Here is a 144179-nt window from a genome sequence, read left to right as displayed (position 1 = left end):
CTAACGTGTCTCCTCCAATTCTCTGTGCTGCACCAGACTTACATGATTAATCCCTTCAAAAGAAAGCTAATCTAATCTTATTACACCAAAGACAAGGTGTCCTTCATGAGTATCATGGCTGGGAACAAGTCAGTCTTCTCAAGTTTCAATTGGTTCCATGTTACAACCAGCCATCACCTTAGCAACTTACTCACTGCACTGAGTGTTTCCCAAATGTAAACAGCCCTCTGGTTTAAGTTGTCAGGCACACACCATGTATTATCAGATAACTTGGTCACTTTAGAAAATACAGACCCCTGACCCTTGCAGAAGTGAAAACTTTAAGCTCATCAACTAATTAATGATCCCAAAGTAGGATAATGAGATGTGTGGAGATAAGGATTTTAGTTATCTGGGTCATCTCTCATCTGGAGACAAAATCGGATTCCACTGAGAAGCTACTAGATAACTGAGTAAGCAAGTTTCCTATCTATAACACTAAACCTTACTATGATTGGTTAATTAAATCATGATAAATGACATTCTGTGGCAAGTGGAAGTTGCTTCAGAGGGTTTCTATGGGATATCGAAAGTTCAACAGAACTACACCTGAATGTCTTTGTACTCCCCTGACTTAAAAAATGTTTACTGCAATTTTCTGGAGAGATTTTTCACAGGAAAGAAAAATACTGAGGTTTTGCTCCACTGGCTTTCTGAAGTCGCCTAGGTTTTTCTATTGGATTCTGAGTTTTGTACAATGTTCTGTCTTCAGGAATGAATGTCCTAATTTTTTTGAATTAAAATTCCTATCTGCCTGTAATGGTTTCTTCCTATTGACTCTGCCTCTTCCAGTTTCCTCAATATAGGGAAGAGGTTGTGTCAGTCAGTTAGTCATGCTGCAGTAACGAACAGCCCCCAAACCTCAGTGACTTCCTCACTCTACATATCCATTGTGGGTCAGTTGGGGGCTCTGTTCATCACCACCACTCTCAAATGTGGCTGAAAGGGTGGCCACCATTTCAAACATCCCTGGTCATCAAGCCAGCAAGGAAAGGGCACTCTGGAGGGAACTGCCCTGGCAACTAAATGCTCCAGGATGGAAGTGGTAGCCCTCACTTTTACATACAATTCATTAGCCAACACCAATCACAGGCCACACCTCTGAGCCAGGAAGAGGGTCAGGAAGTTTTGTCTAACCTGGTGCTGGAAGGAGAACATTGGGAAATGGCTGGTGAATATCAGAAAAGACTACCACAGGAACTTCAAAGGCACCCTTAACCTTCTTTTGCTTGTTCTGGAATTCCCTTATTTTCCCCAGATCATAGTTTCTCTACTTGCTTTCTGCCCTGATCAAATAATTCTCTGATTCCTGTTTTGTCCACTTTCAGGCTCATGGACACTGCAGTTAAGACAGTTCTAAAGAAAAGCCTCTCTTCAGATAATTGCAAACAAGGATTGTTTATGTCAGTGGTGCAAGAAGAAAAGGAAAGGAAAGAAATTTGCACAATTTGTTCTCACTTTCTCCGTTTTATGTATTTCTGGTTTTCCTCAATTTTTTTTTCCTTCTCTTTCTTGCCAGTCTCCTGCTTAATCTCTTTTATCAAAAAAAAAAATTACTCAACTCTTCATTTTTCCTTCTTCTTAGCTATTTGGTCCAATCGACAAAGAATTCTGTGGGATTGCAGAATTCTAATTCTGTTGGTTTCCCAAGCCCCTAAATCCAGATGAATTTGTATCCTGAGATATTTACTGTATCTCAGGAGTTACCAACCTGTCTGAACAATAACTCGGTTTTGCTGGATCTTTCTCTCACTTGATAATTGAGAGCCTAGCCTGCTACAGAGGCCTCTAAGTGTATCTGAAAGTCCCAAAGAGTCATAGGCATAATTCATTCTATTGCACTTCATTTTTTTTTAGCCTGAGCTTTGCTCAAACTGTATTTTTTGCAAATTGAAGGTTTGTGGCCACCCTGCATCAACCCAGTCTATCAGTCCCATTTTTCTAACAGCACTTGCTCATTTCATGTCTCTGTATCCCATTTCATTAATTCTCACAATATTTCAAACTTTTTCATTATTATTATGTAATAGTGATCTATGATCTTTGATGTTACTATTGCAAAAAGATTTTATGACTCTATGAAGGCTCAGATGATGTTTAGCATGTTTTAGCAATACAGTATTTTTAAGTACGGTATCCATATTGTTTTTTGCACATAATGCTGTTGAACACTTAATAGACTACAGTACAGAGTAAACATAACTTTTATATGCACTGGGAAAACAAAAAATTCTTATGACTCACTTTATTGCAATGGTCTGGAATGGAATTCACAATATCTCCCAGGTATGCCTGTATCTTAGTGAACGGGTCCATTACTATGACTGGAATCTTCAGTTTTACTCCCTTCCTACTGTTCATGGTCAACTTACTCAGTCCAGATCCAAGCACCCTGCTGTGTAGTTCCTAATGTACCAAAACTGTCAGCATTCCTTAAGGTAGATTGCTTCACTCACACTGCATTTTACTCTGTCAAAAGGGGAACTAGAACAGGACTGCTTATAACCCTGATGTGTACACCATAAAACAGATCCAAATGAAGAACACCATGGTGCCCTCAGAGAACTAGAGGCTGTATTACTGGGTCAAGCAAGGTACCAAGTCTGACCCTACAACCCCTAGGATGATTACTTTCCCTGAAAATCCTCCATCTCTCCAGCAAATAGAGTCCCCCTGCCAGCTCTGCCCCTCACCAGACACACCTGAAGTCCAACCATAGATCTAGCCTAGGACCTCTACATTTTAACCAAGAACACAACAAAACAGTATAACCCAACCAAAAGCAGGAACAAATTTAGAAGCACAGGGCTGGGAAGACATCCCATTGTTGGAAGCCAATCATGAGGAGGACGGGGCAATGAAGCTAGCCCACAACAGGTTTGGGCGACGTGAGGAGACTCCAAAGTGAACACACACTGACTTCTAAACCCAGCGACCACTGAGAAGGCACCGCACGGTACCTTCAGAGCCCGACAACCCCCGCCCCCAAACCTCGCCCAGGAACCGCGGGGGGCAGTGCGCCGGCAGGGTACAGTCTTCGCGCCCGCCCAGCCCAGCGCCCCGGGACGCCCGTGGGCGGGGCCTGAGCATCGCCCCGCCCCCACCGCCCGCCACTCGCGTCACCTGACCGGCCCCAGGCTCACGTGATCCGGCCCCAGCGCCGCCATTTTGGAGCTCCGGATGAGGAGGGGAAAAGCGGGGGAAAAGAGGGAAAAGAGCCGGGAGAGAGGCGGGCGAGGACGAGGGCGAGGGTACGGCCAGCCTCCTGGCCGGCCAAAGGAGGCTCGCGGAAGCAGCAGCCGCCGCCCGACCGCAGGTACCGCGCCCCGGGGCCGCCCCTCAGCCCGCTGTTAGCGCCGCCGCCGGCCATGTGTTTCCTCCCCTCAGGCCTCTACCGGCGCCCGCTTCCTCCTCAGCCTGCCGACACCCGCCCGGTGCTCGCCACATGCCCCAAGTTCCGTGTCCCTTTTCAGACCTCTGTGCCGCCTACTGCAAGGCCTGTGGAGACCCCGGGCTAGCCCGGCAGCTGGGGGTGGGGGGATCCTGCCGCTCCCCGCATACTGTCACCAACCTTGTCCGCAGGCAGGCCCGCCGAGGCGTCGCTTCCTTTCCCTCTGCATCTGTGAAACCGTTTAGGCCAGTCGGGATGGAGCGAACAGCGGTGTCCTCACCGCATCCCTTGATTACTTTTCTTCAGCCGCATTGCCCCAGACCTTTAGCCACTGCTTGGTGTAGGAAAAAGCTAGTACATCAAAGCAATCCTAGCCTTCTGCCCATATTTAGAGCCTGTTCGATGAAGTAGTCTCCCTAGAGATCACTGAGATCCTTGGGGAAATCTCCCACCTTGTAAGACCTGGGGGCATCCGGAGTGAATGGTTTGTGTGTGGAAGGCCCGGATGACTAATTAGGCGGCGGCCACCATCGTAACCCGTAGGCGATCTTTTTGGTTACTGTAGTGAGCTGTAATTGGCAATCAGTCTGCATCTCTCTTATCCGGCAATCGCTGGGTTTGTCACTTCTTTTGAGTTTGTACTTTATTCAGTACACTGCTCTGAGTCAGCGTATGGGTTGCATTATTGATTACAAGAGAAAGCCTGACCCTCCGTTCCTTTACCTCACTAACTCGTTTAAAATTAAATTTAGGGGAAAGCCAAATACAGCTTCTGCCGTGGCAGTGAGCTATTTACTTAACGCTAATCGATAAAGTTGCATTCTAGGTGAAACGAATACAAAGTCTTTGATCTTTTAGATTCATTCTAGCTTAAGAATAAGAAACAGTAGCAAAGAAATAGAGGGCCAGGGTAGGAAACAGCGTTAGACGGTATATAGGTCAGTCCACCCTGTTTTATCTTTTTATGTTGCCATTCAGTTGTAGAACTGTTGTAAGTTTTCAGAATCATTCTTTAGATTGTATTTTGGTTAAGATTTAAATGGCAAAATACAGTTTATTGTTTCTTATTCATTAGAAAGTGATACCAGTAAAACCAATATTATTCTGAGTCAATTAGATAAGTTCTGAGTTTAAACATAAAATACACAATTATTGGAGAAGTTTCCAGAGCTATTTTTTTTTTTCCTAACTTGTGCACAATCCAGAAGTCTGCTTGTTAGGTAAATTATGTAAATTTGCATCATGTAATCAAGTTGCATGAACATTCTGAATTTCTTTCTGACATGCAGTATTGGGCAATTTTGCACTGCCGAAAAAAAAAAAATCTTTGTTTCACCAAGAAAATGTTTGATACTATATACTTTCATTCTTGGCCACAGCTGGATTTTGAAGATTGATCCAAGGGACTGTATAAATTTCAGGAATTGATATGAAAGACACTGGCTCTGCCACTTAACAGCCATGTAACCTTGGGTAAGTCACTTAAACTGCACTGAGTGTTTCCTTACTTGTAAAGTTGTGTAACCGCACCAAGCCTGCCCCCAAAAAGAGTTAAGAGGTGAGGGTATAGCTCAGTGGGTGGAGCACATGCTTGGCATGCACGAGGTCGTGGGTTCAATCCCCAGTGCCTCCATTAAATTAAAAAAATAATAATAATTTAAAAATAAATGAACCTAATTACCTCCCCCCTCAAAAAAAAAAAAAGTTATGAGGCTCAAACACACTAACATGTTTGATACAGCCTAGCTGTAAAGGGCTGCTGTTCTTTTCAGCATTGATACTTTGTACACTTTTGTTGTTCACACTGAGAATTAAGAACATTGTATATTGAGAAAGGATGGATTTAGAATCAGACCTGAATTCCAGTTCTGCAAAAAAAGAGGCCAGTATTACCAAGAAGTACATAAGTAGTACACAGAATCTACACTGGCACTAGTCTGTGGACTGTAAGCTCCTCAAGGACAGGGATTCCCTCTTACTCGGTTTGGTAGTCTCCAGCACATTGCTTGGCACATGATACCGTGCTCAGTAAATGTTAAATCGGAGTATTAGTTAACGTTAGTTAGACCTCATGTCTTACCTGCAGCTGCCAAATTCAAATATTCTCCCAGGCTGGAGGCCAGCTGAGAAATCTTAAACTATGAAATTCATATACTTTGAAATTTATACTCAAATTTTTTCTTGGTGGCAATTAATAATTACATTAAGCTAAGGAGGCTTTAGTTCAAGTAAATTATAGCTGATGTTAGTAAGGTAAATTTTTTCAAAAAGGAAAAAAAAGTAAGGTAAATCTACAGGTAACATAAGCAGTTTCCAGGGAACTTTTCATAAGCAGTTTTTAACTCAGGAACATGGAAGTTCATCCAGCACAAGTCTTGTTTTACATCTGCAGAATGTAAAACCCCCCACAACAGCGACTTGCCTAAGGTCACACAGCTAACTGAGGTTCCTCTAGGAGGTGAACCCATGAGCCATGTCCCCTGCCTTTTGGCTAGGGCAAAATAAATGTTTTATATTTTAGAATTACAATAATCTGGAAGAATGAGGAATTGGCCATCACTTCTCTAACACAATTTTTTTTTCTAGTTGGGAAAGAACACATTTTAGTCTGAAAGAAAACATTCTTTATATAACATACTGAACTGTCTTCGTTCAGACACAGAAAATTACAGCCTTTCTCCGGTCCCACCCAGACCCACATGAATTGTTCAACTTGATTTTGCTTATGATAACCATACTGCTGTAACTGAAAGGAACTAATTAGATATACAGATAAACCAAATAGCAAATCATAAGGAAATAAAGACAACTGAAATAATTTGGCTCTTTTCTTGGGGAAGACATAATTATAAGCTTTTGCCTGTGGAATTCTGTTGTCTAAGGAAGATCTGAGATTCAGTGGAAAAGGCTGTACAGCTTTTCTGGTTTGGGATACAGCTTGTATTTATTTATTTGTAATAACATGAGATACTTGGTCTAATATTATGTCTAAAGATTCCAAACAAGCAATCCCCTGCTTGCTGACAGCTAGAGCCCCTCCTCCTCCTGGTAAACCTTACTTTTCAGCCATGATGGTCTTCTCGGTAATCCCCAGGTCGCATGCTTATTCTCACTTCTGAAAATTTAATAATGTTAAGGCTGCTTTCTTGTCAACAGAATTCCAAGCAAGCAAATGGCACACTCAAATTAGGATAATTCAAGGAGGATGCATTTACAAAGATACTTACAATAAAGGGGTAGGACTTGTATAGGCCAACCACAGGAACAGTTTGGTTATCCAGAGCTGGCAGCATCAGGAGAAGGCAGAGGTACCGGAACCAGGAGAGTCCTTGTAGAACAGCCGGCCTGGAGAGAATGGCCTTGTGTTGAGGAACACAGCCAGTTCAGGGTGACCTCGAGGGAGGGAACGAGGGAAATGAATATGTTGCTGTTCCTCTGCAGCCTCCTTCTGATCCCCTGTCATGGCTTCCCATTGGCATAACTCAACCAGAAACCAGAGAGCCTGGGAGCCTGATGATGTAATCCCTCCTGAGACAGAGCAGAGTGGACAAGAGGAGACACTGAGCCCACAGGGGCAGGTGGATGAGGTCCGGCATGCTCTTCTTTTGGAATCCAGTGTGCATCTTACCTCTTCGAGAAGGCTTGGCTCACCTTCCTAGACCAAAATGGGCTCTTTTCAGTCTCTGTTAGGATTTGGTCATTGCCTGTGGCCTCTTGACTATTTCACTGTGTGTACTGTTGGGTTGTTTTAAAGCTGTTAATTCTTTTTAACTTCTTTCGAGTCAACCCAGTTTGAAACTCTGTGAGTTTAAGTTTTTTTCCATTCTTCCCGGTATTTTGCTTGGTGCCTTGCATGTAACAATTTTTTTTTCTAATTTTTTATTTTAAAAGATATTAAACATTTACACAAAGTAGAAAGAATAGTATAATGAACTGCTAGGTACTCGTCACTCCAGTTAGAAAATTTGTCATTCTTACTTTGTACCCACCTTCTCCACTCGCCCTCCCCCCAACCATGGTAATTTTTTTTTAAGATGAATTTACACTGGTCTCTGAGGCCATGGACAGTATGCGGATAATCATAATCCAGGTTGTCATCATTCTTGAGCCAGTGGGACTGTATTTATACTCCTCATTTTCATCTCTTTTATTATTCAATTAAATTTTACTTCACGACATGCAATCATGCATGTGTGTGTATATGTATGTATGTAGGTGTGTGTATGTGTGTGTGTGTGTGTATATGTATGTATGTAGGTGTGTGTATGTATGTGTGTATGTGTGTGTGTATATATATATATATACACACACACATACACATTGGTAGCCTAAGTGAAATTTTTGTGAAAATTTTGGCATGAACCTAACTTCCTCTCAGTGTATACTTTATTATGAGCTGTTTGTCTAACCTTTTTTAGTAGAGACTTTTGTTTCAATGCGGCTTAACTTGTGCATCGATTTTGCCATGTGGACGCAGAGTGGTTTTTCAGGTGTTTCTTGATGTATTTTATGTTGTCATTTCTGTTTTATAGCTGCCATTTCTGTACTTATCCCCAAATGTATGCAGCCTCTAAAATGAGATACTTACATAAGTGTTCGGGGAAAATTGGAGCATCTGCTGCAAATTTCCATTAGCTCTTAATGCCTGAGCAGATACAGCTTTAAAATCTGAATGTTTTGTCAGATTCTTTTGTGTTAGTCTTTTTCTCAAGATAAGATGAACTCCTCCTCTTCTTCATTTCACTTTCTTTTTAAGGTACATGCTGAAATATCCACAGGGAGCAATTTGTACTGCTCTGTCTCCCTCCTATTATATCATTAAATAGAAGAAGGATAATATGAGTCACCTTTGTAACCCTGTGGGTGTGCAAAGTCTGTTGAGCAAATATTCACTTGCTAACCTCCAGATTGTCAATCAGCCTGCATGGATGTCACGTTTCATGGGAAGGAGACCTTCCATCTGTAGTGGGGCACCAAATCTTGTGCAAGAAATTTAATGTTCAAGGATTCCTATTAACTAGTATTTAAGTAATTTGCATTTAACAGTTGAACTGAAAGAAATAAAGCCTTAAGTGAATGACCCTAAAGGGAAATCAGTAGTCACATGAAGAGCCAAAGCTTCCTTTGGCCTAAAAATGTGGAAATCTCAGGCAGTAAAGTGACCTATGAAGTCACAAAGGGCTCTTCTAAAGAAACAAATCATTTCCCCCAACTGGTCCCTTTCTTTAGTGACTTAAGGTTGAGTGTAGAGGTTCAAGAACACTTTTGTTCTTCCTACTTGAGAAAGATGTAAAGGAACCAGTCTTTTTGAGAGGTAATACCATCAGGTCATTTGAGGGAGACAGTGGCTAAAGGGCCACTGGCCTTTGGGAGCTGGCCTGGCTGTCACTGTTGCAGTGGCTGTGGGATGCATTCCCTGCTGCAAGTGCAGATAGAAGTGGAAAAGAGAAAAAAAAAAAAGCTGATCCCACAGGGCAGAGTATTCACAAGGAGGGAAGAAGTGGTACTAAAGAAGCCGAGAATAAAATGTTTGCCTTTTTGCATGACATGGACCTGGATATAGAAAGTTAGTATGCCAGAAAGAGTAGAAAATAAGAGAGGAAAAGCCATAACAAAACTGCTGTCAGTTGATATGGGAGAACCGGCCCTGAAGCTGGTCAGAGCGCTGGTGAGGTCTGGCAGGAGTGGAAGTATTATCTTGGCAGGGGCTGAAGGGCCCCTGTATGTTGATTGAGCCACCTAAGAGAAAAGGAGCCATGATTCACCTCCTTCAAATAAGAATTCAGAGCCTGTGACTGAGATTTAGAATAGTGTGATCTCTGGTCTATTTTGCTGGCATTTACTGAATGTTGTGAGTAAGATTCCAGAATGCACCTAAAATGTGGAAAAACAAAACTTGTTGCTGGAAAAAAGCCTAAACTTAAAAATGTGATCCAAGTCAACAAATTAATCTCACTTTAAGCCAAAGGAAATGCTTGAAATGAAAGTACTGCCAGGAAATAGAGTATTCAAGATTTAGCATGAAAGATACGTATTTTATGTTTAGTGACTTCCTTGGCCATAACACGTTACTAGAACCTTCAGATAACCCCTTCTGAGGTCTCTGTGCTTTTTCATACCTTAAACACTACTAGGACATCACTTTTTTTCCCCTCCCTGATGTCCCTTTCCCTTTTAGGAAAAGAAAAAAAATACGTGTGTGTGTGTGAGTGTGTGTGTGTGAGTGAGAGAGAGTAATAGCTGACCACTAATATGACCTCTAGGAAAAAACCACAGCATAGTTTGTGGTTTATCTTCAGGAAGATAAATCAAAGGAAGTAAAAGAAGGAACTGGGACATTGCTTTTATTTAGTTTCATTTGCATAGCACGCCTCAAAATTCACTATGCCCTTTCCAATAGGTTAATTGCCCATATTTTCACAATTCCAAAAATCTGGGGAGAAAAAAAACTTATGATTTTAGTAATAAAACCACAGTTTTATTTGGTGTGAGAAGTTGTCCACCAAGAATTGTGTCATTCATGTGTTGGCTTTACGGAATATTTCATCATAATTTGAGGTGGTTCCACATGCCCTGGGGGTGGCTGTATTCCTTTAATAAAGGAATAGCAGGGTTTTGGTTTTGGGAGTTTGTTGTTGTTGTTGTTGTTGTTTGTTGGCGTTGTGCAGAAGAGAGGGAGTACTGATTGGGTCCAGCTAGCTGTCTAGGGGAAAGAAAGTGAAGAAAAAAGGAAGTGCAGATTGTTAGTTATTTCCAAAGGAAAAAATGAAGGATGGAAAGATTTCAATCATCAGTCTTGGTAAGGGATAGCATTCCAAAGAAAAATTCTAAACAATTTTACATCTTTATTGAAAACAATTGATATGGAACTCCCAGGTTGGAAAGTACTTAGATTAGCTTAAACTCTAAGATTAATTTAGATTTCCTGAATTACATGCCTGTAGTTCTGCTGTAATCTGTTGTTTCTTTCTGTCATATATTCTCCTTTTTAGATATGGAAGAAAGCAGCAGTGTCGCCATGTTGGTGCCAGACATTGGGGAGCAAGAAGCTATACTGACTGCTGAAACTGTCATCAGTTCATCACTGGAAATCGATGAGCAAAGAAAAGCTAAAACAGATCCATTAATCCATGTTATCCAAAAGTTAAGCAAGATAGTGGAACATGAAAAGTCCCAAAAATGTCTTTTAATTGGGAAAAAACGGTCACGTTCAAGTGCTGCAAACCGCTTTCTTGAAAGTCAAGAACCTTGCGAGATTCCAGCTAAAGTAACCCAGTCACCTGCTGCTGATATTAGACAGGCTGAGATGTCACAAATGCATTTTACCCCTGACTCTCCTGCCCAGAATGATGGGAAGGCTATGTCTTATCAGTGTAGCCTTTGTAAGTTTCTGTCATCATCTTTTTCGGTGTTAAAAGATCACATCAAGCAGCATGGACAGCAGAATGAAGTGATACTAATGTGTTCAGAGTGCCATATTACATCGAAAAGCCAGGAGGAACTTGAAGCTCACGTGGTAAATGATCACGAAAACGATGCCAACAGTCACATTCAATCCAAAGCCCAACAGTGTGTAAGCCCCACCAGCTCCTTGTGTCAGAGAACCACAGAAAGGCATAATGAAGCCACTCCTGACGTCCCAGTAAGTGTGGACAACCCACAGACTCATACTGTCCAGACAGCACCCGTGGCAGGAATGGGGAGGAGGAAATGGTATGCCTATGAGCAGTACGGCATGTATCGGTGCTTGTTTTGTAGTTATACTTGTGGCCAGCAGAGAATGTTGAAAACACATGCTTGGAAACACGCTGGGGAGGTTGACTGCTCCTATCCGATCTTTGAAAATGAAAATGAGCCCCTGGGCTTGCTGGACCCTTCAGTGGCTGCTGCACCTGGTGGGGTCGACGCAGTCGTCATTGCCATTGGAGATAACGAACTGAGCATCCATAATGGGCCATCAGTACAGGTGCAGATTTGCAGCTCAGAACCATTATCATCTTCGTCTCCTTTAGAACCAAGTGCGGAAGGAGGGGTTCACCTCAGTCAGTCAGTCACCCTTGACCCTAATGAGGAAGAAATGCTAGAGGTGATTTCTGATGCAGAGGAGAATCTGGTCGCTGATAGCCTACTTTCATCAGCACAGAAAATCATTAGCAGTAGCCCAAATAAAAAAGGTCACGTTAACGTGATAGTGGAGCGTCTGCCAAGTGCCGAAGAAACTCTTCCGCAGAAACATTTCCTCATGAATGCTGACATTGAGGAGGGGAAAAACCTGAGCCCGACAGAGGCCAAGATTGGGTGTGAGGGAAGAGATGAAGTTTATCGTGCTGATAAGTGTACTGTCGATATTGGGGGGCTGATCATAGGCTGGAGCAATACAGAGAAGAAAGACAGCGGGTTAATAAATAAAGGACTGGCTCCTGATGAGAATGCCCCACCGGGCCGAAGAAGGACAAATTCTGAGTCTCTTAGACTACACTCGTTAGCTGCAGAAGCCCTGGTCACAATGCCAATAAGAGCTGCAGAACTCACACGAGCCAACCTCGGGCACTACGGGAATATAAACCTTTTAGATCCAGATACTGGACAAAGGCAAGTAGATAGCACGTTGGCAGCATATTCTAAAATGATACCACCGCTTAAAAACTCCTCAGAGGGGCTGACTAGTTTTAACCAAAGCAACTCTGCCTTAGTAGCCCTCCCAGAGGGTAGGCAGGAATTGTCAGATGGGCAAGTGAAGACAGGCATCAGCATGTCCTTGCTGACCGTGATTGAAAAATTAAGGGAAAGGACAGACCAAAATGCTTCTGATGACGACATTCTGAAAGAGCTGCAGGACAACGCCCAGTGCCAGCCCAGCAGCGACCCAAGTTTGTCAGGAAGCAGCGTGGTGGAATACATCCCTGATGCTGAGCGGCCCTACCGCTGCCGTCTGTGTCACTACACCAGCGGTAACAAGGGCTACATCAAGCAGCACTTACGCGTCCATCGACAGAGACAGCCATATCAGTGTCCTATCTGTGAGCACATAGCTGACAACAGCAAAGACTTGGAGAACCACATGATCAACCACTGTAAAACGAGAATATACCAGTGCAAGCAGTGCGAAGAATCTTTTCATTATAAGGTGAGCGTCAGTTCGTGAAATCATTCAGAGAACGTTGGAATTTTAGAACAAGGTGGGGACTTTGTAGATCGCGTACACCCACCTCATTTTACACATATGGAGACTGAGGCCCACAAAAAAACCCCAGATAATCTGTCCATGGGATCCCAACTAACTAGTATTAAAGTTGGGACTGAAATCTGGGTCATCACAATGCCTGTTGTAGGATTCTTTCCCCTGCCTGCCACCTTCTTAACAGGCCTGTGTTTACTGCTTTAGTGCTTTAATGTGTCTATCTTTTTATTATTTAACTTTTTAATTTTTATTTTGGGGGGAGGTGGTTAGGTTCGTTTATTTTTAGAGGAGGTACTGGGGATTGAACCCTGGACCTCGTACAGGCTAAGCACACTCTTTACCACTGAGCTATAGCTTCCCCTAGTGTGTATATCTTTTTAAAAATATGTTGATTTTAAAGTGCAAGAGAATTCCAAGGGCATGTACAGTGGAGGGACATTGTACACACATTTGACTGACATAATTGAACCTTACATCCTCAATGCAAAGAGTACCTATTTTTCATCTTAAATGGTCCCAAAATGCAAGTCATTTACTTCTGTTGCTACACAACCAACCAACTGATTTATATCATTGCAGAAGGAAAAATGGACTGTATTAGACTTAATGAAAGACTGTGCAGTGGAAGTAGAGCCCATGTATGTTATGTTTAGTGGGAAGTTTAAGGGACTTTCAAGGATTACTTTGTGATTTTCATGTTATATGCTACCTATGAAATACTGCTTTTGTAAAGGAAATTTATGTTCATTGAATCATTGGTTTAGAACTTTTCTTCAGTGTGCCAGTTGACTCTTTGGGGGAAAAAAAGTGCGTCCTAAAAGGCTAACTGGGTTGTAGATGTAGACTTTTTCTGTCAGATCATCTAGAGTCCAGCAGGTAGTAAAAAGGTGCCCAGGAATATAAAAGCCTCTAAGTCTGAGATTCACTGCCGCTTAGATTGCCCTCATGAAATTCATAAATGGCTGCAGGTCAATGGACAGGTAGCCATCCAAATGGGCTGCAGGGGCAAGTTCCAGGAGTTTCTCTTGCTACTGCACCCTTGATTCTTGGTGGTGGAGGTGGGGAAGGAGCTGTCCTTAGAGGAGCAGTTCCAGTAAAGTCTCTTTTACATGTTTAGCTGATACTTAAAAGCAGAAATTAGCAGAAGTCCAGAACTTAACTGATTAGATTTATTTCTGTGAAAGTATTGAGTTGTTCTGAACATTCTGCTCCACCCTCTTCTGGGCCTGCCAGGGGTTCAGGAAGCATACACACACCGTGCATAAGTGCTCCCAGAGACAGCAGTAGCTTCCTTTCAGAGAACATGAAAAGAGGACCTGCCTTTTTTATAAGATTGTGTTTTCCGTACTATATTTCTTTCCATAAGCTGTCAAATGTGTCAAGTAATCTTTTAGCACATTTGATTTTAAAATATTGGTAGTGTTTTAGGTACTAGGCCATGAAAGCAATTAACTCCTCCTGCAGCCTTCCAGTAACTGTGCAAGTATATTTATTGAAAATTACTTACTAATTTCTCTCAATTTTTTAGAGTCAGCTGAGGAACCATGAGAGAGAGCAACATAGTCTTCCAGATACCTTGTCGATAGCAACTTCTAATGAGTCAAGAATTTCCAGTGATACAACTGATGGAAAAGGTGTCCAGGAAGGTATCTGTGCATTTTATTTTTTTAACGTAGACTACATTGACTAGCATAGGAAGAAAAAAAAAAAACCACCCTTAGTTGTCATGTGGGTTATTTTCAGGATTAAAGCTGTATACATTCTCCCGTATTTTTATATTGTGTGAAATAATCTTGCCTCTGTTCCTGAGGAAATTTTGAGCACTAAATGAAGTACTGTATTAGTGAGCACTCCACTGCAACTGTGTAGCTAGACATATGTTGAAATTTATGCCATCCTGTAAGAGCCACGTACAGCATAAACCCTGAGGTCACAATGCCAGCAAGCCAGGAAAGTGGCAGTCTAGAAAGCAAGCCTCCTCTCCTCTCGTGGTACCAGTTGACCCATGGAGAACATAGCTTTTGCAGATGGTGGGCCCCCACCTCAAACTTTAACTGAGGCTTCCTGCTGTGATCTTATTCTTACCCAAGTGTGACTGCCAGATTTCATCTGCATTATTTAAAAAAACAGCACAGGCTCTTTTTATGTACCGGTTAGGTACCAGTCGGCCGAGTTTCTGCTAATAGGAATATTAGAATCAAAAGATTTAATTAGAGCTCCATGAAAAGGCGGATGCCACATCCGGAGAATTGGGGATAAAGTGTAATAAGCTGTGCTTCCTTGCATCAGCTCACTTAAATTGATATACTTTAAGTGTCTCAAGTGTGGTACATGGTGTTTATGGGAAATGAAACATATTGGGGTGACTTTCTTTTTTAGATTTCCTAAGAATTAAAGTTAGAAACAACTGCAGAGTAAAATGTTTTGCCATAATGTTTCATTAAATTATACCCCAGAAAGCATAACTGATTCTAGAATGTTTCTGAAAGAACTGATTTTGACACCACTGTAGCACCCAAATTCCCTTGTCAAACAGATGTCATCCCTGTAAAACTATCCCAAACAAAAGGAGTTTATGACACAGCATCTGTTTCTGCAATAGATGGCTGAGCTGAAACAGTTTTCTTTCCTTTTCACAAAATAGCCCTAACTGCCTCCTTTTATTTTAATTCATTATGTTTCCATATCGCCTTTAAAGGAGACATTAAAACATTTGATATCTTTGGGCCATAAATCCCTAATGAAGGAATAAAGTAAGTACTACTCAGTGGCACCACCTGCGGTTACTAGCAGTGGAGGAATATGTCTTTTCTAGCACCGTCTCCAAAAGCAATAATTTAAAGCTGTCCAAATGGGTTAACAAATTAAAACTCACAATTTGAATCTAAAAGATTGAAATATCAGCTCAAAATTAAAATAACCAGTTTGAGCTCCATAGCATTCGGGTCTGTCTATCTGATATATTCCATTTTGTACCATCTATTCTTTGTGGCTCATCCTCTTGTTTCTTAGGGATACACAACAGACGGGCTTTAAATTGCTAGCTGTACCAGGCCCACCCCAGCTCAGCTCTACTTTCTGTTTCCTGTCATGGTACTGTAACAATTAAGATACCGATAACTTCCTGCGTACTTAATTGATTCAATATTAGATCTTTCAAAATTTGGTTGTCAGGCCAAAGGACAGGTTTTTAGCTCACAAGGAAGGTAAAAATAATTCATGTTTTATCAAAACTTCTTAAACTGTTTAACAAACTTACTAAATAAGAGGGAGATGTATGCTCCCGGTCTCTGTCCGTCATGATAGCACAGATAACTTGTGGCACATTTTTGACTCAGAGGTCCAGTGTGTTGGTACGTCAGATGTTCTGTCCTGCCAGAAGGGATGGCGTGCCCATCTTGAGTTGGATTCTGTGCTAGGTGCTTGGTATACTGTAGAGGTGTCACTGCCTTCGAGGTACCCAGCACAATGAGGAAGACAGAACTGTACTGATGGGTATGTCAGCAAACAACATGGGTTCTCTGAGAGAGCTGTGGGCAGAGCACTTTGATTCGGTGTCTCTTCATGAAATTTAATTAAACTGTTCTTTATTGTCAACCTATAATCTGCCAAGCCCTGAGGATTCTTTGTAAGCAGAGCAGGCAGACCCCTGCCCTCAGGGAGTCTCCAGCTAGTGACAGGTCAGACTTGACGCAGACACGCAGGTCAGGTACAGAGGGCATGAATGAAGAAATACAGAGTGCTCCTGGCTTACTGAACCAGGCTGGAAGGTCCTAGTATTTTCATTTTGTAGATGAGGAAACTGAGTCCTCACGATGTAAAATAGTTTCCCTGTGATCACACTGGTACTAAGTGACAGAGCACAGACTAAGCCCAAGTGTTTGAACTTTAAATCCAATGTTCTTTCCATTGGAAACAGTTGTTCCTAGCCTGTGCTATAGTAAGTTTTTCCATCTGTCACTTTTATTAGTTGTCATTGATCTGTAATATTTCTCACACAAAACCATTATCCAATATTTCACACTTCATTTTTTCAGGGTTTTTTTTTTAAACTGTATTTGGAACAGTGCCACTTATAATCAAGTGCAAGTTTTTAACCTACCAATTAAGAGCAATACTTAAATTATAATTATGATTAGTGTGTATATTAATGTTACAGATTTATTCCAGGAAATTAGGACATTTTGTTCTGCCTGGTAAAAGTAGTTATTAGCAAAAGAAAATTTCAATTTTAGAAAGCTTAAATTTAACCTAAGGGTTTTCTTTGTTGTGTTACAATTTCCGTGTGGGTTTTCTTTTGTGCCACCAGTTTTACTTTCATGCACTGTGCGCTAGCATTCTACCTAAGCTTTCTTCCTGTTCTGCCTTATTCCTCAGCTTCTGTGCTTGCTTGGTTTCTGAACATAAAGCAGTCAGGCTGTGACTGGCCTGTGGACTTTGTACTGACAAAAGAGTAAATAAGCTGTTGAATATCTTCAGGAACAGTTTCATGCGATCAAGTCATTCTGCACGTTTTGCCTCCAGCTTACTCTGATTTGAATTTCCCAGCCCTATTGTTGCACAGTGTGTTTGGTAACATGGCCTATTTCCACTGGATCTATGTTTCCTGCATTTCAAAGAGCTGCATATTCACATTAGCCCTTGTAAACTGTCAGTTTACTGGATATAATTATACTCCATCATGTAACACTTAATAATCTGTAGTTGCTTTCCCTTCCATTGTTGCACTGATAGCTGACAGTTATAAACAAAGAAAACCCACAGAGTGAAAAAGCTTTAGGCTTTTTATATTGAGTTTGTTACATATACTTTGTAGCCATACTTACAATATTGGATTATAGTATTAATTGCAACTTGCTGGCAAATCAGTGTTTCCTTAAGACAATATATCCAATATTGATTATACTAACACTTTTCAAGTTAACAGTGTATCTCTGGTTAATTCAGCTGCTACACAGTCAGCAGGGCAGCTGGCATCAGGTTCATTATGTTTTAGAATTTTGTACAGGGTTATGTAGAGGCTAACCCAGCGTATCTGTGTTTACAGATCAGATGACATTTACTTTATATCCACTGATAGTGCACATGCAGGAGAACCTGTGAAGCTACGTTCAAACTTGTTAACTTTATTAAACAGTTATACTGTGTGGTGTACGTACTCACTTACAATGGAATGTAAATGCCGTCATTTTAATCTAATCAACACATGTCACTAAAACTCTGAAATACCTTGTCCAGGGAGCAAGTCTTCGGTCCAGAAACGGTATAGATGCGATGTGTGTGATTATACAAGTACAACGTATGTTGGTGTCAGAAACCACAGACGAATCCATAACTCTGATAAGCCTTACAGGTAAGTGTGATGATCCTAGAGTTTTAATATTTGTATTAAAATACTTTATAGTAAAGAAAAAAGCAGAAGTAGTTAAAAAGTCATAACACTTGTTTAAACACAGATTAAGTGCTAAGAAACTTTCACTTGCTGGTTTCACAAGTATTGTTTAGTTTGTTAAAGAATATGAATTTTAACCTTGATTCTTAGGACAACAGGCATTTATTTTGTCTAGTTGCAACATAAGAAGACGTCTATAACTGTCAATTTCATGTTTTTGGTTTCATTTGGCTATAAATTATCGTAGCAATTTTCAGTGCTTATGGTATATTTCAGTAATTTAGCAGTTAAATACTCGGTATTCTAACAAAAGATTCTTAAAACTTAAGCAGCAACATTCCCTATGAAAGATTCTGTTTTTGAAAGTAAATCTATCATGTGTAGAGTAAGGTGATTTAACTTAATTTTGTTACTTGATTTTTCACAAAAGCCAATTCTAACATGTAGTCAGAAAACATAGGCATTAAGATAGACTGATAAATAGAAATCATTATTTCTTAAATAAACTAAATACTCATTGTTTATGTATAGTAAAGGTACAAACGTTTTTGCAAAATTTGTCCAGCTGTCATAGAGCAATTTGTTCTACCCGCAGCCATGGGGAACATCAAGTTTCTACTCAGCGCTAAGCTGGTCACCATGACAGTACTAGGCATTGGCACGAACTCTTTAACCCCTTGACCTAACTTGTTTCACGTTTTAACTGTCTCCCCAAGTTTTATAGGTATGACACAGGTGAATGTGGAAATGTTACTATATTGAAATGAAACCCTGACACACTGTGCCTTAAAATGCCATTGTTTGATCCCATAGTGTGCTCTCTCTATATATTAAATATATAATATGTGCTTAATTTGCTCATCAGCAAACTTTTTTATAATCACTCTTCAGATAGTGATTTATTTGCAAAAAGTTTTGTAGCTCTATGGAAGGTGTTTGACCTTGTGTCATTGTATCTGTTTTTATTTCAAATATTTTTAAAACTGGGATCCCTAAGAAAGATTTTTCCTTCAAGTATAATTAAGACCACTAACCATTATTAACAATAACTCAGTGCCATAAATTGTAAATGAAGAGTGGTATTTAATGTGTATTATTTAAGATTCACACTAGGAAATACTTAGAAGAACATGGAGGACTCTAGTTCTCATGAGGAGAAAGCTTTGCCTTTATATTTCAGGTGTCTTTATTCTTAAATTTAATGACATGCCAAATTAATGTGATCCAGGCAAGAATAAAATAATAATGTCTGGGTCTAGAATTAGACTGTTTATTCAAATTCATTGAAAAAATATTTACTGAGCAAATACTATGTTCCAGGAGCCGTGTTAGGCTGTTAGACTACAGTCATAATAAAAAGGTACCATCCCTGCCATCATGAAGTTTATAGACAGTAAACAAGTAAACTCTCCAATACACAATTATGATACGTTTATGAAAGAGGTTAATGACTGATTCTGGTTCCACAGAGGAGAGTTTCACATCTACCTAAATAGATTAGCCTTATAGCTTAAAGACTCAATTTGATAGCTTTTGCTGTCTTAGGGATTATGTTTTCTTATGTTCTTAAAATATTCACAGACTCATAGGATTGGTGGCAGTTGTTCTAGGGTCTTCGTACCAGTGGGCAACATCCTGTGAGAATCTTCTTCCTGTTACCTCAGGGAAGTCTCTGTGTTATTTTCCAAATTTATTCAGATTATACTTTCTCACTGGGTTTGACCTGAGTGTTTATATCTTAGAAAAAATGTTGTCATACCACCCCCCTCCACGTAATTATTACCTTTTTTACATAAGACTGACTTCCCAACTTTCAGATCTTGTGACTCTTTTTTTAACCTTCTTAAATACTTTACATTCACATCTTTCTTTGTCTTCATGGGATCTGCAGGCTACAGAGCATCATGGATTAGCATGTTCTCTTCCAATGTGTTTCTAGAACTTTCTCTTCATTGTTACATACTGTTTGCCTTAAGCTTAGCTGGTAAGCATAGCCTTCTTGATACCTAATTTAATCTAAGTTATCAGAGTATTGTTTCAATATGCTTCATTCCATTTTGCTGCCTGGTATACTTACGGTCAGAATTCAGGCTTGTTTTCTCAGAGTCCACGCCATCTGCATTTCTGATTCCCTACTTTTTGTTAAGAAACGTGCTCACAGATAGTAATGATGAGCTTCTTACAGATAAGTTTCTTACCAAGGTGCTTTGTTGCACCACTTCTAATCTTTGCACAAGGGATCGTGTGTTTTAACGTGGCTGTTATGTAATAGACTTTCTGCAGTGTTGGTAACTATTCATTTCTCGTGCCTCTCTGTTTTATGTTGCCATTCCAGTCCTTCACTGAGCCCATTCGTGTGAGTACAGCTTCACGTGTAAGAGCCCTGGCTCTGGGAGCAGGCAGTCCTGGGATTGAGCCTGGGCTCTCTGACTTATCGACATTTATCACCTTGGGCAGACTGTTTCACTTCACTGTGCTTGGTCTTCTCATTTCTAAAGTGAAGATAATTAAGACACCTGCTGTACAGGACTGCTGTAAGGACTAGATTAAATACTGTATGTAAGATCCTGGCACATAATAAGCACCTGTAAATGGTAGCTGACCAGTAGTTATCGGGCCCAGTTTTTATCCTTGTCCTTTCTCACTGATTCATTGTCTAACCACACACACAATAAAGCTGTTGACCTCTCGACATTTGGGAAACAAAGAATAATTCTCCTTCTGGATAGGCAGGTGTAGCTTACTAGTTTCGTTTTGTTTTTTTTTTTTTTTTACAAGAGAAATGCTGGACCCAGGTAGAAATAAATACTGTCAAAGCTGAGGTCCCCACGCTGGGTCAACTGGGAGGCAACCTGGTGTCTTGGGGAGAACTGGTGCTTTAGTCTCAGGCCTGGACCGTGTACCACCTCTCCCCACTGGGTGACCCTGGGGTGCTGTTCTAAGCTAGGCCTCCTTTCCCATATGAAACTGGGGGGAGTACTGCCTAGCTCATACATTTTTGTGATGATTGAATCAGATTAACACCCGGCATGTCACTTGGAGCATTGAAGGGCGCAGTTCCTTTCATCTGCTTGTGAAGTCATGAGATCATCTCAGAAACCCTGTTGTCATTGCAGGTTTTCCATTCTTGTGTTTCGTATTGCAGTGCTAGAATTCCCCCTGGTTAACATCTCCCAGTACCACTTTGTGAATTACTAGCTAGAGAAGGAGAACAAAATGTTTTCCTCAGGTTACCAAGTGTCCTCCTGACTGTGTGGCACTGAGCCCATTTTTCCTTAGAAACATGATTGTATGGGTGCTTAGGTTACAAAAATTCACAGCAGGGTGGAAGGTGACAGAGGGAAGTACTCAGCACACTACCTGGCACATAGCAGGTGCTCAGTAAGTGACTGATAGTTATCTGTATACCTCAGTTTTTCTGATCTATAAAATGGCTCTGATTCTATAAGTTTATTATATTTTGAAAATATAGTGGTATTCTTTCTTAAATAGATGAGCTATTCAGATATGTATGTTGATTTTTTAATAGCCAATCCAATTTTAATACCCAGTCCAAAAATACCCAGTATTTCCTTAAATGGTTTTGAAGTATCCTTTTAGAGTTATTTTGTTTATATCAGGAGGTCCAAACATTGCAGTTGATTGATAAGTCTCTTAAGTCTCTCTCTTTAAAATTTTTAAGTACATTTCATAATTTAATGCAGTATACATCCTGAAACCTTTATAGACTAAAAGCATACGGCTTGATGAATGGTCACAAAGTAAACCCGTCCTTGTAACTCCTCAAACCAGGAAATAAAACCATTACCAGTTCCTCAGTGTCACCCTCTTCTTGGGCCTTCCACTCACTAACTACTCCCTCTTCCCCACCAGGTAAACACTATCTTGACTTCTAACATCATGTTAGTTTTGCCTATTTCTGTACTTAATATAAATGAAATCATACAGTACACATTCTTTTATGTCTAGTTTCTTTCACTCAACATAGTTGTGTATAATTCAATGTAGAACTAATGCAGTCCTTTTCATTGCTATATAATATTCCATTGTAAGCCCATGCCATAATTTATTTATTGTACTATTGATGGCTGTTTGGATGATTGCCAGATTTCCCCCAATATGAACAATGCCATTTTGAACATTCTTTTATGTTTTGTGCGTATATGAAATGAGTCCATTTCCACTGGGTTTATACCTATGAGTGGGATAATAATTCCACTTACTATAGGAGCGGGTAATAGAGCATTCTATGTTCAGCTTTGGTAGATACTGTCAACAGTTACTCAAAAATGGTTGTACCAGTTTACAGTGGTTGTGCCAGTTCACACCCTCATCCAGACTTTGTATTGTCAGTCTTGAATTTTGGTCATTCTGGTAAGTGTGTATCTTACTGTGATTCTCATTTGCATTTCCTGATGATTTATGAGGTTGAGCATATTTTCATTTGTTAATTGCCTGTTTCTTTATTGGATTGTCTGACTTTTCCTGATTTATAGCAGATCTTTATATATTCTGAATGCAAGTAGACAAGTTTTGTCTATTACATATAGCACATATCTCCTAAATTATGGCTTATTAATCTTTGTGGTTAGGGCTTCTGTGTCTTTATACTCTGAAACTGATGCTCATTTTTTAAAAGCCGACTGTGAGTAAGGTAGATGGTGAAGGGAGAGGTAAAAATGTGTGCTTATAAAATAATGAGCCTGATTTTCAAGGATTCACATCAACTGGGTCAAAAATACTGTGTGCTAATGTGACCCTGTATGCTTATGTGACCCTGATTTTCTAATATGGCACAAAAAAGTAAAAGAAACATCTCAAAAAAAAAAAAAATCCAGAAAGGTTTTAAGCAATGGGAATGGTGTTTGGAATGACAGGGTTGCCTCCTGTGTATGGTCAGTTGTTGTATAAAGTCTGGTCTTTATATAAATATAAATATATTACAAATAATAATAGCTAACATGTTTTAGAACATTTTTCATGGGCCAGACAGTGTGCTGAGTGCTCAGTATGTGTCAGCTCACTTAATCCTCATTGTAGATATGGAAACAGAGGCTGGATAGATTAAACAATTGTCCCCAGGTCACACAAGTGGCAGAGCCAAGGCTTGAACCCTTGCTCCTGTCAGCTGTGCCACTCTGCCTGTCTCTGCGCCAGAGAGAACTCTTCGTGAGGTGCAGTGCCAAACCACCCCCAACTTTGTGTGAAGCAGCAGCTCTTTTATTTTGCTCAGGGATTCTGTGAGTCCGGAATTCAGAAAGGGCACTGCAGGGGTGGCTTGTCTCTGTTCCATAAGATCTGGGGTCTCAGGAGGGAAGAGGTGACTCAGACGGCTGGGGTTCCAGTCATCTGAAGGCTCCTCCCCGGTCTGGAAGTCGATGCTGGCTGTTGGCTGGGACCTCAGCTGGGGTTTTATCTGGAACACATAACATGATTTCTGCACATGGACTTTCCAGCTATGCTGGTTCCAAAAGTGATGCTTAGATAAGAAGTAGGCATGTTAGAGCAGGCAGATAGCTAGATATGAGCAGAGAAAGGGGGACACAGACCAAATGGCAGGAATTGGGCAGAAAGGAGGGGCACAAGCCAAATGCAGGAAACCACACATCATGTAAGCAGCAGGGGTCCCTGGGCAGAGAAAGAAAAGCAGGAACCTTTGGGCTGATAAGGGATCATGCTTTTGGGGGTGACAAGTGGCCTGGAGAAGAACAAAGAAAGGTGAAAAAAGGCAGGAATTTCTAGTGTCCGAATGTAACCTTTTGCTCATTATGCCCTCATTTCAGTAAAATTAGCCTTGCAGACCAGAAGTACGCATCATGCATTGACTCCGTGACACTTCCGATCTAGACTAAATAAGGACAAAAATCTCTCCTCCCTTTGGGAAGGTGGAGTTGGGATGATAATCAGGGAATATGACACCAAACCCTTCCCTCCCCAATGAATATTCCGCCCATTCATTGTTACACCCTACGTAGCTAATTTGCCAAAGAAACTCAGGGCAGCCGCTCACCTGAGCCTGCCCGCTCTCCCCCTGAGAGTGTACTATCCATCCTTTAATAAATCCTCACTTTACCTTTTTTAACCACTACATCTTGTCTCTGAATTCTTTCTGGGACGGGACAAGAACCTGGAAAACCGGTTGCATCCACCGGCAACAGGCAGAAGCTGTATTACCTTCTGTGACCTACCATTGGAAGTCTTATACTGTCACTTGCACTGTACTTTAGACTTCCTAAATCTCTTTTAGTGTGAAGGCATGTTGAATTGTTAGTCAACTATGTTGGCTTGGGGAAAAACACAGGTCTCTGAAAATCTTGAATTTATTTTAAGGAAAATAGTTTAGCAGATAGTTTAATTTGGAGGGGGAAAATATGTTTTGTTTGGAAGGAATGAACTGAAGGAGTTTGTTTTTCACAGTGGCATAAAGAATTCTTGAGTTCATCACAAAATGAACCCAAGTGGCTGCTTCTCTGAGCCTTAGTTATTCCTTTAAAAGCATAGAAAACTAACAAAATGTGGTAAGACAAACCCTATTTAAAATTTTCTATTGAAACCTTTTTATGTATGCTCAAATCCCACCTCAAGTATTGTAGGACATGCAGGTTCTTGCCTAACCCCTTAAGACAGTCGTTCCTCATTGAATCAGACCTGGAGTAGTGTCCAAGTAACGTTTTGGGCCAGGGAGGTGGCGTGTTTTAACCATATCCTTGTCTCTGTGGGGTTCTAGGACTAAAGTAACTGACCCATTAACAATGGGAGAAAGCCTATTAAAAAAAAAAAAAATCAGTCCATTTTTTAGCCAGATTGAGAAGGCTTGGGTTTTCTGATGTCAAATGTTTTCCACACCACCAAGCAACTCAGTTCTCAGCAGACATTAGCTGAGTGTCCTGCAGATTTAACTCAAGTCTGTCACTATCTACCTGGAGACAGCATCAGATCCCACCTGTTAAGGGCTCAGTCCCACAAGACTGCCCCCACTTCAGATGCCAGTCATAAGTCTAGGTTGGTACATGTGCTTCTGACTGACTGACTATAAAGTAGTTTTTGAATCAGCTATAAATGAGGTTCCAATAACCCCTTTCTCAGGCTTCTAGTACTTAGGAAACCAGTTTCCTTTTATTTACCAATTTTTAAAGGATACAGATGAACAGCCAAGTGAAGAGGTATGTAGGGCAGGTCCAGGACGAGTGGAGCTTCCATCCCCTCTCTGGGCCTGCCACTGTCCCAGACCTTCCATGTGTTCACCAACCTGGAAGCTCTCTGAATCATCCTTTTAGGTTTTTATGGAGGCTTCATTGCAAAGACACAACTGGTTAAATCATTGGCCTTAATAGTTGAGCTTGATCTCCAGTCTCTCCCCCTCAGGGGTGATGGGACTGAAAATTCCAAACTTCTAATCATGTGGTTGGTTCCCCTGGCAACCAGCACCCATCCTGAGGTTACCTAAGGGCTTTCCAAAAGTTACCTTATTAACATACAATAGGTCCTTTTTTTTTTTGAAGGTTCAAATGCCTTTTTTTTTTAATTGAAGTATAGTTGATTTACAGTGTGTTTCTGGTGTAACTGCATAGTGATTCATTTATACATACACTCCTTTTCATCTTCTTTTTCATTATAGGCCGTCATTACAGGGTATTGAATACAGCTTCCTGTGCTAGACAGTAGGACTTTGCTGTTCATCTGTTTATATATAGTAGTTATTATCTGCAAATCCCAACCCTCCATCTCCCCCTTCCCCTGGTAACCATAAGTTTGTTTTCTATGTCTGTGAGTGTGTCTCTGTTTTGTAAATAAGTTCATCTGTGTCCTGTTTTTTAGGTTTCACATATAAGTGATATCATATGGTATTTTTCTTTCTCCTTCTGGCTTACTTCACTTAGTATGATGTTCTCCAGGTCCATCCATGTTGCTGCAAATGGCATTGTTTTATTCTTTTTTATGGCTGAGTAGTATTCCATTGTGTGTGTGTGTGTGTGTGTGTGTGTGTGTGTACACAGATACATACACACACACATATATATATACCACATCATCTTTAACTAGTCATCTGTCAATGGACATTTAGGTTGCTTCCATGTCTTAGCTATTATAAAATAATGCAGCTATGAACATTGGGGTGCATGTATCATTTCAAATTAGAGTCTCCTCCAGATATATGCCCAGGAATGAGATTGCTGGATCATAGAGTATGTCAGTTTTCAGTTTGTTAAGGAATCTCCATACTGTTTTCCATAGTGGCTGCACCAAACTACATCCCCACCAACAGTGTAGGAGGGTCCCCTTTTCTCCACACCCACTCCAGCATATATCATTATAACAATAGAACTTTATTGCTCTCCTCGCTTAGGAAATTCCAAGGGTCATAAGAGCTCTGTGCCAAGAACTGGGACTAAGACCAAATATATTATTCATTTCTTATTATAAATCACAATATCACAGGTTTCTACACTGGCTTTCTGCTCTTTTTCTCATTTACCAAACACATGGTCATGGAAGTTGTGAAAGAGTATGGTTAATAAAAAAGTGAAAAAATACTTTTAGAAAGTAAGTGTGATAAAGTGAGTATAACAGGATGGTAGTATAATAGTGCTTCATTGTCACTGCTTTAACTAAGAGAATTTGGTTTGCTTCATGGAATATAAGGAAAGTGAAGAGGGAATGAAAAGAAGGAAGTAACAATTTGGCAAATAGAAGTAATATTCTTAAAAATAGAATGAAAGTAGATTTAAGCCACCTTAACTTTGAAGTTGAGGTTCTCTAGTATCCCTTCTCCTCTATTCAGTTAAACATCATTTTGTTAAGTGCTTATCCTTATCAACTTGCTCCTCCTTTTTTTTTTTTTTTCATACTTAGATCTTTTAATGAACACTGACCATTGTAAGCATCCCTTCAGAATAACCTTTGTACCAGGCTGAAGTAGCTACTCACAGAATTAGGGCTTAGTTGTTCAGCACACTGCCCTTGCTTTATCTCTCCTTTCCTCTTCTTAAAACAGATTTTAGGACTTCATATTAAAGGATAGTGATTAATAGCAAAATTTACAGAAATAAGTCTTGGTCCTATATAATGAGAGAGAAATTTGAAAAGCAAGACAGTAAAGGCTTCGTCTTACATGCATTGTTTACACAGGAAAGCTAATGAAAGTAATAGACTCTCAGTCATAGATTACACTGAATTGTTAGAAGAGAGCATTTCTGACTGAATAATATTTCACTGTAAGTTTTAGCTTTTCTTACTCTTTAAGGGTGTACTTGTCCTCCACAAACTATTCCAAAAATAATTTGAGCATTTACTTCTGGAATATGTGGCTCACTACTTGTATAAATAGCCATTATTAATTTAAATGTGCTTATTTTATCATACCTGGTTTCTCCTTGGGGTAGTAAATGCTGACAGATCAAGATGGCTAAGCCCCACAGTTCAGGAACATTCTTACCTCTGGGAAAGTAAGATGAGGCAGTCAAGATAAGACACACAGGAAGTTTCAAAGGTATATTAGTAATATTCTCTGTCTTAACAATGAGTGTTCATTTTTCCTTTATTCTTAATGATTCAGGGCATAGGGATGGGGAAGGGACTTTATCCTACAGAATAATCATCAATATATGTAAATATAAAACATATTTGTTACAGAATTATTTATAATCTTAATAAGGTCAAAAACATTCTATCTATAATAATAGTAGAATGATTAAATGATGATACTTTCATTGGATGGAACATTACAGCCCATTGAAAATGCGTAACTTTTAACTTGAGAAAGTAATTCTGGAACACTGTCAAAAATAGGATTAAGAATGTATAGCATGATTCCACTTTTGCTTCAGATCTATGTATGCACCTTAAAAAAGATGGGGAAATTATGCAAGTACATTTTTAGAATTTGCACTTAATATTTGCTTGTATATTCCATTTTTGTATGAGGAATATAGATTATATAATCAGGGAAATGTTTAAATAAAGACGTCATTTGCTGACCAGTTGAGTTAGGACAGAAAATGGCTCAGCAGTTTAACATAAACATCCAAACGCAGGGTGCATTTCAGACAACGTAGCAAACTAGATAAGGTGATGAACAACTCTCCCAATGAAGATGACTGAAATGCTGGGTAAATATTGGAAAGAATGTTTACACATCTAGCTCATCTATCAGGGAAATTGAGAAACTGCAGAGGTAAAAATCAAAGTAAAGCCTGTGAGGTAAATGAGCGGTACCTATCAACACGAATGAATCTCAGAAACATGGAGCCAAGACAAGGGAGCAAGTCACACAGAATACATAAAGCTTGATTCTGTTTATATGCTCAAAAATATGCAGGTAAACAATGTTTTAGGGATACATGTAGGTAAAACTAAGAAAAAATAAGAAAATCATACAATACAGAATTCAGGAAAAGTAGTGCCTTTTTTGAGGAGGAAAAGATGAGATCTTGGATGAACCCACCATGAGCTCTTAAAACAGAAGTTACATTCTCTCTTAAGCAGGTATTATGTTCACAGTGTTCATCATTTTTTAAAATTGCATATACACCTTACACCACTCTTTTACATGAGTTTCACAAAATTTTTCTGCAATTGTATATGTAGAGTATTTAAATTCTATGGGAGAAGTGGTGATAAGGAAATTAAGTTAAGTACATGGATCTTGTTGGTAGTTCAGTTTCTTGTTTGAGGTTTTGGACGGAAGAGCTCCTACGGAAGTTTGTGCTCTCGCGTTACTCACACTTACTGTACTCTGAAATTTCAAGTGTTGTTGGGGGATTCATTTAGCTAAGCCCTAGTCACCAAACTCCACGCATATCAGAGCCATACAAAGCAAGAACTGCCTGCGTGCGCGCACACACACATTATGCTTATTTCTACGTATTTTTTTTTTCTGTTGCTCTTATAACTTGAGTTTTTTCTTCCTTTCCTAGCTTTCAATATTTTTGTTATGTAGGAAGGCTGTTGATCTACACAAAACGTTAGGTTTATACCCTTATTGAGTTATCTTATTACTTGTAAAAGTTTTTAATTCCTATTGGATTGCCTAGCTGTGTAATTGTATTATCTGCAAATAATTTTCTCATTCTTTCCTTTATGATATTTACACCTCATTTCTTTCTGTCATCTAATTGTACTTGGCTGGTACCTCCACGACACTAGAGAACAGTGGGGCTAGTGAACATCCTTGTTTCTTATTTCTTGTTTTGGGGCTTAATGGGAATGCTTCTGGTGTTTCCTCATTAAACTTTTGCTGCTGTTGTTGCATTCTTTTTTACTGAAGTAAAGTCAGTTTACAATGCTGTGTCAATTTCTGGTGTACAGCATAATGTTTCAGTCATGCATATACATACATACGTTCGTTTTCATTAAGCTTTACACTAGTTTTGGGGTTGAGATAGATATATTTTCTCATGCTGAAGAATTATTCACCTACCACATTTTGGTGAGAAATTTTATTAAGAATGTATATTAAGTTAGGTGTTATCAGCCTGACATAAATGCTACTCCTAAAATGTGGTAAGGAGTACACAGTAGTCTCCATGAAGTATATTTGCAAAAACAAAGAAAGAAAAAGGAAAAAAAGAAATGAAAAAAATTAACCCTGAATCTAATGAAACCTCTACAGCAGTAGTTCTCACCAGGTGAGACATTTGGCAATGTGTGGAGACATTATTGGTTGTCACAACAGGAAGAGAGGGTGTTACTAGCGCCTAGTGGGTGCCAGTGGTGCTGCTAAAATCATCCTAAAATGTCCAGAGCAACCCCCACAATAAAGAATTATCTAGCCCAAAATGTCATGTGCTGAGATTTGGAAACCCTTTTCTAGATCTCATTACTGGTTTACAAGAAATGTCAGGGATATAGGAACATAACACTAGATCACCAAGAGGGTAATCAGTGCCGTTCATAATATGAGAAATTCTACAAGGCAAATGACCTGGTTTCTTCAACATATGAATGGCATGAGGAGGAAAATGGAAAGAAAGAAGAATTATTAGATTAAAAGAGATGCCAACCAAATACAATATAGTACTACCCATTTTATATAAGGGACTTCAGCATCTGAAACTTGGGTACCTGTCGGGGGTCCTGGAACCAGTTCCCTGCAGATACCCAGGGACAACAGGACAACTGTATAGATCTTGTTTGAATCTTCATTCAAATAAGACATTTCTGTAAAAATCAGAGAAATTTAAGTTGGGGGATACATGAAACAAGGTTGACAAAATGTCAATAATTATTGGAGCTGGGTGATGGAGATTCATTATACTTGCCTACTTTTGTCTTTGCTTAAAGATTTCCATAATAACGGGTTTTATTAAAGTGGATATTGAATTTCTCTAGATTAAGTTTCAGTGACAACAATGAAAATATGACTTTTCTCTTCTGATCCTTTGAAATAGTGAATTGTAATAATACATTTCCTAATATTAAATTCTCTGTATTCCTAAAATAAGTCTCCCTTCCTCACGGTATTATTATTCTTTTAATATACTGCAGGATTCTGTTTGCCAACATTTATTCAGCATATCTGCATTGATACTCATAAGTGAGACTGCTGTGTGGTTTTCTTTTTTCTGTTGCTCTTGCCAAATTTTAGTATCAGTGTTATTCTAACTTCATAAAAAGACTTTGGAAGCCTTTTTTTAAAAAAAAAAAAAAAAACTCTCTGGAACTTTAAAGATACAAGCTAATTTAAATACAAAGAAGCTGGCTACTCTCTATTAACTTTAGATGTTGGAAATAGCGCATCTTTAGAAAAGAACACTGATACCTCATTTTCTCCTTCCTCTGAGTGTTTCCTAAACAAATGAACATATTTTGGTGCAACTATCAGAGCTTATGGGCTATATTCTCAGTGACTTTATCAAAAGCGTTATGCAGACTGTCAGCCTTGTTTAATAGGCTCCTTTTTAGAGCAGGTTAGGCTCACTGCAACATTGAGCAGAAGGACAAAGATTTCTTATATACTCTGCCCCACACATTCGCAGCGTCCCCCATTATTAACATTCCCCACCAGAGGGGTACATTTGTTGGAATTGATGAGCCAGTATTGACATACCATTATCATCCTAAGTCTATAACTTATGCTGGGGTGCACTCTTGGTGTTGTACACTGTGTGGGCTTGGACAAATTTGTGATGACATGTATCCACCATTACAGTATTATAGTATCATACAGAGTACTTTCACTGCCCTAAAAATCCCCTGAATTCCACCTGTTCATTCCCCCTGGTGGTCCAAACCCCTGGTGACCACTGCTCTTTTACCGACTGCATGGTTGCATAGTGCCACACGCTCAACTTTGTTCTTCTCTTTCAGTATTGTTTTGGCTATTCTGGATCTTTTGCCTATCCATGTAAAGTTCAGAATCAGTTTGGCAACATCCACAAAATAACTTGCTGGAACTTTCATTGGAATCTCACCGAATCTATAGATCAAGTTGGAAAGAACTGACATCTTGACAATATTGAGTCTTCCTATCCAAGAATAGAATCTGTCTGCATTTATTTAGTTCTTTGATTTCTTTGATCAGAGTTTTCCTCATGTAGATCATGTACATATTTTGTTAGTTTTATACCTAAGTATTTCATTTTCAGGACTGCTAATTAAATGGTATTATGTTTTTAATTTCAAACGCCACTCGTTCATGGCTGGAATATAGGAAAGCAGTTGACTTACACATGTTAACCTTGTACCCTGCAACCCTGCTGTAATCGTTTATTAGTTCCAGGAGTTTTTTGGTCTGTTCTTTCAGATTTTCTACGTAGACAATCATATCATCTGTGAACAAAGATATGTATCTTTTATTTATTTTTTTAGTCTAATAGCATTTCTAGGACTTCAGTTATGATGTTGAAAGGGAATAGTGAAAGAGGACATGTGTGATTTGTTCCTAAACTTACCAGGGAAGCTTCTACTTTCTTATCAAGTATCATGTTGGCTACAGTTTTACTGTAGATATTCTTTATCCATTTAAGGAAGTTCCCTTCTATTCTTAGTTTGCTGAGAATTTGTTATGAGTGGGTGTTGAATTGCATCAGATGCTTTTTCTGCATCTATTGATATGTTGATATGATTTTTATTTACCTGTTCATGTAATAATTACATTGACTGATTTTCAAATGTTAAACCAGCATACCTGGGATAAAGCCCACTTAGTTACAGTATATAATTCTTTTTATACATTGTTGGTTTCAATTTACTGATACTTTGTTGAGGATTTTTGCATCTATGTTTATGAGAGACATTTGGGCTTTAGGGTTTTTTTTTTTTTCCTTCTAATGTCTTTGGTATAGAATAATGTTCGCTTCATAGAATGAGTTAGGAAGTCCCTTTTTTGTATAGATACACGTTCCTGACCTGAATTATTTTCCTTCTTTCTAAAGAACTTCTTTTAACATTTCTTGCAAGACAGGTCTACCAGCAACAAATTCCTTCAATTTTTGTTTGTCTGAGAAAATCTTTATTTCTACTCACTTATGAAGAATAATTTTATGGTACAGAATTCTAGATTGGTTGCTTTTTCTCTCAACACTTTAAATATTTCACTCCACTCTCTTACTTGCATTGTTTCTGAGGAGAACTTGGATGTAATTCTTTGCTTCTTTATAGGGAAGGTGCTTTTTCCCTCTGGCTTATTTCAGGAGTTTTTCATTTTCTGTAGTTCAAAAATGATATGCCTAGGTGTAGCTTTTCTGCCGTTTACCCTGCTTGGTGTTTTCTGACCTTGTATCTGTTGTTTGATGTCTGACATTAATTTGTGGCCATTCTTAGTTATTACTGTTTAAAATACGTCTTCTATTCCTGTCTCTCTTTCTTCTGGTATTCCCATTATGCATATTTTATACCTTTTAGAGGTGTATGTTCTGTTCTGTTTTTTTCCTGTCCTTTTTTGTTTGCTTTCTAATTTTGGAGGTTTCTATTGAGATATCCTCAAGCTCAGAGATTCTTTCCTTAGACATATCCAGCCCACAGATAAGCCCATCATAGACATTCTTTGTTTCTGTTACGTGTTTTTTACCTCTTTTTGGTTCTGATCTCTTTGTCTGATTTTCTTTTGGTTCTTTCTTAAAATTTCCATCTCTTCTTTCATCGCTCATGTATTTTCCCATGCTGTGTATTTTGTTCATTAGAGCTCTTGGATATTAACCAAAGTTGTTTTAAATCACCAGTCTGATAATTCCAACATCCTGCCTTATCTGATTCTTACTCCTTTGTTCCTGTGTCCTCTGTCTCTTCAACTTTGGCTTTTGCCTTTTAGTATGTCTTGTAATTTTCTTCTCGATAGTCAGGCATGATGTACTGGTAAAAGGCACTGCTGTAAATAAACCTTTAGAAATGTGATGGTAAGCTGTGGGGGAGAGGGAATGTTCTGTAGTCCTGTGATTAGGTCTCAGTTTTTTAGTGAGCCTGTGTCTCTGACTTGTGTACATGCACTTCTCAGCCCCCTCCCTTCCCACCCCTTGGCAGGACGAGATAGCTAGAGTGGGCTGGAGCTGGGTATTTCCCTTCCCTCAGGTCAGTCATGCACTGATAAAACTGTAGTGGGTTAGGCTCTGGTTAAATAGTTTCTCCTGAGGGCAGACCTTGTTAAGAACAGAATGCTCTGGCCTACCTCAGAGTGGTTCTTTTACCCCTCTGCTGACTGTGCCTCTTACTGCTGTGGGGAAGAGTCCAGACAACTTACCTGATTTGTTAGGTTTGTAATTAAGTATTAATAAAAATAGGTACTTTTTTAAAGTACATTTGCAGTTTCCTAAAGAGATAAACATAATCCTGTTCTTAGGTATTTATGCAAATGATGAAAACTAGTATCTGCACAAAAACCTGCACGTGAACTTTTATAAACTTTATGCATAATTGCCAAAACTTGGGAACAACCAGATGTCCTTCAGTAGAGAAATGAATAAACAAACTGGTACATCCAAACAATGGAATATTATTCAGTGATAGGAAAAGAAAAAAAGAGAGCTTTCAAGTCATGAAAAGATGTGGAGGAACTTCAAATGCATATGGCTAAGGGAAAGAAACCGATCTGAAAAGGCTATGTGCTACACAATTTCAACTATGTGACATTCTAGAAAAGGCAAAACTTTGGAGACAATAAAAGAATCCGTGGTTGCCAGGGACTGGGGAGGGGATGAATAGGTGGAGCACAGGGGATGTTCAGGGCAGAGAAATTACTCAGTATGATATTATAATGATGGCTTCATGACATGCATTTGTCCAAACACACAGAACTGTACAACACAGTGAGCCCTGACGTAAACTGTAGACTCTAGTTAGTAATAATGTATCAGTTCTAGCAAAGGTTCCCCACTGATGCAAGATGTTAATAATAGGAGGAACTGGATATGGGGAGAGGGAGTCAACTTAAACATGCTGTAAAAACTAGTCTGTTAATTTTTTATAAGTACTTCATTCAGTTCAAGTGTACTTGATTATGTGAAATAATTTTTATTGTGAATAAAAATGTTAAGATTGTTATGTGTTTTACTTATGAAATCTAAATCGTTGAAGCATTTCAACACTACTTACATTTTCTGTGATTCTGTAAATGAGCCAGAGTTTATGTTGAAATTAATTCCTTATTGCTTTCTTAAGAAATACAGAGTGGTATAGAGTATTGATTTTGCATGTGTGTGGTTAAATAATTTAGAGCAAAGATTTTGCATATTAGAAATCTTTCCAAATACTATAATAGCTGAAAGTAATATGGGATGTTTGTCTTGATTCTTATAAATTCTTTATAATATAAAATAACTTTATTTCACTGATTCTAGGATATCTATTCGAGGACATTTGAGCCTCTGAAATCAATATGTCTCTTATAATCAGTGACATCTTAGACTCAGTGAAATGTGATGTCTAGTAAGTCTTCAGGAAAACATATTTAATCATTGTTACGGAATCGTTGCAATTACTGAAGGTGATATTATGGGATCATCCCAATTTCCGTCATGTCTGCCTTTCAGATGCTCTTTGTGTGGGTATGTGTGCAGCCATCCTCCTTCTTTGAAGTCTCACATGTGGAAGCATGCCAGTGACCAAAATTACAACTACGAACAAGTGAACAAGGCGATTAATGATGCAATCTCACAAAGCGGCAGGTATTTGATCTTACTGTTATATAAATAAATTATTGCTATTTATAATTATATATAAATTAAAGCGTTAGGATTAAATCTACTAGTCCACATTATAACCAACTCAAGGTTTGATGTGTTTTGTTTTGTTTTTAAGAGTCCTGGGGAAATCCCCAGGAAAGTCTCTATTAAACAGCAGCGAAGAAAGCGCCGATTCTCTCACCGGAAGCTCAGAAAATTTGGTGTCATCCTCATCCTCAGAGCTGATTTCCCAGGCTCCCAGCGAAGTTGTAGGTCCCAACGAGAATGGGAAACTGAGCCCTACAAGTAATACCTCATATAATTTAGAAAAAAACTCCAGTCTGGCCCCTCCTGGTATGGAGTATTGCGTTTTACTCTTCTGTTGTTGTATTTGTGGTTTCGAATCTACCAGCAAAGAAAATCTCTTGGATCATATGAAAGAGCACGAGGGTGAAATCGTAAACATCATCCTGAATAAGGACCACAACTCAGCTCTGCCCACAAATCAGATGCAGTAATGACCTGACGAGGGAGACGGTGGAAGGGGAATCCTTGGAACCACAGTTTCACCTTTGCGCTGCCCAGTAGCTTACTAGACACAGAAGAACCAGTTGGTGTGATTTTTGAGGAAATGACAGCTGTGACTTTGGAACCAAATTTGTAATGTAATGAAAGGAATTCTGAATGGATAAGGGGGTAAAAATATTTAAATATTTTGAGAGAGGGAAAGTGGGTTGAGGAGGCAGCAAAGATGTAATCTTACAATAACCCTCTGTTACCTCTTCTTAGTTTGAGTGTATTTATTAAAAGCTTATTATAGTGTAGAAATGCAAGCAAAAGAGTTAAGAAAGGGCTTTCCAGGAACTATTCTAAAACTTTGTTACGAGAGTGTCACAGTCTTAGATGGAGCTTAGTTTTCTTCATTTTCAGTTTTGACATGAATGACAGGCCTCTTGTGAGAAATGGGAAGCAGGTGTCGGAGAGTTTCTCGGTGTCAACAGGGAAAACATCACTAGAGGCCTTTGAGATGATCAAACTAAAACCTTTACCCAGACTGATAGGAACAAATCATATACTCAGTCTGAGATACATTGCTTTACTCTTTAAAAAGAAAGAAAGAAAAGAGACCTCTAAATCCAAATCTTGATTGTAAATAGGCATTTACAAAGTAAATTATTATCTTCAATTTACAGTGAATGTCTTGTGGACAAAGGAGGAAAGAAGTGAATTCCCACCAGCCTCAAACCAAATCTCAAGGTTCATGGAAATGGTGCTGGTTGAGCACAGTGCACTTCTCAGAGGTTCTTTTCAGAGTGTTTGATGGAGCACCCCAATTTTCTTAATGGTTATATAGGCCTTCTAAAGCTCTCTTCTGAACTAAACCAAGGTTGTTACCTGAAAGAGTCTATTAAATAGCAAAGAAGGAAAGTTTGCATTTGCTCATCAGACCTTAGGGTTAGTGTGAGCTGTTAAATAAAAATCATTTGGGGGAAGAGGCATGAAATTCAGAAGCCCCTTAAAATGAGTACTGCTATTGAGATGTTACTCCCTGGGGTTTATCTAGTTATACTTAGCATCAGAGGTGTAACCAAACGTGGCTAAAATGTAGTAAAACTTCAGGTTGTTTCTAAAACTTTTAATAACCAACAAACAACATTTGGCAAGTCTACAGGGTTTCTCCTATCTAGGAAATTCCATTTTGTTAGTGTGCAATGGGACATTTGGAAAACCAACTAACAGTACTTTTGCATTAAAACTCACCATCAAATAGATACAATCTCATTAATTACCCATTTTGTATAATGTATTTCAGAGGGTGAAGAGAACAGGGTTTTTTATTTTTTATTTTGCTTTAATAGTTCTGATCATTTATTTATGTGTTGTTTTGTTCATGTAAATTCTGCCTACAAAGTCAAAAGGCAGCCGGTGCGCCATGCAGTGCGCCATCTTCGTGGAGCTCTCTCTGAATTTGACTTCTGACATCCTGTAGGGCTGAGGCTGTGACTCTCAAAAGCTTAGAAAACATCAAAAACAGAATTTTTTGAATAGGATACTCTGTAGACACATTTTAGCAAACAGTTCTCTTCCCAAAGTCCAGGTATGTGTTGAATGAATTAACATTTTTAAGATTGCATTAAGAACTATTTAAGTGGGGCCAGGCATCTTGAAACGTCTGATTTGTTTTTTTAGTCTCATTTTGGTGATGCTATTTAAACGATTGTAACTTTGCAACTCTTTAATTTAGGTAGCTTTAATTTATTTGTGAAAGTTAATCCATTTCTGATATGTGGTTTTTAAAAGATAAAATGAATTTATATATACTAAACTATATTCCCAAATCCACATGCAGTGGATTTTCTCATTTCTCCCCTTCTCAGAATTAAAATACAATTATATTTCATTTCAAATTCAAATAAAATATTTTAAATGGTTCCATTTTTATTATTAAATTATTGCCACCCAGTCAATTTCTTCATTACTGGTAGCTGGGACTCAATGTCTCTTTATAAAAATCTATTGTTCTGAAAATTAACAACCTTAGAAGAAATTCATTTTATAAACTTTCCTTGGCTTTGATTTTATGTAATCGTTTGGAAAATACTAATAACCAGGAAACATTCCCAAAATTTTAGCAGTGAATTTTTAAGTTACTTTTCTTTATTTTCTTAAACCACTTCTATTGTTACTTAAATTTTCCATTTGGAATCATGAATTTAAAGTTCCCCTAGCTCATGGGAAAAAGTTAACCCAGAAGTTCAAAAGTCTTTAAGTGTTCATCTAATTCTAGCCAAAGTTATCTCCAAAAGCTTCATCCTGTCCACAGGAGGAACCATATACGAAGGACCTTCCCATTGTGGTTTTGTGGCAAGCCTTAAGTTAACAGTGTCTCTACCAAGAAAATTGAGTATTTCTAAACATAATAATGAAGACTAAATATGCAATTTGAATTATAGAAGAGATAGGTATTAAAATAATCAGCAGAAATTCCCTTTATAGGAATAACATTTTACTTACTGGTACTAGGTCTTTTGCCATACAGAGCTCAAAGTATTTCTTTTCCATTCTGAACACTTAACAATTCTAGGATTTGATAGTGAAAATAATTTTTAAAACAAACTTACTGGATAAAGGCAAAGGTGGGGAGGGGGAAGATGATGCTTTCTGATCATTATAAGTAATACTTTTCAGGGCTCTATCATTTTCTCTCTTTCTCTAATAGTCCAGAATATGGTTGGTATCCCCAGTGTTCTGACAGTACCATGCCTATATTCCAGTTGATCTGTCGACTTCAAGCTCTGTGTCCAGCTGGTGCAATGTCGTGACACTGACTGAAGCCTTTGTTCTAGACCTTTAACATCTTCGAGGTAGTTATCAGTGGCTTCGTTACTATTTTCTTTGTCGTCTCTCACAACGACCTGGTGGGCACCTATGTTTACATTGTATCTTCCCGCAGTGTACTTGGCTTGACAAAGATAAGCAGGCTTCTCTATTGAGACTTACTATATTTTTAGTTTTCATAGACACTTATTTAATCTTTTTTTATTGTACAGCAAGGTGCTCTAAGTAATATTCTATAAAATATATTTAATAGAAATTTGAGTTTGATATTCATGGACATGAATACATGTATTTTTTTAAGAAATAACTATTGTGTAACACTATGGCATTGCTTCTATAGCCAAAGTCTAAAAATTTCTGGAACACTGACATGTAAAGACTACAGTTAATTCTGACACTGTATCATTAAAATAGGATGATTTGCATTTTGTAAAATTATCCTGCACATCGAGCTGCATGCCTTAAAGCCTAAAACTCTAGGATTGTGTTCATGGTAGAACAGTTTATCTGTTCAGCAAACAGTGAAGCCAGGTCTACAGCGCTTCTTTAACTACCTTTGGAAATACTGTACAATGTTAGAATAATTTATTTTGCTTTACAGGAGTTTGTCATGTATTGACTTTAATATTGTATTTTGGTAATAAATTTTTTGTTAAAAACACTTGCCTCTAAGTTTTATTAACAAAAAGTCATATCCATCTTGCCTTGAAAATGGTGATTTAATCACTTAGAAAGTTGGGTTTAAATAATGAAGCACTTCCCAAGGGTTAAACAGGCTTATGATTAACGTTTGGTAACGCATTAAACTATTGCTGACCAGCATTTAACTGTGTTCCACAAAGATAATTTTAAAAGTATTTAAATTGTTTTACTCATTTTAAAAATTCAGTCTACTTTAAAGTTTTTTTTTCCTTGCTCCACAGTTCTTCATTTTATCTTCCAAATCACATCCTTATATTAAATGCTTTAAATTCTGATACAGTCATAGTGCTAAAGACCAGCTCTGTTCATGACAGTTAGCATTCTGTACTTGCACAGACTTGTTGCACTGGCAAGCGAAGCTGCCACCGTTTGATTGTTATCACTGGTCTGCTTGCACATTTGTGCCCCAGAATCCTGGGCTACCTCAGCTGCAAGTGTCTCGAGTCCAGATATTTCTTCCCAAAAGCTACAATTCCTTGTCCTGTCTCCCTAAGGGCAACAAAGTTATACCCCCTATCTTTCAAGAGCCAAATCCCAACATTGTGTGCCCACTTAACTCCAGATAGTTGTACAGAACATACGGTGCAATTCGGTAGCCGCTGGTTATTCAGCACCTGAAATATGACTAGGATGCTAAGTGTGCAACACACAGCAGCTCTGCAGACACAGTTCAAAAAATGTAAACTACCTCATTAGGTAGTTTTTTATATGGATTACTTGTTGAAACGATGACATTTGGGATATTTTAGGTTAAATAAAATACACTACTATTAAAATTAATTTTACCTGTTTTTATTTTTTAATGCAGCTACTAGGAAATTTTTCGTTGCCTACATGGCTCACGTAGTATTTCTGTTCGACAGTAGAAGAGGGATTAGTAAACTTATAGCCCCTCGAATCTGGGCTGCCACCCATTTTTGTACGTGAAGTCTTACTAGAACACAGCCATGCCTATTTGTTTTCGTGTCACATATGGCTGTCTTCACGGTCCAACTGCAGCGCCGAGCAGTTGTTACAGAGACCGCAAGGACCGCAAAGCCCGAATCATTTACTGCTTTAAGGAAATAGTTTGATAGAAAAAGTTTGCTGACCTCTGAACTAGAACAGTGGTATGATCAGTGCTGTAAAATTCCCAGAAAGAAAAAAAAAAAAACTTCTTACAAAGAAGCGACTTCTAGCGTGCTGTTTTATAACTAAATTACATTTCTCCCTGTGTAATTTTTATACAGCCCCATCCATCGTTTACGACTTCAGCCTCACTCGCTATTTCGTCACCTCTGCTCCTTAAAGCCAAACACAATTTGCTGAAAATAACAACACACATATACTAGATTAAATGATGGTGCTTTTTCCTCCTGACAACCCTCCAGTGTTGGTGGTACCCTGCACCCTTTCAGTGCTGTGGGCGCTACAGCTGCAGACGTGCTCACCCCACGGGCATGTCCAACCGTGGTGGAAGGCAACCGTGGCAGCTAATCCTCTCCACTGCGGTGACACTTGACTGGCCTAATCCAGGATGTAAAGAAGAGTCTTAGATGCACCTCTCCGTGATGAACAGCTTGTCTGAGTCTAAACCTGAATTCAGGGGTCGGGTGGAGGCTGTAGTTGGCTTTGATGGAGAACTCTTGACCAAATGGGCAGGCCTAAGAGAAAGTCACAGCATTTGCCTACATAGATTCTTCCAAATCAAGCAGCAAAGATGTAAAATGAACATTTTTGGCCCTATAAATTCTCAGAGAATTTTCTGTTCTTAATTGGTGCCACACAGTAGGTAGTATATTTTGGTTTATATCTTGGAATCCAAATGACTGTAAGACACTTAAACCATTTCCAGAATCCGACACGGGCAGCAAAATCCAGTTTGTATGTTGTGTTGAAGGACTGTAGACCTCATTTTCCTGCTGGTACATTAAGACATATACTGTATCTAGTTTTCTCATTTCAATCATGAAGTGTAAGATTATGACATACTTGGTTTTTTATCTACGGAATTATTTTCCCTGTATGAGTAATTACTGTTTAAACTGCTTGTCTTACAAAAGTTGACTATAGTAGATTCTCCTCTGAATTAACAAGTTTAATTTTAGGCATCTAATATAAATTCCTACCAGTATAGAACAAAATCATCAGATGGTGGTGGTGGTCTGGTTCCTGACTCAGCCACATTTACGCCGGTTGTGCCACTTAATCCAGCTAGTAAAGGCGCCATTCAGTAAGTCTGCAAAACTAAGTGCAAAGGCAGGTCATTAATTCTGAGGTACGTGGGGCCTTTGTTGGAAAGGACACTACAAGTTAGGTGGACGGAGTTTCATTTACACATATCAGAAAATAATGAATCCTTGACCATGAGCTCAGACCCAACTGTTTCAATGTTTCTGATTTCTCAGCTTTATCCTTTGTTAAAAGGTAAAAGGGAATAACTATCCATTGCCACTGAGATCAGAAATAGTAAAAAAAAATTTTTTTTAATTATTATGAAGTATGTCATCCTAAATATGTACATAACAGAAAACTGTGACCTGAAGAGACCCACATTTTTCACTGTTCAGGTCTTTTATTAGTAATAGTGTTATTTAAAGGCTTATTGTCACTACTGAGCACATCTCCAGATTTCTGGTTTTTCTACTTGTCATTTTATTAATTTTAGTATCCATACTTCTGCAAAAATGTGGCTGCGTTTTACTGAAATAGACACATCAATCTACATCTTGCTCTTTTTGTTTATATCTGCAATCCTATTTAAATTCTGTATTTCCAACCACAAAAGGTGTTAGAAAAATCTATTTCAGGTTTATGAGAAAGAGTACAGCAGGGTAGGGTTCGTATCTTAAGCTGTGTTTATTTCTGATCCTCTACAGCTAACGTTCTACAAAAAAATAGTTCTGCTGAAAAAAGTAACTGTAGGAAACCAGTGGTTTCAAGGTTGTCTTCACCTGCTAAGCCCTTCTCCAGATGAAGCATGAGGACACAGTCGGTGAGGCACAGTGCCTTTCCACAATGCTGAGACTGGAGTCCTTGCAGGGTGTCACTGTTCAGGTCAAAAACTCCAAAATGAGGCTCTTTAGAATCTGCACCCAGCTGGAGCAACCCTGTACTCAGTGTACAAGTGCTGAAAAAGGTTCCAGGGTACTGTGACGCTTTTTAAAACTTGCCTTGTAATCACAGGAAAAACGGAAGCATGCATTGTCCTAATGGAAAAGCAGTCACCATGACCCCTCCGAAGCGAGGGGAGGACATGCGTGGTGGACCGCCCTCCAGCCTGCACGCGGAGTGGGTATTGCTACCTCAGCTGGTTTGGAATATAGTTTGGCTTTACCTTTGTTAACCTCTTATAACCTCTTCTGTTTTCTGAAATGTAAAGTTGACAGTGTAATACCCACTTCAGAGAGGTATGTGCATTAAATGAAACCATCTATAAAACACTTGGTCGAGTTCTGACAGTTCTGAACAGTGCTTGGTCCCAAGCCATGTGCCCTTGAATAAGGCATTCAACCTTTTTTGGAGCCTCAGTTTCTTCATCAGTAAAACAGACGGTAACACTTACACCTTGCAGAGTTGTTGTGAAGATCAGCAACCATGTGTCTAAAGGGCCTGGCCATCTGGGTGTTCAGCAGTTCCTGTCACGATTTGCGCGTTCACTGTGTGTGTGCATGTGTAGGGTGGAGGTGGGGGGAATCAAATGCCCTTATAAATCGTGGTATCAAAGCTTCTTGTTACAGCCTTGGCAAGGAACCTAAGAACCATGCTGGTTTGTGTTCTCAGGAAGGATACTCAAAACCAAACAAAATACCCTATCCTTTAAAAGATATAAAAAAAGACAAACCTGGTTCATTAGTACCTAGAATATTGTATGCAATTCACATCACATCTAAAAAGATAACACTTGGTGGGAGAAAGTGTTAGAACACTGCCCTGTTACCATCATGTTAAGTTCTTACACTCATTTTCTCACACCTATAAACTGACATTAGGTCTCACTGTGTGAGAATGGGCCTCTCCCTAAAGAAGCCGATGAGCTGGCAGCATTGGCAGAACTTAGGCCGAAGGAGAGAGAATGGTACTTCGAATTGCATGCACTCAGTGAAACAGCCAATGGGCTCTGAGGGAGAGGAGAAGGTGAGAAATGGCCTGTCTCAGACCACACGAGCCTCTCACACAGAAGTCAGTCTTTCAACCATCTCACAAGGACAGTTTCATCTAGAGGACTCTGGTTCAGGGCAGTCCTAATTCTGAAGTGTATCTGCAGGCCAGCCCCCAAAACATCCTCTTCATGTGGGATGCTGTCCTGTGGGTCTGGAGAGCAGACTAATGACTTAGATCCACCAAGCCAACTTACGATCAGGTAGGAAAATGTCAGAAGGGGCAAAGATAAAACCAAGTCAGCACTTGTGTTTAACCATCATCCACTGATGCAACTTACTCTTCAAAGACTGATTGGAACAAGAGAGCTTAGTAGCCATATTTCCAGCTATAAGTCACACCTTACAAAACAAAAAAGGATACGTATGGAAGTAAGATACAAAGGACATAATTTCTAATTAAAACAAAACAAAATCTTAAAACAATTACATTCTTTTTTTGTAAACAGAAGTGCCAGAATTGAACTGTAGCTGCACCCATACCCAGTTTTAGATATGCTAAGAGTTTGTTTTTGAAATTCAAGAAGACACCAGATCCTACCTACACAGCGACTGGCTTTTACATAGCATTTGTCAGCTGATTTACTTAAATACTTAATAAACATCTTTTTACTGAGTTTCTAAATGCCCTCGAATGAGCTTTTCTAGAAAAACCTATCCAAGAAAATTAAACTTCCAGTTTTAAAGAAATTGTGTTTTTCCATAATGAGGGTGGGGATTACAACTAGGAAATCCGCATTTAGTAGACAATCAGATAATCAGATATCTTTTAGATTGATTTTTGGACCCTTTACTAATACTAGTAACTATGAATTACTCTTGTTCTGAGTCGTAAGCCATTTCCACACACTAGCTTTATACAAGAATTCTCATACTGCCTGTGCTTACAGAGATTGTGATCATCAAAGACACAAGACTAATAGTCTACATGAAACAATACACATTCAACCTCAACCCTCAAAAGAAAGTACTTTTTTTTTAACATTTTTTATTGATTTATAATCATTTTACAATGTTGTGCCAAATTCCAGTGTTCAGCACAATTTTTCAGTCATTCATGGACATATACACACTCATTGTCACATTTTTTTCTCTGTGAGTTATCATAACATTTTGTGTATATTTCTCTGTGCTATACAGTGTAATCTTGTTTATCTATTCTACAATTTTGAAATCCCAGTCTATCCCTTCCCACCCTCCACCCCCCTGGCAACCACAAGTCTGTACTCTCTGTCTGTGAGTCTATTTCTGTCCTGTATTTACGCTTTGTTTTTGTTTGTTTGTTTATTTTTGTTTTTGTTTTTTAGATTCCACATATGAGCGATCTCATACGGTATTTTTCTTTCTCTTTCTGGCTTACTTCACTTAGAATGACATTCTCCAGGAGCATCCATGTTGCTGCAAATGGCATTATGTTGTCGGTTTTTATGGCTGAGTAGTATTCCATTGTATAAATATACCACTTCTTCTTTATCCAGTCACCTGTTGATGGACATTTAGGCTGTTTCCATGTTTTGGCTATTGTAAATAGTGCTGCTATGAACATTGGGGTGCAGGTGTCATTCTGAAGTAGATTTCGTTCTGGATACAAGCCCAGGAGTGGGATTCCTGGGTCATATGGTAAGTCTATTCCTAGTCTTTTGAGGAATCTCCACACTGTTTTCCATAGTGGCTGCACCAAACTGCATTCCCACCAGCAGTGTAGGAGGGTTCCCCTTTCTCCACAGCCTCTCCAGCATTTGTCATTTGTGGATTTTTGAATGATGGCCATTCTGACTGGTGTGAGGTGATACCTCATTGTAGTTTTGATTTGCATTTCTCTGATAATTAGTGATATTGAGCATTCTTTCATGTTCTTTTTGATCATTTGTATGTCTTCCTTGGAGAATTGCTTGTTTAGGTCTTCTGCCCATTTTTGGATTGGGTTGTTTATTTTTTTCTTATTGAGTCGTATGAGCTGCTTATATATTCTGGAGATCAAGCCTTTGTTGGTTTCACTTGCAAAAATTTTCTCCCATTCCGTAGGTTTTCTTCTTGTTTTACTTCTGGTTTCCTTTGCTGTGCAGAAGCTTGTAAGTTTCATTAGGTCCCATTTGTTTATTCTTGCTTTTATTTCTTCTAGGAGAAAATTTTTGAAATGTATGTCAGATAATGTTTTGCCTATGTTTTCCTCTAGGAGGTTTATTGTATCTTGTCTTATGTTTAAGTCTTTAATCCATTTTGAGTTCATTTTTGTGTATGGTGTAAGGGAGTGTTCTAGCTTCATTGCTTTACATGCTGCTGTCCAGTTTTCCCAGCACCATTTGCTGAAGAGACTGTCTTTATTCCATTGTATATTCTTGCCTCCTTTGTCGAAGATGAGTTGACCAAAAGTTTGTGGGTTCATTTCTGGGCTCTCTATTCTGTTCCATTGGTCTATATGTCTGTTTTGGTACCAATACCATGCTGTCTTGATGACTGTAGCTCTATAGTATTGTCTGAAGTCTGGGAGAGTTATTCCTCCAGCCTCTTTCTTTCTCTTCAGTAATGCTTTGGCAATTCTAGGTCTTTGATGGTTCCATATAAATTTTATTATGATTTGTTCTAGTTCTGTGAAATATGTGCTGGGTAATTTGATAGGGATTGCATTAAATCTGTAGATTGCCTTGGGCAGTGTGACCATTTTAACAATATTGATTCTTCCAAAAGAAAGTACTTTTCATCTGAGTTGTGGCAAACACTGCCCGTTCCCCAACATTCGTTCTTCTCTCCCATGGTGGTAGCATTTGTAGCTGGGTACCTACCAGTTAGACTGTTTCCCAGTCTCCATTATAACTAGGTGAGGCCACGTCCCAAACAATGGCTAATGGGACACTAGTAGAAGTGACATATGAAACTTCTAGGCTGTGCCCTTACAATTAAGGGGAGTTCCATTTCCTTCCCGTCTCTTTTCTGCTGTCCTGTGAATGTGGTGCTGAGCCATCACTAACCACAAGAACAAGTGTGACACCTTGGTGACAGCAGAGCAATGAGAGAGAAAGACCCTGGGTCCCTGATGCTGTGGAACTGGGCTGCTTACATGACAGAGAAATGGCTTGTGTTTTGAGGTAGTATTTTAGCAATGTAACCTGTATCCTAATTAATACTGAATGCTCAGCCATTATTTCTAGCCTCTACACACACACACAGACACACACACACACACACACACACACACACAGTGAAAATCTGTTAAAGACAAAAGTCTACCTCCAGGACTCAGTCAGGGCTCCAACCACAGAAATTTAACCAGTATCAGTGTTTCAACCCTTTTTTCATTACCACCCACCTAGGGAGCCTTTTTTAGACTTTTTCCCCCTAATCACCCCCCACCATGAAATTTGAATACCTTAGATATCCTCTATATATGTGCTTTATCTATAAAAAGAGTACTTTTTTTTTGCAACCCCCAAGAGCCAATTTTCTCCCTGGTGGGGGTGGCAGTGGGGTAACAGCACATGGAGAATGCATGCTCGTATAAATGAACTGGCTGATGACTGGTGTGAGAAGAGAAAGATACTGCAAACTTTGCTTCCTGGTATCTTTACTGAAATTTTTTAAAAGCCATCAAGAGATGCCATTAGAAACCTCTCAGAGGGAGCTGTATTGGAGCACCAAACAAAGGGCAGAGTCCACCCCCTAGAGTCCCCACACTGCTGTTGGGGTCATTTTAAGTCCTAGCGGCTTTCAGTCCTGGCGAGTTGCAATCAAGCCTGTGAATTCTTAAGTCCTTCAGGCTGGCTTATCAACATCCACGTGGATTCAGGAAGATTTCCAGGGAGCACTTGGTAAGAGTTAGTAAAAATCAAACCCAGTGCCAGATTAGCCATAATTTAAGACAGGATAAGATCTGAATTTGAGAGTGTCAGAAACACATTTCTGGCTTGAAAGACCTACTTCTTCCTACAAAAAAAAAAAAAAAAAAATCCAAGCCATACAATGCACGCTGGCATCTGTTAGCAGGAAATGTCTACTTCTAGGATTTTTAGACACCTGTTGTGTACATGCCCTTTTTGCAGGGAATGACATTACAGCAGTCCAAGGGAACAAACTGGAAAGACTAGCCAAGGCCACTGGTTTGTGGACTAGAACAGCCAACATCCAGGAATCCTCACATTTGGCAAAACACTTAGGTGATAAAGCATCGTCATCTGCTTTCACTGGATAACTTGACCACGCATGTCCTCATTCAGAAGTATACAATAATTACCGTTGCCATGGAAATGAAGGAGAAACGTGTAGGTGGAAATAACAGACAAGTAGACGTAAGAGCAGCAGGTGTCGAGGAAAATGAAACAACACTGACAATGTTTACTTTGTTAAGTTTCTTTAACAGAGTCCTTGGATAATTATGTGACTCTGCTAATCTGCCTATAAATTTCACTATTCTAAACCTCTACAAATCTACAGAGTTGATTAAAGGAAGAGAAAGAAAATACTAACAGTATTTCATAATGCCTTAAGGATCTCACAGGGATGGAGCCAAGTATTTAAAGGGGGGAAGGAGGACTCCAGTGTAACATTGATTCCTGTGCAACTCGAATGATCTTTGAGCACTGAGGAAACTGATCTCCAGGACTCAGCATGGGTTCCCTAAGACCAGGCATGCCAAACCAGGCTTGGAAGGATTCCTTAGACACACCCCACCTCTGAGGTCTCTGACATGGTTCATACACAAGGAATGTATAAAACAATCTGTGGATGCAGAAAGAACATAATAGGGTTTCCATTTGTATTTGTTTTAGCTAAATGTATGTGTATGTATATATATATGTACATATACATATATATGTATGTGTCCACACATATGGAGATGACAAAGATTTATTAAGATAAAACAGTGAGATCAAAAAGAGTTTGGAGACCACTACTCTGACTTTCATCAAGACAGTGGAAAAAACCAACTGCGTGGGTGATGTGGCAAAATGTGAACGTTGGAGTGAGGGTACAGCGTGGGGGTAAAGTGCATGTCTAGTGTGCACGAGGTCCTGGGTTGGATCCCTCGTACTTCCATTAAATAAATAAATTAAACAAACAAACAAACAAACAAACAAACAAACAAACCTAATTGCCTCCCACCAAAAAACAAACAAACAAAAAAGTAAAAAAAAAAAAAAATGTGAACTTCATGAAACTGCTATTGGTAAACATCTATATAAGTGGGCCAAGCCGTCTTCAACTGAATACATGTTGTAGGAAAAGAATACACAATATTGTAAAGATCTTATTTCTCTCAAAGATGTCTATCCCTTGCATATAATTCTAGTAAAGCAATCTCCATGAATTCTTTTCTGGAAACTGGTAAAAGATTATAAAGTTTATTTCAGCAAATAAATATGCAGAACTTGCCAAAACGTGTGTTTAAAAGAAGAATAATGAAGGGAAAAGTAAGTGCTCTCCCAAACGCCAAAGCATTCTATAAAGAAACAGTCATTACAACTACTGTATGTGGAACTGTTGCGTACCAGTTCTTTTCATAAGTCCTTTAAACACAATCAGGGGTTTACAAATAGGCCATATACATACAGGAATTAGTATGTGGTGACACAGATAATTGAAATCAGTAGAGTAAGAATGAAGGTGAAACAATTGACTCTCCAATCAGGAAAAAAAAAAAAAAAAAACCCTTATTATCTCTCCCCATATTAAGAAGATGCAGTATTTTCTAAAACTAGAAATAAAAAGTATTTAAAATTTTTTACAATCTTGGGATGAGATTTTCCCAAGCATGATGGAAAAGCCCAGAAGCTATAAAGGAAAGATGCTAGAGTTGACAATAGAAAATAAGAAAATCACTGCAGAGCGAAACACCCCAGATGAAGTACACAACAATGAGAAAATACCTGCAAGGTAGATGACAAAAAGTTAACAGCCATAATCTATAAATAATCCCTTTTTATAAAGATTAAATTGATGATTGGCCCAAGAACGTGAAAAGACAAATCAGAGAAAAAGAAACACAAAGGGCCAAAGAATCTCCCTATGTAACCACCTCCACCTCACTAACACATTTAAAATGATATATCATTTGTCACCTAGGATTGGCAAAGATTAAAAATATCCATTGTTGGCAAGGACGTGGAGAAATGAGCACCAAAATGCACACTAGCGGAAGTGTAGAGCAATAGAATTTTTAACCTTTTTGGAACGCGGTTTGCCAACATTTATCTTAATTTAAAATATGAGCTCTAGCAATTCTATTGCTAGAAACATATCCTAAAGAATTACATAAACATAAGGATATTCTCTACGGCATTGCTTGTGATAGCATAAAGCTAGAAACATTCTAAATGTCTAGTTAGAGGGGAATATTAAATAAATTATGACACATTCATAGAGAGGATTACTACCATACTGACGACCTATCATTGTGTAGCAAAATTACCTCAGAACTTAGCAGCTTAGTACAAAAATACACATTTAGTGTTCTTACCGTATCTGCGCACCGTGTATCTGGGAGTGGGGCGGACGAGCAGTTCTGGTTCAGCATCTCTCGTGAGGCTGTAATCACCTGACAGCTGACCTGAGCTGGCAGATCTTCCTCCCGGGTGGCTCACTCACATGGATGGCTGATTGTTGGCTAGAGGCCAGTTGCTGCCCACATGGCCATCTCTACAGGCTTTTTGAGTGTCCTCCCAATATGGTGGCTGGCTCCTCCCCGTAAGTGAGCAATCCAGGAGATTGCTGGGATGTCTTTTATGACCTGGCCTCAGAAGTCCCACAATGCCACTTCCATGGGATTCTGTGGCTCACGCAGAACAGCGAGGACTCCGTGAGAGGGCAGTGTAGAAATACCAAGCAGCAAGGATCATTTAAACTGAAACTTAAAGGCTGAATAGTAGTTAAGTCAGGCAAGGAGACAACTTATAAAAACTTGGAAAGAAGTTTATGAATAGAAAGCAGAGACAAGGCTAGAGAAGTAAAAGGAGCCTGATTCATGGCAGTACTTCCAAGCTGTGTTAAGGAGTTTGATTTTTATATAAAGCCAGTAAGCCACCAAAAGACTTGTATTTTAGTAAGATCACTCTGGTTATTGAGGATATATGGGTTACACAATAGGGAGGAATCAAGTTTGGCTCTTAGGTTATTGACTTGACCAATTAGGTAAATGGGGCACGTGGGATGAAAAGTAGGTTTGGGGACCAGAAAAGGTTAATTTTTAACCAGTTTCAGGTGAGGTGCTTTGCACACATGGAAATTTCCAATGGCAGTGGATATATGGGACCTGGAGTTCATGAGATTTGCCTGGAAATAAAAACTTATGGGTCCTCAGAATGTCACCGAAACATGGAACCAGAAGACAGAGAATCATTGATTTTATAAAGGAAGAGGAACTTACAAGAGACTGGAAAGGAATGCCAGGAAGGTAGACAGAGGAGGAATACCAAGAGTCTGTTGTCACAGAAGACAGGAGTGATTCAGTGTTCATAATAATAAGCCAAACAATTTAAAACTGAACATTGCACATCAAATAGGAGAAAGCCAACAGAGAAGGAGACATCTTTCCCTTCGTCCAAGGCAAGATGCTTTCATGGGAAGGATGTGAAAATCATTAATGACTTCTGGTGCAATGTTTCTCAAAGTGTAATGTACATACAAATAACCTGGGGATTGTATTAAAATGCAGGTTCTGGCTCAGTAGGTCTTGGGGAGAGCCTGCAATCCAGCACTTCTAAGAGGGTCACTGCTAATCTACAGACCACATTTTGAGTAGCAAAGCCCTGCGATGGCTTTCAAACTTTACTGAACAGAGACTCATATGGAAAACTTCTTAAAAGGGATTATTGGTCCCTGATCCCTACAGATTATGACTCAGTAGGTTTAGGTAGGACATGATAATTTCCAACAAGTTTCCTGGTGATGGTGACAATGCTGCTGCAGGTACCCAGACCACACTTTTGAGTTGCACTTTTCCAGCACAGCTTAACAAGTGCTGGCATCCATAGAGGAAAAGCCAGAGTCCACCAGGTTTCAAAACACAATGCAAACTGGAAGTATTCTTGTCTACCTCTGCAGTCACAGTTCATGACCAGCGTGGGCAAAGGTGTACCACCCATCACCCCCAGGGTTGCTGTATCAGAATTAAGGACTCATTCTTAATAACTTATTTATTCCCAAGACTTACTCTTAGCAGTGGATGCCTCTTCCTCTCAAAGCTTTATCTTGCTTAGTAAAGCCATTTCATATTAAAACAAGCAGCTGCTAACAAGTACTATTTACCTTACTGAAGGGATGCATGTTTCACAACAGACTCATTTTCCCCAGAGGGAGACAATTTAAGAAAAAAACCCTATATAATAGTAAGGAGTGGGGGACCTATCTAAGGAGGAATCAATTCACATATGTATTTATTAAGAACATAAATGTATTTTATGTAAGGCATCTTAAGGTGAAAGAAAAAGATTATAAATAAACAATCCCTGTTCTCAAGTCCATAACATGAAATAAAGAATACACCAACAATCATGTTGAAACATGACAAATGCCATCTGAAAAAACAGCTGACATTTATTTTTATTAAAACCACCCAGCAGATACCTCAACCCATTCGCACAGAATGTGTGTTTGTTATTAATACCAACAGACACGCAGAGGAGAAAAACATCAAACAGGGGTAAGTAAGAAAGACACCTGGCTGAAGTAATTCCGTGCAGGAATTAGACAGATGGGCAGTCTTTTTACAGGTGGAGGACCCAAAGGACCGTTCTTTAACAAAAATCAATTAACGTGTGCTTTGAGATCTGCTGACTAAAGGCTTTACCTACTACTATTCTTTGCAATGTGAGTAAGAAAGATACCCACGTGTACAGCACAGAAACTGCCCTCAAAAAAGGCTTACACTCTAGTTTGGAGACGGAGTAACACCGAGAAAGAAGACAGAGGAGCACATTCTCGGAGACAAAAGTGGGATGATAGCTGGCTCCCCCGACCCCCTAAACAGGGGTGTCTTTGGAGATGCGGTATTATCTGTGTAGATGCTCTCACTGGCAGTGAGTGAAAGACTTCCAAGCACGGAGCAGCGGCCGCTGGGGGCCTGACGGTTTGCCAAGACCCGGGGGGAGGGCGCGCCAGGCCTTGCAATGCGGGAAGCTGGGAGCTGTCCGAGTGGTCGGACTGCTTTCGTCCGTCCTGGCCTTGCCGACAGCTCCGCATCCGCCAGCTCAGGGGACAGGAGGGCATCGGCCGAAGGAAGAGTTTTCCGCCGCCCCACCCTCCCCTCGAGGGCCGAAGTGGTGCCGCGGCTCCCGCGGTCTGACCTCAGGCCACCCTTCCCCGCAGAGGGGCGCTCTGGCCCTGCGCCGCGCTTCTTGCTCTGGCCTGGGAGTGGCGGGCGTCTGCGTGGGCGAAGGTGGCCTCGGCCCCCGCAGGGTCCGCGGAGCAGCAGGACGCAGGTGGACGAAAGGGTACTCAGCTACCTGGGACTGGCCGGCCCAGCGAGCGGAAGTGCGCCGCTTCCTTCCGGCCGGCGCCGCACGAGACAGGGCGGGGCAACCTGGGAGGGGGCGGGGGTCTCCGCTGACGGACGGCTCCCGGGACCTATGGGCGCGGCCGCAGCGGCCCGGCCTCCCGGGCGCGCCCCCTCTCCGGGGCGGCTGACGACCCCAGTTCCTCATTTCCACGGTGCCACACAAAGCTCCGCTGCAGTCGCCGCCGGGTCCGGGCTGTCCCCGCGACGCGCTGCGGGCCGTGACGCGGCCCCGCCCCCTCGGCCCTCGGCGCCCCCGCCCGGCCTCCCTCCTTCTCGGCCCCGAGCTGCGCGTGAGGACGGCTGAGGCCGCAGGTCTGTGGTGCGTGTCGGGCCGCGGGTGGCGCGAGCGGACGCGCGGGCGCGAGGCTTCGGCGCGGCCCGGGAATGTCCGGCGGGTGGGCGGCGCTGCGCCCTCGCCTAGCGGCGTTCGGCCGAATCCGCTGCGAAGACCGAGAGCCCGCTAGCCGCCCCGCCGCGTGGCGCAGTCGGGGGGCGCGGCCCCGGCCTTCGCGGCGTCTTGGGGCGCCTGGTGTGGAACGTGGCGCCCTATTAACCTCCCGAGATGGGGGGCCGAGCAAAACAACTCAGGAGGGAGCAAGTTTGCCGAGGGCGGGGCACCTTCTCGGGTGACTTCTCCGCTCTTGGACGCTCGGGCGGAGGGAGGGCCTGAGGGTCTCCAGCCTCCGCGGCCACGCGACTTCCTGGGTGAGCTGGAGCGAGTTACCGAACTTCTCTGGCCTCGGAGTCTGGCGGGGGCCCCCGGTGCTGTAGGGCTGGGGTGCGCAGGTAAGCTGAGTAACACGTCCTGCAGCTCCCCGGGATGCCCAGTACGTGCCAGTCCTTCTAAGCAATAGAGAAGAAAAGCACCACTCTCATGTCCCTTTTCAGACGTTTTTTAAAATGGCATTCCTTGTAATTTGATGGGGAAACTTTTGTTTCGTGGGTTCATGCAATTATCATACAGAGGTGGCGCTTCAATATTAGTTGCCCTTCTGTTTTAACGTGGTACGGTGTATCATTTGTGGGATTTTACAGCTCCGCTCAGAGTCCTTAGAAAGGGCATGACTCTAGGATAAGGTAATTTGGGGTAAGCCCATCTCTGGCAGTACGAGTTTGCCGACACTCCTTTTCCCCCTTGTTGCTCCAGAGTCTCCATTTTCAGTGCTTGCACCGAAGTCTGTTTTGCTTCTCAGATTTTTTTTGTATGCATGCATTCATGCATAAATGAATAAATTGAATAATGTTGATTGGTTTGTTCTTTTCACTAGAGCAACTTGTTTACTTTTCGGAATTAATAAACTGCCCAAGGAATCGTCTGGCAACTGGTCATATTTAATAAATAATTAATAAAACGCTGTTCGTTCTTGGGAGGAGTGACGCAAGATGTTCCGGGGGACTGTAACCAGCTTACTCACTGCCACCACTCCCCCGCCTCCCACTTGCTGCTTCCAAACCAGGCTCCTTCTCCCTGCAGTCACTCCCACTGTTGCTCCCTGGCATAGCAGCTGCCCTGATTGGCACACCCCCGCTGCCATCACCACTGAGGCATATTCCTAAAGCTTCCAATGTGAATTGATTTAAAGAACACTGGTATCAAAATTCCTGAGACCAGACAGTATTTCAGTTCTTCAAAATCGGTCTATCAACAATCAAGAAATTTACTTCTGAGTACCTTTCCCATGGTAGGATACTTTATAAAATAATATGAAACTACATAACTGTGTGACAAATTGCATGGTAACATGGCTCAGAAAGGGGAAAGATAAGCAGGGGTTGGTGCATCAGAAGGAGGCTTCCTGGAAGAAGGACAGAGGCTTGTCTGTGATGCTCACCTGTATTCCTAACTCTTGGCAACGCCTGCCTTAGAACAGGCACTTCATAAATGGGGTTGTGTTAAAGAAATATTTGTGTTGTGTCTTAAGATTAGCTTTGAAGGCTGGTTAAAATTTGAGTGGGAAAATGGGAGGGTATGCTAAGCAAGGGAAGAAACTAAGGTAAAGTCAAATGAGCACAGGGTGTATTTGGGGAGAGAGGATACTGACATATGGATGGATGGTGGTTTACCTCTGTGTTGTTCGTAGGAGTGCTTGGAAGAACAATGCGTGTAAGTCTTTGACACCATGATATCCATCAGGCAAAGAAAAGGAATAAAAACCACAGAAGTTTCCGAGGATTATGCGGTACAAGAAGAAAATGTGAAGTTGGAAAATAAATTGCCATCTAGTAGGTGATTTAAGTTAAAACAGCATTTGGGGTTGCTTTGTGTATGTGTGTGTGTACATGTGAAAATAATTACTCTCCAATAGGATGAAAATTTAGTGAGACATGGTAGTTGAAGAAACTTGTTCTGCTACCCTGATACTTTAGTTTTACAGGTGATTTGATTGTAATTAGGTAATACTGGTTTTACAGTTACAATTAGATAAAAGATGAAAAGACCTCTGATTAGAACCCTTTGTTTCTCAGCTGGCTGTTCAGTATGGTTACACCAGTCTGATCCTTTGACTCTCTATAGAGTGATACTTTTCCCCATTGTTCAGATTTTAGTCTAGTTCAAATTTTTCTGGTTTGAGTATGCTGGTCACAACTAGATGACCTTACCTTGGGTGAGTTTCTCATTTCATTAAAGTATTGAAAGGTGAATCAGACTTTAAAAAAATTCTTTATTTTCAGGTAAATTCCTGAAATTTTCTCCTTTGCTTCTTTTGGGGGGTGGGGAAAGTGGTCAGAATTTGGTAAATTGTTTAATTCTTTGATAATGTTGAAGACTTGCTAAGCTGTACGTAAGATGGCATTAATTAGCAACTTCTTGCCTCCCTAGTTGCTCTCTTAGACTAAGCATAGTAAGGATTTTTAAAAGTAAGCATAAAAAATTCCGTGTCCATCAGCCATTTTGGATATCTGACAGAATTTAGGTCAGTTGCAGCTAGAGCTAGTGAAGTAATTTCGGGTAACAGCTTTATAAAATAAAAGTAATCTATATTGAGAAGGCATGCCATCCAACTCAGCTGTTAGCAATTTGGGACAATACAGAGTACTTTCTGAAAACTTTATTAGAAATACAAATGCAAATTCAAGTTTGTCCTTTTAAATTAAAAAGTAAAACTCTGAGGACTATTCATTTTACCGAAGCAGTATTTATTCATGTCAGAAAATGAAAACTAAAGAAAAGCAATAGAGAAGGAAAAAATATTCCCACAAACCTACTCATCCTTAGATTGCCACCGATGACACTTTATCTTGCTGTCTGAATGTTCTCTGCACCTGTATGCCTACAAGCATTCAGATGTGGTTTTACAAAATTGTAATCCTACGTGCTGCTGTGTAACTTGCTGTATTTCTGTGTGTTACAAACATATCATGTCAATGTATTTTTAAAATACTGTCAATGTATAGTCATTATGTGACTAATAGCATAATTTAATTTCCTGCTTAATATTTAGATTTTTTTTTAACCTTTTATCTGTACAAACTGAACTGCGATAAATATCCTGTGGCCAAATGTATGCTTAAAACTTTAATTATTTCGTCGGGGTTTATGCCTAGATTTAGAATTACTAGTCAAATAGGGTGCTCATTTGATGGCTTTTACTTCCTATTACCATGTTGCATTCCAGAGAGGTATCAATTTATTCCAACACCAGCAGTGTTTGTAAAAGTGTGTTTTTTTGTATCCTTTCCAAAGCAGAATACTAAGCATTTTAAGCTATCAAATTGGCCAGTATTATAAAAGTTACAGCTCTTCATTTTGATTTGCATTTCTTTAGTACTAACTTTTTTTATCTGTTAAGTTTATTGGCTTTTCTTTTCTTTTGTGCCTTGCCTGTTCATGTCCTTAATTTCCTACTGGAATATTCATTGTGTTTTTCTTCCTTATCTTGAAAGTATCCTATATTAAGGATACTTAGCCCTGTGTATATGTGCTATAAATATTTTTCCTAGTTTATACATCCTTGAACTTCAGTGTGATGGATTTTTTTCCTCTGGGCTTTAAAATTTTAAGTAATCAGGTTTGGGTGTAGCTTTTAATGAATAAACCACACATTGTAAGTAGACCATCCCAAAGATTGTTTTTATTTTAGATCTGTAACCCATTTATTCCTCCATTTAAGAAACTTAGTAGTTAAATGTGGCCAAACATAGGCCATAGGTGTTAAGAATGATTAAGACAGTATACTTGTCATCAAGAAGTTCCCATTCTCTAGTTGGCAAAATGGACAAATGAACAGTTAGATACAATGGGATAAAAACTGTAATAAGAGTATGAAAAGTATAGAAGGGTCTGTGGAATCATGGAAGGCAGCCTCTCACTCTCCTGGAGATGGGGAAGGCTTCACCAGTGACAGGCAGCTGGAGCGTAGCATGCTTGGCAGTCTGAAATAGAACTGTTAAATCCTTTACCGACTTAGTTTTTTATCTGTTTATTTTTCTAAAAGGTTGTACCAGTGGAAGATTATGGAAGATTCTGTCTTTTACAATTGGTGGAACTGTTGCCCTTTGCATTGGACTTCTTACATCTGTCTACCTGGCCACTTTACATGAGAATGATTTATGGTTTTCTAATATTAAGGTATGAACATTGTATGATTTACTCATCAGTGTCTCTAACAGTTAGCCATTTAGATGAATAAGGCAGTTCCATTTTGCCAAAAAGAATCTAGTCTCTTAAAAGCTTTGGCTAAAGGGTAAAATGACTTTTTGTTTGCTAGTTTAAAATAACATCAGAAATTTTATAATCAAGTGAGTTTTCCCATTTTCATTAACTTATTCCAATTATGCATCAGTTACTCTAAGCGAGTATTTTTAAAGCTGTGGATTGTGAAATTGTTGTAGTAGGCCATGAGTAACATTTTTCTTAGTGAAATAAAATATAAGAAAATACTTTTACATATGGTATGGTTGAGAATTATTTATGAAACTTTTATTTTAATTATATGTATGTATGTACAAACTGGGTCATAGCATAGTATACATTTTTTTCTGTTGGATACAGTGGGGGGCAAAAAAAAAAAAAAAATAGGAGAGCCAAAAGCCACTGCTCTAAACCATGGAGTCTTAATCTGGCTCCACAGATGACCTTGATGTGGTGTACCTTCCTAGTAGGGAATGCGAATGATTGAGGGGAAGCCATAACTTTGATCAGAGTCTCAAGAGGCACCAGTTTCCTTGTCTTTCTCCTCTCTCTCTCAGCGTTTCTAGGTGTCCTTTAATTTGCATTGTGTTCAGAACAGGTATATCACTTAGAAGGAAACTTACACCTTGTCAGTGCTTTTCATTCAAATATACCTTGCTTTTGATCCAGAAATGTCATGATCTTTATTTTGCGGAGAAGGGATGTGGGTGGGAAGGTTAGGTTTTTGTTTATTTATTTATTTTTAATGGCGGTACTGGGGATTGAACCCAGGACCTCATGCATGCTAGGCATGCACTCTACCACTGAATAACCCCCTACCCCAAATCATGATCTTTGACCTAATTTCCCACCATGGCTTCTAATGTCTAGTTGCTTACAAAGGTAAGATTCACTTTCACAGGCAAAGATTGATCATCTATGAGAATATTCCAAAAAATCTGTGCAGAATCTAAAGACAGCCCCCAAAGAGAGTTTTTCAAAATGTTTTGAGCTTTGGTTTCATTTTTGGAATGAGTCTTCAAAGCAGACTGCTTTGAATGACAGACTTTATGTTTATGAATAATTTCTATTATGTTTATTTTTAAAATCTCTTATATTACTCTGTAGTTACAGAATGTAAAAAAAAAAATTGACACAACATTGATACTGTTACAGAATGTATCTGTGTATCTATCTTTATACGAATTATCATGGTACCAAAGAACAATAATTCTTATCCTTTAGTGACAGTTGCCAGTTTTTCTTTTCAAGAGAAATTTTACTTACCTATGTCTCTTTAAAATGGAGTACCTATAAACAGATCCCCTGAAATTAGGATACTTAATACTTCTTCATTAACACAAGTATTTTGAATAAAGTCTGGAATTTCCGTTTTGTGGGCATATAGCAAAAATTAAACGCTAGTAACTATGTAGCAAAGAGACATGGTGAAAGAGATGACATAATTTTAAACCGTAAGTTTAGTTCTTTAAAGCTAATAGGTGGCCCTGCTAGCACCCTTAAATAGATACACCCCATCATCAAGAAACCTGAGCATTCCTGACTTTTCTCTCTTTACTCTCACCGGGTTAAGGAAGTCATTATACTGTGACCTTTTCTGTGGGTCACATTGGCTTCAACACTATTGGGAACATGGAAGGAGTAACAGAGACTTCTGAATTGGTCAGTAGATTTTCCAGTATATAAATTAATCTAGTACAAATGTGTTAAGCTCCTATAGTATGACAGCAGGCACTGTGCTCAGTGGTAGTAATACCACCAAATGGATCAAGGCTTCTGCTCTCAAGGAGCTTACGTTCTTGAGAAGGATACAGGCGAGTAGGCAGACAGTTACAGCACATCCAGAGTCAGTGCTGTGGAGGGGTGAGGTGGAGTCATGTGGGAGTGCATAGGAGAGGTGGCTAACGTGATTTTGGGAGCACATAGGAGGGGTAGCTAACATGATTTTGGAAGATCAGGGCAGGTTTACTAAGGGAGGATGTGTTAAGAAGATTTGAAGGATGAATAAAGGTTAACCAGGTAAACTGGGGAGGAAAGATGGGTGTCATAAGGAAGGGACACATACAGGAAATTCAAGAGGCAAGAGAGCCTGGAATGTTCAAGGTATTTGGCAGTAGTTCAGCCTGGCTGGAGAATGGATGGGGAGAGGGGCAGGGCTGGGGATGCTGAACAGAAGCCAGATCATGAAGAGGCTTATCTTTTGTGTCTCAGAGAAAGAGCTTCCTCTGAACATAGCAGTGAGCCCCATTTTTTAAGGAGGCATTGGTGTCACGTTGGTGTTTTAGAAAGTTGACTCGGGCTACAGCATAGGGAATGGGTTTGAGGAGGGTAAAACTGTAAGTCCTATTCAGTGGATTCAGTAATATCTGAATATCTAATTAAGATACTAAGTTTAAAAAAAAAAAAAGAAAAGAAAAGATTTTTCTGTGTGCCAGACACTGATCTAGGCCTTGGGAATACAGCATTTGACTAAGATGTGGAACTTAATTCTGATGAGGAGAAATAAGTCAGAAACCAAGAAATAGTACTACAGTGAAAATCAAACAGGATGAGGAGGCAGTTATTGGCAGGCTGCTTGAGATTGGGAGGTAAGGCAGACTGCTTTGAGGATAAGACATAGGAGAAGACCTAAATGATGAGAAGGGACCAGCCTAGCTAAGCTCTGTGAGGACATTGTAAGCAGAGGGAACAGCGAAGAGGCTCTAAGGTAGGAATAAATTTGTCAGGTCAGGTATCAGAGAGAAGGCACGTATGGCCAGAATTTTGTGAGCAACGAGGAAAATGGTAGAAGAGAGGAAAAGACCAGGTCATGCAGGGCTTTGTAGGCTGGACAGGAGTTGGAGAGAAGTGGACAGAGAGAGAGTTGGAAGGATGTATTGATTCACCGTTTGTGTGGAGTGCGGTTGAGGAGGAAGAATCACCAACAGTGACCCTCTTTCTCCCCTCTGCGGAAGGACAGATGGCTAGATCTCCATTTGCTGGGATTGTGAACCCTGCATGAGGAGCAGATCTGGAGGGTGCAGTGACTGCTGACAGCAGCTACCCAGGGTGAAGCCAGACTTTATAGGTTAAAGGCACAGTCCTCCCCAAAACTTCAGACTCCAGTCACAACTTTGGGGGTCCTCAGGCTACCCTTATTCCTGATGAACTGGTTATAAATTCAGTAAAATGACTCAGAATTCAGGAAAGCCCTATACGTATAATTAGTTACACACTGGTCAAAATCTGAGACAGTCCCAGATTCCAAGTGTGCATTTTCCTTTCCCCGTAGAGTCAGGATGCCCTACCTCCCTGGCACATCAGTGTGTGACAGTGTGTAGAGTATCGCCAAGCGGGGCCGCTTACCTGAGATCTGCTGTCAAGAGTTGCTATTGGGGTTTTATTATTTATGCGTGATTGATTAAATCTTTGGCCACAAGGTTGAACTCAGTCTCCAGCCCCCCTGACTACCCAGAGGTTGGGCTGTTTTCTATTAGCTCAAAGCCCCAGACCTCTAATTAAATGGTGGATCTCTCTGGCTTGGCCAGTTCCCATCCCGAGTCATCTCCTTAGGAAAAAATGATCTAGGAGCCTACCCTGAGTCACCTGTTAGTGCAGACTGTCAGATGTGGACCAAGGAACCCACCATGAATAACAAAGATACTCTTAGCACTTGGGAAATTCAAGAATTTATTGGCTACCTCCCAGGAACTGGGGACAAAGGCCAGCCAAATTATTATACAGGGAGCAGTGCAAGAAATGATGAGTTCAGGTTTGGATACACTGTGAGTCACTTTCAAAATAGTCCCAGTAAAGACGTGGAGTAAAGGAAGCTGGATTTATGGATCTGAAGGCAGGAGTTCCATCTGTGTTAGAAATGGACATTTTCATATTACCAGCTTGTAGCTGTGTGGGCAAGATTGTCTGAGGAGTATTCGGGGTGAGAAAAGAAAGACTGTGGACGAGATTCTGTCATGTACCCTCTGGGAGAAGCTATAAAACAGGCACATCCTCTTAACAGATTTCTCCCCACCACCCCCATCCCCAGAAACTTAAAATTGAGCTCAGAATCTTAATGCATTTTTCTCTCTATCCAAGCAATAGCTCATAACACAGACTTCCCCACATCCCCGCCAAAGCCCGTGTCACAAGAGGAATCTCAGGTGTTATGACCATTTCTCAAACCAAATGATAGGTGTTTTGTTTATTTTTTGTCTTAGAATTATCTAGACCCAGTGGTGCTCAACAGAACTCTGCACTGAGGGAGATGATCTGTATCTGCACTGTACAGTAGCTGCCAACCAAATGTAGCTTTTGAACACTGGAAATGTGACTAGTGCAAAAGAGGAACTAAATTTTAAATTTTACGTGTGGGAGAGTGTAGCTCAGTGGTAGAGCACATGCTTAGCATGCATGCGGTCCTGGGTTCGGTTCCCACGACCTCCATCAAAAATAACTAAACAAATAAATACAATTATCTCCCCTAAAATTAAAAACAAATGGAATCATAAAATTTTTTTTTAAATTTTACTTAAATTGAACTTTAATTTTAAATTGTGTATATTTTCTGTGCATTAACTTACGAAAATTATACCCATTACTGATCAAAGATAATAATTAGCCAAAGGAAAAGCTCATTTTCAGAGTTTATACGCCTTCATAAATTTACTCCTTTACATCATTTTCATAGTGGGGGATTATGGGAATTTTTGAGAAGTATAAATCTGTTTTCCTTTTTTATTTGTGGGTTATAACTTATCAAAATTGCTAAGCTAGTTTTTTATGAAAATACTTTTTGATCTTTTGAGTATTTTGAATTAGTGGTAATTATTCAGAGTGAAAATATTGCTAATGAAATAGACAAGTCATACATTCAGTTTGTACATTCAGAATAATTTTTTAAATGTTAATAGCAATGTTAGTGTTTGATATTTGATATGTAGGAAGCCTGGCACAGAGAAACTTGACAGTTGAAGAGGAGAAGATGTTGCTTTAAATGTTCACAGAAAATGTGTAGTATCCTCTCCTAGCACTGTTTTTTTTTTTAATTAAAAAGTTATTTTCCTATTGTGTTGTATTTCCCTTGCTGGGAAACTGAAAGTATAAGAGATTTTTTAAAATAATGTCTTTATCATTTAAATGTCTAAATAAGACATTTATTGAATGTCTCCTTTGTGCTTTGCACTGTTTTAGGTGGATTTTACACCTATTTTATTTAATCTGGCTGTTTCTGAAGCCCAGACACTTAAACTCTAACTTGTCCTTTCAGTGCAGCCTGCTTTTTTGCTGCTCTTTATTCTAAACAAAACAAAGAAGGAGGCTTATAGCCCATGCTCTTGCTTGCTATACTCCCCTTACAGTGGCTGGCACACCATCAGTGCTAAGCAGGCAGTGGTGTATTGGAGTAGAGTTAACCTCTAGGGGTGACGGAGTGTTGCAGGCAGGGGAGATGGGGACATAGGGAGACAACTGGCTGCTAATAGGATCTGGGTTGGAACTGGAGCAGAAGGTTGCAGCCTTTGGAGCTTGCCTTCAGGGATAGGATATAGTTAGTACTGGCAAGTGGGAGCCAATCACTGCATTTTTTAAAAAACAATTTTATTGTGGTATAAATTCTATACAGTAAACTACACATATTTCAGATGTACAATTTGATAAATTTTGATAGTTGTATACATCTATGAAACCACCATCACAATAAGATACCTGACATTTCCATCACTCCTCAAGAGGTGTAAATTTCAAACTCCCAATTTATCCCTTCCCACTCCCTTTATCCTCTAGTAACTATAAGTCTGTTCTATATGTCCGTGAGTCTGTGTCTGTTTTATAAATAAGTTTGTGTCTTTTTTTTTTTAGATTCTACATATAAGTGATATGGCATTTTTCTTTCTCTTTCTGGCTTACTTCACTTAGAATGACCATCTCCAGGTCCATCCATGTTGCTGCAAATGGCATTATTTTATTCTTTTTTATGGCTGAGTAGTATTCCATTGTATATATGTGCGTATATACACATATATATGTATACACACTCCACGTCTTCTTTATCCAGTCATCTGTCAGTGGACATTTAGATTGTTTCCATGTTTTGGCTATTGTAAATAGTGCTGCTGTGAACATTGGGGTGCATGTGTCTTTTCAAATTATATTTTTCTTCGAATGTATGCCCAGGAGTGGGATTGCTGGATCATATGGTAACTTTATTTTTTAGTTTTTTAAGAAGCCTCCATACTGTCCTCCATAGTGGCTGCACCAGTTTACATTCCCACTAACAGTGTAGGAGAGTTCGTTTTTTTACTCCACACTGTCTCCAGCTTTTATGACTTCTGGACTTCTTAGTGATGGCTATTCTCATTGGTGTGAGGTGATACCTCATTGTGGTTTTGATTTGCATTTGTCTAAGAATTAGTGATGCTGAGCATCTTTTCACATGCTTGTTGGCCATCTGGATGTCTTCTTTGGAGAGATGTCTGTTTAGGTCTTCTTCCCATTTTTTGATTGGATTGCTTTTTTTTTTATATGAAGGTGTCTGAGCCATTTGTATATTTTGGAAATTAGTCCCTACTGGACTAATTCCCCCATTTGCAAATATTTTCTCCCATTCTGTAGGTTGTCTTTTCATTTTGTTATTGAATCCTTAGCTGTGCAAAAGCTCTTAAGTTTAATTAGGTCCCATTTGTTTATTTTTGCTTTTATTTCCATTACTGTAGGAACTGGTTCAAAAAAAAATACTGCTGTGATTTATGTCAAAGGGTGTTCTGCCTGTGTTTTCCTCTAGGAGTTTTATAGTGTCTGGTTTTACATTTAAAGCCTAGGTCTTGGTGCTCATGACCCAAGCAAGATGTCAGCCTCCAGGAAAGCTCATGTAGATAAACACTCCCCAAATGTCCATCACCAGCTTTTATGTCCCCAGGGTGAGCCCCCTACCTCCTCAGGACACCTGCCAAAACCACCAGGCAGTTCTGGCCCAGGTTCCTAAGAAATCAGCACCTCTGCCCGTGGACCTGGCGCTCGCAAGATTCCCTGTGCATCTCCTAAGAGAGTGAAGTCTCTGTTTCCCCCAGTCCCATGGGGCTCCTGGAGTTAAGCCCTGCTGGCCTTCAAAACCAGATGTTCTAGGGGCTCCTCCTCCCAGTGCTGGAACCCCAGGCTGGGGAGCCTGATGTGGGGCTCACAACTCTCACTTCTGTGGGAGGGGCTCTGCGACTTAATTATTGTTTGGCTTGTGGGTCGCCTACCCCGGCGGGGTAGGGGGCCTGATTATATAGCGAGCACGCCCCTCCTGCCATCCTGCTGTGGTTCCTTGTTTGTTTCCAGTTGCAGAAGATCTTTTTTGCTAGGTTCCAGTCGTGTTTTTCGATGGTTGTTTATCAGTCAGTTGTGGTTTTGTTGTAGTCATGAGGGGAGCAAGCTTGTAATCATTGCATTTTTAATGATTTGTGTTTAGTAGATGCTGGAGTAAATATCTATATGGTTTGGGTTATTTTTGTTTTTTGAACATGTATTGTGTTTTTTATTGCATAAACTATACCATGATAACAGCAACAAATTTGTTAATGAATTCATTACGCTTAACAAAAAATAATTTTCATTTTTCCCTTCCATTCTTCGTCCTGTGTGTGTATATATATTTTACTTATTTATGACCCCAATATAGTTTTTATAATCATCATATGCTTTTTCCATATACAATTATATATTTTTACAGACATTTGCAATTATGTAAATAATCATAGTTATATAATTTAATATTTTTGACATTTTTATACCCTTGGTCATTTCACTATTTCCACACTCCCCAGTTTTGGGTAGATTGTTTCTAATTGTGTTGTTACATCCCTAAAATTTCTTACTTAACTTCTCATTTTAAAGTGGCAGTGTAAAGATGTCAGTTCTTTTTTTAGAAATACCTCAGAGCACTTAAGGAAAATGAAAAACAGTCAAATTCCTTCTTTGATGAAACTCAAGAGAGGTCTGTAATCTGGAACCACGATATATGAGGAAGGGCTGCCAAATCCAGTGAAACTCCAAGGAGTTTAGAAAGATGCTGACAGAGGACTCTCAAAGCTGCAGATTTTAGATAAAGCTGCCAAAGTTTAGTTCTCCAAAGTTACTGGCATATCACGAGGGTGATGGTCCCCTGTGTGGGGCCACGGGACTAGATGTGAGGAGTAATGACAGAAGGATACACTTTGGTATAAAAAAGAAACAAGGTAGGCAGGTTAAAAGGAGTAATCACAGACACAAACGGTTTCTATAAAAATAAGTTTAAGAAGACCAGGATAAAGAGAGAAAACTTACATTTTCAACAGCCCTGAAACTGCTGATCTGTTGACTGAAATGAGGAAAAGACTAAAGAGCTCACTCTTGTAATCCACCCTGTATCACAAGAAAAATTCTTGTTGGCCTGAGTGATGGCCCAGGCTTCTCTCCCACTTGAACTTCCTACAAGTAGCTGATTTGAGAAGAACTTCCCACATTCTGAAATGACTAATAATCAGAAAGGAACTAGCACAGGATATTTACAGTGAAACAAGAAAAAAGGGAAGAGAAAAACAAGAACAAATAGTAGGTGAAGAACAGCCACCAGAAAACTTTCACAGCAGAGACATGAAGATTGTGGTCAAATATGTCACATTAAAAACAAACATAAAGCATTTGCCACTGTAGAAGATGAATTCAGGGCAGGAACATAAGAAGGTATATTCCATCTTCAAAGAGATGTAGGAAGATAGCAAAAAGAAATGAAACATAGGCTGGCAGAACTTTGTCAAGAAGTAGAATTTAAAGATATAGCCATAATAGAAATCATGACTGTGTTGGAAGCAACACACGGGAGACTGGAATCTGTAGAAAGCACAGAAAGGGAAACATTGGATGGGACTGATGAAAGTAAACAAAATGAAATAAAATTAGTAAAGTTAAAATGTTAGAGAGAAGTGACTGCTGAGGAAGAGAGCAGCAAGCATTCATAATTTGTGTCCCAAAGAACCAAAACCATGAAACGGAAAAAAAAACAAAACAAAAAACAAAACTTGAATCTACAAATCAAAAGGGCAAAATGGGTCTCAGGAATATATGGCCTAGAAGAATCATTAGCCGTACATAGCTCCAAAATTGCTGTACTTAAATAGTAAGAAACATTTGGACATCCAGACAGAAAGATCAATTTACCTAGAAGGGGAGCAAAAGTCAGCCTGCCTTCCAACTTTTCCATAGTAACATCCAGGGCTCAAAGACCTTGAATGGTGTCCGCAAAGGACTCATGTAAAAGAAAGTCATTCCATTATATATAAAGCACCATACAAATTTTTTTTTGATTCTGAGAAATACGTATTTTTAAGAATACCTGAAGAACTTGGGAGAGGAAAAACTATCCAGTCAAGAGATAAAAGGCAAAACAATGGTAGAAAGACTGTCAGTGAAGTTCAAATTTATTCAACTGTAGGACTAAGACAAAACAGTTACAGAGCAAAATATGTATCATATGAAGAATGTAATGCTATTATGTAATAGTAACACAATAACAGTATAGTAATAACATAATAACAAGTTAGAAGAGGAAGGGGAAGAGAAGGTAAAAGATAGTGGTGGTATCCTGATTATCTTTTATAGCTAGAAATCAAAAAGTTTCAATTAAAAATAAGTCAAGAAACAAACATGTATGTAAAAGAAAATTCCAAGTAAAATAATGTTAAGTAAAATTGGGCAGAAGTATGAATTTCTTAAGATTGTCATTGCTCATTATAGGAAGTCAGTAGATACTATCCATAGAAATAATTAAGTTATCCTTTTTTTTTCCTTTTTTTTTAGGCTTTATTTTATGAGTTCATCATATATTGACAGCAGGCATGGGTGTTGACACAGGAGGATCATGTTTTTTAATCACCTACCAAAATTACTGTCATTTCTACAGGAATAAAAATATTTAGTTGACTTACAACCCTCCATGGAGGTGATACTAAATGATCGCCAGCCATACTATAAGCCTTAGGTCTTATTGTCTTATTTGCAGTAGGATATCTGATAGGAATTGTTCACCTTAATTCATCCTTGCACAATGTTCTCCACAATACATGTAATGTAGCAGCACATTTTCATTGTGTCTTATCAGTGGGAGCAGTATTTGCCATTATAGGAGGATTTGTTCACTGATTCTCATTATTTTTAGACTATACCCTTAACCTGAGCAAAAATTCAGTTCACTGTTGTATTTGAAGGTGTTGACATAACTTTCTCCCATAACACTTTCTTGGCCTTTCAGAAATGCCATGACATTACTCTGATTATCCAGATCCATATACAACATGAAATACCAATACATCCATAGGTTCACTTATTTCATTCACAGCAGTAATGTTAATTTTATAATTTGAGAGGCATTTGCATCGAAATGAGAGGTATCAATAGTAGAATTAACAACTACTAATCTCAAATGACTACATGGATATCCCCCCACCATATCATACATTTGAAGGACCTACTTACAGAAATTTAAAATAAGAAAAGAGGTAATCAGACCTCTTCCAAGTGGTTTCAAGTCAAAATGGTAACCACTTTGTCTTCCTCAATAAGTGAGGTATTAGTAAAAATTACATGCTTTGTCAAAGTTAAAGCGTAGGTTCAAATCCTTTACGTCTCTATGGCATTTCCATTCCAGCTAGGTGTCCAAGATGCAAACTTTCACACTCTTATGATCATGCATTAATAATTGTTTTCCTGATTAGCTCCTTAGCCCTTTACATTACTTCATTAATGTTAACAACTAAATTAACTTACACAAGGTCATTAGATGCACAGGAAGTAAAACAGTTTAAATTATTCTACCAGCCATTATCCTAATTTTTTTTTTTTGAATAGACTTTATTCTTTTAGAGTAGTTTCAGGTTCACAGCAGAATTGAGCAGAAGATACAGAGAGTTCACATATAGTCTTCCCCACCCACACTTACATACTCCCCTACCCTCAACATCCCCCATCAGTGTGACATATTTGGTACAATCGATAAACTGACATGGGCACGTTATTATCAACCAAAGTCCGTAGTATACTTCAGGGTTCACTCTTGATGCTGCACATTCTGTGGGTTTTGACAAATGCATAATGACATGTAGCCACCACTACAGTATCATACAGAATAATTTCATTGTGCTAAAAATCCCTTGTGCTCCATCTGTTCATTCCTCCCTCCCTCTCTCTCCCCAGACCCCTGGAAACTACGATCTTTTTATTGTTTCTGTAGCTGTGCCTTTTCCAGAATGTCATTTGGTTGGAATCGTACAGTTTGTAGCCTTTTCACACTGGCTTCTTTCATTTGGTAATATGTCTTTTAAGTTTCTTCCATGTCTTCCACGGCTTGATAGATTTTTTTTTAACTGCACATATATTTTTTAATTTACATACATGTACTGTTCCTTGTTTCTAAGAATGTTTAGAGCTTTAGCTTTTTGAACTTACATAGTTATCAAAGGAATAAAGCCAAGCACAAAGTAAGAATTAATTCAAAAAGATACATACACCCTGTTATTAACAGGAACATTACTTATAATTGCCAAGACATGGAAGCATCCTTAGTGCACATCAATAGTTCAATACATAATGAAGATGCAGAATACATACTTATGTAATGAAATACAACTCCCCGTAAAAAAGGATATTTTGCCACTGTGGCCCTTCATTCACTTTTTTTTTCCACTTCAGAAACCAGAATTTTATAACTGGCAGAGATATTTCCATTACATCAAAAACAACAAAATAAATATAAACTTAACCAAGGAGGTTACCTATACTCCAAAAACCAAAATGACCCAAAGAAATGGAAAGATTTCTTGTGCTCTTGGATTGGAAGAATCAAGAATCAAGGTCAAAATGGCCACACTACCCAGAGCAATCCACAGATCCAATGCAACCCCCATCAAAATACTCATGACATTCCTCACAGAACTAGAACAAACAATTCCAGAATTTATAAGGAACCACAAAAGACCCCGAATGCCAAAGCAATCTTTTGTAGGTCTCTTTTTTTTTTCCCCTCTTTCTTCTTTCTGTTCTCTTTTCTTACGGTTTGATAATTAGAGAACGTCTTTTAGCATTTGTTGTAAAGCTAGTTTGGTGGTGCTGAAATCTTTTAGCTTTTGTTTAATCTGTGAAGCTTTTGATTTCTCCATCAAGTCTGAACAAGAGCCTTGCTGGATAGAGTTTTCTTGGTTGTAACTTCCCCCTTTTCCTCACTTTAAATATATTGTGCCACTCCCTTCTGGCCTGTAGAGTTTCTGCTGAAAAATCAGCTGATAACCTTATGGAAACTCCCTTGTATGTTATTTGTTGCTTTTCTCTTGCTAATCTTAATATTTTCTCTTTATTCTTAGTTGTTGTCAATTTGATGACTGTGTTCCTTGGTGTGTTCCTCTTTGGGTTGATTCTGTGTGGTACTCTCTGCGCTTCCTGGACTTGGGTGACTGTTTCCTTTCCCAAGTTGGGGGAGTTTTCAGTGATTATCTCTCCAAAAATTTTCTCAGGTCCTTTCTCTCATCTCTTTCTGGGACCCCTATAATGTGAATGTTAGTGTGCTTCATGTTGTCCAAGAGTTCCCTTTTAAACTATCCTCATTTCTTTTCATTCTTTTTTCTTTTTTTCTGTTCTGAAGTAGTGATTTCCACTAATTTGTCTTCTAGCTCACTGATCTATTCCTCTGCCTCATTTAGTCTATTCTTGGTTCTTTCAACTGTATGGTTCATTTCAGTGATTTTATTCTTCAACTCTGAATATTCTTTATATTTTCCAACCCTTTGCTAAAAACTTCGCTCTCTGCATCTATACTCCTCTTGAGTTCTCTGAACATCTTGGCCATCATTACTTTAAATTCTTTCTCAGATAAATTGCCTATCTCCTCATCACTTATTTCTTCTTTTGTGATTTTATCTTGTGCCTTGGCCTGGAAGATACTCCTTTGCCACCTCATATCGTCTATCTTTCTATGTGTTTGTGGATTCCTTACACAGGCTTTGGGATTATTGTTTTCTTATTTTTAGTATCTGCCCCTGGTGGATGAGGCTGGACTAGAGGCTTACGCAGGGTTCCTGACAGGAGGAGCCAGTGCCTGCCCACTGCTGGGTGAAGCTTGGTCCTGGACCTCTGGCGGGTAGGGCTGTGTCTAGAGGCCTTTGTGGCTTAGGAAGTCTGATGATGGGTGAGGCTAGGTCTTCGTGCTAATGATCCAGTCAAGATGTCTGCCTCCAGGAAAGCTCATGTAGAGTAACACTCTGGAATGTCCACCACCAGCTTTTATGTCTCCTGGGCGAGCCGAAGCTGTCCCCCACATCCCCAGGAGACACTCCAAATCCAGCAGGAAGGTCTGGCCCAGGTTCCTATGAAATCACTGCCTCTGCCCTTGGACCTGGTGCACGTGAGTTTTCGTGTATGCTTCCCAAGCAAATGGAGACTCAGTTTGCCCCAGTCCCGTGAGGCTCCCAGAGCCAAGCCCCCCAGCCTTCAAAACCAGATGTCCTGGGGTCTCCTTCTCTTCCCAGTGCCGGGACCCGAGCTTAGAGCTGACGTGGGGCTTAGCGCTCTCCTGTGGGAGGGCCTCTGCGACTTAACAAATCTTCAGCTTGTGGGTCACCCACCTGAGGGGTATGGGGCCCAGTTATATCCCAAGCATGCCCCTCCCACCATCCTGCTGTGGTTCCCTCTTTATGTTTCCAGTTGCAGAAGGTCTTTTTTGCTAGGCTCCAGTCTTTTTTCGATGGTTGTTCAGCATTCAGTTGTGGTTTCCTTGTAGTCACGAGGAGAGGCGAGCTCGTGGTCCTGCCACTCCGCCATCTTCCATTATCCTAATCTTAATTGCCCTACCATCACTAGAAATTCTTTATATATTAGACAGAGTTAATAATTGTTTTATTACTGTAACAGTCATCAATGATACTGAAGATATGTCTATACACATTATGATTTAAACCTGAATTCCTATGTAATTTCTTTTTTTTAACATTTTTTAAAAATTGAAGTATAGTTGATTTATAATGTATTAGTTTCTGGTGTAGAGCATAGTGATTCAGTTATATGTAAATATATATATATACATTTGTTTCCATTGTAGGTTACTACAAGCCATTGACTAGATTCCACATATAAGTGATACCATGTAATACTGTCTTTCTCTGTCTGACTTACTTAGTATAATAGTCTAGGTCCATCCATATTGCTGCAAATGGCATTATTTCATTCCTTTTATGGCTGAGTAATATTCCATTATATGCATACATACATACACATGCACACACAACCTGCATCTTCTTTATCAAATCATCTATTGATGAGCATTTAGTTTGCTTCCATGTCTTGGCTATTATAAATAGTACTGTTATAAATATTGGGGTGCATGTATCTTTTCTCTGGATATATACCCAAGAGTGGGATTACTTGATCATATGGTAAGTCTATTTTTAGTTTTTTAAGGAGCCTCCATACTGTCCTCCATAGTGGCTGCACCAGTTTATATTCCTACCAATAGTGTAGGACGGTTTCTTTTTCTCCACACCTTCTTCAGCATCTATTATTATTATTTTTTAATTTGTATTATTTTTATTGAAGTATAGTCATTTGACAATGCTGTGTCAATTCCTGGTGTGCAGCATAATGTTTCAGTCATACATATGCATACATATATTTGTTTTCATATTCTTTTTCATTATAGATTATTACAAAATATTGAATGTAGTACCCTGTGCTATACAGTACAAACTTGTTCTTTATTTTACATATAGTAGTTAGTATTTGCAAATCTTGAACTCCCAATTTATCCCTTTAAATTATCCTTTGAAGTTATAGTTACAAGGAAAGAAAACCCCTGGAATAAAAAAACATAAACCTTCCAAACTAAAGACACACACGACACACACACACACACACACACACACACACACACACACACACACACAGAGACAAGCAGACACAGCTATGTAGTGAAGGATTTGTCCCAAAGAGCAATGAAAAGCATGACACAAAATGTATTAAATATGGTCAAATATTTTTATTTAAATAAATATAAATGGGCTTTACTCACCTAATAAAAACTTTGGATCACAAAGCAGAATTCAAATCACATGCTATATACATAAGATCCTCCGAGAATAAAGTTACTTAGATTAGACCAAAGATAGGACTAAGGACTTACTAAATAAATGCAAAGAGGGGAGAGAAAGTCTCAGACAGAAAGTATTAAATGAGGCAGAGAAGGGCAATATTTCACTGATAAAGATGTAAACCACAAATATGACTATTCATGTATCAAATAATTACAATATTTATGAAGCAAAAAATGACAGGAAATGTGAGAAAAATACAGAAATACATTAGTGTTGAAGAGTTTTAATTCTCAGTTCATAGAAAAGCAAGTGGACAGAAATAAGTAAGGCTATGAAAGACCTAGTGAAAATGCTGAATATGATAGTTCTAATCTGTAAATATCTAAAGAGAGAATATACCTTCGTCTCAGATATCCACAGGGCATTCACTAAAACATTGATAAATTAAGCCATAAGGAAAATCTCAGATCCAAAAATGCAGAAACAATATGGACAATATTCTCTAATCACAGTGCGATGGTGCATAGTGTTGGCTTCTTCCTGATTTTAGGCATAAATGTGACAGTATCTTCTTTTGTTAATTTATTCATTCACTTAAATAAAAATTAGAACTAATTAAAAAGAAAAATCACTTACCACCTGGAATTCTAAAATATTTTAAAAATAACTTTTGGGTCTCATGAAATTAAAACTGAATTTATAGAAATTATAAGTGAAACCTAAAAATTGATGAGGACCGTATTTCAGGACTATGGGTTACACAGCTAAAAGAGTATCCAGAAAAACTGTATCTGTAAATATTATGAAATGGTGATTTTTTTAATGAAATAATGAATTATTCCGCTTATGAAATCTCACAATAGGAGGGATAAAGGTAAAAGAAACTTATTAACTAGAAAATAGGAAAACAATTCATAAAATGAATAGTTATTTTGGGCATGAAGACTGAAGAAAGATAAAGATGGGGTAGGAAGTGAAAATATCCAAAATAAGAAATAATAGAGAAATAATTACAAAGATCATGAAATATGGTAACAGAGTAATAACTATAGAGACCTTGAAATAAAAAAGAGCCAAGTAAGACAATTTCATTTGATTTTATGCAAATTAGATGAATGGATAAAATGGGTGATTTTCTAGAAGAATATAAATTACCAAAATGGCCCCAGAAAACACAATTTCTGTAGATATGATGGAGAAAACTTGAGAAATACATCCCTATCCCTCACCCCAAAATACCAGATCCTGTTGATTTTATGGAAGAATTCTACTAAACCCTTAAGGAACCAAAATAATTCCCGTGGTATTTGAGCCATTCTAGAACACTTATGAGGAAGAAAACGTCCAAATTACTGTTATGTATCAGGTATTACACACCAGAACTGAGGGTCAGAGTATAACTGCAGTCACTCTCCTTATTCCCACCAGTTGTGGTCTGTCAGGTCACTGAGAACAGAAGAGAATCCCGAACCACCGCTCCTGGGGACATATGTACATGTGTGTATAGATACACTCATATTACACATAGGTTACCATGCTAAATTCTCAAAACTCCTCCTGGTAGATTCTATTTTCCTTTTTTTTTTTTTTTAAACAAAAGAGAAAATGAGGTTCAGAAGTGTTAAGTGACTTGCCTGAGGCCATCCACTAACAGGTGCCAGTGTTGGGATTTGAACCTTGTCCAGCTGGCCCCAGAGCCGGGGCTTCCTGGGCTGTGCTGCACTGCCTCTTACTGTCTTCATCCTCTGATTATCTCTTTATGAGAGATGGAAAAAGAGGCAGACCACAGCTGGGAACCATGCATATCAGGCGACTCAAATTCTTGACATATCTAAAAATGACTGCAAAAGCACAGAAGTATTGATTTTGTCGATTTTGTTTTTGACAGTGTTGTTATAAATTGTAGCTAGTAGGCAAATTTGCGAATAAGAAATCCATGCATAATGAGGATTGACTGCATATAATCCAGATAGCATTAAAAAACAAAACTCAGAGACTAATCCTAGTATATATATTGGGTCCAAAATCCTAATTAATACTAGTAAAGAGAATCCAGTAGCACATTAAAGCATGACACACTACAAAAAAGTCTTTTTTTTTTTTTTACCAGGAATACAAAGGAAATTGTTGGGAAATCTATTAATATACTTGTTTGCCATATTAGTACTTCAAGAGATGCAAAGAAATGTATTTTAAAATTTGACATCATTTCCTTGTAACATATATAAATCAAAATAAGGGTAAAGTAGGTAAGCTCATCACATCAGTAGAATGAAAAAGGAAAAACCATGTGATTATCTATTTGACAATCCTTTATGATAAAAATGCCCAACTAACTAGAAATAGAAGAAAACTTTAGCCTCATAAAGGGCATTTGCCCAAAACCCACAGTTAACAGCGTACTTAATAGTGAAAGACTGAAAGCTTTCCCCCAAGATCAGGAACATGATAAGAATATCTGCTCTAGCCACTTGTATTCAGCATTGTACTGGACAGTCTAGTCAGGGAAATACAGCAAGAAAATGAAATGAAAGGCATCCAGATTGGAAAGCAAGAAGTAAAACTGTGCTTTTGGATGACATGTTCATATATTCAGAATCCACCAAAAAAAATTTATTAGAACTAATAAATGAGTTTATCAAGGCTGCAGGATACAAGATCAGTATACAGAAATTAGCTGTATTTCTATATAGTAGCAATGAACAATATAAAAATGAAATTAGGAAAATAATTCCATATATAATAGTAACAAAAAGATATCTAGGAATATACTTAACAAAAAAGTATAAAACTTAAACCACATTCATACATTGGAAGACAGTATTGTTAAGATGGCAATACTTCCCAAGTTGGTGTACAGATTCAACATAATCTCTGTCAGAATTCCAGGTTGGATTTTTTTTTTTTTCTTTGCAGAAATTGACCAGCTGATCCTAAAATTTATATGGATCAAGAGACCCCAAATAGCCAAACAATTTTGAAAAAGAACAAAGTTAGAAGACTCACACTTCCTGATTTCAAAACTTACTACAAGGCTACAGTAATCAAGAGAGTGTGTAGCACTGGCTTAAGCATAGACATATAGATCAGTGGAATGGAATTGAGAGTCCAGAAGTAAACCTTACATTTATGGTCAATTGATTTTCAACAAGGTACCAAGACAATTAAATGGAGAAAGACTAGTCTTTTCAACAAATGATCTAGAGACAACTGGATATTTATGTGCAAAAGAATGAAGTTGGATCCTTTCCTTATACCATATTGCAAAAATTAACACAAAATGGATCATAGACCCAAATATAAGGGCTAAAGCTATGAAACTTAGAAGAAAATGTATGAGTAAATTTTTATGGCTTTGGGTTGGCCGGGCCTTCTTAGATAAACACCAAAAGCACAAATGACTAAAGGAAAACTAATTAAATTGGACTTTATCAAAATTGGAAATGTTTGTGCTCCAAAGTACATTATCAAGAAAGTGAAGAGACAACACTCAGAATAGAAAATATTTACAGATCATGTCTGATAAAGGACTTGTGTCTAGAAAATATAAAGAACTATTACCACGTAATGATTAAAAAGACAACTTAATTTTAAAAATAAAGGACTTGAATAGACATTACTCCAGAGGTGATACACATGGCCAACAAGCATGTGAAAAGATGCTCAATATCATTAGCTATCAGGGAAGTTCAAATCAAAACCACAATGAGATAAGACTTCACACCTACTAGCAAGGCTATAATGAACAGGCATAAGTGTTGACAAGGATGTGGAGAAATTGGAACCCTTCTCCACTGCTAGTAAGAATTTAAAATGATGCATCTGCTCTGGAAAAGTCTTCCAGGTCTTCCGTCAGTCAAACTTAGACTTATTGTATGATCTTAGCAATTCTACTCCAAAGTTTATGCCCAAGAAAAATGAAAACATATCCACACAAAACTTTGTACACAGATGTACACAGCAGCATTTTTCTTAATAGCTCAAAAGGTGGAACAACCCACATCAGTGGATGAATAGGTAAAATGTGGTATATCCATACAATGGAATATTATTCAGCAATTTTGAAATGAATTACTGATACAAGCTACAACATAGATGAACCTTGAAAACATGCTAAATGAAAGAAGCCAGGTACAAAGGATGGCATTTATGTGAAATGTCCAGGAGAGATCAGTCTAAAGAGACAGAAAGTAGATTGGTGTTTGCTTAGGGTTGGAGGGCATGTAGGATTTGCAAGGTGACAGCTCAGTAGTGTGGTGGTTCTTTTTAGGGTAATGATGTTCAAAAATTGGTTGTATTGATGTATTCATAACTGTGAATATTGTAAAAAGCCACTGAATTGTACGCTTTAAATGGGTGAGTTGTATGGTATGTGAATTCTACATTGGTGAAACTTCAAAGAATAGATGCATACTTTTTTCTGGTATAGCACGCATACATCTATGACCAAATGCTACGACCTCACCCATTAGGGAAACACTAGAGCAAAAATATCCAATAGAACTTTCTGCAATGATGAGAAATTCTTTATGTGCGCTGCAGTAATACTATATAGCTGTTGTCCGTGTATGCTCAGGAACTGAGGAACTGAATTTTTCATTGTAATTAAATTAAGCACATGTGTCTGGAGGCAGCACAGCGTATCCCATTAAGAGCATATCCCAAGACAAAGCTATCCATTACTACTGCTCTTATTCTTCCCTTTCAATCTAGATACCTTTTATTTCTTTTTCTTGTCTAACAGCGGTAGCTAGGTCTTCGAAGCCCTTCAAGACCACAGTAGATAATTGTTCCTCCAAAATTCATAGAGCCAGAGTAATATAGGTAAAATGAAGAAGCAGAGGAACCTCTCCCAATTAAAAGAACAAGAGAAATCCCCTGAAAGAACAAATAATGAAACAGACTACGACTGTTTGTAACATTGCTTTGGTGGTACTAGCAACATAAACATGAGAAGAAATAAAAAGTCTAAAAACTGAAAAAGAGGAGGTAAAATGATTTGCAGATGGTGCAATTATGTATACCTGGAAACCCCAAGAGAATCTGAGAAATTATTACAAGCAATAAGAAAATTCAGAAAACAGCAGGGACTAAATACACAGAAACCAAGATATTTTATTTTTAAATGTGATAAGTTGAAGTTAATAGGGACGGTAGACTTCAAACGTGCCCTTTAAAAAAGTGCTGCGTGGCAGTCCTGTAACACTGCTGTTTACCCCCCAGCTCTCCTGTTTGACTGTTTTAACCTTTCCCACCCTCCTTTTCTTCACCAGACCTTCTCCAGTCTTCACTGTCAGCTGGTGACATTGCTTCCTGTTTCACTGTGCAGGGAAGGAAAAAATTCTTTTTCATTCTACTCTCCTAGGAGTCTCTGGCTGGAGTCCTGTAAAGTGAACTGACAAAAGACAGATTAACAAGAGAAAAGCTTGCAAATTTACTTAATATAATTTTTATGAGAGAGAGGAACTTTTCATAATGAAGACCTGAAGAAATGGTTAAACCTGAGCATTTATATTCTAAATTTGATGAAGAATCGAGAATCACAGGAAAACGTAATAGGGTGTGAGCCGCAGGTAGTAAACTGGGGAAACTGAACAAGTGCTGTTCATTCAGGTTCCTCTCAGCATTCCCCCATCTTCAGAGGTAAAGAGGTTCTTTTCCTCTGGGTATGGGGAGGGCACCTCTCACCAGAGTCTTATGACCTGCTTCAGGGGAGAAGGGAGAGGTCAGAGTCCTTCCGGTGCCTGCAATCCCGCAAATTCCTTCTGCTTAAAATATTCAATATGCCAAGAAGCCGTATTTTAGGGGTAGCATATTCTGAATCCTGTCAATTGAGAAAGGAGAAGCAAATTTCCACGTGCCTCCGCGCCGTCCCTGCCTGGATCTGTGTTTGTATACGCCGACTTTTTCTCTCTTGCTCTCTGTCCTATCCTCCTGGCAAAAGTCTGTCCTCCTTTATCTTGCAGTTACTGTCCAATTTTTTTGCTCATCTTAACCAAAATTCCCCCCAAAGCTTGTGGACCTGTCACCCTCTTCCTCTCTTCCCGTCCTCTCTCTCTTGAACCCACTCTAGTCAGGCTTCACCCACAGCGCTGCTCGTAAAGAGTTCTGCTTATGTCACAGATGACCTTCAAGTTACTAAGTCTAGTGGTAGTTTCTCAATCCTTTTTTTTTTTTAACTCCTTTATTGTGGTATGGTTCCTGTACAATGAACTACACATATTTCAACTGTACAATTTGATGAATTTTGATAGATGTCTACACCAGTGAAACCACTACCACAATCAAGACAGCTAACATTTCCATCACTCCCCGAGGTGCAGTTTTCGATTTCCCCATTTAGCCCTTCCGTCAGGCCTCCTTTTACTTGACCTGTTGGCGTTTTTTTCTTGGCTCCAGTGCACACATTCTCCGGGATTCACTTCTGCCTCTCCAGCTGATCCTTTGGCTCCTTTACAGGCTACCCCTGAGTGACCTCTTGTTGGCAGACAACCCCGGGACGCAGCTCTGTGTTTTTCTGTCTACCCTTACTTCTAAGAACAGTCTGTTAATAGCTGTAAATACCAGCTCTTTGCTGGTGGCTCCCACATATCTGTCCCTGCTCAGACCTCTCCCCTGAACTCCAGACTTGCATGTCCAGCTGCCTGCTTGGCCACCTGCGTTTGGATGTCCTGTGGGCATTTCAGACTTAACAGTTTCAGACTCAGACACCTGACCTTCTCTACCCTCAGATGTTTCTCCTTGAATCCCCATCTCTGTAAATTGCAGCTTCACCCTTCAGTGGCTCAAGATTTCTGTCCCCAAAGAATTCTAGTTCTCTCAAACCCCACATGAAATCCTCCAGGAAATCCTATCAATTTTCTTTTCACAATATCTAGAGTCTGATTACCTCCCACCACCTCCACCTCTGCCTCCACCTGGATGACTTCAGCAGCCCCCCTCCTGGTTCCCCAGCTTTGCCCTTGCCCGCGCTGAGTCTTTTTTGAACGTAGCAGCCGGTGCAGTTTTAAATGTGTGGCAGTGTATGTCTCTGCTCAGACCCTTCACATTCAAACTCAGCATGTCTAAAACCAAACTCCTGGCCTCCCCACCTCCCTTCACACATACTTTCTAGCTCAGAGTACAAGCCCCGAGTCCTTGCACCACCAAGACCCAGTGGTCCAGTCCCTAACCCACATTACCTCTCAGACTCCACTTCTGCCCCTGACCTTTCCTTGTTCCCTCCACTCAAACCACACTGCCTTCCTCACTGTTCTCCAGGCTGTACGTGGGCTGTTTGTCTGACTGACAGGCTCTCCTTTCATACATCCACATAGCTCACTGTCACCTCTTCCAGTCTCTGGTCAGTGTCACTTCCTTAGTGAGGCCCTCCCTGCCCACCTCCAAGATCACACCACCACCCCTTACCTCCCTATCCTTCTTTGCTTTCTTTATTTTTCTTATTTATTCTCTTCTTCTGCTCTAGATTATAAATTCCATGAATGTAGAGATTTGTGGGGTTTTTTGTTCCCGGCTGAATCTCCCAGCAAAAGAATGCATGTCATTTGTTGGTGGTCAGTAGGCATTTGTTGAATAAATAAATGGATCAATGGATGAATGAATGAATGAAGATAGATTAGAGGAAAAAGAGACCAATTAGAAGCTCAGAATCCAGTTGGGAGGCTAGTGTAATAGTTCAGGCAAAAGGCTATTCCTTCCTTTTAATTGATACTTGTCTTTCTTTGTATAGTCATTTTCCTTTTTAAAAAAATGCATTGTTCTTTTTCATTGAAACTTAAACTCCTTGGGATCAAAGACTGAATTCTTAAACCTTTTTGTTTCCCCAGCAGATAGATGTTTAATGATAAGGAAAAATAATTCTCATTTGGCTAAAAGTACTCAAGTCACTCAATTTTTTAAAAACCTTTTTTCCTTATGCTAACATTTTCTGCTGTTACTCTCTTATTCATTTGATTATGACAGAATTTGCACATCTTCCTATTGAATACTCCTGCAAAGCAAGGGGTCTTTAGAATGAATAGGGTTAATCGGCAAAGTGGTAACTGTGGTAGTCCCATGACTAATGACTGCTTCAGTGTGAACCCGATGGAAGTACTGTCACTTCAACAGTAGTCTAACCTAGTCACAAACACTGCTTGGCAACTGTCTCATGTCGCGGCTTTAATCAACTCTAGGGTAAGAATCATTTCATTCTAACAGATGGACATGAATTTAACCAGACAATAAACCATGTATGTGCCGTAAATATGTTTGCTGAGGGCGTGATTCCCTGTACAGAACTTTAGGAACAGCTGTCTTATCATGAGCTACTGTTTCTTGGTGAGATGATTTGTTAACCTAATTCTGAAACATTACATTTATCTTTAATGTAATCTTTCAGTGGCTTCCCTACTACCAGCAGCCTAGTTATTTTAGGGGCAGTTTTTATAAACAACAATTATTTACATGAGATTTAAAAAAAAAACTAATGATATGGTTCCTTTGCAAATTTGGTGTAATTTGTCTTAAAGGGCTTGTTGCCTTTTGTGTGTTGCCAGGGGATGCAAATCATTAATTGTGAGCTGTCATTTTTTTTTTCTTGATGCTTTTTTTCTTTTTAGTACTTCTGTCAAATTACTATATAAACTACTACTTAAATGGTTTTAGCTGAACAGTTTCTTAAAAATACAGTTCTTTTGTCTTTCCACTTTTTCCTGTCATCATCTTCAGAGGCAATTTTTTTCATTCTTTCAACATTGCTTTCCCTGTGGAACCAATGCAAATTAAAATATGAAGTATTTGTTCATTTTGCATTCTTTGGAGGATAACTTCTATTGGTGTACGTTTTCGTTGGCACAATCCAAGAGACAAAGTATAAATTGCTGTAAAACCAGAAAAGTGTTTGAATGAGTAAAGCAGATGTTCTCTTAGCATGAAGCAGATGTAAAACTTGCAAGTGTCTGTCTAATAAAGGATAGCATTTGGTTCTGTGCAGCTGGTGCCAAGACTACCGATTAATCATGTTGAAATGCATTTTGACTAATCAGGATCCCCTCTGTTCTTTACACATTCTGGGTATATTAAAGAGAGAGAGAAAGATGGGGCATAAAAGTGGCTTCCTACTTTTAGTACATTGAGCAGTGTTTTCTCTTTCTCCATCTTTATGAAGTCAGTCTCCTTTTATTCTTAGAACTGTATCAGATATGAAGCCCCCTATATGTGATAACTGATTTAGTTCTCTAGTTTGGTTTGGATTGTGGGTTTGATGTTAGATTAGCCCACTGAAGACAGCCATACTTTGAACACTTTAAGCCAACTGGAGGAAAAAAAAAAGAATGTAATTAAACGTAGTGTGCTTTCCCCCCCACCCCCGTATTTACATGGACAAAAGCTAATATTTGCTTAATTAACATCAATTCATAGGTTCTGTGGTTACTTGACCAAGGAAGAGGTTGAACATTCTAGAACTGAGTGATACCAATTTAGTTTTACGTTATCAAAAGCAATAGAGCAGTTTTCCCCAAAGATTAAAGTTGAATGGATTAACATGGCGCTAAGAAGAGTTGTCCTTATTGCTGTGAAAGATACAACACAAATCGGTAGCAAATGTAAAAGCTAAAAGAGCTACGTCACTTTCTGTTTTCCTTTTTAAAAAGCGAATGTTCTAATGAAATTAAATTTCAGAGCCTGATGGGCCTTTTTTTCATGTTTGATGTCCCCAGGATAAATGTGTTTTCTCTGAAGGAAGCTTATTATATAAGAAGGTTTGCTACCCTTCCCTCCTCCTGCTTTTTGAAAAAAGAGTCAACAATGATAAAACATAACAGTTTGTTTCAAGGTCAATAAGTTGATGTTTATACTCTTTGATAATTGATTATTTCTTCAATGCTCTATTTATGGATTGATTTATAATACTTTTTTTAAAGGGAAGAAGAAATATTTCTTTAAATATTTGAAGGGTAGAAGGAAATACATTAAATAATGTCCAGGCCTGAAGATAAATAGCATGAGTGGTTCCTTTAATGAAATGTTTATTACTGTTTGAAGAATAATTGGAGGTAGGGGAAAAACATGTGCTAAAAGACTTTTTCCACTAGAAAGTAAGATGTTCAGTGTTTATCATCTTCCCCCAGTAAAGTTGGGTTTATAGAATATGGATCTGCTGTAATAGGAAAAAAATGAAGATGGAAATACATTTTAGACAATGTGTTACAGATTCTAGAGCATTTTTTTTGAACACCAATGTAAAAGAATCTATAATGACATAGGTTATAATTTTTTGTTCATTTTTACTGTTATATAAATACATGAAATGTAGGATCTAAGAGTATTAATAGGATTGTTCTTGAAAGTCTTCCCTATGTTCATTATCAGGTGCCTCCATATTTTGTATTACTGATTTAAATTTTAAATTTCATAAAAGCAGCTTACAGCCAAAAATGACTAATAGCTTTACTTTAAACTTTCAGTTTTTCTAAAATTAAATATTTATGTGAAAGTAGTTTAATATTTCTTGTATCCATTTTCCTACATGAACATCTTTCCACCAGGGTTACACTTGTCAAAACAAAATTCAAATGTAGAAGGTCTGCCCCGTTTTGCTAAGAATACCTTATATTCTTAGAGTAAAAAGAAAGTTATTAATCTTACATAATGTTATTAGCTTTTAGGCAGGTGTCTAATGCAATTATAGTTCCTTTTATTTGATGTTTTTTATACTGCCCGTATTTTATTTCTCACTAATATTACATAAGAATGGTGGTGTATTTTTTTTTAAGTTTTAATTTGTATGAAATAAGAGAAAAATGTTAACTCTGAAACATCAACTTAAATGGAACTAGTTGCCTCCATTTTTTTGAATGATTTGTTACGGCAGATTTTAAACATCCACAAAAGTGGAGAGAGTAGAATAATAATCTCCTTTAATATACACTTAACTTCAAGAATTATCAGCCCTCTATTGTTTTTATTTGCCAAGAGTTCTTAACTCTGTATTTTCAGAGGTATTTTTTTTTCTTCTTCCTTTGAAGTTGTAGTTCTTTATCCTGTTTCTACAGTGACAATGGATATTTAAACCAAACTAGGTCATGTAAACCCAGTAGACCTAACTTTATTTCAGGAAGTGGAGCGAGAAATCTCCTTCAGAACAGAATGTGGACTGTATTACTCCTACTACAAACAGATGCTGCAGGCGCCCACCCTCATGCAAGGTAACTGCAACTCGTAGTTTCACTGGGGTCCACTGCATTGTTTTCAGTATTTCAGCCAAAACATACTTTTGCATTAATGCATTTTAAAAGCTGTATGGAACTTGTGTAGTTTTTCTTAGAACTTGTGTAGTTTTTCCTTGATAACGTAACATTTCAATCCATGAAAATGTTTTGCTCTGGCAGAAGTTATACAGTATTTTTATATAACTCCTCTCCTTGCTTCCCATCTCTACTATTCCATCCCATATTATCAGTTCACGGTTTCTTGGTTTTACTGTTGATTTTTTTTTTTTTTCATGATTGTTTTGGAAGAGGTGAAAGGATTATTGTCTAAAAACTGGAGGCATGTTGGTGATACAGATGAAAATCACAGTTCTGCTTTTTGTGCCAGGGCCCATTCATTCCTTTATTTTGCAGTGACCATTTTCCCACGTTTTCACTGTTTCTGAGTGGTTTAGGGCTCATGCTTCTTTACCTCTATTCCATCTAATGGAACCCCCGAAAGGATCTCTTTTATGTCATATTATGTTTGGTGTGCTTAACATGGGTGCACATCACAGAGAATTGCCTTTTCCTGGGCTTTGTTTGGATTCAGGTATATTTTTGGCAAGAATTCTGCATGGGTGATGTTCTGTACTTCTAATTTTATTACAATAAGAGACATGAAATTTTGGTCCCCTTTCTTTTTGTGTCATGAAAGTTAATCAGTTGGTCCCCATGTAGATAGTTGCATTCACACATAATAAGATTAATGGCCCACTAGCGTTTTACTTAATGGTTTTAGCAGCCAGTGATGATTATTGCCTCTGTCAGTTATTTCAATAAAGTTATAAAAATGACTCTTATCATTCCTCCTGCATTCATTACCTGGAACTCTGTTAGAAGACTCTTTTCTCATCAACTGTTTGACTACTCTGAAGTACAGTTTATTGAAAAAGGCAGGCTAAGTGTTGATTTTCTTTTTCCCCGTACAGTTGATCCTCGTTATTCATGGATTCCATACTTGCAAATTCACCTACTCACTGAAACTTCCTTGTAACCCTAGAATCAATATTTATGGCGCTTTCACAGTCATTTACGAGCATGTGCAGGGTGGTGAAAAATGTTAGCTGCCCGACATGCCTGTTCCCAGCTGAGGTCGAGCAAGGTGATGCACTGCTTTCTTGTTTCAGCTCTCAGACTATAGAGTCCTTTTCACAGTCTATTTAGTGCCATGTTTTTTGCATTTTTGGGCTTTGTGTTGGTGATTTTGCTGTTTAAAGTGGCCTCCAAACATAGTGCTGAAGTGCTGCCCAGTTTTCTGAAGTGCGAGAAGGCATGCAGAGAAAATAACGTGTGTTAGCTAAGCTTTGTTCAGGCATGCGTTCGAGTTCTGTTGGCCATGAGTCAAATGTTAAAGAATCAACAGTATATACTAAAGAAGGTGTCTTTAAACAAAGATTCATACAAATCAAGGTCATGTGTTGATGAGTTGATGAAAATGCATGACCAGAGGCACGTAGGAACCCAACCGTGTATTTCCTGCTAGTTCAGTATTGCTAGTACAGTTAAGGATTGATTGCAATTTGATAGAACATAGCTATGGTGAGTAATGAGAATCAGCTGTCCTTACCGCTTCTCCAAATTCTGAGTTGCTTCTCTAGCATTCTCTAAAGCAGTGATTCCTGTTACAGGGCAGTTGTGTCCTTGGGGGACGTCTGGAATATGCAGAGACAGTTTTGATTGTCACAGCTTGGGGGCCAGGGAGGGGACGACCATGCTACTAGAATTTAGTGAGTAAAGGGCAGAGATGCTACTAAATGTCCTGCAATGCTCAGGATAGTCCCCCCAACAAAAAAACTACTGGGACCAAAATATCAATAGTGTTGAAGTTGAGAAACTGCTCTAAAGGTGAATAATGAGTATTTTCTTTCTCAGTATCACTGTGAACTCAGTAATTGATCTGTTTCAATGTATTTAGGTCATTTGTTAAGATTATTCTTTTAGAAAATTTCAAACAATATAAAAAGGTAGAATCCTCTAATGGATTTGCACTTCTGTATCATTCAACTGCAGTGGCTACCAACTCATGACCAATCTTGTTTCCTCTCTGTCTCCTCTGTCTGGATTATTTTGGAGTAACTCCCAAGACATCATACTGCTTCATCTGTAAATATAATAGTATATTTCTCTAAAGTATGGCAACTCTCTTTGATAAACATAACCACATTGTCATGATCACAGGTAAGAAATTACTTAATATCAAGTATCTACTTGGTCTTCTCACTTTCCTGATTGTCTTACAGATTTTTAATGTTTTTGAGATCCAAATAAAGCTCTTAAATTGCAGTCATTTGCTATGCTTCTGTTTTTTTTTTTTAATCTATAGGTTTCTTTCCATCTTTTTTTCTTGTAATTCTTTGTTGAAAACACTGATTGCTTTGTCTGAGAGTCTTCCACTTTCTGGATTTTGCTGGAGCCCCGGTGGTGCCATCCCCTGTTTCTCTGTTGCCTGAATCCCCTCTTAATTGACAGCTAGGTCTAGAGGCTTGCTCAGATTTAGGTTCTGCTTTTTGGCAAGAATACTTCTTAGATAGTGTTTTACACTTCCACATCAGGGGGTACATAATGTTCAGCTCTCTCTCTTGTGGGGTTAAGACTGGTCCGTCCATTGTTAAGTTCTCGATTAGCCTTTCACCTAATGGTTTAGCACCACTGATGATCATTACTTAAATCTGTTAATTGTATAAGGACTCTAACAGGGTGATATTCTAATTCTGTAATTCCTTCCGTCATTATCAGATGGAATTCCTCTCTAAAGAAAAACATCTTCTCGTCAACTATTTAGCAACCCAGAATTTCAGTTCCTAAAGGAAAGGTGGGATAAATACTAATCCTTTCCTTCTATTTTAGAATGAGTTACCTCTCTAGAATCCCCTAAAGGTTTGCTTTTTAAATATCACCGTGGACGCATGGATTTCTACCATATTTGATGTGTTTCAATCTTTTGAATTATTCCTTTTGCATCAAATTGTTCAATCTCTGGCCAGTGGAATGCCCTTCAGATCAGTTGCTGTCTTTTTGATGTGACTCCAGTAGTCTGAAAACTCCCGGTTTTCTTGTCATAAGATGTTTCAGGCCCCTTTTGTATATTTCCTACCCCTAACCTAGAATCTGCTGTTTCTCCAAGGAGCTTGGAGTTCTCTTTACTGGCTATTTAGAGACCACAATCTGGGTACTAGAGGTGCTAGTTGCTACTAGGTTGGTCCTTGTTTCCAAACCTTTTTAGTGAGCAGTGCTAGGAAATGTGATTTTTTTTTCCTAAGAAAAATATGAATATAGCTATTTTTAGTTCAAAATTAGGATAACAGGGTTGTTACTTTTTTAACTTTAAATTTGTATCTCTTTTTTTCTTTAAGTTAAAATTTTTGGCTTCTTATGACATTAACATTATCACTTACTTGTTTTATTCTACTGTATATAATACTTTCAATGTAGCAATAATATTGCTACTAACAGTAGGCTTACCTGAAAACAGCTTAGGCTGTGTTTGTAATTCTTTTTGTCCTTGGTTTATATCCTCCTAGGGATTTACAGTCACAATTCTCTCCTCCCACGAACACTAGAAAGAGTTCTTTTTGTGTGACTGAGCTACCAACTCGGTAGGTTTATTTGTTTTATGTTGCTTTCTGGTTTTCAGGGATTGCTTTGTAAAAAATTATATCTTTTTTATACTTATAAAAAAAGTTTACATGGTTCCAAAGTCAAAAATGTAAAACAGGCAGCGTTTAGGGAAGTCTGCCTCTCTCCCTGTCAGCTCCACCCTGTTTCTTTCCTCACTCTTTAGGTAACTATTTTTATTAGTTTTTGGTTTATTCTTCTATAGTTAATATTTTCAATATAAGCAAATACTTTATATATTCATATTTTCTCCTTTATTACAGAAAAACCCCTGCTTACTGTATACACTGTTCTGTTTTGCTTTTTTCATTTAACGAAGATCTTGATCACTCTACAGTAGAATACAACGATATTCCTTATTTTTATTACTAGTATTATTATATTATTATTATTATTATTACTACTATTTGCAATTGCATAGTACTCCTTTGTGTGGGTAGCTATACTTTATTCAGGTAGCCTTCTTGTCTTCATCTCCTTGGGCTGCCATACCATAAACCAGGTGGCTTAAAAAACAGAAGTTGACTTTCTGACAGTTCTGGAGGCTGGAATTCTGAGATCAGAGCACCAGCAGGGTTGGGTTCTGGTGAGGACTCTCTTCTTGGCTTGTCAGTGGCCACCTCTCTTTGCTTCCTCACATGGAAGACAGAGCCAGAGAGCAAGCTCTCCAGTGTCTCTTCTGATAAGGGCACTAATTCCTTCATGAGAGCCCCCACTTATGATCTTTGTCTCTCCCTAATTACCTCGCAAAAGCCTTATCTTCAAATACCATCACATTGGGGGCTTAGGGCTTAAACATAAGAATTTAGTGAGGGGCACGTAACACACTCAGTCCATAGGACTGCTGTATTAGCCTTACAGGACCACCATAACAAAGTAACACAGACTGGGTGGCTTAAACAGTACGTATTTATTTTCTCTCAGTTCTGGAGGCCAGAAGTCTACGATCAAGGTAATGTCAGGGCTGGTTTCTGGTAAAGGCTCTCTTTCTGGCTTGTAGATGGCCACCTTCTTGCTGTGTTCTTACATGGCCTTCCCGCCGTATGTGTGTATAGAGAGAGTGAGAGAGTTCTCTCTTGTCTGTTCCTCTTCCTATAGGGACACCAGCCCCATCAGATTAAGGCCCTCCCCTATGACCTCACTTAACCTTTACTACCTCCTTGTAGACCCCATCCAAATACAGGCACACTGGGGTTAGGGCTTCAGCATAGGAATTTGAGGGGGACACAGTTCAGTCCAAAACACCTCCTGCTGATGGACTTTTGGATAGTTTCTGATCTTTTGCTTTTACACATGGCACTGCATGAATGACCTTGTACATATGTTATTTTGTCTTTTTGCCAGTCTGTCTTTGGAGTTGATTCCTAGACATAGGCTTCCTGGATCAAAGGATAAATGTACATGTAATTTTGCCAAGTGTTACCAAATTTTCCTCCATAGAGATTATACCATTTTGTGTTCCCAACTACAGTGTATGAGCCTACATTCTTCCAGCCTCACTAACAGAATATGTTGTCAAATTTTTTAATTTTTTCCAAGCTGATAGGTGAGAAATGGTATCTCAGTGTAGTTTTAATTTGCAATTCTAATAAGAGTAGGGTCTTTTCATATGTGTGAGGACTGTGTGCATGTTTTCTTCTGTGAACTATCTGTTCATATATTCTTTTAATTAGTCAGCTTGGGTACAGTAGCAGATGACCTCAACATAGCAGTGGAATTCTGTAACAGCAGGTTTGTTTCTCACTCTCATTATCCAGCCCCTGTACGGAATGTGCTACTATCACAACAGAGGGAAAGAGCAAGATTGCTGGTGGAAACATACATTGTCTCTTAAAGATTCTGCTCAGATGTGAAGTGTGTCACATCCACCCACATGCCATTGGTCAGAGCAAGTCAAATGGCCAAACCCATCCCAGGGGAATTGGGGAGGCTTCGTATACTGTCCAAAGGAGCTACTACTACAGGTCTCTTGGCAGGAGGGCAGAGCAGGGCATATAGAATCCTGCTTCCCAAACTTCTGCAGAAGAACCATATGGTTCTTTTATATCATAGAAGTTATAATTTACCTGTGTTTGTGTAAACATTTTAATAATATCTATCTAATATACAGTAAGCTCTTTGTGGGTAGTACTGTTTTCTGTTCATTGTTAAATCCCCAATGCACAGCACATCTCCGGCATGTACTAAAGAGTCTATGAATAGTTTTGAATGAATAATTATAATTATTTTTTTCCCTGAATTTTCAAATATCAATCTTAGGTTTTCGTGGCTTAATATATGATAACAAAACTGAATCTATGAGGACAATTAACCTGCTTCAACGAATGAATATTTACCAAGAGGTTTTTCTCAGTATTTTATATAGAGTTCTACCCATACAGGTATGTTGTGTTCTGTGACATTGAATTTAATATCAGATGAAAGTCAGAGTCTCATTTTAAGTCAAGAGTTTCACATACATTATTCTGATCTTCAACTAGCTTGGTATAAAAACAACAGTATCCTAATTTTCTCCATACTTACTGTGAATTCTGCTTTTTACTTATATTTTATAAGTTTTTTTATATAGATAGATGCTTCCAGGCTTAACAAGTATACAGTCTAGAAGCTGACAAATATTTTCATTTGGCAATTTGTAATCACTCCTATGTTTGAAATTAAAAAAAAAAAACTGGAAAATTAGCAAATTACAATGACCATTTCTCACATGAATAAGGTAATACTGGACAAGCTAGGTGTAAAACTAGTCTGAAGAATGAAGCCAGAGGCCTCGAGGACTTCCTTCCCTCTCCTGCTCTTGGTATTGAGAAGAAAGGCCATTAGTGCACTTTCACGTGGAAAGGGGTGATGAAGGCTTATTTCTTGGAATTAATACCAAGCTTCTGAATATTAAATTTTCACTTTCATATTGTTAAATGGCAATGAGAGGGGGTAGGGCTTCTCTAACACATGTTTTTTGTTCCCTTTTATAGAAATATTTAGAGCCAGTTTATTTTTATATTTACACCTTATTTGGACTCCAGGCAATCTACGTCGCAGCTCTTTACGTAACCAGCTGGCTCCTCAGTGGTACATGGCTGTCAGGGCTACTGGCAGCTTTCTGGTATGTCACAAATAGGTGAGTTGGAATCAGTATTCCTTTCTCCCGTTCTACAGTGTAAGTTAAAGTGTAGTTACTTCACTTCCGGGTTAAAGAAAGGTGTTTTGCCACATTTGTGTGGGAGTATTTTCCCTTTGGTTTACACAGTGGAGTTTGTCTTAGCTAGTAAGGTAGGAAGTCCTACTTATGTATATTTACAAATAAGGAATCAAACACTGAATTCCATGTCAAGGGAATCATCTGTAATAATCCCAGCTGTGTTACCAACTTGCTGGGTGATCAGTATTTCTCCAGCCACATAGCTCTTGAAAGGTTTAATAATACCTTAATAGGGTTGCATGCAAGTCATAGCAAGCATAAAGCACTATACAAATGCAAGGAAGTTCTTACATTATTTAATTAAGATTATTAATATCCAAATACTGGAACGTTATTAAATAGCATCTTAAAAAACATATTCAAGATACATTGACCTGACCTGCAGTAGCAGTTTTAAAATTTGAATGTGAGTTCTAATACTGATTTGATGTTGTAGTCCTAAACAAATTATTTTTTATTATAACCTTACTGAGTGCTTACTATATGCTAAGTACTTTACATCATGCTTTTTATGTATTCATTCAACAACCCTATAGGGTAGGTAGTCTCATACCATTTTAGAGATAAGGAAATTGAAGCTTAAAAAGGTTAAGATATGCATTTAAAAGGTTAGGGTGTGTGTGTGTGTGTGTGTGTGTGTGTATAAGAATATACAGATAGGCATATATATATAGAGAGAGAAAAGCATACACACATACATGCACCCATAGAACTAAGTCTTGGTCAGAATTCAAATGCAGAATATGAGAACACTGTGTTATGCTGCCTCTTAACATTTTAATCTAACATATTGTTCCTGCAAAGAGTAAATGAAAGTCAGATTTATTGTTCTTATTAAGAGTAAATAGAAAACATTTACTGAATGCCTAGTACGTGTAGGAATGGTTTTTGGTACTGGTTGTACATAGTTTAAAACGTACTTATACCTGCCCTCTGGGGGTTCACATTCTAGGTGGGCAAGGAGCTTTTAAAAATTACCAATGACAAATTTAAGACCAAAGTATAAAGCACTAAAGAAATATGAAAGAATGCAAAACATTGCCAGTTGGCATTAATGAAGTTAGAAATAAAACAACGAGGTAGTTTAGCATGAACGTTCATGATTTAGGAGTCATGCTAACATGGGTTTGAACCCCATTTCTGCCACTTAGCTAACTGCATATCTGTGGACAGTTGATCTAATTTTTCTCAATGCCATTTTTATGTTACAGGGATGATAATGATAAGGACAAATTATTATTGAGAACCAGTAATCAGAATCTAAATATACTTAATGTAATATATCTTTCACTTTAGGAAATCTTTGAGGTAATGAGAGTAAAAATTACTGCTTTGGCCCTTTGTGTTTCCCTTGTGCAGAATAGATACTACAAGGGTTGAGTTTACCATCCCATTGAGAGAGAATTGGGCGCTGCCATTCTTTGCAATTCAGATAGCAGCAATTACGTATTTCCTGAGACCAAACTTACAGCCTCTTTCTCAAGTAAGTTTTTATAGTACTTTTATATGTATTTTTAGTTCTCCAGTTTTATCTCAGAAACTTCAGAAAATGTTATGTCCCAGCGCATGTTAATAGTTCTTATCCCATGACCGATTTTTTAACTTGAGTTAAATTAAGTTTTCTTCTTCTAAACCTTTTCCTACTTTGCAAAGAAAATGTTTTCATTTTGATGTTAAAAATGTATTCTGTCTTATCTCCCCATAAATAGGTGCAGCAAACCCAAACATAATTTCTGCAAAACTGTCAGAATTTTAAGCCATTGCTCTTGAGATGTGATTTGGTATATTATCGCCTCCATAATACTATGGAGTACACTTACCATATGTGAATATTTATATGCAAAGTGTCACTTGGACTACTTAGAGCTTAAATAACAAAAGCAAGAGTTTTCAGAGCAACAGTTTATAGTTTTTCTATTTGGTCTATAGAGATATTGGCTGCTCTTGAGAAAACTTGTCTGCAAGGCTTTTTATTACTAGAGACATGTAAATTATACAAAAGTTTTCTTTTTACAGAGGCTGACACTTCTTGCCATTTTCATATCAACTTTTCTCTTTAGTCTGACATGGCAATTTAATCAATTTATGATGCTGATGCAAGCATTAGTGCTGTTCATTCTGGACTCCTTGGACATGCTGCCAGCAGTGAAGGTAAGCTTTGCCTTTTTCAGCTGAGATGGTTATTGTTTAATGTTTTATATTATAGAGTGAGCTCAGAATGTACATGTGCTTAATGGTAAAGTTGAAGCTGTTTCTTAGCTATAATGTAAATATGCTGTGGTCAATTGAAGCTGAGTAATTTATGCAGCTTAACTTCTATCTTTTAAAGTAAAATAAGCAGAATAAATTTATTTGAAGCACAAATGTATAGATCAGTGGTCCCTTATAGAGTTGATTTAAATTTTAAAATATAAAATAGCTCTTCTAAATCTGTTACCCATTGGTGATAAGACATCCCTTCCCCTCCCTGCCAGGATAGTGTCAGAAAAGACCAACAGGGAATCAGGACATTAACCACCACTCAGAAGTAAGAAAACCTCCCTCCCCTCCTTTACCCAACCCCATAGTGTCAATGAAGGCCACATGAGGAGCAGTGATGAGACATTCCTTCCTCTCCCAGCCAGGATAGTGTCAACTGAAGCCTTGTAGGGAGCCTAAACTTTTATCTTCATCCAGCAGTAATGAGACACCCCCTTCTCCTACCTTCCAAAAGTCAGTGGAGGTCAGGTGGGCACTCTGGACATCCTAACCCATCTGGAAATAATGAGGCAGCATCCTTCTTCCCTCAGTGGCGTGATGCTGGCATGGTGCCAGAGGAGGTCTGCTGACACAGATTTACATAAGATCCAGGGTTCCATAACATAATACAGTACAACTGGTCATTTGATAAACAGAAGCAGAGAAATCTCTCTTGAATGAACAAAGATGATACACAGGTACCAACACCAGGATACACAGAAGTTGAATTACCTGACAAGGAATATAAAGCAGTCATAAAGAAATTTCATTTAGCAGTTACAAACACACTTGAAACAAATGAAAACTAAAAACTGTCAACAAAGATTTAGAAGATAAAAATAAGAAGCAAATGAAAATTTAGACCTGAAAAATTCCAATAATGAAAATAAACAACTCAATAGATGGACTTAACAGTATAATGGAGTGGTCAGAGGAAAGAATCAGTGAAATTGAAGATAGGACAATTTAGAATTACCTAATTTGTGTGAGAAAATAGACTGGAAAAAAGTGAACTGAGCCTCAGAGACCTGTGGGACTATAACAAAAAGTCTAACATTTATGTAATCAGAACCCCAGAAGGAGAGAGTGTGAGGCTGAAAAAAAAATTGGGGGGGGGGAACCTTTTTGAAGGAGTGGTTGAGAATGTCCCAAATTTGGCAAAACCTACAGAATTGAGAAACTGAGCTAATGTCAAATAGGATAAACCCAAATAAATCAATGCCAAGATACATCATAATCAAACTTCTACAGACTAAAGATAAAAAAAACCTTGAAAGCAGTCAGAGAAAAATTATACTTAACCACAGGGGAAAACCAGTTTGAATGACAGTGGGTTTCTTATCAGAAACCATCTCATCTGAAGGAAAAGAATGGTCCACCTAGAGTCCTATATCCAGCAAAAGTATCTTTCTGGAAAGAAAAGAAGGAAAATCAAAACATTCTCAGATGAAGGATTTATTATGAACAGACGTACCCTAAAAAAATGGCTAAAGGAAGTTCTTGAAACAGAAAGAAATGATGAAAGAAGAAATTTGGAATATCAGGAAGAGAGAAAAGGCAATTAAAAGAGTAAAAAATATGAACAAGTATAATAAACTTTATGACTCATCTTGAATTTTCTAAAATATTTAACTACAGGGACTTAAATCGAGGTAAAATTTCTACACTTGATTCAAACGGGTAAAATGTCCACACCAGTAAACTATAATTATGAATGTATAATGTAATAGCCCAGAACAACACAACCACTAAAAAAAATTACACAAAGAGATACATTCAAAAATACTGTAAAGAGGCTCACACAGGCACCTCTTGTCTGTGTGTCCTGCTGTTGTCCACGGCAGCATAACCTAATACACTTCTCTATTCTCAAAAAAAAAAAAAAGCCACCTATAAATAAATGAAAATGGAATTCTAAGAATGTTCAGGTAACCCACAGGAAGGCAGAAAAAAGGAAGCAAATGGAAAACAGAGTGAACAAAAATTAAATGATAAAATGGTAGATTCAAGACCTATCATAAGTAATTACATTAAAGATAAATGAACTAAATACAATTTAAAGACAGAGGTAAGTAGAGTAGATTTGAAAAGCACAACCCAATTGTTGTCTACAAGAAACTGACTTCAAGCAAACAATATAGGTAGGTTGAAAATAAAAGGATGGGAAAAGATACATCATGCAAATATTAATCAAAAGAAAGAAGGAGTGGCAGTATTAATCTCAGATAAAGTAGGTGTGAGAGCAAAGAAAATTATGAGAACATTATATAATGTCAAACATGTTAATCTGCCAAGAAGACATAGCAATCCTAAATGTATGTGCACTAAACAACAGGGCCCAACATATGTGAGGCAAAAGCTGAGAGAATTGGAGGGAGAAATAGACAAACCCACAAATGGAGTTGAGGACTTCAACGCCTTTCTCTCAACAATTGAGAACTAGTCAGAAATCATTAAGGATACAGAATTCAACACCACCATCAACCAACAGGATCTAACCAACACTTGTTGAACACTCCACCCAACAAGAGTAGAATACCCAATGGATTGAATCAGTGATTCAAACTAGAAATCAATACAAAAAAATAAAGTTTTCAGCACTTGGAAACTAAATTTCTAGCACATTTATAAATAATCTATGGTCAAAGAGGAAGTCTTGAAGAAACATTGAACTCAATAACAAAAATGCAACATATCAAACCTTGTGGGATGCAGCTAAAGCAGCACTCAGAGGGAAATATGTAGCACTAAATACTTATAAGAGGAAAAATCTGAAATCATAACCTAAGCCCCCACCTTTCTTAAACTAGAAAAAGAAGGGCAAAATAAACCCAACTCAGGAGGAAGAAAATAATGAAAGAACAAAAATCAACAAAATTAAAAACATAAAAATAATAGAGAAAATTAATGAAATAAAAAGATGGTTCTTTTCAAAAGAGCAGTAAATTTACAAACCCCCATTACTGCTTCAGAGCATTAAAAATTTGATGTTAACAAACTTTGATACCAAGTTCTGAGTCTCTGTGGCACTACTTATGTTCTAGTCAGTATAGCATAGCGATTAAGAGCACAGACTCCAGAACGAGACTGCCTGAATTTGAATAAGCTGATGTATGTGAGTCATTTATAACACTGTCTGGTATTTTATGAATATTAAAAAATGTTAACCGTGGTTAATTATGAATGATAATGAAGAGCATGACTGTGACCCATTGAAGAAAATTTTAATTATTATACATAGAGAAAAATGAATTATTGCTCCCTTGTTTCTAAACTCTGGACTAAGAACCTGAGAAGGAACATCAGGTGTACCATTGATAATCCAGGACTTTCTGTTATACAGTAGTGCTCAACTTTATGTTTCTGGCTGATAACCTGTAATGTTTCTCTTGAACCTAGGATATCATTACACTTGACCCTTAAAACAACATAGGTTTCATTGTATGGGTCCACATATTTTTTTCTCAGTAATTACATACAGTACTCTGTAGCTGGTTGAATTTGTGGATGCAGAAGACTGACTGTGGGACTTGAACATCTGAGGATTTTGTTACCTACTGTGGGTCTTGGAACTAATCCCCCACAGATACCAAGGGACAACTGTACCTTTATAAAACTATTCAGGCTTATAACACAAGCTGCTCTTTTTTCTCTGAGTTTGCCTACTTGTTATAAAAAGAACTGGCAGCATCAGAAAACACCGCAATCCAAATAAAGACAAACAAAAAAGGTTTATTTTTTTGAATGTGTTTCTGAAGGAATTGTTATTCTTAAAGAGTTCCTACAGATTTACTGAGAAAAACATTTACATTCCAATGGAAAAAGGAACTAAAAAATACAAATACTTCCTAGAAGGAAAGCATCAAAAAGAATAAAACGTATAGATATAAACTGAAAAAAAGAAGTGCACGCTTATACTCTAAAAACTATAGAACATTGTTGAAAGTTTTAAAGACCTACATAAATTGGAAAGATATCCCATGTTCATGGATTGTAAGACTTGCTATTGTTAAGATGGCAGTACTCCCCAAATTGATCTACACATTCAACACAATTCCTCTCAGAAGCCCAGTTATAGAAGTTGACAAGCTGATCCTGAAATTCATATGGAAACTCACTGGATCCAGGATAGCCAAAATGATCATGAAAAAGAAGATCAAAGTTGGAAGACTTAACACTTTCTTATTTCACAACTTAACGTCCAACCTACAATAATCAAGACAGTGTGATACTGGCAGCAGAATAGACATAAATCAATGGAATAGAATTGAGAGACCAGAAATATACAGTCAACTGATTTTCAGCAAGGGTGCCAAGATAATTATGGAGAAAATAATCTTTTCAATAAATGGTGCTGGAATAACTGGATATCCACAAAAGAATGAAATTGGACCCCATCCTCTCACTATTCACAATAATTAACTCAAACTAGATCATAATACCAAGAGTAAAATGATTAAAGAAAAAATTGCACTTCATCAAAATTTAAAAACTTTTGTATTTCAAAGTGTACCATCAAAAAAGTGAAAAGACCACCCACAAAACGGAAGAGAATATTTACAAATTATGTATATGGTTAGAGATTTCCAGAATATATAAAGAACTCTTACAACTCTTTCAACAAGAAAATATGAGTAAAAGATTGGATAGACATTTCTCCAAAGAGAATGTATAAACGTTCAATAAACACAGGAAAAGATGCTCAGCATCAATCGTCTTTAGAGAAATACAAATCTAACATCAATCGTCTTTAGAGAAATACGAATCTAAACCTTAGTGGTAACACTTTACACCTACTTGGCTAAAATTTTATTAAAGGCAAATAGTAACAAACATTGGCGAGGATGTGAAGAAACTGGAACTCATACATTGCTGATGGGATTGTAAAATGGTGCAGCCACTTTGGAAAAGAGTTTAGCATTTCCTCAGATGCTAAGTATAAAGATACCACAGGATCCAACATTTCTACTGCTAGGTACATATCCAAGGGAAATGAAAACATATCCATGTAAAAGTTTGTACATGAATGTTCATGGCAGCATGATTCATAATAGCTAAAAAGCGGGAACTGCCCAAATCAATTGATAAATGAGTAAACAAAATTTGGTATATTCATTAAACAAAATATTATTCAACAGTAAAACGAGTGAAGTACTGATGCACGCTATGACATGGATGAGCCTTGAAAACGTTGTGCTAAGTAAAAGAAGCCAGTCATCAAGACCACATGTCATATGGTTCTGTTTATATGAAATGTCTAGAATGTACCAGTCTAGAGACAGAAAGTAGACTAGTGTTTGACAGGAACTGGGGAAAGGGAGAGAGGAGTGAGGGCTGATGGATATCGGATTTCTTCTAGGATAATGATACTGTCTTCAACTTAGATTGTTTGATATTTGCTAACTAAAAATCATGAATTGTACACTTTAAATGGGTGAACTTTATGATACATGAATTATATACCGATAAAGCTGTTAAAAAGGAAAAACTGTTTTCTCTAACTAGTAACTCTGCTTTCTGGAATTTGTCCCAAGATACTCATTCGTTCATTACCCCAATATTTATTGAGTGACACTGTTCTAGTGGGCACTGTATTAGGTGCTGGGGATACAAAAATGAACAAAATAGGAACAAATCAGATATAATGATCTGAGGGTTTTTTAAAAGAATGTTCATAATAACATTAATTTCAATAATAATAAAAAGCTGAGAACACTTAGAAGATCCAGTGGCAGACAAATTATGGCATGTGGTGGAATGTTATGTAGCCATCTAAAATTAAGTTAAAATAGTCATCAGTGTAAGAAACTTATACACTATAATGTGAAATAAATAAAATACTACATGAAATATCATATACCACTATGAAATCAATATGATTTCTGTAGGTGAATCCATTGGATTTTGACTCTGGAGCCCACATTTCTATCCATTACTGTTTTGTTTTGTTTTGTTTTTGGTACCTTTTTGAATTTTCTGTTTCATACAGTAAGATGTGTTATCTGTATAATCCTAAAAACTGTAACTGATCCATTTCTCCAAGTTTCTGGTACACACTGAGCAAAAGCACTGAACTGTTGTAGGCCTTACTTCTTAATGCCTGATGTAGGTTTGTTTCCTTCGACATTAATTTAACAAAACAGAATTATGGAGAGAATGTGATTGCCTGCTGAATAGAAGTGGAAGTTTTCCTACACCAGAATGAATATGGGATCATCTAATTTGAAGAAGAAGAAAAGTATCAGCTCTTTATTAGAGGTTGTCTTTTTTTCTCTGTGGCATGATTTTTGTGTTCAAGTTGGTTGAGTTTTGATTTTTTAAGTGTCAACCTGCCAAAAGTTTTTTATTACGTCAAGAGCTGTCTTAGGACACCATGAATCTCCTAGAAGAGAACACAGGCAAAACATTCTCTGACATAAATCGTAGCAGTGTTTTCCTGGGTCACTCTACCAAGGCAAGGGGAATAAAAACAAAAGTAAACAAATGGAACCTAATTAAACTTTTATAAGCTTTTGCACATCAAAGGAAACCATAAACAAAATGAAAAGACAACCTACGGACTGGGAGAGAATATTTGCAAACGATGTGACTAACAAGAGCTTACCTTCCAGGATACACAAACGGCTCAGACAACTCAGTAACAAAAAACAGCTCAATCAAAAAATGGGCAAAAGACCTAAACAGACATTTCTCCAATGAAGACATACAGATGACCAACAGGCACATGAAAAGATGCTTAATATTGCTAATTATCAAGAAATGCAAATCAAACTACAGTGGGGTATCACCACAAACAGTAAATGCTGGAGAGGGTGTGGAAAAGGGAGCCCTCCTACACTGTTGGTAGGGATGTGATTTGGTGCAGCCATTGTGGAAAAGAGTATGGAGATTCCTTAAAAAACTAAAAATAGGTTTCCCATATGATCCAGCATTTCCACTCCTGGGCATAATATCTGGAGAAAACTCCAGAGATTTGAAAAGATACATGCACCCCAATGTTCATAGCAGTGCTGTTTACAATAGCCAAGACATGGAAGCAACCTAAATGTCCATCAACAGAAAATTGGATAAAGAAGATGCAGTATAGATATGTATGTGTGTATATATGTATATATACACACAGTGGAATATTAGTCATAAAAAAGAATGCAGTAATGCCATTTGCAGCAACATGGGTGGACCTAGACATTATCGTACAAAGTAAAGTCAGAGGAAAACAAATATATCACTTATATGTGGAATCTTAAAAAATGACACAAATGAACTTATTTACAAAACAGAAAAAGAATCACAGAGATACTAAACTAAACTTATGGTCACCAAAGGGGAAAGTAGGGGAAGGAATAAATTAGGAGTGTGGGATTAGCAGATACAAACTACTATGTGTAAAACAGGTAAACACTGTATGTATAGCATGGGGAACTGTATGCAATAGCTCATAACCTATAATGAAAAAAGAATATGAAAAAGAATATTTATGAACTATATAACTAAATCACTGTGCTGTACACCAGAAACTAACACAACATTGTAAATCAACTATACTTCAATAAAAGAAAAAAAAAACTATCTTTGGTGAGTGCTGATGATGTGCTAGGCATTTTTATGCATTACCACATCTGGCCCTTCAGCCAGGTTCTCACTGCAGCTCAGAGGAAGGCGTCATCATCCCTCTTTTACTGATGAACCAACTCCAGCAAATTCAGGTCACACGGCTGGTTTGTGCCAGAACCACACCACAGTGCAGGTGCTGTTGACCCAAGGCCCATGTTTCTGACCTCTGTCCTGTGCTGCCTGCTACGAACCCATGAACAAGGCCTCCCTCCAGGAGGGCTTTTCAGTCTCATGGGGAAATGAGGCGCATACATACCTAGATAAAATGAAGCAATATATGATACAGGCCTGAAATGTGGAAGATTGGGAAATAGTAGAGTACAATAAAGTACTGAATGTTGGAATATGATAAAATACTAAAGGTCATAACTGTAAAGGAATTTAGAAGAAAATGGAAGGCTGCAAACTGCATTTGCCTAATTCTGGAATATATGTATACCATTGTTTGCTTCCTCTACATCATACTTCTCTCTCTCTTTTTAAATGGTGTATTTATTTTTAATTTAAAATTTTTTTTCTTCTAGACTTTTTGAGGGGGGATATAATTAGGTTTATCTATTTAGTTTTTAATGGAGGTACTGGGGATTAAACCCAGGACCTTGTGCATGCTAAGCACACGCTCTACCACTGAGTTCTACCCTCCCCACATACATGTTCTATAACTTAAAAGTACACAAACAGGCACTGTGATTATGATTTATTTTCCTTTCTTAGACTGGATTACTTGAAGCTCTGTATGTTTTCTGCAGTATTCATGACTTGAGATGTGTCCACCCAGGATCAACATGTCAACACATGGGGGTCTCTTGATAAACTCTGTTTAACCATCTAATCTTTCGTTGTTGCAGGTGACATGGCTGTATGGTATACAACTCACAGGTTTACTCCTGGTCTGCATTCTTCAGTTTTTTAATTCCATGATTCTTGGGTCATTACTTATCAGCTTTAACTTTTCAGTATTAATTGCAAGAAAACTTCAGGTGGGACTTTTTTTTTTTTAATGTTGTGTTTGTTTGGACCTTGTTTTCATAAAGCATACAAAGGAAAATTTATGACTAAATCCCCACTAAAAAGCACTAGGAGCATTATTTGCTTTTTGTGTGTGTGTTGTGAAGTGCATGGTATAGCATTTGTTTTCAAGCATTCTGATGTGTCTTCCCTTTGTTCTGACATTTATTATTTCTTAGAAAATTGGAATCTTAATTCAAGTCAGGATTAGCCAAAGATGCTTATTTGATTGCCTCCAGTTTAAAGTTGAAATAACAGAAAAATTTTGAACCTTTTTTCATGTGTGAACTCCAGAGTGAGAAGACCCCGTTGCTTGTGGGAATGTGTCCTCCACAGCCTCTCAAGCTGGGGGACACCTTGTCATTTGAAGTAGTGACACCACTCTTTCCTCCATCTTCCATATCATATTACTGATTTTTAAGTGAATTAAAATTAACTCTGTCTTGAGAATTTTGAGATTCCAAATAAATACCTTTAGAAATAATGAGACATTTCCTAGAATAACGTGTTTGACATTGACCTGATCTTTTGGCTTTATTATATAACTGAAGTTTCTTAAATTTACATAGGATTTAAGAGTTAGTTGTTTTTCCTTAGTAATGTTGCAAAGCCAGCTTTAATCTCCTAAGCATATGAGGAACTTTCTATCAAATACCTGTTTTGTTTTCCACTTTGGGAAGAATAAATCCTTTTTCTTATTAGTCTCTTGAGTGAGAGCTGCTATGGACAAATCTTCACGAAGATTTTAAGAAACAAGCTTTTAGTTGACTGTTGTAAACTATAGTTTTCATTCATCCTTTTAGCCTTAATTAAAAATAAACATTACTCATATTTGAACTTTTTAGATATTGTTATATTTGATAGTCTATAGTTATCTGAGGGTTATAAAAAAAACTTATATATCAAAGAGCACAATTTATTTTTCAATAGGTCTTTTATTTAATGAGTTATATAGTCCATGATACATGAATCAGTGGATAAATGATCAAAAGGTTTGTTCAGTCATTATATCCTGAGTACCTTCTAAGTGGCCGACTCCATACTCTGTTGCAAAAGTCTTTAAAAAAAAAAAAAAGACCCATGGGGAGGGTAATAGCTCAGTGGTAGAGCACGTGCTTAGCATGCACGAGGTCCTGGGTTCAATCCCCAGTACTTCCATTTAAAAAAAAAAAAGACTAGGACACATTTCCTCATCATATGGACCTTATTATTAAGCAGGTCATTTACCATTAGAAAATGACAAATATTAAGACAGTGTAACTTCATGAAAATTAGGTTGTATTTTCCGTGTGTGTTGCATGACTAAGTGTTTTAAATCCTAGGCAATCTCATTTTACATGTTTATGAAGTTTTATTAAAATTTAAAAATTAAAACTCAACTCTTTTAATTTCTAGAAAAATCTGAAAACTGGAAGCTTCCTTAATAGGCTGGGGAAACTGCTGTTACATTTATTTGTGGTTTTATGTTTGACACTTTTTCTCAATAACATTATTAAGGTAGGTTAATAAAATGACATTTACTTTAACATTACTAAAGAGTTACCAGTTTTACTCTAAACAGGCTCAATTTTAAAGTTTCAGTAACAGGATTATTTTCTTAATTTTAGTCCTTGATTTCTATTCATTCTTTAACATAGTCTACTTTGAACTCACCTTTTGAGTTACTAAACTTTTTAAAAACTTGAAAAGCATTGAAAATTTCTCCAAATTTAAAAAATTCTAATTTTTAGAGAGAGGTTTCTGTACTGTGGTACTAAAAGAAAGATGTCGTGATTTTTATTGGGTTCAGTTAATAAATAAACTGGCTTTGCTAAGACACCTGCCACGTACGTGACAGACTCCTCCTCAGCAGGAGAGTGGCGGTGCCTCTTCCTGACTGTTGACCGTCAGAGAAGAGAGACTGTTCACCCAACCAGCCACATTCAGTACCTCTACTCCAAGCCCTTGTCACCATGTTCTTAAATATAGTTCAGTACTTTAAAGCTGATTTGCGCAGAGCAATCAGCATTTCCAAAGATGGGCTGAAAGATACACAGTTCATCCGCGTCCCCACTCTGCATGCTCACTTATCTGCCTGGATTAAGCCAGTAGAAAGCTACATGCCTGGACCACTGTTTTTTTTGACTCCCCAAAGGATAACGTCTGTTGAATTCCACTTGATGTTCTGCCAGCAACCTACAATGAGAAGAATTAGAAAAAATAGTCTGTGAGACTGCTCGCTGTTTTTACTGTACCCATGGGGAAAATTTCTCTTGAGTCTCACTTCTAGGACTGTTAGGATCTCTTCTGAGCAACTGGTTTGTTTTAGTCTTATGACCCTGTGAGTAACATAAATGCTTTTAAATTTCCCTCTTTGCATTTTCTGCTAGAATGCGTAAGCCCAGATTTGTGGCTCATCTCTAGTGAATATATTTTGTGTACTAACCTCAGTTCTGGATTAATCTTATTTTCTTTTCTAGATTCATTTTTCTTCACCCATTTATGTTAGATGGATTTTTATAAACCGTAAATTAAAATTATACTCACTAATGATAAACACTGGCATTTGCAAATCTTTTCACCCCTTGAGGGTTCCTGCGGTGTCTTGAATTGTCTTTGTGTGACTGAGTCTTACATCAGTTGTATCTGCAGACACAAAAACCCTAAAGCCAGATAAGCCTCGTGGGCTCTATTCCTTTTTGAGGTTTCAGATTGTGTTATTGTCAGTTTTCTGATCTGAAAAATTGTACTCACTGGGCTTCAGCCATCTCCCCTCTCCCTGAAACCAAAGAACTTCATCTTTTATCTATTTTACATATTGAACTTGTGCCTAGATTTTGTTTGCAAAAATGGTTCTGCTGAGAAAAAAAAAGAAAAAAGGAATGGAGGGAGCTTGAAAATCCCTTCTTTAGAATTCCTCAGTTCTAAGGATTAGTATGAACATTTACTAATTTTACACACACACACACACACACACACACACAGTCCTATGAAATGGGACACTGAATATGTATATTCAGGAAATTATCAGAAAACCATGCATAAGGAACTAACAGCAATTTTCATTTTCTCCCTCCCCAATAGAAAATTCTTAACCTCAAGTCAGACGAACACATATTTAAATTTCTGAAGGCAAAATTTGGGTTTGGAGCAACAAGGTATGACTGAATTTAAAGTCTGTGTTTGCTTTTTATATTAAATCAGCAGGGTCTTTAAAATGTAAGTTATCAATTATAAATTTCAGGCTTATTTTGAGGAAAAATTTGAGGTTTACTTGTATTGAATTTAATACTCTGCTTTCCTTTTGTTTCCTAGAGATTTTGATGCAAACCTGTATCTGTGTGAAGAAGCATTTGGCCTTCTGCCTTTTAATACATTTGAAAGGCTTTCAGATACTCTGCTTTTTTATGCTTACATATTTGTTCTGTCCATCACAGTGATTGCAGCATTAGCTGTTGCCTTCCATAATCTCAGGTATGGCATATTTCAGAAATCTAATTCTGTGCTTTAATGAACTTGTTCTATGTTGCAGAAAAATTGCTCAGTTGAAAATCAAAACGTCAGATTCAGAACAGAGTACAGTCAGTTTAAAGGGGGAGCATATAGAGTTTAGAAGGGACTGTACTCTCAGTAGTTAAGGACGGAGTCATTAAGAGACAGCAGAAAGCAGTGGATGCAGTGCACACAGGTTTGTGTTGAAGTCCTGTTTTGCACACTTGGGAACGAAGTGATCTTTGAGTCAGTTACATAACTCTCAGTATTTCCATTTCCCTTTGTGTGGAATGAGAGTACTAAGAGTACATACTCTACAGGGTTTTGTGGAAAATAAGTTAAAACAGCATAAAGTATTTAAAATAGTGCCTCATACGTAGAGTATTTTGCAGATTTAGCTGGCATTGGCTATTGTTGTTGTTGTTATTATTGTTATTGTTGTTGTTGTTGTTGTTGTTATTATTATTATTATTATTATTATTATTATTATTATTATTATTATTATTATTATTATTATTGACTCATGGTCTCTCATTTGTTCCAATTATTAATTTCCTTTGTTTTTCTACCTTCCTTTTTCCAGCTGCCTTTTCTGTTTCTTATGAAATATCGAGTTAATCATTGTTTTGTTGTATCTTGTTTAAAGGCTTATAAAGTTGGAACAGACCATAATTATTAGTATCCACTAAAGGTCTTAAGTATTAATTGACAGTTTTTTAAAACTTAGCATGTCTACTAATCTGCTTAAAAGGAAAAGTCAGGGAGAATGAAGACTTTTCAAAAACTTGTAGAACACCTACCTATCAAGTTGATGGAGATTTTTGCATTTACTATCCGTGTTAAATTGAAAGAAAATTAAGTGTAAGAAGTTGAAGCTACTGTCATTTGTGAAAACTTAATGAAGCTCAGAAGGAAACCCTTTTTCTGTGTAGTTACCTTGCCAATTAAGGTGCTGGTGAGCTGTGATTCACAGCCACCAGAGAGCTGTGCTGGGGGAAGTCATTACTGTGAGCCCAGATCAGTTGAGGTGTTTTATGATTAAGAATGAAGCAACACTGAACCATGAAAATATTTCACCGACTATAAACTATTTTAGTATCTTTCAGAAGTGTTCTTTTTACACCTAGCCCAAGATAAAATTTAGCCCTGTGAAAATAGATGGAAATTATTCTAGACAGTGTAATTTAATATTCCAGACACGTGAAGTGTCGACAGGACTCTAGACTGCACGCAGAGCCAGACGTTCAGCTGGCCTGCAGTATTGTGAGACTGTCTGCCGTGCTCGGTGTGAATCTATGAGCCGTCTCTGGAAGCTGGTTTGGTATATGATTATAGATAAAGATTTTAGAGCGTTCTCATCTACCAGGTAGGGACATTCGGATTTTATTAGAGGAAAAGCACTACATTAATTACAGTAATTTAAGAATTATAGTATCTTAACTTCGAAGTAATTTGAAGGGTATTTTATCAGTGCTGAGTATTTGAAGTATTTCTACCTTGTAGTACTAGGAAGGATGGTACATTATTAAGTTTGTACAGCACACCTGCGTTGGTGTGCAGGCTACAGCTGAAAGGGCACACTGTTCTACACTCATGAGATTAGCAGAGTTTTCCAGCTCAGCTGGGGGACCAGACGAGGTACTGCAGAGTCCCCCCAGGTATCAGCAGGAGGAGAGCATGTGTCCTTGTGGGGAGTAATCTTTTATAATGTTTAAGTAAACACGATCACTAGTGGTGAAAATTATCAGAGTATCATTTTAATTTTCTAATGTATCTGAGGTGGTGGAAAGAGGATTTCCAGGAAATAATAGTTCTCTAGTTACATGGACGCATCATCGTACATACCCAGGTCTACTGGACTTGTATGAAGGTTAAGTGGGGCCTTTATAAAAGTAGTATTTTTATCCTAAGCTGGCAGCCCTTATTGTTGTTTCCTCTTTCCCTTGACAACAAATTGTGCAAATCTGAACCCACTCATCCATCGCAACATTACTCAAGTGGAGACAACCAGACAGTATGTGCTTCCTTTGTGGTGCAATATAGAGTATATCACATCCTCACGAAGGATAATACTCGCCAAAATAAATGAACAGGACGCTAATAGTTAACCTCTAGATCCAATCACAAGTCTATAAGAAACCTGGGAATAGTGAAATGTATTACATGCCACCGCGAGGAGACAATCAGCCAAATCCAGAAAGTGGGAATCGTTACAGGACAAATGATGCATTTTCTTCAAGCAGTAAATGGCCTTAAAAGTGGGAGGGGGAGTACTGTTATTGACTGAAAAATAAAGAGACATTATGAAATGCAGTATGAAAGCTTTGGATCTTGATTCAAAGAAACCACCTGAAAAAAGCAACTGCAAAAAACAAACAAAAAGACGAACTGGGTATTAGACGATGTTAGAGAATTATTGTTAATTTTATGGGTGCAGTCATTTTAATGTAGCCATATTTGATAAAGAAGCATGTTAGAACATAATGACATACTGGTAGGGTAAAAATATGATCACTGGTTCATAAAGGAGTTGAATTCCAAGTTTACGGATATATTTTTACTTTTCCTTATTTGTAAAAACTTGAAAAATACTAGTAACTCCTAAAACCTCTCTGAAGATCTTGCAGTTTCATTGATTCCAAAAGGATATATATTTTTTGCTATCTCTTATAATTTAAAGGATTGTAGGGCTTTAAGGTTTTCCTTAAAATGAAATCTGTTCAATTTTAGTTACTCTAATTTTTAGTGTATTTATATATTGATACTTTTAGCCTTATAAACAAATTCAAAATTGATCAGAGCTGATTCACTTCATTTTAGGGAAATAATACATTTCTAAATAAATGAAGGCATAAATTTCTTGCATTTTCTTCTTTAAAAAAGATTTAACTAAATTAAAATTAGGTATCTAGCTCTGATTTTGTATGTGTGCTGTTTTATCCAGTGATTCTACAAATCAGCAATCCATGGGTAAAGTGGGAAAGTACACAATCGGCCTGAAACCAGAAACTGCCTACAACTTAACACACACCATTCTGTTTGGATTCTTGGCACTGAGTACAATGAGGTATTTTTGTCTTATCTGTCTGTTTATGTTTTTATTTGACCACTCTTCACCTGACATAATTTTGCAATATCATTTGGAAAGTGACAGTGATCTTCATTAATGATTATGGTTCCCACAAACATGTCCTTATTTATTCCTCCCAGTACAAAATACTATTTATAACCAATTTTTTCCTAGTTACCAATGTTCCTCTATTTTTAACTCATATGGTAGCTCTCAAAAGGCGAGTAACTAACCCCTTGGCAGATGTTTTCTGCGTAGTTTTAGGAAGACTTTACTATTCCAAATAATACAGCTGCCTTTACAGCTGTCTCAGCCTCCAGGTCCCCGCACGGCTAGCACTGTTCACCTTTGCCTGTTTCTGTTTTTACAGAATGAAGTACCTCTGGACATCACACATGTGTGTGTTTGCATCATTTGGCTTATGCAGCCCTGAAATATGGGAGTTACTTCTGAAGCTGATCCATCTTTATAACCCAAAGAGGGTCAGTGCTGTCCCTTTTTCCATTTCATTTTTATGACTTAGTATTTCCTTCATATCGATTCTGGTGTTTTTTGTTTTTTGTTTTTTTTCCAGTAGTTGCCCATACATCAGTCTGATAAAATGGATACTAAAACTTAGAGCTAAAAATAGGTAATTGATATATTATAGTTTTAAGAGGAATTATCTTTAAATAATTTTATTTTTAATTTTAGCTTTATTTTCTAAATCATTTTTCCCAGACCGTAAGTTAGTAGGTATGTTCATTATACAGAATTTGGAAATACTGAAAAGCACAAAAAGAAAAATTAAAAATCACCAGTAATCCCATTATCCAGAGTTATTACTATTATTGTTATCATTTATTATAATAATATATAATATAAATGTTATTATTAATGTTTATGGTGATGATTAATAATAGCCCACAGGTGCGATTCTGGGTTGTTCTGCCCTGTAAATTCACTAGGTGGCAACTGGTAGAAGCTACTGTCTTATGAACGATTGTGACCCTTATACTGACTCAGTTGTTTTGTATGTCCAAAACTTGTGCTCCATTAAATTACACTGCTGTTGTTTAAAAAAAAAAAAAGTCACATGTTTACAAAGCAAAAATGTAAAGCAAACGTATTCCTAATACTTATAATCTAATGTCTTTCTTATATAGATATGTATAATGCGATACTCAATACCAATATTAATACTGCTGTATCTGTGCTGTAAGGTAAGACTGATTTTCCTCATTTTTGTCTTTAATCTGTTTAGCACAATAATTGCTTTGACCCAGTGTGCTCTGTGTATCACTGGCAGATAGAGTGGTTTGCAGAGGTTATATATATCTCCTTATGGCACATGGCACTGATAAGAACAGTGATGTTTCCCAAAATATTATTTAACAAGGAAGAACATAGCAAAAACTACTACAGTTTACTCATTCTCATTAATTTTGGTTTTGACTTACTATTGAGCTGATGCAAATTCTGAAAACAAAGATGTTTTCAAACCTATTTTGAAGTGAATGAAGAAAATTTAGTTTCCTGTTACCTGTTTTTTATAGAGTAAGCTCTTAAAATGCATATTTAACCTACATATTTTATTAGATGCTTAAAATCATCTTTGTAAGAGGGCTGGGCACACATAAATAAATACAGTCTTAAGATTAGCCTTATCTGTCCTTCAGTTTCAATAGAAAATAATGAAATTCTTCATATTCTCAGTTGACTAATTTCTGAAGCAGTGATAACTGTGCATCAATTCTGAGAACCCTTCATACGAGACAGTGAGTCTTTTATCACATCTTTGAGATTTAGTGGTTTGAATTGTCACCTGGGCAGGTAGCTGGGATTGTTTTATCCAACTGAGCTCTCACCCTCTCTCTGTAAAAAAAAAAAAAGTTGACATATATTTTAAGTTTAGATTTTTTTTTCCTTCAAAAAAAATCTAATGTTTTACGTTAGAACAGCAGATTTCAAACTCTGCTGTGGACAGCCCGATTGGGAAGGGCGGCTGAAGGGGCGGGGGACTCACGCACAGAGAGGGTTAGCTGTTGCAGCTCAGCTTTTGCTTTTATTTGCTTACGTTGTCCTGTAAGGCTTTATTTGAAGCGAAGGTTTTAGGCTAAAAGAAATGTTTGATAATCACTATGTTGGACAATTCTGTTGTAAATATTTCAAAAACTTACGTTCGGTCATGTTCCTTCCCATCTAAACATTTGTTGTTGCGGGCAGACCGTACTGGAAAACACAGAAGCAGGTCGTTTCTACCACTGCGCCTCTGCAAATTTTATTCCTCTAATGTAAATAAGTGAAACTTCTTAAAAATGTCCGGAAAGCAACAACTAAGGATTAAGCAGGGTTTATGTTAATGATGAATGAGTAGCTTTATATTTACGCATTGATTCTGAGGCATAAAACAGCCTCCTCACAGAAAAGACGCAGCTCATCGCCGTTCCCGTCTGACCACTGAAGACGCACACACACCAGAGCGGTCTTTTCCCACGGACTCTGTGTGTAGGCTGAGTTCTTTATGCCTCAGCTATTTATTATTTATTTGAAGTTTTGTTGATTTTTTTAAAGCTACTTGAGGACTTAGGTCTCTTGTTCTTGATAAAACTGAGGAAGGACATCATAGAAGGAATAAACAAGCAGCACCAGCATCAGCTGGGAGCTTGTTAGAAACGCAGGCGTTTGGTCCGGCTCCGGACCCAGTGAATCAGCTCTGGGAGTGGGGCGCGGCGGTCTGTGCTCACACCAGCCCTCCAGGTGGTGCTAATGCTCCGCCAAACTGGAGACACCCGTGCGCAGAACAGGGCTTGTCATTAGCGGCACTACTGACGTTTTGGCCAGATAGTTTTTTGTCATGGGCTGTCCTGTGCATTGTAGGGTGCTTAACGGCATCCTTAACTTATACCCACGAGGTGCCAGTAGCACCAACGTCCAGGTGTGACAATCAAAAATACTTCTAGACATTGTAAAATGTCCCCTTGCAGTGGGGCAGAATCCCTCCCCCCACCCGCCTTGAGAACCGGTGCTATAGAAGGACCATTCGTAGCACTGAAGAAGCTGTCATTTCCTCAGGAAGTCTTGGTAGATGTTCCCGAAGTATGAGTTAGTGATAATTCTGAAGAATCCTTCTGAAGACAGGTAGCCTCGCCTCTCTCAGAATTGGACTTTAGGAGAAATTCTAATGTATCCAGCTTTCACGTAATAAAATAGTTTAGATATTTCAGCTTCTCAAAACTTGTAAAATACATCATAAAGAAAATAAAGATCTTATGTATTTTAGGGGTTACCCTGAAACTGAATATGTTTTTCAGCTATTCAACAGGTGTATCTGTAATTTGAATGCACATTTCAAAGTGACTTAAGTTTTACAAAACATTTGTAATGAGGATTTCAAATTTTAGTGTTCACAGTACCCATTTTGCTGGATGTCTCTTTAGGATAGTTCTGTTTAAAAGGGAAAAGTATATGCTAGTCTCCAGTCTAAAATCAAGGGTTTAATAAAATTATTGCCCTCATGTTGATTAACTTACTTGTAGACCTTAAATCTCATATAAACTACTGCTGATCATTTAGGAACAGCATTTAGTAAAACTTCAGCATTTGTTTTCACATTGTTTAAGGAGTTTACCATATGATTGTGTGACTGGATTTTAACATTTGCAGAAATAACAACAACAGCTTTCAAACTAGAAAATAATGTCCATTGGATTCACGGATTTCAAAATACGTTTTACACCAAAATAACTAAAACCTTTCATTTAAAAAATGGAATTCTATTACCAAAATTAATACAATAATGGATATTTGAACTCTTATAGAGGTTTCATTTGATCAGTCATTTTTATTACACCTCTTCTGAAACGTAGCACTCGTAGTGCTGACACCCGATTTTCCATCACCAGCAATCTTCCTGATTTACCCACCCAGGAAGCAAGTCGTGAATGAGAAGTGAGACTGGCCAAAGATGAGGTGACGAGATAAGAGAGCGACGGGGCTAAAAAACACAGCCACAGACCAGTCAGGTGCCACTTGGGTTCTAGTTAGTGGTTCTTAAAGAAAATGATTCTGTTTTCAACGTTAATGAAGCAGAGCTGCGTTGTCAGTGTGGGCTTCTATTCCAATGTTGGAAATGAGTTCTGTAGTTCACCTTAGGATGTATTGAGATGATCAAGTCTTCTTAGCCAACTGCCATTTGATAAAACAATTAACATTTAATTAATTGTTGGATTAAGCAGACAAGTTATATTAGAAAAGTGGTGGGCTCAGAGCATAACTGTTACATTATACCTGCATAACTTAAGTGACTCAGGCTTTGTAGGAGGCACCAGTGGCAATAAATATCATATTCAGATTGCTAGATTTTGCTGGAGAGTCTTAACTTTCAAATATTCTTCTCTCTCATTGCACCTGTAATTGTATTAGTATTTATCAAACCATCTGCCCAGATTCCTAGTACAAACAATATAGTCAGGGTCACACGATGAGACGGGAGCTGGATTTAGAGTTAGGGTTTAAGCTGTGGCCCTGCCACTTTGGCCTGATCAAGTCAGGTTCTCTCTCTGAGCTGAGATCTCCACACGAGTGAAATGAAAAATAAACAGCCACAGCGATGGTGCCTTCTGCGTCCACCCTTGTCCCTGGGTAACTGTGAGGACAAAATGAGATCCCGTAGTCCAGAGCATTTCTGCAGCTCTGAAACAGCGCTGTCTTCTGCAGGGTACATCCTCCACATGAAGATAGATTCCGTGAAGTTAGTCTCCTTGCTCTCATGTCATTTGGGCTTTCTTGTGGTTGCTCTTCCTGTCATATCCAAACTAATGTTTCACTAGGTATTAACACCCCACACAACAGCATTTTTATTAGTGTAAAATAAAAGCTCATTTAAAAAGGTTGACAACACCTCTGGTCCTAATTAGCTCCTGCTCAAAATAATTTGGGGCACTTTTTCAGACTTCATGTGGAAGGGTTGACCCCAGAGGTGAAGTAGCTCGAATATTCTAGTTGCCATGTTTCTTTAGTTCCCAAGTTCTATGCGGCCTCTGCTTCTGCACTTTAATCTTAGCGATAGTCGAGGGTGTGGGGGTGGATTTTGGTTTTGTTTTGTGTTGTTTTTAATTTCAGTTCTGGCCAGGAATGATGGAGGAACTCTCCGAGTTGAGAGAATTCTATGACCCAGATACAGTGGAGCTGATGAACTGGATTAAGTAAGAGGATTTTTTTTTTTAAACTTTAAAATTTAAAGTGCCTTTTAAGAATCACTGTGGACCTCATTTGGCTTTTTGTTTTTTGGGTTTTTTTTTTCCTGAACGTAATTGTGAAGATACATTCATTCTCCAGTTTTTCTTTAAAATTCTGTATTTGAAGATAATTTCTTTGCATTCAAGAAATATTCTCTCAAACCACAATCCCATGAAGAAAGGAAAATAAATAGCAGTATGGAGAGGGAAACAGAATTGGAGGGTGCATCTCAAACCAGTGAGAGCAAATGGAAATAAAGTTTTATGTTCTCTGCCAATTTTATCTTTATCATTTCTTTCATTTTAACACCAAATTTTCTGTTAATGCCGACCTATAAAGTATTCTTTCCTTGTTAATCGTTTAAAAGTTATTTAATTAGCTCAGTGCAGATTTCATTTTAACTAATCATACTGCCCAAGCTTAGGCCTAGAGAAAATACAAAACACAAATCTAGAGCTTTTCCTTTCTTGAACATCATCATGCCTTCGCATTACATTGGTTTTTATTTTTGACTGCACTGTGGCTTTGCCTCAGCATTCAGGATCAGAATGAGATTCCTGTTTTTCAAAGCTCTGTTAATGAATCCTGCTTCCCACCAGCAAAAATTAACTTTTCTACCCACATCAGCATTCCCGTGCCCTGTAACGCTGTATTTCCCTATTTTATAACCAAAAAGCAACAGTGTAATTGTAATTATTCACACTTAAATAGATGTTGCAAATCTTCTGTGACACATTCCGAAAGCGTCGGCTGTATTGTCTCCATCACTTAGAATTTTAGTGGCCATATTGGCACCTGCTCGTGACTGATGCTCACTACCCAGTACAGGGGAGCAGGGCATGTGTGGTGAGAGATGGTAAATGTTTGATAGCTTACGTCTCCTGAGTACAATACGTGGATTTTATAGAGATTTATATCTAAAATATACGTATGGCTTTGGTTCCAGTGTTGGACCAAGTTTGACTAGATGCAACGAGTGTAATTTTTCATGTATTTCCAGTGCCGAGCGTACGAAGCAGTGCTTTGCCTTCGTTTATTTGTTTGACTTTAAATCATGGCAGACAATTACAGAGTATTTATTGTGTAAAGGAAAAGAGGGGTATTCATATAAAGAAAAGCTAATCACTTTTGTCTTAGCTATAGTCAGCTGGAAATTTACGACATGTGCATCTGAAGGTGACTCTGGTGTTTTCTGTTTTTCAAACTGCACCTTTGATATGAATGGTGTAGGGCACCCCTCTGGCAGAATCCCGAAGGTGGTGGACTTTTCAGATCTGCTTGGATGGGCATTACAGACAGCCCACCTCCACTCCCAGTCTTTTAGGAATTAATTGTACAGTCATTAAAAATTTATTCTAGCCGAGCCCCAGGCCGTCTTGGGCTGTGTCAGACTGGATAGAGTTTCTGTAATGCCTTTATTTTCATTCTTTACTCACAGAAAATTATTTAAAAGAACATTTCTGGTTCTGAAAAATCATGAATCAGGCATTATTCCGGGTGTGAAGAAGACGCTGTTAGTCTGTTATTTCTCTCATTTGGGGAAGTGGTCTTTGTTCTTACCTTCTTTTTTCTAACAGTTCTTCTCCCTGTTATATAGACTGACTCTATTCACTTTTTTTAAAATTCTCAGCAACTGAAGGATTTGCATTTTCCAAAAAGTTGGTTCCACAGTGATCTAATCTTGCCTGTTTTCCCTTCAAAGTCTTCAAATCTTAAATTATTGTTTTTGCAAAAATAGCTGCTAGGCATGTTTGTGAAATAAGCTTAAGTGATGATGAATGTATGCCAAAATTGGGTCTATTTAGACACAAATGTATTTGTTCAAATCAACATTTGAATCAGCTCTGGTCTGTAGGCTTCACTTCCAAACACAAGAGAGTACGCTTATTATTCTTTTAACCTGCCCTGATTTCTTCTGTTTTCAAGACATAAAACATGACCTTTTACTTCCACTTCACTACTTGGGTTAGTCACACAGTGTTGGTGATGTTAGTAGGTCTGAGCTGTGCTGGAGAAAAGGCTGTGGCCTAAGGATACACAGAGTGTATCTGAAAGTCTATTTAAAACTGTCTGAAGGCAGCAGCCAGACCTCTGGTCCCCACTGAGCACCGTGAGTGAGGGACCCCTCTCCCTCCCGTCTGCTTCTGTTCTCAGACAGCGGCTGTGATACACTCACGTCTGTCCTTTGTCAGGGTGGTCTTGATAGCATCTATGGGGGCGGGGGTGTAGCTTCCATTACTGGGTGGCTGTTCGCCCCCCGGGACGAGTCAGGACAAGAAACAGTGACATGTAGAAACTCTAGGGGACACACATGACCCTCCATTGTGGCAAAGGGCAGCTCGTACAGAAAGTGTTGAGAAGAAGCTACCGGCCATCTCCCAGTCTCTGCTCCGTGTACTTGATGCTGGGGGTGGATGCTTCAGGACTGAATTCCTCTTTAATCAGCAAGGACATTTTGTTGCAGTCAGGCCCCCAGAGTCCTCCCCGTGAGAACCGGGGCGTCATCTGTCCCCCTGCCTTCCACAGCCCTGGCCTGTGTGCTCACCTGGTTGCCAGCCTTGCTCGCACATCTTCCTGAGGTGCTGCATGCCCCGTTTTCCAGCAGGTTAAATGCCTCTGTTCATATTAACCCCCTTTTGCTGACGATGTTTCCTGAATACAAAGACTAAAAGCCTTTTATGTTTGTTTTTGTTTGGTTGGTTTATTTTCTGGTATCTCTTTCAGCAAAACCTAGGTGGGACTCTTAAAGGTTTTATGTGGGATTAGAAGGGACGCTTCCTTCAGCAAGGCCAAGAGTCACAGCAGTTGGTAATTCATACCTTTTCCCTTTGTGTCCTTACACTGTTTCATTTTTAGTTCCTGAAAAGTGTCTTTGACACTGTGCAATTAAGATAGATCATAGATTTGACTCTTTTGAGTTGTGACATTTTAACCACTTGGCTTAGGAGATTTTTCACTAGAAGGAGTTTCCTTCCAATGATGAAGCCTACATGTGCAATATTTTCTCAATGAAACTAAGAAAATGGACCAAACTTCCTTCACACTTAATCAAAGCAGAAGGAATTAATGTCTATTTTAAATGTGATGTAGGTTAAGTTCAGATCTTAAATGCCTGTAAGCCTCTTTTATATTTAATGAATCATTTTGTAGCATTTGCATAATTCTATACATTTTTGAAGTGTAGATAAAGCAAATGTTCACACGTTTTATTATAATGCTCAGTTTACCCATTAGTTCAACAGTAATTAACTTGTTGAAGCTTAGAGCTTCAAAAATAAATGAGATTATTCGTTCAAAATGCCATCAGGTCTTCCTGGAATGACATTTAAATTATATAATGTCTTGACCTGTGAGTCCTTGTCATTATTTAGTGACATTTCCTACAGAATAAATTGTTTGCAGGTTGGGCGGCCTGCTATGGAGCTTGGCAGAGAGCTATAAAAACAAATTATTCTTTCATTTTATACATCATTTGTTCAAACACTGGTAAAAATTGCTTTGTTTTCCTATAATAGAGACATGTCATTCAGTGGTTAAAAGCACATGAGCTGTCTCAGACACAGACCACAGACTGTCGGCAGAAGTATCTGTGAAGGAGTACCCAGCATTACTCTGTCACACCGCGTGCTCTAAGGACGAAGAATCCTTTCCCCCTTTGCCTGCTGAATTTACCACCGAAAATATAAATGACCACAAATCTAGGGTTTTAAAATTTAGAAAATGTCTAATTTTTTTTTTCATCTTGTTTCACTTTCTTTTACTTTTGCATTTGCTTTACGGGTAAACTTAAATATTTAAGGAAGCAGTGAAATATCCCAGGTCTACCACAGGGCTAGCAGATAAAAATGCAAGTCAGACAGAATCAAGTGTGAATAAACATCATCTCTACTACGGTTAGAAGTCAGTCGTTTCCAAAGAAATATTACAGCTAAGCCATGTTTTAGGCATTAGGGTACTTGTATTTTGATACTTTAAAATAAAACCAAGGACCTTAGTGAAAGGCTCTGGTAAGAATCCAGAGGACTGTAGCACCAGCAGTTGAGACAGTACATTTCTCTTACACTTTCTCTTTACGAATGAGACCAGACATTAAAACTTGTCACAACTGAATGAGCTTTATCCCATTTGTTCCTCAACTCCTCTGAGCAGCCGTGTGACATGACTTGCCCGCCTGGTGATGGCTGCCACTGCCTTGAGGACCAGACCCACTGGGGTGGCACACAGGTGCTCTTAGAACTTACGGGGGAGAGGGGACTTCCCGTGATTGTGCCAGGTCTGATGTGTCTCATCTCCAGCAGAGCTGAAGGCCCCCGGAAAGCACCAGTGTGTGGTGGGCTGACAACTGGCTGGTTTTGAAGTGTTTGCCTGTAAGGGGAGTTGAGTCTGGCCCTGTTAGCTAGTCAGCTTCTTGAAGACAGGACTTCCTATCATGTTTGCTAGCCCAGCACACAGTAGGCCCTCAGCGATAACTTTTGGCTAAATAAAGAATAACCTTATTACTCTCCAGCAAGCAGTTTAGGATTTTGAGGTTTTAAAAACGTTGTGACCTATATAATTCATCAAAGTATTATGATTATAATCTAAGAAAGGGGATGAAACCTTGGTAGTCTGCCATGAATAGGTAACAGGTCAGTCATCTACCTCTGCCACAATTAGAAACAGCCCTGTGCATCTCCCTGATGCTGAGTCCTGTTATATATTCAACTTGATGGTGCTAAGACGGTCTGAAGATCTGAACGGATACTATCCGCTCAGCTGCGGGACTTGTCGCTTGAGGAGAAGGGCCAGTGTGGCCCTCTCGAGCAGTAAGACCGAGTGCACAGGCCAGGCCAGTTCTCTCCCCATTAGCTCTCGCCTCTGCCTCAGGCTTTGTCCTCCGTGGAGACCAGACTTTGGTTCAGAGGACCCAAAGACAGCTGCTTTTTGACATTAATTTGTGATGTTACTGTATAATCTACTGCCGTGGAATGGTTTGTGCCAGTAAAGCATATACAAAAGGAAAGAAGACTGGTTTGGGAAAATGATGACATTTTCTTTCATTTGCCCGTCTATAATCTCTTTAGCAATGATGGCACAGTATAGATGAGGCCAGCACGGTCTATGTGGCACAGACTCGGGGGTTTAGTAAGTATTCATTGACTTCAGCGCAGTTTTTATAAAAGTCTTTCACGGAGGAATTCTGTGCACCTTCACCTCTTTTCACTTACACCCTCCTATTTCCCTGACCGTGTGGGACAGATGTCAAGAGCTCCCTGTAAATTGCTGGTTCAGGGGGACGGAGCAGACATCTGTTTGTGCTTGTGTTCCTGGGTCTGGTTGTCAGAAGGATGCTATCCTATGAAGCACAGCCAGGCTCACTTAAAACTTTCTTCTGTGGAAATCCACATTCTGGGCTCCGACGGGAATAAGGGAGGGTGCAGATTACGTGTCATTCCCTGTGTGATCATGGTCACGCTATCCATTTCTTTTTTATCACTTAAAAAAGCTCATTGGAATTCAAGTGAATGACAGTGTCATCATTAGAAAATCTTGCATTTTTCCAAAGTAAATTATTTGTAAATGTTTCAACTTGAACTGTAGGATGCCTCGCTTGTAGACATCCTAAGGCCTTTGCTGGATGGCATTCGTGCTGCAGTCTTGGCGTTAAATTGGAGTAAGTAGCGCATCCTCAGGGGATATATGAATATGAGGGGGCTTCTCTTAGAAACTTGAGCACTAGAGCAAGTCCCATGCCCTGATCTCCAGAAAGGTTGAGAAGGGCCTGCTCTGGCTTTTTCTGCAGGATATGTTGAGTTAATTATTTCAGTTAGACTCCTTCTCAAAACTATCTCCATCATTTCAGCTCAGCCTAGCAGCTGTAGACTCCTCCTGAACACAAGAAGGGTCAGTGTGCCTTGCAGTGTTCCTAGCGGGGCTCTTTGGGAAATTCTGCAGTGAGCAGAATCCATGGAAGGGCTGTTACGTTCTTCACAATAAAATGACACCTCATTGATTTGCAGGTGGTTCCCAGGTTACTTAAAAAAAAATAAAAGAAGAAGAAGAGAATTAAATCAGCTACTAAGATTATTTTTTTTCCAGTAGAAAAAAAGAAAAATGCTTTTCTCCATCATTGTCCCTCACACCCCACGGGGAGGCAGAACATCACAGCTTGCTGATAACTGGAAAGTGAAATGATAATTTAATATCAGAATGCCCTGTATTCCTTAAGATGCATGTAGTCGTTCGTAATCAGGACGAAAGGAAAGGAATATGGAACACTGGTGCTCCCACGTCAGAAATGTTGTACATCTCCACACTGAGTAATATTTGCTATTTCAGAATCTTCTTTCCATGTTCTTTTGTTTTTACTAATTTTTTTTCTGAAAAGTAATTTATAGTAATACCTGTGATTTTATTTTTCTTGTTTTAACCAAAAACCCTTGGAACTGACTCATGACCAGCTGCAGTTTCTGGCTCTATAGTTTGTTTTCCTCTCGGCAGCCCTCCAGTTAAGTTTAATACAAAAAGCACTGGTAGTCTTCTAAGGCCTCTTTTGGTAGAATCAGGAGAGGGTTGTGGGTTTTGGCTTAGAAGACTCAGGAGATACCCACACCCTGAGACAGTCCACTGTAAGAATAAAGCCATCAAAAGAGTAAATTAAAAGTTTCCCAATATTTGTCGAAAACAGATAGGAAAAATTTTGTAGAATAGTTTGAGTGCAAATCAGAAACTCGAGCAGCCTCCTTCCTGTGTTTTTCCTGATTCATTTCCCGTTAGCCCTTCCTAACATAGCTGGGGGTGGTCCTGAGAGTGTGATGTTGTCTGCATGGAAGTCTTAGCAGTGGGGTTAATTCAGACTCTAAAATCTTTTAGCTCTAACACTCCGAGAAAGGCTGTGTTCGCTGGAAGCATGCAGTTGCTCGCTGGCGTCAAGCTGTGCACGGGAAGGACCTTAACCAACCACCCGCACTACGAGGACAACAGCCTGAGAGAGCGAACCAAGGCGGTGAGGACCTCTGCGGGCTGCTCGCGGGCCGAGGGGTGGGGGGGCTGAAGTCCGCAGGGCCTGCGCCTCCCTAGTCCAGACCCTGGCCCGCCCCCTGCCCAGTACAGGTGTGCTGTTTAGGCCCTGTGTTCCTCTCAGGCAGAAGAATAACTGAGGAGGAAAGGACCTTGAGATATATAGAAAAGGAAGCTTGAGGACAGAGCCCCCCGAAGCTTTTGAACTGGAGAGAGAGGGAAAAGGAGTCGAGACATGCTGGTCACATTTCCTGTGGCCGTTTCTAATAAGCACACGTGCGTGTGTGTGCCACACTTGCGGCCATGCAGTTCAAAGTTCAGAACATGCAAAAGGGAACAGTCCCATCCCACCCCTGTCTTCTAGCGACTGGTTCCCCTCCCTGGAGGCAGATAATGTCACCAGGAATTTTTTGTATATACAGATGTGCGTGCGTGTGTGTGTATATGTACATACAAATGTATTCATACTCTTTTCCCCCAGTTCTACAAAAGAACCAACATCTTAGTCTTGCTTTTTTGGCCCTTAATATATTTTGGAGATCATACCATGTTGGTACATCAGTAGCTTCCTTATTATTTTCAAAGCTGCATGACATTTTGTCATGTGAATGTACCAAATTTTATTTAACCATTTAGGTTGTGTCGCTGTCTTCTGCAATGATACACTCAGTGTTCCAGACGGTAAACTTGTATGCTTATCACTCTGCACAGGTCCAAAGTGTATCTCGGTACATGCGGTTCTTAGAAGTGGGCATGTGTGACTGAGGCGGGATTACTAAATCTGTATGGATTATACCAGTTTACATTTCAGTCAGCACTACAGAAGGGTACCTGTCTTAGTCCTCACCAGCAGGGGTTTCAAACTTTTTATTTAAGTTTTTTGATGTTTTGTGTCAGTCACTTCTTAATCTTGGAAAATTTGTTGAAAAGTCTCTTTTGGGAGTGCGATTTAAGTAGCCTGAAAGTAAGTGGTTTTTACCAAATACCCCATTTTTTTGTGAGAATAGTCTGAACTTAGATTCCTGCTAAAATGGGAATTTTTCAATTTGCCCAAGTGTTCAGATAGCCCCAAGTTAGGGAGAGGAAGTGGAGAGGGTGCCTGTCTGACCGGACCCCAAGCTCAGCCTGGAGGTGCCACTATTTTGACTCCAGAGACATGCCGAAGAGACTTGTCAAAGGCACAGGAAGTCCTGTGCTCCACCTGCTACTGAGTTGTACGCCCTAAAAACTGACATCCTGAATGTCCTAGTGCCCTTCTTCCTTCATGACCTTTGAATCCTAGGAAGGCCTTCAGTGTGAGGCTGGTGCTCACAGTGAGCAGAAGCAGATCACCCCCCTACCATGTCAGCCCTCCGCACTGACACGCTGACCTAGGCTCTCAACCCAGTCTCAAGTCAGAGACATCATCGTTAGAAATCAGCGGGCAACAAAGGAAGCAGCAGCCTCTCAGTGACCGCCCCCACCACCCACCCACCATCCAGCCTTTCCCGGCGCCAAGGCCCAGAACGCAGGACACGCCCCGTCTGTGTCTGCTCCCTTGAGGTGTCGGAAGCTGTGGCGAATGGGATGTGTGCCTCCTGTTGAACTGCCGCTGGGCGCTGCGAGCTGCTCTCCTGAAAGGACGAGGGAGAGAGACGTGTAGGGTCTCCTGGTCAAGCAGGTGCAGCAGAGCAGCAGTAAACAGCAGGTGCTGCCCCCCCGCCAGGACCGGGGACCCTGTGGGGGTCCTTTTCCCCGGCTGCCATTATCAGAAGCTGGGTGTCCTTACAAGTATACGTGCCTCCACACTGTACCACCACCCCTAATGGATCCTTTTAGTCTAAAGGTCCCCCTTTTAAAAAGATAGACTCTTAACTTAACCGCATTATTTACTTCGGGGAGGCATTCTTAGAATTGGCATCTCCTGATGGATATATTCATAACTCAAAATAGTACATTCTAAGTCCAAATCTGGTGTCTCAATCCAGATGTATTCAGCATGACTCACTCTCCCCGTCCCCAACAGCATCTCTTTCGAAACTGCGCGCACAGGCTCCCAGGACTCCAGGTGCACGAGCCGCCCGCCCAGGACGGGGTGGCGGGGCTGGGCGGCCATGATTAGATTCAACCCCTGTGGGAGGTTTCAACACCTGGTCCTTGACCCGCTTCCCGGTGTTGAGTGGCGTTTTGCCCTATTCCATTTTTATCTCGTTTTGAAGGTTTATCAGATATACGCAAAGAGGTCTCCCGAGGACGTGCACGCCCTGCTCAGGTCCTTCGGCGCGGACTACGTGATCCTGGAGGACAGCATCTGCTACGAGCGCCGGCACCGCCGGGGCTGCCGGCTGCGCGACCTGCTGGACGTCGCCAACGGCCACGTAAGCACCCCCTCACCACGTGCACGTGCACGTGCGGGGCGCTCGGGGGAGGAGAGGGTGCCAATGGGAGTCCTCAGGAATGTAAATACCTCTGCACTTTGTGGAATTACATTACGGGTCAAGTGTTCCTCTCGCATTCTGCAGAACCCCCCTACTTTGGCATGTTAGTAACTTGCCAGGGGGGCTGGGTGATGGGAGAGATGGGAGGGGAGCTCTGGTGCCCAGCCTCACATCAAACAGAGCAGCTCTGTTTTCAGCTGGTCGGTATCGTGAGGCTCTGCATAAAATTTTTAAGGTTATGCTGCTGAAATGAAAAACAAAACCACAGCCTTTTGAAACTGCTGCTCTAAAGCATCATTTTGGCTCATGCCTGAGGCTGTCACTGCCATGCCCTCTCTCTCCCCCAGCCTTGGTGGTACAATCCCACTCCCCTACCCACCCTTTTGTGGGGGGGGTCCCCTTTTGTCCACTGGCATGCTCCCACAAAGATGGCTTTCTCCAATAACAAATAAGGTGATTGGATTAGTAATGAAAAACCTTCCAACAACAAAAAACCCAGGACCAAATGGCTTCATGCGTGAATTCTACCAAATATTCAAAGAGAATTAATACCAATCCTTCTTAAGTTCTTACAAGAAACTGACAAAGGAACACTTCCAAACTAATTTTATGAGACCATCATCACGTTTATACCACAGCCAGACAAAGATACTAAAAGAAAATGAACTTTACAGAGATTAAAGTGGTGGTTGCCAAGGGCTGTTGGTAAGGGGAAGTGGGGAGATGTTGGTCAAGGCGTACAAAGTTTCAGCTGTGCAAGGTAAGTGGCGGAGAGCTGACTGTGCCGAGAGCTAACAATACTGTGTTGTATAGTTGAAATTTGCCGAGAGGGTAGGTCTCGCGTGTTCTCACCACACACAAAAATGATGGTAATTATGTGAGATGATGGCTATGTTGTTAACTTGATTGTGGTGATTATTTCACAGTGTGTCTGTTTATTAAGTCATTAAGTTGTGCACCTTATGTACATGATCTTGGAGTGTCAATTATACCTCAATAAAGCTGAAAAGACCAAAAAAAAAAAAAAAAAAGGCTTTCTGTGGCCAAGCGTACACTCCAGAGCAGGAAAACAAGCTGTTTCCCTTTCTCCCTTCTGAGGAGGATGTTTTTACAGCTATGCCAGGTTTCAAATAGAACAGACAGTAGATTTTCACCCTTTAAAGGTGGTGTGTACTGTAATTATTAGTATAAAAGCTGATAGATATTTCTGAAATGAGGGGAGGAAAATGATAAAGCTAGCCTACATCTGAAAAAGAAAAAAAAAAACTTGAGTGTATAGAATTTGAGATTTAGGACATTTAACATCTCCTCTCCTAGCAAGTTTCAGATACACAATGCAGAGTTATTGGCCATAATCATCATGCTGTACTCCGCTTCCCCAGAACTTAACGCATCTGATAATGTATTAATACACACAAATGTATTAACTAGCTTGATGGTGGTAATCATTTCACCATGTATATCAAGTCATTGACTGTATACCTTAAACAGAAACAGTTTTGTCAGTTACACTTCAGTAAAGCTGAGGGGGGAAGGGGAAAAAAACAATACGAGATTCAGATTTGTGTCCAGGGAAAATACCTTCCATAACTATCTTGAATTCAAAAGAGGTACAGACCAAATGCATGCATTTAAATGGCGCTTCGTGTATACCTTTTCCTAACTAGGCCCTCCAGTGAGTTGGAGAACGTTCTCTGGTCACAGTAGTTCTTCTCTATATTTCATTTTTGTGAGAGGAACAGTGTAGTATGTCCTCAGAACAAAGAGATCCGAGTTCTAGTTCTAGCTTTGCCGTGAAAGGTGCTCGTGGTTGGACCGTGAACTCTCCCCTTCAGCCTTGGTTTACACGCTGAGGGGGAGAGAGGTGGACCAGGTGGCTGCTGGCACTGAACTAGCTCAGTTTAAGCTCACTGACATGTCACTCCTGAAGAAACCCAATACCCACTCCTACTTCTGTTGTCTCTTGTAAATACGATTTTTTCCCCAAAATTGTATTTGGTTTTGCTTTGGCCTTAGATGATGGATGGCCCAGGAGAGAATGATCCTGATTTGAAGCTTGCAGGCCACCCTCGCTTCTGTGAAGAGATCAAAAGAAACCTGCCTCCCTACACAGCGTACTTCACTAGAGTGTTTCAGAACAAAACATTCCATGTTTACAAGCTGTCCAGAAACAAGTAACAGAGCTTTCTATTCAATCTATTTTTGATACGTGAAACTCCACCGTAAGGAAAGTCAATAGCTAGATAGATAACGTTTCCTATGTCATTAGGTAGCCCGTACCTTAAAGCTGTGATATGATTAAGTCTACAAATGTTTACACTAGCGTTACCATCTTTGAGAGTACCTTATACAAGCTTCAGGTCTTTTTAGTCTTGTTTCATTAATGTTCTTCAGCCTAAATGTCTTCAGCTTTCTAAAGGTGATGTTGAATTTTGTTGTTGGAGAGCACAGAAAGTGTTCCATGGGTAGCCTGGACAGCTGCGTATCATGTTGGAAACCCAGAGCCTGTTCAGCATTTAAAATACTTCTGATTTTTAACTGACTTAAGACAGCTACTGTTGAGTCAAATTGAGGGGATGCATAATTAAATTATTAAATATTATTCCACTCGTGAAGATCACTTGGTGGCTTTTTAAAAAGCTCATTGCCCGTTTCACCTTTTAAATTTTATAATGTTTTCCAATTGTCATGCTTTAATATTTTTTAAAAAATCATGTTAGGTCTTTGTATGTATCTAAAGTTTTTTGTTGTGTTCTGTCTGAAATGTAATGTGTGGCACTTTGGTAGTGTGTGTGTGTGTGTGTGTGTGTGTGTATGTGTGCGTGTGCACGCGCATGTGCATGCCTGTTTTAATGCTGGACACAGAAAAGTGTTACAAGTTCTGTATGGTAAGTCCTTAAAGGAGCAGGAATGTTATGTAGCCGAGTAGAATTTGTTACTGTTTAGTGTTATTATTATTTTAAAACCTATTGATACTATTTAAACTGTCCTGCAAGTAAGAAACTTTTTCTTGATTTCTTACTCATTCAGATTTACTGGGTTTGCAAAATTTTGTAAACTTTTTGTTTTTAGCCTTTGTATTTTTTACAGCCTAGAGCCTTGCAAAGTCTTAAAATTTTTTAAATGTTGTATCTTAACTAACTCACTAATCTGATATTTTTGGCAGAGAGCATTTTCATACCAAGTTTGCTTTGTGGTCTCCAATCTTACCGTGAGAGCCCTGGTTAGGTTATTCTTTTTCTTACTCAAAGGTAACCAAGTGCCTCTAAGTCATGCTTATTTGTAAACAACGAAGAGGATTATGTGTACCTTGTACTTGGTCAAAACTTTTTTTATAATTGCTTTTATAATTAATTTCTAATAATGGGGACATGTAAAAGTTGCTGATAAAAGCATACTTTGTATTTAATTTAATCACGATGCTAATGAAATTAACTTTCACCTCTGTTCTTGCCAGTTGAAAATGATTTAAATGTTTCTCCTTGCAGTTGTGTTGAAGTAAATTACTGTAGGCATGAAGATGTCTACGTCACATGTTCAAATGATTTTATATTCAGCTACTACTTATTAAGCAGTATTCAGAAAGAAACTTTATACTGTCATGTTGGACTCAAGGATAACTTGGCTTTTATCAAAACTTATTTAAATAAAAAATTGACAGTAGCTGGGTTATTAAATTATGCAACTGAAACTCCTGAATTATATCTTTCTTGTATCCCTTAATAAGGTTGGAGACCACTGCAGTTTAGGATAATACAATAATAAAACATTTTAATCAGCACTAAAACTTTAATTAAGCCAGTAGTGATGCATGCCTGTTGTAGCTGACAGCACGGGTCAGTCCATCCTTCGGTGAGTGCCTTACTCTTAATTGAAACCAAGCACATGTAAGGTACAACACGTTAGACTATCTAGTTATGTTTTTAAAACCCTACCTTGGCAGATGTATTTCAATTTATTTTAAATATTCCTATATGTATTAATCTAAGCATTTGGGTATTTAGAGTTTGAATATGCAAGAATTGTGTACTTAAATTTGTCTGCTTACCCTCACCACACTGATGGCATATGGTGATCTTTTTTCATAGTTTAGGTGCCATTTGTTTCCAAAGCATTTAGTGTTGGGTCTTCAATGAAAAATACAAAGTGCCAAAAAAAACCTTGCAAGACAGAATCCATACACACTCTCTTTCCAAAACACTGTGACCATGTATAGCACATTTTTATTTCCTGATGACCAAATCTCTTAGCAAATCACGTTAAATATTTTTAGTGCTCGGCAGTATTCTCTTTTATGACCTTCTCATTGGAGTACACAGGAGGGAAGAGGAAGAGTGGCTGGCTCCTGGATCTCTGCCAAGCCACAGCAGGTGCCCTGTGGCGTAAGCTCCCTGCCACACGGCTCTCAGCGGCTGCGCTAATATTTGGTGATAGCCTCGAATAAGGCTGTACCTTATGGGTAGAAAAACCACTTGATTTTTGCTTCAGCATTAGCATTCAGAGGAACCTCTAAGTACAATAAGTGCTCTTAATTAACCTTTACTTACCTGACTCACCAGATCCCTGCACAGCCTCCATCCTCTTGTGAGCTGCCTGCCCACCTGGCACCGCTCAGGGGCTGCTCCCCGTGTGCTCACACGCTCCACTCCCTCCCTTGTGCCCACACCACACTTCTCTGTGCATCTCTGCCTCCTGTTGTAAATACATGATTCAACATAAGCCCAGGAAATCTGGGTCTGAAAAGAAAGGGTCACTCCTGCAAAAAGTAGCTTGGATGCTTTGGTAAGATTTGATGAAGGTTGCCACTAATAAGAATGGCTTTTATATTAGGTATGGTTGGGAAAATTATAAAATATTCGGAGAACATAAAATTCAAGCAAATTTCTGAGCTCAGACTGCTTCACAAGATTTATTTATTTAAGTACTCATTTCACCTTTAAAAAATCTAGGCTGATCAGAAGGTATTAAAATGTACCCAAATTGGTACATTATTGGTATGATTTATGCAAGACCAGAACTGCAATCACTGGACCCTTATGCAGAGGAAAGGCCTTGGCTTTACATCAGAAGATGAGCAAATGAATGTACAATTACACATCTGAAATTATGATTTCGCTATTTTAACCTTCTTAAATGACCAGCTACTGATACTAATCACAGTGGCTAATAGAGTTGGAAGTCACTTTATTACAGACTTAAAAATAGGGATTCATTTCAAGAACATAATTAGGTATTATCTAGGTCATCTGTTGTCCACTTAAGATGATTTTCTTGACCTTTGTGAGATCAGCTAGATAAATGTGTGTGTGCATGTGTGTGTGTGCGTGCGTGTGCGCATGTGTGTGTGCATGCATGTGTGTGTGCGTGTGTGTGTGTGTGTGTGTGCGCGTGTGTTGGGTGCTATCAGATATTTCATCTGGTCTGCATCTTTACAGGTAACTAAAAATGTTTATTCTGATTCCACATGAACCTTGTAACAATTTTAGCTCATCTTTGTCCAAAACCTACCTGAATTAACATAGAAATATTCCATTTTAAAATTTTCATTTAAACCTTGGAATTAATAGGAAGATAAAATGTTCTCAAATCATGTATCTTGGTCAGTATGCTCCCAAATGCTTTATAAATGACAACTTTGGCCTAGAAGAGCATACTTGCCTGTTCCTGGAAAAAAGCGATTAAATGAGAGAGTGGTTTACTTTCACGTGGCAATTGATTTTCTGCACTTAACCTCCTATGCGTAAAATCTTACAAAGAGCTTTTATAATTTGTTGTACTAAATTGTATGAAGATTATGTACTAAATAAAGCTCTTTTAAGTTACACAAGATGAGTGCCTTTCATTTCTTTGAAGGTCAAAAACCGAGGAACTGGCTTATTGAAGTGTATTAAATATGTGCCGAACAGAGTACAGTCACTAAAGATGGATGTGGTAGGGTCTTAATTGTACTTGCTAATGTTGAAGGAGTTTGGTGGTTTCCCCCCCTCACCAAGGTATTTGGTTTGATAGCTGCTTATTTGCTTCCCTTGCACCTCAAGTTTATAGTTAAGATTTCTAAAGAGACGGCTGCTCTTAGCAGAATTTACCCTCAAAGAGGTAAATACTGTGTTTTGACCTTTGGAATTGTTTCTACTTCTTGATAGTGTACAGATAGCAAATGTGCTTAATTGTTAGGTTGTTCAGAGCAGATATTGAAATTCCAAACAGAAATGGTCAGGGAGACAGATATACTTCCAAATAGAAGAAACTGGCAGTGGGGATCTCAAATATTCTGTACTGACTCTTTGTAAGTATATAATTAAGTGTATTTACATTTAAGCTATTAAGTGCACTCTGCTAGAATGCTCTCTAGCGAATGAAGAATCACAAACAATATAGGTAAGTGAGAGACTGAGGATATGAATGAACTGAACGTGTTAATAGCTTGACCCGACACCAGGCGCATGGCAGATGAAATGCAGCTTCTCTGCCCCTTCTTTCAGAAGAGGTATCTGAAACTCATCTAAGATCATTTCAGTTAATTTTGTATTTAGAAGTTTTCTTTATAGATTGTTCTTCAGAGTGAAGATAACAGGACCATAGTGTGATGTGAAATCAGTTTAGTGGGTTGCAAACATTTAGAGAGGAAACGGGACAGGGAGAGAGAAGGGGAGGTAGGGAGTGGACAGCCAATATGGTAAGTATAAGTATTGTCTTGTGAAATATTTGTTTCATTTATACACGTAGATATTCGTGCTCTGGGGTGCACTATAAAGCGTATATCTTACTGTGAGTTTAGGGTCAAGAGTTTGAAAGCCATGCCCATACAGCACAGAGGATTCTGGGAGGATGGCAGCTTGAACTTGGCTCTGTCCTTGTCTCCCAACTCTACTGTATTAGAATCCTTTGAACAATGATGATATTAAAGAATTATAAATTTTAGGTGTGATATGGACATTGTTACCTTTTTAGGTCCTTATCTTTTAGAATATGTACTAACATATTTCAGGTGGAATTGTATGTACAGGGTTTACATAAAAATAATTTGTAGGGCATATAGATGAGACAAGATTGGCCATGAGTTGATACAGTTTTAGCTAGTTTGGAATTTTTCTATAGAAAAAAAGTAAACCAACAAATTAAACCAGGAAACTTGAGAAGATTAAAATTTAAAAGATAAGAACTGAAATCAATTATCTAGGGAAATAGTAAAAAGAATATATAAATCCCACCCCTGACAAAAACCTGGGTCTTTTAAAAAGACTAATGAAATAAACATCTGGTAAACCTGATTAAGGGGGAAAAAAACGAAGACATAATTGCAGAGTCAGGAATGGTAAATATATATATATATATGAAATAAGGTATACAATTTTGTGGCAAAAAATAAATTGAAACCCTACAGGAAATGGGTGATTTGCTAAAAAACAGAAGTTCAAAGTGGCCCCCAAAAAAGATGAAAACTTGAATAGACAAGAACCATAGACAGTATGGAAAGATTCAAAGGTTGTAAAAGGACACTTGGGCAAGGAGGGCACACAGCCAAATTTCAACTTTCAAAGAAAGGATGACTCCAGATTTATTTTTTCTGGACCATAGAAAAATAAGGAAATCTCCCAGATGTGTTTTAGGAAACTTGTCCAATTTTAACATGAGAACTCAGTACAGATAATGTATTTGTTTTCTAATGCTACATAACAAATTACATAAATTTTGCAGATTAAAATATCATGCATTTATCATCTCAAAGTTTCCATGGGGCAGGAGACTGAACACAGCTTAACTGTGTCTCACAGGACTTCAATCAAGGTGTCAGTCAGACTGCTTGCTTATCTGGAATTTGGGGTCCTCACCATAAAGTTGGTGGCAGAATTCAGTTATCTGTGATTTTAGGACTGAGACCATTAGTTCCTAGAGGCCACTCCTCTCCATAGAAAGTTCACAACATGGCTTTTTGCTTCTTCAACACCAGGAGGGGGGGCCAAGATGGTGAAGTAGAAGGATGCATAGCTCATCCTCTCCCATGAATACATTAAGAATTACAACTATGGACTGATCAGTTCATACAGAATATGCACTGAGCTTTGGCAGAGTATCTTGCTTCAGGAATATAAGAAGATTTCTCACAGAAATGGGTAGGAGGGAAAAAAAATAAAAAGGACATTGGTGTGAGACTGTCTCCTCCTGGGAAAGAGTGCAAAAGGAGGAAAAGCGACCTCCAGCAGGGAGGTCAGTGGGAACAGAAAGGGAGTTTCCAAGGCTGGGAAGAGAAAGCAGCAGCCACTTGGTAGAAAGAACTGAGAGAAACCAACACAGAAGTTCCCTGTGATCCCTAGCTCGAGATGTGAGCTGGCAGGGGTGGGACGGGACTGGCTGCTGGAGCTCTGTCTTTTGTGGACGAGCCCAGGGAGAAGACTGGGGCTGACAGAGGCAGCCTCAGGGGGTTGGAGTGTGGTGGGGGCTGTGGCTGGGAGTGTGTACAGAACAGAATAGCCTAGGACCCCCATAAATAGGAGAGAGAAAGAATTTCTCAGACAAGCAAAAACTAAAAGAATTCAGCAATACTAAACCTATCCTAAAAGAAATATTGAAAGGTCTACTCTAAATAGAAAAGAAGCAGGAAGCTATAGAAAAGAAAAAAAAACATAATTGGAAATGTGATAACTACATTTCATGCAAATAGAAATTACAAGAAAGCAAGACTAGCAATACTCATATCAGACAAAATAGACTTTAAAACAAAGGCCATAAAGATAAAGAAGGACACTACACAATGATAAAAAAGAGCAATACAAGAAGAGGATATTATACTCATTAACATATATGCACCAATATAGGAGCACCTAAATATAGAAAACAAACACTAGCAGACATAAAGGGAGAAATTGATGGGAACACAATGACAGTAGGGGATTTAACACCCACTAACATCATTGGACAGATCTTCCAGACAGAAAATCAATAAGGCAAAAGCAATACTAAATGACACAATAAAACAGTTGGACTTGGTATTTTTAGGACATTACACCCCTACCCCCAAAACAGAATACACATTCTTTTCTAGTGCACATCTCTAGGATAGACCACATATACAGACACAAAAGAAGCTTCAACAAATTTAAGAGGATAGAAATTGTTTCAAGCAATGGCATGAAACTAGAGATCAACCACAAGAAAACAAATGACAAAAAAATAATAATTATAACCACATGGAGACTAAACAACATGCTACTAAAAAACCAATAGGTCACCAATGAAATCAAACAAGAAATTTAAAAAATACCTTGAGACAAATGACAATGAAAACACAACCACACAAAATCTATGGGATATAGCAAAAGCAGTGCTAAGAGGGAAGTTCATAGCTATAAAGGCCTTCCTCAAAAAACAAGAAAAATCTCAAACAACCAAACCCACCACGCAAAGAATTAGAAAAAGAAGAACTAATAAAACCTAAAATTAGCAGAAGAAAAGAAATAATAAAGATCAGGGAATAAACAGATTTTAAAAACAAACAAACAAACAAACAAAAATCCAACCAAGAGCTGGTTTTTTAAAAAAGGAAACAAAAATCAAACCTCTGGCCAGGCTTACCAAGAAAAAATGGAGAGAGGACGATAAAATAATAAAGGAAAATGGAGAACTTACAGTCAACACCACAGAAATGCAAAAAAACTCACAAAATACTATGAACAACTATATGGCAACAAATCAGACAACCTAAAAGAAATGAACAAATTTCTAGAAATATACATTCCACCAAGACTGAATCAAGAAATAGATCATTTGAGCAGACTGACCACTAGAAGTGAAATAGAATTAACAATTAAAAAAACCTCCCTGCAAACAAAAGTCCACAACCAGATAACTTCACTGGGGAATTCTACCAAACATACAAAGAAGAACTTTCTCAAACTCTTCCAAAAGACTGAAGATGAGGGAATACTCCCAGACTCATTCTATGAAGCCACCATCACCCTGGTACCAAAACCAGACAAAGACACTACCAAAAAAGAAAATTATAGGCCAATAATGTTGATGAATATAGATGAAAAAATTCTCAATAAGATATTAGCAAACAGAATCCAGCAACACATAAAAAAGATCATACACTATGACCCAGTTGGATTCATCCCAGGGACACAAAGGATGGTTCAACATATACAAATCAATCAATGTGATACACCATATCAACAAAAGAAAGGACAAAAATCACATGGTCATCTCAGCAGATGCAGAAAAGGCATTTGATAAAATTAAAGACTCATTTATGACAAAGCTCTTATCAAAATGCATATAGAGGGAACATATCTCAACATAATAAAAGCTATTTTGACAAACCCACAGCTAGCATAATACTCAATGGTGAAAAGTTGAAACCCTTCCCACTAAAATCTGGAACAAGACAAGGATGCCCACTCTCACCACTGCTATTAAACATAGTATTAGAATTCCTGGCCACAGCAATCAGGCAACAAAAAGAAAAGGGATCCAAATTGGAAGAGAAAAGGTAAAGTTGTTACTATATGTGGATGACAGGATACTATATAGAGAAAACCCTAAAGGCTCCACACAAAAACTACTGGAGCTGATAAAAGAATTTGGCAAGGTAGCAGCATACAAGATTAACACAGAAATCAGTTGCATTTCTCTACACTAACAATGAAATACCAGAAAAAGAAAGTAAAGAAATAATCCTTTTTAAAATTGCCTCCAAAAAATAAAATACTTAGGAATAAATCTGACCAAGGAGGTGAAAGGCTTATACACAGAGAAATACAAAACATTGATTAAGGAAATTAAAGATGACTTAAAGAAATGGAAAGATATCCCATGCTCTTGGATTGGAAGAAATGAGATTGTTAAAATGGTCATACTACCCAAAGCAATTAACAGATTTAATGTAAACCCTATTGAATTCCCCATGACATTTTTCACAGAACTAGTACAAATAATCATAAAATTTATATGGAATCACAAAAGGCCCAGACTTGCCAAAGCAAAACTAAAGAAAAAGAATGAAGCTGGAAGAATAACCCTCCCAGACTGCAGACAATACAGCAGAGCTACAGTAATCAAAACAGCATGGTATTGGCACAAAAGCAGACATATGTATCAATGGAACAAAATAGAGAGCCCAGAAATTAACCCACAGACTTATGGTCAATTAATCTTCAACAAAGGAGGCAAGAATATACAATGGAGAAAAGACAATCTCTTTAGCAAGTGTTGGTGTTGGTAAAACTAAACAGCTCCCTGTATATCAATGAAGTTAGAACACTCCCTCACACCATACACAAAAATAAACTCAAAATGGCTCAAAGACTTAAATATAAGACAAGACACTATAAACCTCCTAAAAGAAAACATAGGCAAAATAGTCTCTGATACAAATTTTAACAATGTTTTCCTAGGGCAGTCTACCCAGGCAATAGAAATAAAAGCAAAAATTAACAACTGGGACCTAATTAAATTTATAAGCTTTTGCACAGCAAAGGAAACTATAAGCAAAACAAAACAACACCCTACAGAATAGAAGAAAATATTTGCAAAATAGAAGAAAAAATTGTGACTGTGTGTGACAAAGGTTTAATTTCCAGAATATATAAACAGCTCGTACAACTTAATAACAAAGAAGACAAACAACCCAATCCAAAAATAGTCAGAAGACTCTACAATGAACTCTAAAAGCAACTCTACAATGAAGATATACAAATGGCCAATAGACATATGAAAAAATGCTCAATATCACTAATTATCAGAGAAATGCAAATCAAAACTACAATGATGTATCACCTCACACCAGTCAGAAAGGCCATCATTCAAAAGTCCACAAATAATAATTGCTATAGAGGGTGTGGAGAAAAGGGAACCCTCCTACACTGTTGGTGGAATGCAATTTGGTGCGGCCATTATGGAAAACAGTAAGGAGATTCCTCAAAAAACTAAAAATAGACTTACCATATGATCCAGCAATCCCACTCCTGGGCATATATTCAGAGGGAACTCTAATTCAAAAAGATACATGCACCCCAAGTTCATAGTAGCACTATATACAATAGCCACGACATGGAAACAAACTAAATGTCCACTGACAGATGACTGGGTAAAGAAGCTGTGGTATATTTATACAATGGAATACTACTTAGCCATAAAACGTAATAAAATAATGCCATTTGCAGCAACATGGGTGGACCTGGAGATCATCATTCTAAGTGAAGTAAGCCAAAAAAAGAAAGAAGAATACCATATGATATCACTTATATGTGGAATCTAAAAGACAAATTAACTTATTTACAAAACAGAAAAAGACTCAGACATAGTAAGCAATCTTGTGGTTACTGGGGACAAAGCTAGAGTCTGGCCAATACTGAGTATTTGGCAGTAACCAACAGGGCTACAAACTTTGATATAAGAGAAGTACACAAGGTGAGTCCCAATCTCACCCTTGCTTTCTCCTTTTAGAATCCTTCCAAACCATACCACAGGGAGATGGAGCTCAAGCAGAGAATGACAGTCTTACTGAAAGAGAAACAGATTGTGCAGTTCATGGATGCTAAGCTGGCTAAGATTTGGTAGGAGCTGGAAGGGTAGGACACCAGAGAGGAAGGAGCTGCAAAAGACAAAACCTGAGAAGTTCTGGTCCTTGGCCAGTTCATAACCCTTCACATGTATGGCTTAGCAAGAACATCTAGTAAATGGCAGAGCTGAACAGAGATTTCAGAGGTTATACAATCCTGAGAAGCCACTGGAATTTGGGTCCAGGCAGCTTGAAGAAACCATGGTGAACCCCCCAACAATTCAGTTGAGACCCCAGAAAAGCTATACCTTATCCTAGTATTAGAGGCTATTATCCTGCCTGTCAAAGGCAAATATAAATCTGCTATAGAGGATGACAACTTTACCCCTGGCCTAAAATTAGCCCGAAAAATTTTTATATACAATGTCTAGTACTCAATCAAAAATAACTAGGAATAATAAAAAGCAAGACTGAAACAATTGAAACAGAAACAGAGCCACAGTCTAATCAGATATCAGAGTTGAAAGCACAGACTTTAGAAATAACTATGCTTATTATATTCAAACTAAAGGATAAGATGGAGGATTTAAGTGAACTTAAAACTATAGAAAAGAGCAAAATGGAAATACTAGAACTCAAAAATGTAACAAGTACTCAATAATGGGTTAAATAGCAAATTAGACACAGCTGAAGAGAGAACTGATCAATTGGATGATAGGTTAGGAGAAAATATCCAGGCTAAAACATAAAGGAGAAAAAAGACAAAAAAGGGAAGAGTATGAGGCGTATATTAGAACATTTCACTTTATCCTGTAAGTGTAACTGAAGCCCCACCAAGAGAGGAAAGAGAATAGGCTTTGGACAAGCTATATATACTCTTAGCTTCAGTTTCCTTTTTTGTAAACAGGTTTAATAATCTATCTATAGGGTCACTGGGTGGATTAAATGAGATAACATTTACAGCACCAGGCCTAATGATTTGTACATGTTGAGCACAATAGATGGAAACTACAGGATGGGATCACCATCAACATCATCGCTGCCATCATCATCAAAATTAGAATGTCAATGAGAAAAGTATGAAGAACAAAGTTATGTGAGTCAGATAGATACAAAAGAGCCCTTGGTAATTTTATATGAACTTTTCTTGCTGTATTGCTGTAGAAAAAACAAAAACCCTTTCAGGACTTAGAAGCAGACGAACAAGAACAGCCTGTAAGGAAACCAACTTCTTAATAATTCCTGAGTTATGTATTTGCATCACAAAGAGACATGTATTTGTGCCTGTGTCTGGGTGTGTGTATATATATGGAAGGGAGAAAAAAGAACCACAGACAAAGACTTCAGAGCTGATTGCATGTTTTTGCGAGCGACATCATTCTTGAAGATAAATGGCAAAGCCCTGCCAAAATGCACATATTCATAAAGAAAGCAGAAGTGTATGATTGTGTATGAATCTGCTTAAGAGAGGGAAGGGAGTGAAAGAACGTGATTTCAGGACTAGCATGGTAATTAGAACAGCAGTGTGCTAATTAAGGTTCATAAATTTAATGAAACTATTAGCATTCTCTCTTGCAAGAAAAGGTGGATTCCTTCCTTCCCCCAGGAAATGACACCTGTGAACAATTATCTCTCTTATCATTGCTATTAAGATTATTTACATAGTTGTGCTCATTTAGAATTCACTGCTGTTAATGGTTTTTTTTAACAACACCTGATCTCACGCTGGATTCTCTCTCTGGCCAGGAAAGAATCTGGGGATTACTGATAATTAGTGGTGTAGTACAAATGGACCAGACCATTGTTAGGGGACCTACTGTACAGCTATTTCACTTTGTCTTTGTGGGCAGTGTTTCTGTTTGTTTAATGGAAAGTGAGTTCTCTGTAGGAGGCTGGTGGGTTATGAACATTATGAGCACAACCTTCCCTATGCCGTTGTTCAGCTCAGTGATTCCCTCCATTAGAACTCACTGAGCACCTCCTCTATGACAGGGGGAGGCCTGAGGATAAGGAAGGTCCTATGATATAAACATGAATAAATATATCCTGATGTTAAACTGAGTGAAAATGGTTTTGATAATATGTTTTAGACAGAGCTATAAAACTCCTCTAAAAAAATAAAAAATAAAATAAAAAATAAAACTCCTCTAAGGAAAACCAAAGGAATACCAGTTAGGAAGTTTCATGTTGGGAGTTACAGAAAACCTAACTCAAACTGGCTTAAGCCATAAAAGGAATTTATTAATACATCAGGCCTTTAGGTAAGACTCAATCTAGTGTCCCAGTACTTAACTTGATTGATATTTACTGGGACACATAGGCACTGGGAACACATTAGTGTACAGGACAGACGAGGTCCATAGTCTCATTGAACTTACATTTTAAGTGGAGGACACAGACAATTGATAAGAAAACTACAAGAAAATAGCAAACGTTTGAAGAGAATTAAAATAAGGTGCTGTGACAGAGTGTAATTAGGTGGTTACTTGGTTTTAAGTTTCCCAGAAAGGCTTCTCTGAGGGGATGGCATTTAGGCTAGGGTTTGACTGACAAGGAGGAGGCCACCATGTTAAGCCTGGATGGAAGAGGGCTGCAAGTAGGTGGAAGGAGCCTGATGTGACTAAGGGTCAGAGGTAAGAACACTGGGAGAGGAGAGGGTGGTAGGCTACCTGTGCCATAGTAAAGAGGAGGAGTTTTACTCCAAATGTGACAGAAAAACACTGGAGATGTTTGAGCAGAGTAGTGACATTATCTAATTTTTATTTCAAAAAAGGTTATCTTTGGATGCTGCATTCATTTTCTATTGCTGCCATTTCAAATTACCAAAAACTTCTATGCTTAAAACATTGCAGATATGTTTTCTTTCAACTTTGTAGAAGTCTCAGAAATGTGCATGGCTTGGCTCTTTCCTCTGGCCAAAGTCTCAGGAGGATGAAATCTAGGCTCCCTTCTGAGGGCTCCAGGGTTGAGTCCATTTCCAGCCTCATTCAGGTTGTTGGCAGAATTCATTTCCATGCATTTGTAGAACTTAGGTTCTCATTCCTTTGCTGGCTCTCAGCTGAGGACCACCCTTAACTCCTAGTGATCTGTCTGTGGTCCTTGCTCATAGCCCCCTACATCTCAGGACAAGCAATAAGGTGTAGGACCCGGGCCCTGCTGCATCATGTCTACCTTCTGTCTGCTGCATCTTTCCAATTTCAGCTGGAAAAAGTTCTCCACTTTTAATGGCTTGTGGCATTAGATTGGACCCATCAGAAAACATAGGATAATCTCCTCATCTGAAGGTCTGTAACCTTCATTACATCTGCAAAGACCATTCTGCCAAGGAACATGACATATTCACAGGTTCTGGAGATTAGGAAGTGGAAATTGGGGATAGGTGGCCATTATTCAGCTACCACAGATGCTGTGTGGAAATCAAACTTTGGTGGGCTGAGGGTAAGAGTGGAAGCAGGGTGACCAGTATTAAGGATATTTCAGTAGTCCAAGTAGAAGGTTATCATTAGGGAACAGAAGGAAGAGAAGTAGGGTTGATAGGACTTGCGGTGGGTTATACATTGGGAATAAGGGTAAGAGAGATCAAGGGTAATACTTAGATTTTTTTTTTTTACTTTGGTCACTGGCTGTTTGATGGTAGTGCTTTTTCTTGAGATGGAGAAGACTGGCATGGTAGTCATTATTGCTGTTCAACAAATATTTCTAGTTCTCCCCTCTTCCTGTCCCCCTTTTGGTTGGATGCAGCCCTATGGCTAGTTTTGGCCAATGAGATGTCTCACTTCTGAGTCAGAGCATTTAACTGCCAGTGCAAAGTTCTCAAGAACACCTTCCCAGCTGGTGGCTGCTGCTCCATCAGTCTGGGTCCTGAAACAGGGAAGGACAGAGCTTCCTGCCAACTTGCATGTGACATGTAGTGTAAGAAATAAACCTTTGTTCAAAAGCTTTTGATAAAATTCAACATCCATTTATGATAAAAACTCTCCAGAAAGTGGGCATAGAGGGAACATACCTCAACATAATAAGGGCCATATGTGGCAAACCTGCAGCTAACATCATACTTAATGGTGAAAAGCTGAAAGCATTTTCTTTAAGATCAGGAGCAAGACAAGGATGCTCATTGTCGCCACTTTTATTCGACACAGTTTTGGAAGTCCTAGCCACAGCAATCAGAGAAGAAAAAGAAATAAAAGGAATCCAAATTGGAAAAGAAGAAGTAAAACTGTCACTGTCTGCAGGTGACATGATGCCCTACATAGAAAACCCTAAAGATGCCACCAGAAAACCACTAGAGCTCATCAATGAATTTGGTAAAGCTGCAGGACACAAAATTAATATACAGAAATCAGTTGCATTTCTATACACTAACAACAAAATTAGAAAAAGAAATTAAGGAAAAATCCCATTTACCATTGCACCAGAAAGAATAAACTATCTAGGAATAAACCTACCTAAGGAGACAAAGGACCTGTACTCTGAAAACTATAAGACACTGATGAAAGAAATTGAAGATGACACAAACAGATGGAAAGATACACCGTGTTCTTGAATTGGAAGAATCAATATTGTTAAAATGGCCACACTATGACAGCCTGTCCTCTCCTTCCTCCCCCTCCCAATTCAGCATGCCAGGAACCCCAGTCTAGGCAGGTGCAGGTGAGAACACGGGGCTCCTTCCCCCAGCTCCCAGCTGAAGGCTGCAGCACCCTTCCAGGAGGCACAGGTCACCAGCATGTCTTACCCTTCAACTCCAGCTACATGCTGCAGAGACTAGATTCTAGGCAGGTGTGGGCAAGACGTTTGGGGCTCCATTCTTCCACCTGGTAGGTTTCCACAGAGGGTGGAGGCTCTACCTCAGGGACGGCACACTGAAAACACCAGGCCCTATTCATTGGGCTGAGGTTCAGTGCCAGGAAGAACAGGTTGGGAAGACCAGAAGCTATGGCCCTCACCCAGTGTTCTCCTCCGAAAGCAAGGGTGTCACCCAGAAGTGGGCCACTCCCTCTGCCATCAAGTCCACATGGCCCAGCAATCACAATCCTTGGTATTTGCCTAAATGTGTTGATTTTTTTTTTAATGGAGGTACTGGGGATTGAACCCAGGACATCATGCATGCTAAGCACATGCTCTACCACTGAGCTCTTATCCTCCCCTCAAAGGTGTTAAACTTTTATATCTACTTTTATAGCAACCCTATCCATAATTGCCAATACTTGGGAACAACCAAGATGTCCTTCAGATCTATTGGGAAATACATAAATAAACTGTAGTACATCCAGATGGAATATTATTCAGCACTAAAAAGAAATGAGCTATCAAGCCATGAGAAGATATAGAGGATCCTTAAATGCATATTACTAAGGGGAAGAGGGGAAAAAGCCAGCCTGAAAAGGCTACATGCTGTATGATTCCCACTATATCACATTCTGGAAAAAGCAAATCTGTGGAGACCATAAAAGATAAGTGGTTTCCAGGGGTTGGTGGAGAGGAAAGGATGAACAGGCAGAGCACAGAGGATTTTTGAGGAAGTGCAAATTCCCTAAATATATGGTGGATACATGTCATTATACACCTGCCAAAATCCATAGAATGGACACCACCAAGGGTGAACTCTAATGTAAAGTATGGACTTTGGGTGATGAGGATGTGTCAGGATGGGCTCGTCAGTTGTAACAAGTGTACCCTTCTGGTGGGAGATGCTGATGATGGGGAAAGCTATTTGGGGATGGGGGAGCAGGGAATACATGGGAAATCTCTGTACTTTTTGCTTAATTTTCCGGTCAGCCTAAAACTGCTCTAAAAATTAGTCTATTGTTAGGTTAATTAAGTGAAAATCAGTCATTAACAGACAGCTCAAAACTAACAAAGAAAGTAACACATGCAGAGTATTTGAACCCACTGTTTAAGAGCAACACTGTAACAGCAACACTATAAAATATGAAGAATGACTACTATCCATGATCAGTTTGGGTTTTTCCAGACCAACAATATTTTATAAGATTCAGCATATTAGCAGCTGAGATTTCAACATAAATCATTAGCCTATTAATATTTCTGTGCTATTTTATAATATACAAACTCCATGAGTGGCTCATCTTAAGAATTCTAACACAATCAACTAGTCATCCATAAAATCTCAGCTGCTTTCTATCTGATTACCAGTATCTAACGGTACTTGTTACATGGAGATATTTGAAATTAATTTGCCCTTCACATGTATAAGCCACTCCATTAAACAAATTATCCTGCATGCTATTTGCTAATATTTTCTGGTATCCTTCCAAGAGATCTGGAGGAAGCCAGCACAGTGGGTGAAAGTTTCTGCCCCAGCATCGTCACTGACAGCGGCGTGACCTTGGGACAAGAAACACATAAACACAGGAAACTGTGTCTCAGTTTCCTGAACTGTAAATAGATTCAATCAATACTTTCATCCCATAAGGTTTGAAGGCATTAAATGAGCTAATAATTTAAAGCTCCAGAGCAGGGCCAGGCATGGCGTAAGCACCTAATAAGTGTTTACTGCTGTTATTAACACAATTTTGACACTTCTTAAAAGGGAGTTTGGCTTGTGTAATAATTTTTTTTTACCCTATGGAATAAAATGTTTACCCCTGGTGTGACTAAACCATCTATTAATAAACACTTCTGCCTCCTCTCAGCTTTTTTTTTTTTTTCTTTTAACTCCATGACCATTTTGAAACACACAGTGCCATGAGCAAAAAGCAAATCTAACTTTCCAGGGTATGAGCCACAACTGGAATGTTCCAAGCATGGTCCCTTTCCAGAGCATTTCCAGGTGCCGTCTCCTCTTCCCACTCTTTCCACACAGTTCCCTCCCTCCCTCTATCTGACTCTGAGGTCTGATGTTACCTTCCACAAGACGCATGCCCGACCCCCCTAACTCTGCTTCCTACCATCTACCAGCACCTATGATGATTATTTCTGCCTGTTTTATTTGCATCTCCTCCACAAGAATGTAAGTTTCAGGAGAGCAAAGACTTTATCTTGTTCACTGCTCCATCCTCTGCTTCCAGGGATGCCTACAATTGGGCTGCCCTGACCCCCTACATAAAAGAGTCCCCTTCACCCCATCCCTTCTGCTTTTCTTTATTTTATTTTTTAATAAATGTATTTACTTATTTTCCCTTAACAGAGGCACTGGGGATTGAACCCCAGACCCTGTGCATGCCAAGCACACGCTCTAGCACTGAGCTACACCCCACACCCCTTCCTTTCCTTTAGAGCTTGCATTACCATCTTGTTTATTTTTCCACGTCCCCCACTAGAAGTGTCTAGAACACCTCGCACCAATTAGACATCCAATAAATATTTGTTAATGAATAAAAGAGTGGCTGGAACATAACAGATCCTCAGCAAATGGGCTAAGTGAATATGTGTCCCGGAAGATGTCACGAAAAGACCAAAGGAGGACTAGATTCCCACGGTCCATCAAAGCCTAATAAAAATTTCCATTCAAAAAATGAATAATCATCTCATTATACAGTGAGTTAACCTCTCAGTGTGCCTGACAGAAGGCACACTGGTTCTATTATAAAGCCATGATCACTAAGCTCATTTGGGCCCTCAACATGGTCCAGAAATCCTATCATGTTGCTGGTCAACTTACATTTTTTTTCTCACTCCCCATCACAACCATTTCAAATCTTCTCCCCTCCTTAAACTTCTAGTCCCCTCCCCACCCAAATTCTCTGTAGGTAAAACCACATATTAATTATCTATGGCTGTGTAATAAATTACCCTAATACTGAATGACTTGTAACGTTTGTTATCTCATATCTGCTGTTCAGGAATCCAGGTGTGTATCAGCTGGATGCTTCTGGCTGAAGGTCTCATTAGGTTTCAGCCAAGTAGTCAGTGGGGTTTCAGACTCCCCTGAAGACTCAACTGGCGTAGGACCCTTTTCCAAGCTCACGCCTGTGGTTGCTGGCAGTGTTCAGTTCCTTGCTGGCTGGTGGTGAGAAGTCTCCCTCAGTTCCTCGCCTTCTGAGCCTTTCCACGGGGAAGCTCACAACAGGGCAGCTGGCTTTCCTCAAGGGCACATGCGTGCGAGAGAGTTCAAGACAGAAGCCACTGCCTTTTAGGTCCTGTCACATCCAAAGTGGCGTCCCGTTACTCCGCCACATTGTATTTTGTGGGAGCAAGTCACCAGGTGCAGCCCACGCTCGGGGGAGGGATCACACAAGGGCAGGAGCACCAGCAGGCATCACTGGGGGCTGCCTTCGAGGCTGCCTACCACACTCCACTTCCAACGGTACAAAGAAAACAGAAGCCACGGCACAAGAACTTTCTCCTCTTCGGCTCGTTCATCTGCACCATCCTATTACCCCTTCCTCCTGCAGCAACAGAGAAGCAGCCCTCCCACCTGCGGTTTGGTTCCCATTTGGACCCATCTTCTCAGGATGCTTTCAGAATTGATTATCGCTCCTCAGTTACACAGTCAACCTCTCAGTTCAGCTGGATCTTGTGTACTTGTGACTCTTCTTACAGAAACAACCCGACAAAGGCACAGAGCAAACCAGTCTAAACCCTCACATCCTCTGTTTCCAGCATGTATCTCTGTATTTCTCTCCTTTGTTTAACAGTCCAAGTGCCCTCCTCCTTGCCTCAAAAAAGGTGCCTATAGTCACTTTTTAATCCACTCCAAGATATATTTGGCTAGTGGAGCCCTCGCTGGTGCCACCAAATGACTTTTTTAAGTCCTTGGGCTCTCTTCATTTTTAGCACTGGCAACCACGCCATCCTTTCGGAAACACCCTCTTTCTGTGTTTTCTAAGCCAGTGCTTTCCTGATTCAATCCTTATTTCCCTGGCTTCCCCTTCTCCAGCTCCTGTGCAGACATCACCTCTACTACTTTCCCTTTAGATGTTGGTGTTTGGTCCTAGGACTTCTCTTCTCACTGTGTTTTCTCTCCTTGTGATCTTACCACGTCCCGGCTTCCAGCACCACCTAAGTGCATGTGACTTCACAAACTGGCTTCTCCAGCCCAGCCTTGTGTACCTACTGGCCCATTTGATATCTCTTCCTTGCCCTCTCAAAGGCATTTCAAGCTCAACATATCCAAAAAAACTTATTATTTCTTCCACCAAACCTGTTCTTTTTCCAGTGTTCTT

The 144179-nt window shown here is 38.8% G+C and overlaps 2 protein-coding genes across 7 annotated transcripts; both read left to right on the top strand.

Moving 5' to 3' along the window:
- The first annotated feature begins 3192 nt into the window (after positions 1 to 3192).
- Positions 3193 to 39099, top strand: ZNF507 (zinc finger protein 507). Of its 2 annotated transcripts, XM_045512938.2 has the most exons (7): positions 3218 to 3355; positions 4810 to 4903; positions 10423 to 12557; positions 14140 to 14257; positions 17850 to 17964; positions 34968 to 35102; positions 35236 to 39099. In XM_045512938.2, the coding sequence occupies exons 3-7, from the start codon at positions 10425 to 10427 to the stop codon at positions 35615 to 35617; spliced, it is 2883 nt and encodes a 960-aa protein (XP_045368894.1). In that variant the 5' UTR covers positions 3218 to 3355; positions 4810 to 4903; positions 10423 to 10424; the 3' UTR covers positions 35618 to 39099. The 2 variants fall into 2 exon arrangements, with proteins under 2 accessions (XP_010948327.1, XP_045368894.1); XM_010950025.3 differs by lacking the exon at positions 4810 to 4903 and having other exon boundaries at positions 3193 to 3355.
- Positions 39100 to 52905: 13806 nt separating this feature from the next.
- DPY19L3 (dpy-19 like C-mannosyltransferase 3) lies at positions 52906 to 128379 on the top strand. 5 transcript variants are annotated; one of them, XM_074369856.1, is made up of 19 exons: positions 52906 to 53085; positions 54848 to 54989; positions 57203 to 57336; positions 83566 to 83656; positions 89576 to 89697; positions 90289 to 90434; positions 91875 to 91998; positions 92532 to 92666; positions 101216 to 101347; positions 102771 to 102872; positions 104439 to 104512; positions 104670 to 104828; positions 107791 to 107913; positions 108287 to 108398; positions 109062 to 109118; positions 113020 to 113102; positions 119989 to 120121; positions 122334 to 122492; positions 124569 to 128379. In XM_074369856.1, the coding sequence occupies exons 2-19, from the start codon at positions 54887 to 54889 to the stop codon at positions 124728 to 124730; spliced, it is 2151 nt and encodes a 716-aa protein (XP_074225957.1). In that variant the 5' UTR covers positions 52906 to 53085; positions 54848 to 54886; the 3' UTR covers positions 124731 to 128379. The 5 variants fall into 5 exon arrangements, with proteins under 5 accessions (XP_074225957.1, XP_074225958.1, XP_074225955.1 ...); XM_074369854.1 differs by having other exon boundaries at positions 52907 to 53078; XM_045512939.2 differs by lacking the exon at positions 52906 to 53085 and adding an exon at positions 53148 to 53552.
- Positions 128380 to 144179: the final 15800 nt, after the last annotated feature.

The sequence above is a fragment of the Camelus bactrianus genome, chromosome 9 (genome assembly GCF_048773025.1).
Source record: "Camelus bactrianus isolate YW-2024 breed Bactrian camel chromosome 9, ASM4877302v1, whole genome shotgun sequence".
Taxonomy (NCBI): Eukaryota; Metazoa; Chordata; class Mammalia; order Artiodactyla; family Camelidae; genus Camelus; species Camelus bactrianus.
This window is presented reverse-complemented; position numbering and strand designations above follow the sequence as displayed.

Excerpts from the sequence above, each read along its gene's own strand:
- ZNF507 (XM_010950025.3), top strand. The coding sequence starts at position 3,220 with ATGAGGAGGGGAAAAGCGGGGGAAAAGAGGGAAAAGAGCCGGGAGAGA. Across the intron at positions 14,258-17,849 it reads TGGAAAAGGTGTCCAGGAAG|GGAGCAAGTCTTCGGTCCAG; the intron begins GTATCTGTGCAT and ends TACCTTGTCCAG. Across the intron at positions 17,965-34,967 it reads AACTCTGATAAGCCTTACAG|ATGCTCTTTGTGTGGGTATG; the intron begins GTAAGTGTGATG and ends TCTGCCTTTCAG.
- DPY19L3 (XM_074369856.1), top strand. The coding sequence starts at position 54,887 with ATGATATCCATCAGGCAAAGAAAAGGAATAAAAACCACAGAAGTTTCC. Across the intron at positions 101,348-102,770 it reads TAATTGCAAGAAAACTTCAG|AAAAATCTGAAAACTGGAAG; the intron begins GTGGGACTTTTT and ends TTTAATTTCTAG. Across the intron at positions 113,103-119,988 it reads GAGCTGATGAACTGGATTAA|CTCTAACACTCCGAGAAAGG; the intron begins GTAAGAGGATTT and ends AAAATCTTTTAG.